The sequence below is a fragment of the Ranitomeya imitator genome, chromosome 6 (assembly GCF_032444005.1).
Source record: "Ranitomeya imitator isolate aRanImi1 chromosome 6, aRanImi1.pri, whole genome shotgun sequence".
NCBI lineage: Eukaryota > Metazoa > Chordata > Amphibia > Anura > Dendrobatidae > Ranitomeya > Ranitomeya imitator.
The window spans coordinates 329730637-329874815 of record NC_091287.1 but is presented as its reverse complement, the minus strand read 5'-3'; positions in this window follow the sequence as shown (position 1 = coordinate 329874815).

The following is a 144179-nucleotide window of genomic DNA, read 5'->3' as shown; positions in this document are numbered from 1 at the left end:
ACCACAGTTATAGACTTTCTGTTTGTTCTGTTTTTGGAATAGACAAATGGAATAAGTGTTCAGCTCCATTAGTTATGCAAATGAAAGAAGAGGAGACCCATTGGTTATCATGGAGTCTGTCTGGATTCAGTTGTTAAAAGCGCCACTACTGTGGTTTTTTTATGGAATGGTGCTACTAACGTATGGTCTATGCCCCCGATCTTTTACTCAACCACTGGCATCTTCACATTTTATCGGCGCCACTTCGGTCCTAGGGCACCATATTGTGACTGCAACTTCTGACTGTCCGGAAGTCAGAAGTTATGTCACAAGCTCTCAATGCAAGTCTACAAGAGCCAAACCAGGCTATCAAAGCCATATATTGAGCTATGACCTCTGGCACACACCATGAAATACTGTAGCAATCCGGCAGGTCCCAAACTGTCAGACACTGGCAAGTGCAGAGGAGATAGAAGGTAAAGGTAGTGTCAGATGAGTTTAAGACCTTGAGCAGAGATTTTAGATTAGAAGCACCACTCCAGTGGCAAATTAAAAAGATGCTGGAATTGTGCTTTAAAATGGAAGAAACAGTTGTGCATGCAGTTTTTTTCTTTTCTAAAAAATGGACACCAAATGATTCCCTTAATAACACGTGGGGCCCTTCTGCTTTCGTTTACACAACTGACAGAAAAGATCACATAAGCACCACTTCATCAAGACTGCCAATGTTTATGAGGAGACAGACCCTCCTGATCATAAAGTGGCACACACACAGCATCTGAAAAGTGACATGTGCCACAGATTTTACTGCAGTCAAGGAATGGAGTAAGATTTATAGCCTTAAGAATGCCACAGCTCATCATGAATTAGACGAGCTGTGGCTTCATGCTCCCACCGGTCCCAGTCTTGCCCTAGCACACCCATCTTGGCAGAGCTGGACGTTAACAGGCATGAAAATACCAAAAAAACAAAGCATTTTTGTGCAACACTGCTGTCAGGACCCAGCAACTCCTGTGTACCAAGCTCTTCCACTTGAGCTATCATATCTCAGGACAATCCTTTGCTAATCCATATACCAGTACTTGTGTTATTCCTGAGTGGTTCCACCCTGTGTTGCTTCTGATTGGCTCCATCTTGTGAATTCCTGATTTAACACCCTATATAAACCTGGCTTGGCACCTACAGTATATCCTTGTGAGATTATTGAGCTCCCAGCATCTAGTATAGTGGTCACCTGATGTCGCTCCATACCATGTTGCTGTCTCCTGTGTACCGACCTCTGCTTTCCCTACTGACTACTTGACCTGTTAATCCTCCAATATTGGACGGCCACTCCTGTGGACTGACTCCTGGCTTCCCTACTGACCTGTACATTCCTTTGACTATGCTATCAGCTTTTGCTTCCCATAGTGGTTGCAGTGGTTTCTAGTAAAACCTCCATTCCAGACCGGATCACAAAATCCCAGTTGATCAAAAATTTAGCGAAATGTCATAGCAATTTACAACAGAACTCTGGCATAATCACTTTGATGAATTGGGATTTCAGTTTCTTAAGTGAAACAAACAACAGGATTGTCTTAGCCCACACATGAACACAGCCTATAACTGCTGTCTTCTGGGGAATACTTTAACAGATTTTAGAAACTCTGGTAAGGAAACACAGTTATAGAATGCAGAATACATAGGAGGCATCTGACATGATCAGGGACGCTGCTTCCATTAGGCGATTTGAACCCTTTGGCTCAGGCGGCAGAAGAGAGGGGGCAGCAGATTCCTGCGGTGCTAGGTTTTTTTTTTTATAAAACTCTGGAGTCAAGTGCCCGCCCCCCTCCTCCCTCCCTCCTTCCTGCCCCCCTCCTCCCTCCTTCCCGCCCCCCCCCTCCTCCCTCCCTGAAGACGTAATACTCACCTTCCTCCAGCGGTGGCTGCGACTGTGTCTCAGCGCCGGCAGCGCATCCTGTCTTCAGCGGTCACATGCAGGGACGCTGCTTCCATTAGGCGATTTGAGCCCTTTGGCTCAGGCGGCAGAAGAGAGGGGGCGGCAGATTCCTGCGCTGCTAGTTTTTTATAATTTTTTTATAAAACTCCGGAGTCAAGTGCCCGCCTAACCTCCTCCCTCCCTCCTTCCCGCCCCCCCTCCTCCCTCCCTGAAGACGTAATACTCACCTTCCTCCAGCGGTGGCTGCAACTGTGTCTCAGCGCCGGCAGCGCGTCTTGTCTTCAGCGGTCACATGGTACCGCTCATTAAAGGTCATTGATATGCGCATGTTCATGACCTTAATTAGCGCTATCATGTGACCGCTGAAGACAGGAAGGAAGACGCTGCAGAAGAGATGCCAGGAAGTTCTGTTCTGTGCCGCGCGGTGAGAGGTGAGTATGACAGGGAAAAAGGATGGGGAGCCATGCATGCAGGGTGGGAGGATAGGGGAGGCATGCACGCAGGGGAGAAGGATAGGGGAGCCATGAATGCAGGGGAGAAGGATGGGGGAGCCATGAACGCAGGGGAGAAGGATGGGGGAGCCATGAACGCAGGGGAGAAGGATGGGGGAGCCATGAACGCAGGGGAGAAGGATGGGGGAGCCATGAACGCAGGGGAGAAGGATGGGGGAGCCATGAACGCAGGGGAGAAGGGTGGGGGAGCCATGAACGCAGGGGAGAAGGGTGGGGGAGCCATGAATGCAGGGTGGGAGGATAGAGGAGCCATGCACGCAGGGGAGAAGGATGGGGGAGCCATGCACACAGGGTGGGAGGATGGAGTATAAATATGGAGTATAAATACTAGGCCCTATAGGGGGGGACACAGTGTGGGAGGACAGTGTGAAGAGGGGGCCGGTATAGAAAGGAGAGGTCAGTGTGAAGAGCATGTACCATAAGAGGGACAGTGTGGGGGTCATATTTTGTGCAGACAATATAGTGAGGGGCAATTTTTTATTCCGGAGCATTATAATGACACTTGTATCTTTAAGGGCGTCTTGTGGAGATTTTCTGCAAAAGAGCAGAAAAGATGGAAGTCTGCAGAGATGGCTGTGGCTGAGAAAACTCATCATGGGGTCTGGACAAGATGAAGAAAAGAACAACGGCTACAGAGTCAATGCCATCTATAAGGTACCTGGATGTAAATGTTATTTGTGATACTAACTAATTCTCATGTTTTTATTTATGATAGGAGCTTTAAAGGGGATGTCCAGGTTTGTAATGAGTCTGCAGTTATTCTTTGTGACTGACTGAACTTTGAAAGTGTCCCCAAGTGCAGTGGCAAAAACCATCAAGCGCTACAAAGAACCTGGCTCACATGAGGACCGCCCCAGGAAAGGAAGACCAAGAGTCACCTCTGCTTCTGAGGATAAGTTTATCTGAGTCACCAGCCTCATAAATCGCAGGTGAACAGCAGCTCAGAGTAGAGACCAGGTCAATGCCACACAGAGTTCTAACAGCAGACACATCTCTACAACAACTGTTAAGAGGAGACTTTGTGCAGCAGGCCTTCATGGTAAAATAGCTGCTAGGAAGCCACTTCTAAGGACAGGCAACAAGCAGAAGAGACTTGTTTGGGCTAAAGAACACAAGGAATGGACATTAGACCAGTGGAAATCTGTGCTTTGGCCTGATGAGTCCAAATTTGAGATCTTTGATTCCAACCACCGTGTCTTTGTGCGATGCAGAAAAGGTGAATGGATGGACTCTACATGCCTGGTTCCCAAGGTCAGGCATACTGAACCAGCATGGCTACCACAGCATCTTGCAGCGGCATGCTATTCCATCCAGTTTGCGTTTAGTTGGACCATCATTTATTTTTCAACAGGACAATGACCCCAAACACACCTCCAGGCTGTGTAAGGGCTATTTGACAAAAAAGGAGAGTGATGGGGTGCTATGCTAGATGACCTGATGATTTGGGGTGAGCTGGACCGCAGAGTGAAGGCAAAAGGGCCAACAAGTGCTAAGCATCTCTGGGAACTCCTTCAAGATTATTGGAAGACCATTTCAGGTGACTACCTCTTGAAGCTCATCAAGAGAATGCCAAGAGTGTGCAAAGTAGTCATCAAAGAAAAAGGTGGCTACTTTGAAGAACCTAGAATAAAAGACATATTTTCAGTTGTTTCACACTTTTTTGTTAAGTATATAATTCCACATGTGTTATTTCATAGTTTTGATGCCTTCAGTGTGAATTTACAATTTTCATAGTCATGAAAATACAGAAAAATCTCTAAATGAGAAGGTGTGTCCAAACTTTTGGTCTGTACTGTACTTGCACACAGTTTTTAAGGATCTCGGCAGGGAAGTTGTTCCAAACATATCTTTTATGGATAATAAACACAAGCCTCAGATCATAAACCATATTAATATAATACAATTATACCCTCAGTATTCAATTTGGGGGGCTAAAGTAGCCAGGAACACGCTCAAAGACATGATTCAAACAAACAAAGAAAAAAGAAAGAGAGTACAAAACATCCCAAAGACGAATTCACAGTTTATTGAAAAAACACATATAACATAATAGACAATACTTAGTCAATACAATAAATGATTGAGCAATTTAATGAATGGCAGATGTAAAGCACAAGGATCCCAAATACAGGTGGAAGGGGGGGACCCTGTACTTGGGATCCTTGTGCTTTACATCTGCCATTCATTAAATTGATCTATCATTTATTGTATTGACTATGTATTGTCTATTATGTTATATGTGTTTTTTGAATAAACTGTGAATTCGTCTTTGGGACATTTGTACTCTCTTTCTTTTTTCTTTGTTTGTATATCTATTATGGATATAGGCTGTCTTTTCATGTAACATCTCAGAGACTCAATGATGCTGAGATCAGTACTGTGCAGTGGCTTACGAAAGTATTCACCCCTGTGGCTTTTTGCCTATTTTGTTACATTACAACCTGTGTTTAAATATTTTTGTAACCTGATTTATGCGTGATGCATCAGCACTAAATAGTGTAATGTGGTGAAGTGATGTGGGAAAAATTAAAGGCATAAATTAAATTTATGGGATTAAGTAACTAAAAATTGACATGTGCATATATATTCACCCCTTTTGCTATGAAGCCCCTAAAAATTTCTGGTGCAAGCAATTACCTTCATAAGTCACATGCTTAGTGAAAGGAAGTCCACCTGTGTGCAATCTAAGTGTCACATGGTCTGTCAATATATACACACACCTGTTCTGAAAGACTACAGAGCTGCAACACCATTAATTTACTATTGATATAGTTCTTCAACTATATCAATAGTAAAAGAATAAAAACTGAAAATGTAGGCCCTTTAAAAAATAGTGAGGAAAGAATGGTTGTAGATGACGAGGAAAAAGCTAACATGTTAAACACCTTCTTCTCCACGGTATTCACGGTGGAAAATGAAATGCTAGGTGAAATCCCAAGAAACAATGAAAACCCTATATTAAGGGTCACCAATCTAACCCAAGAAGAGGTGCGAAACCGGCTAAATAAGATCAAAATAGATAAATCTCCGGGTACGGATGGCATACACCCACGAGTACTAAGAGAACTAAGTAATGTAATAGATAAACCATTATTTCTTATTTTTAGGGACTCTATAGCGACAGGGTCTGTTCCGCAGGACTGGCGCATAGCAAATGTGGTGCCAATATTCAAAAAGGGCTCTAAAAGTGAACCTGGAAATTATAGGCCAGTAAGTCTAACCTCTATTGTTGGTAAAATATTTGAAGGGTTTCTGAGGGATGTTATTCTGGATTATCTCAATGAGAATAACTGTTTAACTCCATATCAGCATGGGTTTATGAGAAATCGCTCCTGTCAAACCAATCTAATCAGTTTTTATGAAGAGGTAAGCTATAGGCTGGACCACGGTGAGTCATTGGACGTGGTATATCTCGATTTTTCCAAAGCGTTTGATACCGTGCCGCACAAGAGGTTGGTACACAAAATGAGAATGCTTGGTCTGGGGGAAAATGTGTGTAAATGGGTTAGTAACTGGCTTAGTGATAGAAAGCAGAGGGTGGTTATAAATGGTATAGTCTCTAACTGGGTCGCTGTGACCAGTGGGGTACCGCAGGGGTCAGTATTGGGACCTGTTCTCTTCAACATATTCATTAATGATCTGGTAGAAGGTTTACACAGTAAAATATCGATATTTGCAGATGATACATAGTAACATAGTAACATAGTAACATAGTTAGTAAGGCCGAAAAAAGACATTTGTCCATCCAGTTCAGCCTATATTCCATCATAATAAATACCCAGATCTACGTCCTTCTACAGAACCTAATAATTGTATGATACAATATTGTTCTGCTCCAGGAAGACATCCAGGCCTCTCTTCAACCCCTCGACTGAGTTCGCCATCACCACCTCCTCAGGCAAGCAATTCCAGATTCTCACTGCCCTAACAGTAAAGAATCCTCTTCTATGTTGGTGGAAAAACCTTCTCTCCTCCAGACGCAAAGAATGCCCCCTTGTGCCCGTCACCTTCCTTGGTATAAACAGATCCTCAGTGAGATATTTGTATTGTCCCCTTATATACTTATACATGGTTATTAGATCGCCCCTCAGTCGTCTTTTTTCTAGACTAAATAATCCTAATTTCGCTAATCTATCTGGGTATTGTAGTTCTCCCATCCCCTTTACAAAACTATGTAAAGCAGTTAATACAAGAGAAGATAGTATTCTGCTACAGATGGATCTGGATAAGTTGGAAACTTGGGCTGAAAGGTGGCAGATGAGGTTTAACAATGATAAATGTAAGGTTATACACATGGGAAGAAGGAATCAATATCACCATTACACACTGAATGGGAAACCACTGGGTAAATCTGACAGGGAGAAGGACTTGGGGATCCTAGTTAATGATAAACTTACCTGGAGCAGCCAGTGCCAGGCAGCAGCTGCCAAGGCAAACAGGATCATGGGATGCATTAAAAGAGGTCTGGATACACATGATGAGAGCATTATACTGCCTCTGTACAAATCCCTAGTTAGACCGCACATGGAGTACTGTGTCCAGTTTTGGGCACCGGTGCTCAGGAAGGATATAATGGAACTAGAGAGAGTACAAAGGAGGGCAACAAAATTAATAAAGGGGATGGGAGAACTACAATACCCAGATAGATTAGCGAAATTAGGATTATTTAGTCTAGAAAAAAGACGACTGAGGGGCGATCTAATAACCATGTATAAGTATATAAGGGGACAATACAAATATCTCGCTGATGATCTGTTTATACCAAGGAAGGTGACGGGCACAAGGGGGCATTCTTTGCGTCTGGAGGAGAGAAGGTTTTTCCACCAACATAGAAGAGGATTCTTTACTGTTAGGGCAGTTAGAATCTGGAATTGCTTGCCTGAGGAGGTGGTGATGGCGAACTCAGTCGAGGGGTTCAAGAGAGGCCTGGATGTCTTCCTGGAGCAGAACAATATTGTATCATACAATTATTAGGTTCTGTAGAAGGATGTAGATCTGGGGATTTATTATGATGGAATATAGGCTGAACTGGATGGACAAATGTCTTTTTTCGGCCTTACTAACTATGTTACTATGTTACTATGTTACTAAGCAAGAGGCACCACTAACTAAACAGCACCATGAAGACCAAGGAGGTCTCCAAACAAGTCAGAGACAAAGTTTTTGAGAAGTACAAGTCAGGGTTGGGATATAAAAAAAAACCCCAATCTCTGATGATTCCCCAGAGCAACATCAAATCAATTGTTATCATCAAATGGAAGGAACATGGTACCACAACAAACCTGCCAAGAGAGGGCCTCTCACCAAAACACTCAGCCTGAACAAAGTAGGCATTAATCAGAGAGGCAGCACAGAGACCAAAGGTAACCCTGAAGGAGCTGCAGAGTTCCCAAGCAGAGACTGGAGTATCTGTCTATACAACCACGATAATCCATACACTCCATAGTGGGCAGAAAAAAGCCTTTACTTACACACAAAAATTGTAAGGCTTGTTTTGAGTTTGCCAAAATTCACATGGGAGACTTTCTAAATGTATGGAGAAAAGTGCAGTGGTCAAATGAAACCAAAATTGAAATTTTGGGCCACCAAGGTAAATGCTGTGTCTGGCACCACACCAACACAGCTCATCACCCCAAGAAAGCTATCCCCACAATGAAATATGATGGTGGCAACATTATGTTGTGGAAAAATTTTTCGGCAACAGGGACAGGAAAAATGGTTCAAGTCAAGGGGAACATAGATGATGTGAAATACAGGGATATAGTAGGAAAGAAAAAATAGTGACACTCACTGATTTAGGACCCGTTGAAGCACAGGTACGCATGAAATGGGCAACATCCTCTCTGTGAGCTCCTTCCCTCTCTGCAGTCAACTTTAATGTTATTTTGAATAAAGATGTTGGATTTTACAGGACCGGTGAGAGCCATTATTTTTTCTTTCCTACTACATTCATGGACATTGTTGTGTGAGTAACTGGCACCTTAAGGCTTGACTGCTCAGTCCAAGACCAGATTGGATACGGAAACACACAGGTTGTTGGTGTTGGCATTTCTCTTTTTACATAAATACAGGGATATTCTTCAGCAAAACCTGTTTAAGTCTGTCAGTCATTTGAGGCTGGGACGGAGGTTCGCCTTTCAACAAGGCAATGACCAAAAGCATACTGCTAAATCAACACCCGAGTGGTTTAAGGAGAAACGTGCACATTTTTTTGGAGAGGCCTAGTCAAATCCCAGACCTTAATCCAGTTGAGAATCTAAGGCCAGACTTGAAGATTGCTTTTCACCAGAGGAAACCATCTAACTTGAAGGAGCTGGAGCAGTTTTGCCTTGAGGAATGGGCAAGAATCCCAGTGGCAAGATGTGGAAAGCTCATAGAGACTTATCCAAAGTGACTTGCAGCTGTGATTGCAACAAAAGTAGACTCTACAAAGTACTGACTTTAGGGGGTGAATAGTTATGCACACTGAAGATTTCAGTTATTTTGTCCTATCTGTGTTTGTTTCACAATAAAAGAAAACTAAATGTTCACAGTCGTAAGCATGTTCTTTACATGAACTGATGCAAAGGCTTAAAAAAACTGTGAAACTCCCAAGTTCTAAGGTAGCAAAGCACGAAAAATGCCAAGGAGGTGAATACTTATGCAAGCCGATGTACAGTGGGGCAAAAAAGTATTTAGTCAGTCAGCAATAGTGCAAGTTCCACCACTTAAAAAGATGAGAGGCATCTGTAATTTACATCATAGGTAGACCTCAACTATGGGAGACAAACTGAGAAAAAAAAATCCAGAAAATCACATTGTCTGTTTTTTTAACATTTTATTTGCATGTTATGGTGGAAAATAAGTATTTGGTCAGAAACAAAATTTCATCTCAATACTTTGTAATATATCCTTTGTTGGCAATGACAGAGGTCAAACGTTTTCTGTAAGTCTTCACAAGGTTGCCACACACTGTTGTTGGTATGTTGGCCCATTCCTCCATGCAGATCTCCTCTAGAGCAGTGATGTTTTTGGCTTTTCGCTTGGCAACACGGACTTTCAACTCCCTCCAAAGGTTTTCTATAGGGTTGAGATCTGGAGACTGGCTAGGCCACTCCAGGACCTTGAAATGCTTCTTACGAAGCCACTCCTTCGTTGCCCTGGCGGTGTGCTTTGGATCATTGTCATGTTGAAAGACCCAGCCACGTTTCATCTTCAATGCCCTTGCTGATGGAAGGAGGTTTGCACTCAAAATCTCACGATACATGGCTCCATTCATTCTTTCATGTACCCGGATCAGTTGTCCTGGCCCCTTTGCAGAGAAACAGCCCCAAAGCATGATGTTTCCACCACCATGCTTTACAGTAGGTATGGTGTTTGATGGATGCAACTCAGTATTCTTTTTCCTCCAAACACGACAAGTTGTGTTTCTACCAAACAGTTCCAGTTTGGTTTCATCAGACCATAGGACATTCTCCCAAAACTCCTCTGGATCATCCAAATGCTCTCTAGCAAACTTCAGACGGGCCCGGACATGTACTGGCTTAAGCAGTGGGACACGTCTGGCACTGCAGGATCTGAGTCCATGGTGGCGTAGTGTGTTACTTATGGTAGGCCTTGTTACATTGGTCCCAGCTCTCTGCAGTTCATTCACTAGGTCCCCCCGCGTGGTTTTGGGATTTTTGCTCACCGTTCTTGTGATCATTCTGACCCCACGGGGTGGGATTTTGCGTGGAGCCCCAGATCGAGGGAGATTATCAGTGGTCTTGTATGTCTTCCATTTTCTAATTATTGCTCCCACTGTTGATTTCTTCACTCCAAGCTGGTTGGCTATTGCAGATTCAGTCTTCCCAGCCTGGTGCAGGGCTACAATTTTGTTTCTGGTGTCCTTTGACAGCTCTTTGGTCTTTACCATAGTGGAGTTTGGAGTCAGACTGTTTGAGGGTGTGCACAGGTGTCTTTTTATACTGATAACAAGTTTAAACAGGTGCCATTACTACAGGTAATGAGTGGAGGAAAGAGGAGACTCTTAAAGAAGTTACAGGTCTGTGAGAGCCAGAAATCTTGATTGTTTGTTTCTGACCAAATACTTATTTTCCACCATAATATGCAAATAAAATGATAAAAAAAACAGACAATGTGGTTTTCTGGATTTTTTTTTCTCAGTTTGTCTCCCATAGTTGAGGTCTACCTATGATGTAAATTACAGACACCTCTCATCTTTTTAAGTGGTGGAACTTGCACTATTGCTGACTGACTAAATACTTTTTTGCCCCACTGTATATGAAATATGTTTACAATGTTAACACCATAGTAAGTTCTATTCAGTAGATATAGTCTACTTAAAATGATCTCAAATCAAACCATCAGTGTGATATCCCAATGGAGTTACACCAGTGATTGTAATTGCATCTAATAACCAACATGTTCTACCACAAATTGGCAAGCTGGAAATCATATCCAGTGAGCAACTTCATAAAATGTCATGCGACAATCACTCCACCACCCCTTTTTGACAGTTCAAGACAGTTTTGTGGCAAATGTTATTTACCAGTTGTATGATATAAAAAGCTATCACATGGGTGCTCTCTTTGTACTGATTTTAACATCTTAGTTATCTTGTATTTAGTTTTTCCTTGTTCTTTGGTTATTTTTATTTCAAGGGTTCCTATGTTCTGCACTATGCTCATTTTATTATGTTATTTGCATATGTATTTTTTAACATCTAGTTCTATGGGTCAGATCAGCTAAATCAGGTTTTATCTTACTGTATTTTGCTTGTTTTTAATATGGATACTGTAATATATGATGCATTGGATTATTATGTGGCGTGGCTGCATCTTATTTTGATGGTACCAATGACTGTATGTTTTTGTGCCCTATAGTAAAATTACTTTTTAATAAAATGATATTTTTACCATAGTGTGTGCCTTCATTATTACCTCCATTACTTGGGACAAAAAAAATGTAGGATGCTACTACACATGCAATACCACAAGGTAAAATACAAAGGAAGTGCAGATAGTTCTGTATTAGAAGTCTAAAATAACTTCTTATAGGAATGTGTCTTTTGCCTTGGCAACATTTTCCATTTCTTCATAAACACATAACATTATCTTTTACATAAATTTATTTGAGAGGCTTTTCTACTTAAAGGGAATCTGTCAGTAGGGTCAGCCTTCTTAAGCTGTCTATATAGGCATAAAGGTCATAGGAAGCTGTTTAAAATGATACTACTGCAATCCGATATCTTATTCTAGAGATATCCATGTGTGAGACATGTGTTTGTAAGGAGACAGAACTCAGTTGTCTTTACTGTGTTATTCAAAAAGGTTGTTCGGCACTCCTCTGGGGTAGGTGATCAAGTAGGATTCCACTCTAACATAAATACAAATTGTGAACTTGGCACTCCAATGATATCCAAAAAAAGTATTTTTATTAGGCAATTCACTAATACAACTAAATGACGTTTTGACCAATCATTAGGACTTCATCAGAACTAGGATACACAAACAGAGGAAATAAATTACATTCCAAAATTAGAGTCACAAAATCATATTCAAGCAAGAACATTAGAGATAGGCGAACCCGAACAGTAAAGTTTGGCGTTACCGAACACCTACTGTTCAGTCACAGACACAGAACAAGGACTTCACCAGGATGTCCATGTTACTGTTCGGGTTCGGTTCCCCAAACACGGGGTGTTTGACATGCTGTCATGTGCATGACAGTGTGGCAAACACTGCTTCTGATTGGCAGTAAAATCATTACCGCCGGTCAGAGAGTTGTGGTTCCCACGCTGCCAAATGACAGCATGAGCCCGCAGCTGTGATCGGAGGTATAAATTTTATCTCCAGTCATTGGTGTTGGCTGATGGAACTACTGCTCCCATCAGCTAACGCCTGCTGCTGCTAATAACAGCGAGAGCAGGTGGCCGCTGATGGTAGTATTCATGAGCTGGTGCGTGCATTAAAAATAAATAATGAAAAAAGAAAAACTGTGTTGATTGCCCTGTACTTTTTATAACTAGCCAAGCAAAACTGACAGCTGGGGGCTGCAACCCTCAGCTCTCAGCGTTAGCAAAGCTGGTTATCAAGAATAGAGGGGTCCCCACTCTGAATTTTTAAATTATTTAAAAAAAAAATAAAAAAAAATGGAGTGGGTTCCCACCATTTTTTCACAACCAGCCAAGCTAAAGCAGGCAGCTGGGGGCTGGTATACTCAGGCTTCTAAGGGGCAGTTGATATTGGCCCCCCAGCCTAAACATAGTAGCCCGCAGCTGCTCAGAAAAGGTGTATCTATTAGAAGCGCCAATTCTGGTGCTTTGCCCGAGTCTTCACACTTGCCCTGTAGTGGTGGCAAGTGGGGTTCATATTTGTGGGGTTGATGTCACCTTTGTATTGTCCGGTGACATCAAGCTCATGGCATAGTAATGGAGAATCATCTATAAGACACCTATCTATTACTAATCTTATATTTGTATTGTAAATAAGCACACAGCCAGAATAAAGTATTTTATTTGAAATAATACAAAACACACTTTTCCATTTTTATTTAAAAATAACAACACAGTTATACTCTCCTAATGCCTAATTCCACTGAATCCTATGTCTCCCGTAATAAAAGAAAACAAAAAAACCCAATATCCCTCACCTGTCTGTCATTCCACTGAATCCCTTGTCTCCTGTAATAAAACAAAAGTAAAAAAAAAACAATGTCCCTCACCTGTCTGTCATTCTGTCCCATGCCATAATACATGTTTGGAGGATAAACAGTTTTGAACATGGATGGTGCCAAGATGTGACCGTCCAAGGTGAGAACCACTGGTGAATGAGCTGTTGGGAGTGCAGCATCAGTTACTAGCGGTGATGTCATCGAGGTTACTGCCGGTCACTGAGACTGCTTTTCCAGCTGGGCAAATGAACTGCGGTGACCTCGGTGATATCACTGCTATCACAGTGAGAAATAGTCTCACGCTGCAGAAGAGAGTTCACCGCATTTCAAATTCACCGCAGTGAAACTCTCCAGGTGAACTACGCTGAACTCGCCTTTACTCCATGAGATTTTTTCTCACTGTGCTAGCGGCTATCTCACTGAGGTCATCACAGTTCATTTGCCTGGCTGGGAACACAGTCTCAGTGACCTGGAGAAACCTCGATGACATCACCGTTAGTCACTGACTCTGAAATTCCAACAGCTCATTCAACAGTGGTTCTCAGCCTGGATGGTCACATTTTGGCACCATCCAGGTTGAAAACTGTTTATCCCCCAGATGTGGATTACGGCGTTGGACAGAATGACAAACAAGTGAGGGATATTGCTGTTTTTTATTTTTGTTTTATTGCAGGAGACGAGGGATTCAATTAAATGGGCATTGATGTAAGTATGGTTTAATTTAGAATCATTAATAGAGTCTGTGTCATTCTTTCAATAAAAACACTTTATTCTTGCTGTGTGTTTATTTGCAGCGCCCCAGAGACCTGGTCGTTGCAGTAGTGTCGCTCTGCCACTAAGGGGAGTGATGGTACGTCTGATGGCACTAAAGGAGTTCATCTGACCAGGTATCACAAGCACACATTACACTTCACACTCCGGCCACTAGGGGGAGCAAAAGGTTTTATTTATTAGGCCACTCCTCACACTGGTAAAACTAGGGGTTGGATAGGAAGTTAGACAGAAGCTGACTGGGTTTTGCCCAGGCAACATCCCGTGGCAGGGGGTGTTGCGGGGAGACTTCAGGGGAGTCCCTGTCAGGCGTGGGAACCTGGCAGAGACTTAGCGACAAGAACAGAACGAAACGGAACCGCGCCTGCACTACCTTGCGGCGGTATCCTTAGAAAGGACACTAAGCAAAGGATATTGTGGACAGTGAGAAACGAGATCAAGCACAAAGGAGAGCCAGTAGGAGTTGTGCCCTGAGAACGGCAACATCCTACTGAGGCGCGTAGCCGGTGACCGGAACACCAAGGAAGTAACTGACATTATGCCTTACTTCAAATACCGCAGGACAGTTAATTATAGGTTGGCTGTCTACCATACATCACCTAAGCAGACAAAGGGGGCAACCGTGGAGAGGGGCGTCTCTAGGGTCCCAGACTAGCTCCGAGCCTTCCTGTCAAACGGGTGCGTCCTAGCCATAACAAACTTGGGGGACGGAGAGAGAAAGAACTAGAAAGAATGAGAAAGAATGAGAACAGAAGTTGTGAGGACTATCCCGAATGCTCAGCAGGGAAGCACTACAACACACAGGCGCTAGTGGTAGGCAACGATTTCCACCTGCAAAGGGAACTCTGGATGTGCCTTCAGACCGGCCGGTCTCAGACAGCCCTGTTAACAGTGCTCTGGATTGAGGATCCTGAAGTCACCAGTAAAGAGGTAAAGAGACTGCAACCCTGTGTCCTCGTTATTGACTGCACCTCACACCATCGCCACCTACACCACTGGGAAGCCCTGGGGATATACTTCACCTGTGGGAAGGTATACCATCTAGCTGTCATCACATCACCCCAGTGGACCCTGAGCAGCGTCGGTCACCCTGACCGAATACCACAGGTGGTGTCACGAAACCTTGACAGACTTGTATCACCTTTTATTGGACGCCCCTTAGCAGGGTCACAGACCGGGTCCAGCCACCGTGACAACGCTAGAGCCTGACAGAGAGGACCGGTACAGAGTAACCCACGGCCCTGCGTCTGGGGGCGCTCCATATTTACAATACAACTATAGGAGTAGTGGAATAGACCTGAACTGCCATCAGAAACAACTTCAGGAACAAGGCCTCTAGGTTCTCTGCACAATTTAAAAAAAAAAAAATGTAAAATTCATTAGACTCTCATGGTTTGACGCGAAGTAAAATCTGATTGTAACATGTGGGGTTGACTCCATGTCCTTAGAGCTTTCTGTAACATAATACCTGCTATTGCAAGTTGTATTTTAGATAAACTGAATGAGGCTGATATACATTAGTGAGAAAAAAGTAATTAAAACAATACATAAAGAGAACTCATAAACCTACATGTTATGCTGTTTTTTATATTTCTTTAATATCTTGTCCTGAAATATAACATTTAGTTTGACATATGTATTCATCAACATGATAAAAATATATTTATAATTATTTTCAGTAAAGCTTTGCTTTTCTTGTTGTTTTCCAGCTACTGCCATTTAATGATGCAAAGCAATGCAACCTATCTTCTTTCTTAATAAAATAGCCTATTACCAACTTAATATGTTAATCCACTGAATGCCTTCTATTACTGCATTCATAAATTATCTTCAAAGGTACACGATTAATAAGCCTGTATCATTTAGCCCCTTCCTCTAAATTTAATGTTTAACTCATAATTGGTTTAGTAGTCAGGAGGATCAGCCACCTTAGAGGTATATAATTTATGCATTTTTAACATTTACATATTATAAAGGTGCAAGTCCACGCATAAGAATGGAAGGGCTGGCACTCTCAGTCATAAGTAATACTTCAAAAGTAGAAAGTCTACTCCGACAGTGAAAAATCATGTTGTAATTTTAATAAATGAATAAATTGCTATGAAATATTTACAAGGCTATTTAATAAGCAGAACACGAGTGTATTTGTGCCAGAGATCAAATACCATTTTTAAATGTTATTCTTGAGCGCAGTCACATGAAAGCCTTAGTTATGTATGCAATTATTTTTTGTATACATTGAATAGATAAAGCATTATCCAGGAAAACATTCTTTGATACAAAATGTTAAATAAATGTTAATAAATCTGTGACCTTTTTCCGTTCAATATGTTTTTAGCTTATAAAAGTAAGCAAGCAAGAATATTAACATGCAATGACCAAAAACTAAAATGCAGGTCTTGACAATAAAGAAGCATTTGGATATGAATAGCAATGGTCTTTTTTTTTTAAAAAAAAATGACTCATATTTGGGCCTTAAATGAAGGACTTTACAAACAACTAACTTAGATTAGGCACTCAGTTAAAAACTGACCTAAAGAATGATTGTATACAATTTGTGTATCCTCCTGTGCATACATTGGGATCCAATAAGTGCTAAAATGGGGGCTTTTATAGTTTTCAAAATTGTGAACATAGTCAGGATTAGTCATGAAATAATAAAAGAAGTTGTACTCACCAATTTAGAAGTTAGCTCATCATAGTCTCACTTGCACTATGCCAATTTTTTGGTCAAATACTGCATTCATTCCTATATAGGTTATGTTCCCCCCAAAAAACTAATGGCACTATGCCAGCTTATAGTGTGTTAGGGACACCGATACTATTAGATCAGGTGAACTGCCCAGCACTACACAAGTACACCACACAAGGACAGAAACTACAATTCACAATATCAACACTGCAGGGCTTCGCTGCATCTTGCAAAGATGGAAAATTAATTACATGAGACACTAGATGATATTTTTATGTACACTTACAATGCCCGTCAAGGGTCCTCATTGTCTTTCGTTGCGAGTCCCTAGAGTGAAATTAAAAGAAGTTAGAGAACAAATTGCATCGGTTGCCATTAAAATTCTAAGGGAGAATGGAATCTGACTACAACTCTTATTTTGAATATGCTTCACTTTTCAGTAGTACAATGCATTCCAGTTTTGGCCTTTTTCTGTCTCTATGTGGAATGAGGTGTGCACTCTGAATTCCGATCGTTATGCCGGAAATGCAAAGAGTAACATTGCTTGGGTGGCCCCATCTTTTATATTGGCTGTGATAGTTCCCCCTGATTGCATGCTCTAGACCATGTGATCTGATACAAGACATTATGGGGACTCTTCTGCAGTGTGTGAAGTAGTGCATGGCATTTTTCTTGGGCTGATCTGCATAAATCGAATTGTAAACTGTTCAAATGCATGGGGACCTACAAATATCACAAAATTTGATTCTCTGCAGATTGAGTCAAATATTGCTAATATTATATAAGAGATAAGTCATCGATCGTGTCCCTGCCTTTGATGCCAACTCTGGGGCTGAGCTCACATCTTTACCTGCGCATGACCGCTGATCTGATTAGCTGTCATGTGCATCTGACAGCTGCGGGTGGACTCATGCTAACGGCTCTTCTAGATGTCAGCGTGTCCAGTACTTGTGGTGACAGTTTTCAAACATACTGGAGACACTAAGTGAATAGGTCTGTGCACATGTCAGTGCGTTTCCACAAATCATTTTTTAACAGCACCACGGGCCGCAGAATATCCTGCCATGTGCACATGGATGACACACGGATGACATCCGTGTGTCATCTTTGTGACACATACCGGCGCCTGGGAAGCAGCGGTACAGTTAGCATTGTTTCACGGTGCCTGGTGCTGAAGACGGCTCTCATAATTTTAAATGTTGAAAGTTATATTCAACTGATAACAGTGAGAGCTGGTGGCGGCTGATAGGACTATTAGTCTAGTGCAGTAATGCAGTCTAACTTTCATATTTTATGTTTTCATGTTTTGGCGCTACAGTGTGCTGCCTTGTTTGTTTGACTGTGTACGAGTTGGTGACTCTAGGTTCAGCACCTGTTCACACTTGATCTATGTTTGGATGTGACGGTCAGTTTTTTAAAATTTGTATTCACTAGCCTTCTGACCGAGCACTCCGCCTCTTAGCCACAGACAGGTGTTTTAATCGCAGCAGGTCCATTACCCCTCCAGAGAGAGAGAGAAATTTAGTCTAAGAAGAGGTTTCACAGGTACCCATACAGATGAAGACGTTTGTTCTCAGCAGGGAAAGCGTAGGACCTGGTATACGAGAGATGCAGTAAAGTGGCTACGAGGTACACATAAATTGGCCAATTTATGCGCTAAACGCTCTCATTTTCTCATATTTTTAGTGCAGTAATGCAGTCTAACTTTCATATTTTATGTTTGCATGTTTTGGCGCTACAGTGTGCTGCCTTGTATGTTTGATTGTGTATGAGTTTGAGCCAGGGATTCAAGCTTCAGGAGGCTAATTTGCATATTCCAGGTGCCTTCTGGGAGAAGCGAAGTCTCCCTAAGCTAGAAGATCGTTGGGTACAGCCGGGACCAGCTGCTTCGAAAGCATCACCAAACCAGGGATTCAAGCTTCAGGAGGCTAATTTGCATATTCCAGGTGCCTTCTGGGAGAAGCGAAGTCTCCCTAAGCTAGAAGATCGTTGGGTACAGCCGGGACCAGCTGCTTCGAAAGCATCACCAAACCAGGGATTCAAGCTTCAGGAGGCTAATTTGCATATTCCAGGTGCCTTCTGGGAGAAGCGAAGTCTCCCTAAGCTAGAAGATCGTTGGGTACAGCCGGGACCAGCTGCTTCGAAAGCATCACCAAACCAGGGATTCAAGCTTCAGGAGGCTAATTTGCATATTCCAGGTGCCTTCTGGGAGAAGCGAAGTCTCCCTAAGCTAGAAGATCGTTGGGTACAGCCGGGACCAGCTGCTTCGAAAGCATCACCAAACCAGGGATTCAAGCTTCAGGAGGCTAATTTGCATATTCCAGGTGCCTTCTGGGAGAAGCGAAGTCTCCCTAAGCTAGAAGATCGTTGGGTACAGCCGGGACCAGCTGCTTCGAAAGCATCACCAAACCAGGGATTCAAGCTTCAGGAGGCTAATTTGCATATTCCAGGTGCCTTCTGGGAGAAGCGAAGTCTCCCTAAGCTAGAAGATCGTTGGGTACAGCCGGGACCAGCTGCTTCGAAAGCATCACCAAACCAGGGATTCAAGCTTCAGGAGGCTAATTTGCATATTCCAGGTGCCTTCTGGGAGAAGCGAAGTCTCCCTAAGCTAGAAGATCGTTGGGTACAGCCGGGACCAGCTGCTTCGAAAGCATCACCAAACCAGGGATTCAAGCTTCAGGAGGCTAATTTGCATATTCCAGGTGCCTTCTGGGAGAAGCGAAGTCTCCCTAAGCTAGAAGATCGTTGGGTACAGCCGGGACCAGCTGCTTCGAAAGCATCACCAAACCAGGGATTCAAGCTTCAGGAGGCTAATTTGCATATTCCAGGTGCCTTCTGGGAGAAGCGAAGTCTCCCTAAGCTAGAAGATCGTTGGGTACAGCCGGGACCAGCTGCTTCGAAAGCATCACCAAACCAGGGATTCAAGCTTCAGGAGGCTAATTTGCATATTCCAGGTGCCTTCTGGGAGAAGCGAAGTCTCCCTAAGCTAGAAGATCGTTGGGTACAGCCGGGACCAGCTGCTTCGAAAGCATCACCAAACCAGGGATTCAAGCTTCAGGAGGCTAATTTGCATATTCCAGGTGCCTTCTGGGAGAAGCGAAGTCTCCCTAAGCTAGAAGATCGTTGGGTACAGCCGGGACCAGCTGCTTCGAAAGCATCACCAAACCAGGGATTCAAGCTTCAGGAGGCTAATTTGCATATTCCAGGTGCCTTCTGGGAGAAGCGAAGTCTCCCTAAGCTAGAAGATCGTTGGGTACAGCCGGGACCAGCTGCTTCGAAAGCATCACCAAACCAGGGATTCAAGCTTCAGGAGGCTAATTTGCATATTCCAGGTGCCTTCTGGGAGAAGCGAAGTCTCCCTAAGCTAGAAGATCGTTGGGTACAGCCGGGACCAGCTGCTTCGAAAGCATCACCAAACCAGGGATTCAAGCTTCAGGAGGCTAATTTGCATATTCCAGGTGCCTTCTGGGAGAAGCGAAGTCTCCCTAAGCTAGAAGATCGTTGGGTACAGCCGGGACCAGCTGCTTCGAAAGCATCACCAAACCAGGGATTCAAGCTTCAGGAGGCTAATTTGCATATTCCAGGTGCCTTCTGGGAGAAGCGAAGTCTCCCTAAGCTAGAAGATCGTTGGGTACAGCCGGGACCAGCTGCTTCGAAAGCATCACCAAACCAGGGATTCAAGCTTCAGGAGGCTAATTTGCATATTCCAGGTGCCTTCTGGGAGAAGCGAAGTCTCCCTAAGCTAGAAGATCGTTGGGTACAGCCGGGACCAGCTGCTTCGAAAGCATCACCAAACCAGGGATTCAAGCTTCAGGAGGCTAATTTGCATATTCCAGGTGCCTTCTGGGAGAAGCGAAGTCTCCCTAAGCTAGAAGATCGTTGGGTACAGCCGGGACCAGCTGCTTCGAAAGCATCACCAAACCAGGGATTCAAGCTTCAGGAGGCTAATTTGCATATTCCAGGTGCCTTCTGGGAGAAGCGAAGTCTCCCTAAGCTAGAAGATCGTTGGGTACAGCCGGGACCAGCTGCTTCGAAAGCATCACCAAACCAGGGATTCAAGCTTCAGGAGGCTAATTTGCATATTCCAGGTGCCTTCTGGGAGAAGCGAAGTCTCCCTAAGCTAGAAGATCGTTGGGTACAGCCGGGACCAGCTGCTTCGAAAGCATCACCAAACCAGGGATTCAAGCTTCAGGAGGCTAATTTGCATATTCCAGGTGCCTTCTGGGAGAAGCGAAGTCTCCCTAAGCTAGAAGATCGTTGGGTACAGCCGGGACCAGCTGCTTCGAAAGCATCACCAAACCAGGGATTCAAGCTTCAGGAGGCTAATTTGCATATTCCAGGTGCCTTCTGGGAGAAGCGAAGTCTCCCTAAGCTAGAAGATCGTTGGGTACAGCCGGGACCAGCTGCTTCGAAAGCATCACCAAACCAGGGATTCAAGCTTCAGGAGGCTAATTTGCATATTCCAGGTGCCTTCTGGGAGAAGCGAAGTCTCCCTAAGCTAGAAGATCGTTGGGTACAGCCGGGACCAGCTGCTTCGAAAGCATCACCAAACCAGGGATTCAAGCTTCAGGAGGCTAATTTGCATATTCCAGGTGCCTTCTGGGAGAAGCGAAGTCTCCCTAAGCTAGAAGATCGTTGGGTACAGCCGGGACCAGCTGCTTCGAAAGCATCACCAAACCAGGGATTCAAGCTTCAGGAGGCTAATTTGCATATTCCAGGTGCCTTCTGGGAGAAGCGAAGTCTCCCTAAGCTAGAAGATCGTTGGGTACAGCCGGGACCAGCTGCTTCGAAAGCATCACCAAACCAGGGATTCAAGCTTCAGGAGGCTAATTTGCATATTCCAGGTGCCTTCTGGGAGAAGCGAAGTCTCCCTAAGCTAGAAGATCGTTGGGTACAGCCGGGACCAGCTGCTTCGAAAGCATCACCAAACCAGGGATTCAAGCTTCAGGAGGCTAATTTGCATATTCCAGGTGCCTTCTGGGAGAAGCGAAGTCTCCCTAAGCTAGAAGATCGTTGGGTACAGCCGGGACCAGCTGCTTCGAAAGCATCACCAAACCAGGGATTCAAGCTTCAGGAGGCTAATTTGCATATTCCAGGTGCCTTCTGGGAGAAGCGAAGTCTCCCTAAGCTAGAAGATCATTGGGTACAGCCGGGACCAGCTGCTTCGAAAGCATCACCAAACCAGGGATTCAAGCTTCAGGAGGCTAATTTGCATATTCCAGGTGCCTTCTGGGAGAAGCGAAGTCTCCCTAAGCTAGAAGATCGTTGGGTACAGCCGGGACCAGCTGCTTCGAAAGCATCACCAAACCAGGGATTCAAGCTTCAGGAGGCTAATTTGCATATTCCAGGTGCCTTCTGGGAGAAGCGAAGTCTCCCTAAGCTAGAAGATCGTTGGGTACAGCCGGGACCAGCTGCTTCGAAAGCATCACCAAACCAGGGATTCAAGCTTCAGGAGGCTAATTTGCATATTCCAGGTGCCTTCTGGGAGAAGCGAAGTCTCCCTAAGCTAGAAGATCGTTGGGTACAGCCGGGACCAGCTGCTTCGAAAGCATCACCAAACCAGGGATTCAAGCTTCAGGAGGCTAATTTGCATATTCCAGGTGCCTTCTGGGAGAAGCGAAGTCTCCCTAAGCTAGAAGATCGTTGGGTACAGCCGGGACCAGCTGCTTCGAAAGCATCACCAAACCAGGGATTCAAGCTTCAGGAGGCTAATTTGCATATTCCAGGTGCCTTCTGGGAGAAGCGAAGTCTCCCTAAGCTAGAAGATCGTTGGGTACAGCCGGGACCAGCTGCTTCGAAAGCATCACCAAACCAGGGATTCAAGCTTCAGGAGGCTAATTTGCATATTCCAGGTGCCTTCTGGGAGAAGCGAAGTCTCCCTAAGCTAGAAGATCGTTGGGTACAGCTGGGACCAGCTGCTTCGAAAGCATCACCAAACCAGGGATTCAAGCTTCAGGAGGCTAATTTGCATATTCCAGGTGCCTTCTGGGAGAAGCGAAGTCTCCCTAAGCTAGAAGATCGTTGGGTACAGCCGGGACCAGCTGCTTCGAAAGCATCACCAAACCAGGGATTCAAGCTTCAGGAGGCTAATTTGCATATTCCAGGTGCCTTCTGGGAGAAGCGAAGTCTCCCTAAGCTAGAAGATCGTTGGGTACAGCCGGGACCAGCTGCTTCGAAAGCATCACCAAACCAGGGATTCAAGCTTCAGGAGGCTAATTTGCATATTCCAGGTGCCTTCTGGGAGAAGCGAAGTCTCCCTAAGCTAGAAGATCGTTGGGTACAGCCGGGACCAGCTGCTTCGAAAGCATCACCAAACCAGGGATTCAAGCTTCAGGAGGCTAATTTGCATATTCCAGGTGCCTTCTGGGAGAAGCGAAGTCTCCCTAAGCTAGAAGATCGTTGGGTACAGCCGGGACCAGCTGCTTCGAAAGCATCACCAAACCAGGGATTCAAGCTTCAGGAGGCTAATTTGCATATTCCAGGTGCCTTCTGGGAGAAGCGAAGTCTCCCTAAGCTAGAAGATCGTTGGGTACAGCCGGGACCAGCTGCTTCGAAAGCATCACCAAACCAGGGATTCAAGCTTCAGGAGGCTAATTTGCATATTCCAGGTGCCTTCTGGGAGAAGCGAATTTTTGCCTGTAGGACATTATTGCAAGAGAGCTTGGCTGAGTAGATTACACAAGGAGGAAAACACACAGCAAGTCAGCAGGATCTAGGAGCAACATGGCAGATGTGACAACCTACATGGTGAGCTGCAGCATGTGCTACATGTTCACAGATCGACCAGAAGAAGAATCCAATTTCACCTGTCAGAAGTGTAGACTAGTGGCCCTTTTAGAAGAAAAGGTGCGGGGTCTGGAAGAAAGAATAGCAACTTTGAAACTCATCAAAGAGAATGAAGACTTTCTAGACAGAACAGAAGCATCTCTACTGGTCACAGAAGGTGCAAAAAGTGTCAGAGAACCTCCAAAAGCAGATGAGTGGAAGCATGTGACCAAAAGAAGCAAGAAGACCATGGAGAAATCACCAACCACACAACTGAAGAACCGATATCAAATCTTTGTAGAGGATGAAGATGGCACACCTAAGAATGAAGCAATACCAGCAAGCAAAAAAGAAAAGGGCACACAGCAACAAGTGACAGCAAAAAGTACAGCCAAGAAGCAACGAAGAGTGGTGGTGGTGGGAGACTCACTACTGAGAGGCACAGAAGCAGCCATCTGCAGACCGGACATAACTGCAAGAGAAGTATGCTGCCTTCCAGGTGCGATGATCAAGGATGTGACCGATAGGATACCAAAGCTCTTCAGCTCCAAGGACGTCCACCCATTTCTTCTGATACATGTTGGCACCAATGACACGGCAAGGAAGGACCTACCGACAATCTGCAAGGACTTTGAAGAGTTGGGGAAGAAAGTAAAGGAACTGGATGCACAGGTAGTTTTTTCTTCTATCCTTCCAGTAGACGGGCATGGCACCAGGAGATGGAACAGGATCCTTGATGCAAACAACTGGCTAAGACGATGGTGCAGACAACAAGGATTCGGATTCCTGGACCACGGTGTGAATTACTGGTATGATGGACTCCTCGCCAGAGACGGACTACACCTCAACAAACCTGGGAAACACACATTCGCCAGAAGACTCGCTACACTCATCAGGAGGGCGTTAAACTAGAAGAAGAGGGGACGGGAAGAAAAACATTAGACTCAAACAAAGACGACCCAGGAAAACATACTCAGAAGGGAGGTAAGAACATTTCTAAAACAATCCACAGTGAGGAGATTGGAACAAAACAAAATCCTCTAAACTGCATGCTCGCAAACGCCAGAAGCCTGACAAACAAGATGGAAGAACTAGAAGCAGAAATATCTACAGGTAACTTTGACATAGTGGGAATAACCGAGACATGGTTAGATGAAAGCTATGACTGGGCAGTTAACTTACAGGGTTACAGTCTGTTTAGAAAGGATCGTAAAAATCGGAGAGGAGGAGGGGTTTGTCTCTATGTAAAGTCTTGTCTAAAGTCCATTTTAAGGGAGGATATTAGCGAAGGGAATGAGGATGTCGAGTCCATATGGGTTGAAATTCATGGAGGGAAAAATGGTAACAAAATTCTCATTGGGGTCTGTTACAAACCCCCAAATATAACAGAAAGCATGGAAAGTCTACTTCTAAAGCAGATAGATGAAGCTGCAACCCATAATGAGGTCCTGGTTATGGGGGACTTTAACTACCCGGATATTAACTGGGAAACAGAAACCTGTGAAACCCATAAAGGCAACAGGTTTCTCCTAATAACCAAGAAAAATTATCTTTCACAATTGGTGCAGAATCCAACCAGAGGAGCAGCACTTTTAGACCTAATACTATCTAATAGACCTGACAGAATAACAAATCTGCAGGTGGTTGGGCATTTAGGAAATAGCGACCACAATATTGTGCAGTTTCACCTGTCTTTCACTAGGGGGACTTGTCAGGGAGTCACAAAAACATTGAACTTTAGGAAGGCAAAGTTTGAACAGCTTAGAGATGCCCTTAATCTGGTAGACTGGGACAATATCCTCAGAAATGAGAATACAGATAATAAATGGGAAATGTTTAAGAACATCCTAAATAGGCAGTGTAAGCGGTTTATACCTTGTGGGAATAAAAGGACTAGAAATAGGAAAAACCCAATGTGGCTAAACAAAGAAGTAAGACAGGCAATTAACAGTAAAAAGAAAGCATTTGCACTACTAAAGCAGGATGGCACCATTGAAGCTCTAAAAAACTATAGGGAGAAAAATACTTTATCTAAAAAACTAATTAAAGCTGCCAAAAAGGAAACAGAGAAGCACATTGCTAAGGAGAGTAAAACTAATCCCAAACTGTTCTTCAACTATATCAATAGTAAAAGAATAAAAACTGAAAATGTAGGCCCCTTAAAAAATAGTGAGGAAAGAATGGTTGTAGATGACGAGGAAAAAGCTAACATATTAAACACCTTCTTCTCCACGGTATTCACGGTGGAAAATGAAATGCTAGGTGAAATCCCAAGAAACAATGAAAACCCTATATTAAGGGTCACCAATCTAACCCAAGAAGAGGTGCAAACCCGGCTAAATAAGATTAAAATAGATAAATCTCCGGGTCCGGATGGCATACACCCACGAGTACTAAGAGAACTAAGTAATGTAATAGATAAACCATTATTTCTTATTTTTAGTGACTCTATAGCGACAGGGTCTGTTCCGCAGGACTGGCGCATAGCAAATGTGGTGCCAATATTTAAAAAGGGCTCTAAAAGTGAACCTGGAAATTATAGGCCAGTAAGTCTAACCTCATTTGTTGGTAAAATATTTGAAGGGTTTCTGAGGGATGTTATTCTGGATTATCTCAATGAGAATAACTGTTTAACTCCATATCAGCATGGGTTTATGAGAAATCGCTCCTGTCAAACCAATCTAATCAGTTTTTATGAAGAGGTAAGCTATAGGCTGGACCACGGTGAGTCATTGGACGTGGTATATCTCGATTTTTCCAAAGCGTTTGATACCGTGCCGCACAAGAGGTTGGTACACAAAATGAGAATGCTTAGTCTGGGGGAAAATGTGTGTAAATGGGTTAGTAACTGGCTTAGTGATAGAAAGCAGAGGGTGGTTATAAATGGTATAGTCTCTAACTGGGTCGCTGTGACCAGTGGGGTACCGCAGGGGTCAGTATTGGGACCTGTTCTCTTCAACATATTCATTAATGATCTGGTAGAAGGTTTACACAGTAAAATATCGATATTTGCAGATGATACAAAACTATGTAAAGCAGTTAATACAAGAGAAGATAGTATTCTGCTACAGATGGATCTGGATAAGTTGGAAACTTGGGCTGAAAGGTGGCAGATGAGGTTTAACAATGATAAATGTAAGGTTATACACATGGGAAGAGGGAATCAATATCACCATTACACACTGAACGGGAAATCACTGGGTAAATCTGACAGGGAGAAGGACTTGGGGATCCTAGTTAATGATAAACTTACCTGGAGCAGCCAGTGCCAGGCAGCAGCTGCCAAGGCAAACAGGATCATGGGGTGCATTAAAAGAGGTCTGGATACACATGATGAGAGCATTATACTGCCTCTGTACAAATCCCTAGTTAGACCGCACATGGAGTACTGTGTCCAGTTTTGGGCACCGGTGCTCAGGAAGGATATAATGGAACTAGAGAGAGTACAAAGGAGGGCAACAAAATTAATAAAGGGGATGGGAGAACTACAATACCCAGATAGATTAGCGAAATTAGGATTATTTAGTCTAGAAAAAAGACGACTGAGGGGCGATCTAATAACCATGTATAAGTATATAAGGGGACAATACAAATATCTCGCTGAGGATCTGTTTATACCAAGGAAGGTGACGGGCACAAGGGGGCATTCTTTGCGTCTGGAGGAGAGAAGGTTTTTCCACCAACATAGAAGAGGATTCTTTACTGTTAGGGCAGTGAGAATCTGGAATTGCTTGCCTGAGGAGGTGGTGATGGCGAACTCAGTCGAGGGGTTCAAGAGAGGCCTGGATGTCTTCCTGGAGCAGAACAATATTGTATCATACAATTATTAGGTTCTGTAGAAGGACGTAGATCTGGGTATTTATTTATTATGATGGAATATAGGCTGAACTGGATGGACAAATGTCTTTTTTTGGCCTTACTAACTATGTTACTATGTTACTATGTTACTATGAGTTGGTGACTCTAGGTTCAGCACCTGTTCACACTTGATCTATGTTTGGATGTGACGGTCAGTTTTTTTAAATTTGTACTCTGCCATAAAGACATGACTGGTGGAGGGCTGCAGTGATAGTTGACTTTGTGGAACTTTCTCCTAGTCCTTACTGCATCTCTGGAGCTCAGCCACAGTGATCTTGGGGTTCTTCTTTACCTCTCTCACCAAGGCTCTTCTCCCATGATTGCTCAGTTTAGCTGGATGGCCAGGTGTAGGAAGACTTCTGGTGGTCACAAACTTTTTCCATTTAAGGATTATGGAGGTCACTGTGCTCTTAGGAACCTTGAATACTGCAGAAATTCTTTTGTAACGTTGGCCAGATCTGTGCCTTGCCACAATTCTGTATCTGAGCTCCTTGGCCAGTTCCTTTGACCTTATAATTCTCATTTAGTCTGACATGCACTGTGAGCTGTGAGATCTTATATAGACAGGTGGGTGCCTTTCCAAATCAGGTCCAATCAGTTTAACCCTCCGTCACATACAATATTCGGACTAACGAGTTCACATACAATGTGCCTGTCAGGCGCCTGCTGGAAAAATACCTATAATATCTAATGTTTGCAATTTCAGTGCTCTAAAAGTGATCAGTGACCTTCATAGGGATGTAATAAAAGAGACTACACATAATCAGTTGCAAAAAAAAACATTTACTTAACATAAAACTAATAACTATGAAATACAAACTTTTCAAAACTCCCGCCAAATAGTCCCCAGTTCGACTCTCTCAAAAAAATGTACAAAGAATTTTTGAACACAAACTTAATTTTAAGGTACCTTAAGTACTATTAAAAACATATTCAATCAGAAGTAGATGCTGAGGTTTCCCCAGAAAAGTCACACTTGCAGAGCAAATAGCAAGAATTACACACGATTTTTGCATGTGTCAGGCAAATTGCTTTATGACATTTGAGACATTCATAATTTGAAAGCCTTCTGGTTCCGCTTTCCGTTTGGCAGGTGGTGCATCTCCTTCTTTTGTGAGGTGGTGCAGATGGTGACTTTTCACCATCATCTTCTGGGCGGAACCTTTTGAGCTGAACTTGAAGGCGAGAGGGGATACCGATTGTTTTCAGGCTTCTCCTGCGTAGCTCTCCAAGTACTAGTTCATGGGCCAATTTTTTCAGATACAATCGTCTACGGAGTGGTTCAAGCTTGTTTTCAAGATAAATTACTTGTGAATTTATACCACCCAAATTCAACATAGCAAAAAATATGACCATTGGCCAGCGTTTGATGTTTCTGCTGACGTTGAAAGTGGAGCACATCTGATCTGCTGTATCCACACCCCCTTTGGTGGCATTGTAAAATGTAATTATCTCCGTTTTTTTTTCTGCCCCAGTCCCAGGATCGATGGCAGCATCATCATGAAGTGTTGATAGAAGAAGTACGATTTTTTTGGCATGTGGTACATAGGAAACTAAAGCCTTTCCATTATGGAATGCAAACATACTGCTGCACTGTTGTCTCTCTTTCACACTTACAAACTGTGGCGGCAATTCCCTTTTGTTTTTTCTTACAGTTCCCACATATGACAGCTTCTGAATTTTCAGATAATCAATCAGATCACAACTTGTAAACCAATTGTCAGCTGTAATATTGCGACCCGATCCAAATAAGGGTTCAGCCAGTCTTTTTACAACATCAATGGGTTTGTTGCTCACACAGTAAGGACCTTCTGGTTGTTTTCCTGCATAAACTTCCAGGTTGTAAGTGTAGGTCTTACTGGCATCAACAAGGGCATAAATTTTTATTCCATATTTGTTTGGCTTTGATGGAATATATTGACGAAAGGCACATCTACCACGAAAACCAGGGAGCATTTCATCAATAGTGAGATTCTCTCAAGGGTAATAACTTTGTTTACAGTTTACAACAAATCTTTGAAATATATCACGAATTGGAGCAAGTCGGTCTTGTGTTTTGCGTTCGGTTCGGGTAGTTCTGTCGTCAAACCGAAGGCAACGAATTAGAATCTTGAATCTGTTTATGGACATAACAAGGCTAAATTTTTCAACTCCATCCCCATCTTTACCCCAAAGTTCCTCCAAACTTTGTCTATTTGCCCTATAAGCTCCTGCAAGGTACAGTAATCCAAAAAAAGCATGCAGTTCTATTTCATCTGTGGGCTTGATGGTTCTGTTGCAGATGTACTTGTCCTTTATAATGTCTATATATTGGTTGGTATATGTGACAATAGAGTCCAGAATGTCATCTGTAAATATACTGTTCCAGCATTCAACTGCAGTTTTTGCATTACGTGCAGTTCCTATTACTGCAGGAAGGTGAGTAATAATGTTTAAAGGTTCCCTACGTTTTTTCTGGAATGGCTTCTTGTTCCATTTAGTATTTTTATCTTTTCCAATATAATATGATCCAACTTCTTCATCCTCACCACTGTCACCATCTTGCTCTGTTTCAGAATCCAGGACACATTCTTCCACCTCATCATGAGAATCAATCTCACTTTCCTCTCCTAAATCCTCATTCAGTGTGAGGTCTGTATCATCTAACAGCATGTTTGTTACTTCCTCAACATCAAGTTGTTTGGATAAATTGTACATTTTCCTCTCCATTTCAGCAGATAATCTGAAGCAAGAGAAGGAATATGTTAGGGAACTACTGTATATGCCTGAGCAGCACACTTTCTTTTATAAAATCTCCCTTATTTCTATGAAATATCCTCACATTTTGTGCTATACATTCATAAAACAAGCTAAATAAACTATTGTGATGAATAAAAACATAAAATACCAACCTTACTGAATGTGACGTATTCACATACAATGAGTCTGAGAGATCTGTGCAGCTAATCTATATCCTCTCCCCTGAAGCTCTGAAATCCAACTGTGATATCAGGTTTCACAGACCTTCAAGAGACAGGAGACTACCTGGAGGGAGGGGGTTTATTATTTTTATTATTATTATTATTATACATTTTTATAGCGCCATTTATTCCATGGCGCTTTACATGTGAGGTTTCCTCACAATCTGGTGAGGAAGGAGAAATGAAAGTAAAAGAGAAGCGCCTGTCAGATCAGTTGTATGTGACGGAGGGTTAATTAAACACAGCTGGACTCCAGTGAAGGAGTAGAACCATCTTAAGGAGGATCACAAGGAAATGGACAGCATGTGACTTAAATATGAGTGTCTGAGCAAAGGGTCTAAATACTTATAACCATGTGATATTTCAGTTTTTCTTTTTTATTAAATTTGCAAACATTACTACATTTCTGTTTTTTTTTCAGTCAAGAGTGTACATTAATGTGAAAAAAAAAAAAACTTTTTTGAATTTGCCAAATGGCTGCAATGAAACAAAGAGTGAAACATTTAAAAGGGTCTGAATACTTTCCATACCCACTGAATATAACCCAGAGATACAATAGACTGTAAAGTGATATGGGCAATAATCATAACTGTTCATTGAGTTTGTGTGTGTTTCATGTTTTAATTGGATTTTAGAATATCTTTTGTCTAATAAAGTGTATTATATTTTTAGACGATTCATTACTCGAGGTGTGTACATCATTATTGCATCTCTTTCTCTTCTCCCCTACATACAGTATATGATTGTCTTGATGCATGATGATGCACCCTAACATTATATACTAACTGTGCATCCTTCAATTTCTTGTTGCTATACTGATAGGCCATGTGACACTTAGACTGCACACGGGTGGTCTTCATTTCACAAAGCATGTGACTTATTAAAGGTAATTGTTTGCACCAGAAATTTTTAGGGGCTTCATAGCAAAATGGGTGAATACATATGCACATGCCAATTTTTAGTTATTTGATGCCATAAATTTAATTTATGCCTATATTTTTCTCACTTGATTTCACCAACTTAGATTATTTAGTGCTGATGCATCACACACAAATGGGATTACAAAAATATTTAACTCAGGTTGTAATGTAACAAAATAGACAAAAAGCTAGGGTGGTTGAATACTTTTGCAAGCCAATGTTTATGTTACAATATCACAGCATTCATCGCTTATACTATTCATACTACAATATAGCAGTATTGGTTGCTTACATTATATACACTACAATATCACAGTATTGATCGCTTCTACTATATATAGTACAATATTGCAGTATTGAACTTTATAGTCTAGCTGAGCTTGAGAGGAACCCAACACAATCATGGGTGGCTAATAGAAACAGATGTGTGCGCGCAACAGTGACTACTCCATTGAAATACTGCTGTCAGTAATTGACTGCTGCATTTAAAACTATAGTAACTATGGCTGTTACAGGCAAGTGCCATCTATGTATTACAAAAGGCTTCTGAGCTTGCTCCATTAACGTGCACCTCTGCCAAGATGTACATGTACGGCAGGGTGTGTGCAGGGGTTAAAGTTGTACCATACTATACCCTGCTCTCACTACTGCACTAAAACCTATGGACACTGTGAGTCACTGACTCCTATAATATCATCAAAGAAATCTGTCAATCAATATTGATGTAATTACCTGGGCAGACATAATTCACAGTTCTATGTCTGAATTTATATGTCCCCATCCCCTGATATTTCCACTTCTTTTTCAGGCTAACTTGTGAATAAAACAAATAAAATATCTATATATTATCTAACAGTAGTGATCTACCTTGGTCTATTTTACTTTTTCTTTTTAAAGGGAACCTGTCACATGGAAAATGCAGTCCAATCTGCAGGCACCATGTTGTAGAGCAGGGAAGCTGAGCAGATTGATATATAGTTTTGTGAGAAAAAATTCAGTATAACCTGTGTTTTCATCATTTAAAACTCTGATGCTTCTGGGATCTTCAGTCCAGTGGGCGGTCCTATTAGTGACTGACAGCCACCACTGTATGCACTCTTATACCATGAAATCCTCCAATCACTGATAGGACCACCCACTGGACCAAAAATCCTACAAACAACAGGGATTAAATGATTAAAAGCCAGGTTATACCGAATCATTTCTCCCAAACAATATATCAGTCTGCTAAGCTCTTTCTGTTCTATAGCATCGTGCGTGCCTGTAGATTGGACTGCATTTCCATGGTGACAGGTTCCCTTTAATATTTGTTTATCACCATCTTAGAAATATATTAGAAATATGAGATTTTTTTTAACCCATTGTTTACTGATAGCTGTTTTTCTATTATTTTACACAAGCAAAATGTATGTTTTTTATGTAGGTCAACATAATCTTGTTTAGCCTTTTTCTTATCTTTTATATGCTATTGTGATGTGTATATATAGCTACATGGTAATTAAGATATGTAAACCTGCTTTGTATGTCCTTATTGTTAAATTGCCTTACTTTGCTATTATTTATTACTTTCTTTTACATATCTTTTTGGTCTGTAAGGTGACAATTTGCCCCCAAAAATGTGGCTGGTATGATCTTAGTTAGAAAGAAATAAATCAGCTTTGATTGTCATTAAATAACATTGGTAGAAGAACAAATCTGTTCTGCACCCCTCGCTGACTGGCTAATGAATAATAAGATCTCACAGCTTGAATACTGGGGTGGTAATTTGGTTGCTCTCCATGTTCCAAATCTATGGAATTGTATTTCATTTAATAAGAACATCTGTACCTTCAAATAATTAGCCATTATTATTCTATTAAACATATTTCTTTTACTGGAGACATTGATTCATTGGTGAGATGATCTTACCAAATATTGCATACTTTTAGATTTGTTTTTCGGAGCCCAAAGAGACTCATTTGTAGACTTGTGAATGAACATAATCATTTGGTTTGCATCATATACTGAAAAATTAAAAATGCTAAACTTTTGGAATCAAGGGGTTGTGGAGCACATATTTTTTTCTGTCTAATAGAAAGGAAGCTTCTGTACTTGTTGCACAACATCCCTCCCAATTCAATGTGCACAACAAATGCTGAGCAGCAGTCGGTTACTCATTTATCTGTCCTGGCTGTGGTCTCTTAATGTCTGATGAGGAAAAGAGAGGTTGAGCGCAACACCTTTAAAAAAGATCTGTTATTACCGGTACTTCTAACTTGTCAGTTTTAGTAAATCCCCCATAAAAAAAACTTGAGACATCTTTTTAGGACTCTATGTTATGTTGTTACTCAACAATTTCTATCACAAATTTATCAATAAACTTAAAACTTAAAACATCATATGGAGTTATGTCCCCAAAAATGGCAGAATCCAGTGGTCATTTATTTTTTGCATATATTTCAAGGAAAAATTTCAGAAGAAAAGCACAAAGTAGAGTTCTTAAAAATGATGAAACAGAATTGTTATTTAATGGGTTTCACACAAATTTAATTTAATAGTCATGTCAAAAGAGCTGAAAGTTCTTTTTTTAAATAATATAAAATTCTTTAGAGAATAAGTGACATATTTTGACACATATCATTAGGTAGAAAGTAGTTAATATATTTTGGCCAAAATATAAATTGTCTTTCAGACAGATATGAATTGTCTTTTTTTAATAATAGTATCTTCAAGAAATGTCAATCATACATATCTGAGAAAAGACATCGGAGGGAATAAATCGTGATAGGAAATTTTTAAGTCAGTTTTGCTTGAGGCTGTGTCGCCTTTATTTAAGCCAAATTTATCAAAATGTTCCAAGATGTTAGGAGCATTATTACATGAAATACTTTTGTCTAGAGCTTGTAGAGAAATGAGCGTCAAAGGGTGTTCTCATCCGTTGGCCTGGCTGTCTTTAGAAAGACCATATGGGCCGGGGCTCATCCTATTGAACACCTCTACTTCTTCCCCATGGGCAGAATACTACTCAGACAACACATTGTGAGGGTAAAGGTACCGTCACACTAGACGATATCGCTAGCGATCCGTGACGTTGCAGCGTCCTGGCTAGCGATATCGTCCAGTGTGACAGGCAGCAGCGATCAGGCCCCTGCTGTGCTGTCGCTGGTCGGGGAAGAAAGTCCAGAACTTTATTTCATCGCTGGACTCCCCGCAGACATCGCTGAATCGGCGTGTGTGACACCGATCCAGCGATGTCTTCACTGGTAACCAGGGTAAACATCAGGTAACTAAGCGCAGGGCCGCGCTTAGTAACCCGATGTTTACCCTGGTTACCATCCTAAAAGTAAAAAAAACAAACACTACATACTTACCTACAGCTGTCTGTCCTCCAGCGCTGTGCTCTGCTCTCCTCCTGTACTGGCTGTGAGCGTCGGTCAGCCGGAAAGCAGAGCGGTGACGTCACCGCTCTGCTTTCCGGCCGCTGTGCTCACACAGACAGTACAGGAGGAGTGCAGAGCACAGCGCTGGAGGACAGACGGCTGTAGGTAAGTATGTTCTGTTTGTTTTTTTTACTTTTAGGATGGTAACCAGGGTAAACATCGGGTTACTAAGCGCGGCCCTGCGCTTAGTTACCCGATGTTTACCCTGGTTACCGGCATCGTTGGTCGCTGGAGAGCTGTCTGTGTGACAGCTCTCCAGCGACCAAACAGCGACGCTGCAGCGATCCGGATCGTTGTCGGTATCGCTGCAGCGTCGCTAAGTGTGACGGTACCTTAAGACTTTATTGGTCAACAACAGTTAACACCATATATTACATTCCCAGCAAGGACATAAGCTGGTGAAAGTCTCAACCTCCTGCTGGTTCACCAGGGATTAGAACCTCTGTGACTTCAGGGCAGCAAGGACCAGCTATCCCAACCTGCAGCACCCCGCTTTTGGTGGCCACTCACTGAGAGGAGGTAGTGGCAAGCATAGGAAGCTGACTGAGCACAGCGAGGCATGTGGCCAGGTGACCAGATTTTTCAAACCTGGGATATTCAAGTTAATTTGTGGGCTTAGTGTTGGGCAGTGGAGTAGTTCTGTAGTCCACAAGCTGGAACCATGGTCCTTAGGTTGAAGTTGCAATCACATCGGTGACAGGAACAGTCCCCTTTTAATATAATTTAGCTCCCATTTCAGGGCATTGTGTTCCACAGGATTGGGGAGAGATAATCATTGCTGTTCCATCATTGTTCACTCATTCAATTAGACTGCATAACTGTCCTTCAAATGATGCAGACTAGTACCCTCACAGGGGGCTGATGCAATCCGCAATCAGCAGGCATTCCACAAATTAGCATACAAAAAAAAGCACCAGACAGTCTCACATTACACAATTGGTCATGTCACTTTACTTAATAAACAAAGGAATAGTATGTCTGGTATAATAATGAATAGTTCATTCCTGAAAAAGTGGCCAGATTTTCCTCATTGACACTAAGTCATCACAGAGATGTTTCTCCAATTTTTATCTATTCCCTTTTTGGAGTGAGAATTGCAAACTTTTTGCAATAAGTTGCAATATATAAAGGTAGCATAGTTTACACTTAGTATGCATAGCTAAGCCACATTCACGTTCCCAGCCATGTTTCAAAATTGTCGAGAAAAGCTAAAATTGACAAAATTTGCACATTGTTTCTGCACAAAACAAAGTGAACCAAAGTTTGCAACTTTTATGACACCAGAAAACTGTCTGGGCCTTTCTGACCTTTCCTGGCTCCTGCGTACTGCAGTACTTTGCTCTGCCCCCAACAGGGCAGATAAGTACGCCTGCGCAGGAGTGCTATTCCGGGGAGCCTGTGTTGATGACGCAGGGATGTGCCATCCACATGAAGCAAGCTGGAGGATGGCATCGGAAGAAGATGGGAAGCGATGGACCAAGACCAGCGACGCCCATTGGACTGGACCACCCCCGGGTGAGTATAATAAAATATATTTTTCTTCTCTTGCAGGTTGGATTGGGGGCTTATATGCAGCATTATAGAATAATCCTCCTGTGTCCCTGTACTCTCCTGGCCTTTCCTTCAGCTTCTGCACCACACTGCTGCATCCCACTGTAGCTATATCTTGCTGCTGTCCTGGCCTGTGGCTATGGATGGCTGGGCTCCTGATTAAAAAGTTACGGAGCTTACTGCCCTGTCAGGGTGCTCTCGCCCACCTGATTCAAATTCCAGATGGTACCCAGGTTAAAGGGAACCTGTCACCTGAATTTGGCGGGCTCTGTTAACGGTCCGATGTGCGGCGTTTTCTGTTCTTTCATGCACCCCTTCCTTTCCCGCTGGCCGCAATATTGTCCTGAATTTGATTAGGTTTCCTCTGTAGTACACGTGTGTGCAATGCAATCTCGCCTTGCGCATGCGCAGTATGCTTTGCCCAACTGCGGGCAAAGCCGAAAAGCATTAGTGCGCATGCGCCGGCGCACTATGTCCTGGAAGTATTTTGCTGTGTTCCGGGACATAACTAGCAGGTCTGAATTCTTGCTGATTTGTGGGTGATCAAATATTTATTTCATGCAATAAAATGCTATTTAATTATTTTGGATTTTATTTTTACATTCTGACTCTCACAGTTGAAGTGTACCTACGATAAAAATCACAGACCTCTCCATTCTGTAGGTGGAAAAATTTGCAAAATTGGCAGTGTATCAAATACTTATTTTCACGACTGTATACCAGGAAGGGCCAGGAAAGGAAAACAAAGGGTGGATATTAATAGAGCACACTCGGACTGGGTCGCGGTTAGCAGTGGGGTACCACAGGGGTCAGTATTGGGCCCTCTTCTTTTTAACATATTTATGAATGACCTTGTAGGGGGAATACAGAGAAGAATTTTAATATTTGCAGATGACACTAAACTCTGCAGGTAATCAATACAGAGGAGGACAATTTTATATTACAGGATGATTTATGTAAACTAGAATCTTGGGCTGAAAAATGGCAAATGAGCTTTAATGGGGATACATGTAAGGTCATGCACTTGGGTAGAAGGGTAGAAGTAATAAGATGTATAACTATGTGCTTAATTCTAAAACTCTGGGCAAAACCATCAATGAAAAAGACCTGGGTGTATGGGTGGATGACAAACTCCCATTTAGTGGCCAGTGTCAGGCAGCTGCTACAAAGGCAAATAAAATAAATAAAATAATGGGATGCATTAAAAGAGGCATCAATGCTCATGAGAAGAACATAATTTTACCTCTATACAAATCACTAGTTCGACCACACTTAGAATACTGTGTACAGTTCTGGTCTCCGGTGTATAAGAAAGACATAAATGAACTAGAACGGGTGCAGAGAAGAGCGACCAAGGTTATTAGAGGACTGGGGGGGTCTGCAAAACCAAGACAGGTTATTACACTTAGGGCTATTTAGTTTTGAAAAACGATGGCTAAGGGGTGATCTTATTTTAATGTATAAATATATGAGGGGACAGTACAAAGACCTTTCTGATGATCTTTTTAATCATAGACCTGAGACAGTGACAAGGCGGCATCCTCTACGTCTGGAGGAAATAAGGTTTAAGCATAATAACAGATGCAGATTCTTTACTGTAAGAGCAGTGAGACTATGGAACTCTCTGCCGTATGATGTTGTAATGAGTGATTCATTACTTAAAGGGAACCTGTCACCCCGAAAATCACGGGTGAGGTAAGCCCACCGGCATCAGGGGCTTATCTACAGCATTCTGTAATGCTGTAGATAAGCCCCCGATGTTACCTGAAAGAGGAGAAAAAGATGTTAGGTTACACTCACCCAGAGGCGGTCCCGCTGCTGGTCTGGTCAGATGGGCGTCTCTGGTCCGCTGCGGCGCCTCCCATCTTCATTCCAAGACGTCCTCTTCTGATCTTCAGCCACGGCTCCGGCGCAGGCGTACTTTTTCTGCCCTGTTGAGGGCAGAACAAAGTACTGCAGTGCGCAGGCGCCGGAAAGGTCAGAGAGGCCCGGCACCTGAGCACTGCAGTACTTTGCTCTGCCCTCAACAGGGCAGACAAAGTACACCTGCGCTAGAGCCATTGCTGAAGATCAGAAGAGGACGTCTTGGAATGAAGATGGGAGGCGCCGCAGCGGACCAGAGACACCCATCCGACCGGACCAGCAGCGGGACCGCCCCTGGGTGAGTATAATCTAATGTCTTTTTCTCCTCTTTCAGGTAACATCGGGGGCTTATCTACAGCATTACAGAATGCTGTAGATAAGCCCCTGATGCCTGTGGGCTTACCTCACCTGCGATTTTCGGGGTGACAGGTGTTAGGGGTCGAGTTCCCGCTTCTGCACAGGGGGAATCTCGAGCCGCCTCCGCTGCGGTCTCCCATTCTTGTCCAGCCGCAGTGGAGTCTGCTCAGCAAAGACGTCGGTCCCAGCGTCTTGCTCATCCTCACTCTGTTCTGAGAGTTACTGCTGCTTCTCCAGTCTCTGCCATTAAAGTCAATGCTGGTCAGCAGCGAGCGGACTTCCCTGGGACTAAGTCCTTGTCTGCACGTACTGAGCATGCCCAGCATAAGGTCTCCCGTTGGAGATCGAGGGTCATGTGCTCAGGCTCTGCAGCACATTCCATTGGTCCTCTTTGCAGGCCCTGGAAGGGCAAAGGTGCTGTGGCCTCTTCCTGTGCTGCTGCTATATAAACTGCGCATGACCGCACGGCCATGCGCTAGTATTATCTGACAATTGCTTATGTGTGTATGTTGTGAGTGCAAGTCGTCCTTGGAAACCCCTACCCTATTGAATGTCTGTTCGCGGAAGGTGTATGGCTGCTATCTAGCGCCCGACTTAGCCTACAGCACTAAACACACATCTCAGCGTCCTGTAGCTGTGCCTGCCAGTACGGCGCCGTGCGCCTGCCTTGCGCTTTCCATACCCGAGTCTGGGTGGTTAGTGGCGTCCGTTAGTGCGGCATCGCTTGCACTCTTGTGCACTTATATTTCTTAAGGTTCTCTACACACCCAGTTGCGGTGTTACGCCAGCAAGGGTCTAATCGGGCTTCAATCCCTTCTGGGGTTAAGTCCGCTGACCACTTGCTCGCGCACTAGTGCGGTACTGCGGTCCTGTGAATTAACAGGATCGCTTTCTTCACGCTGGGTGAGGTTTAACCCACGCGTGTATACTTTAGTGTACCGCCATATTGTCTGCAAATTGCTAGCAGCAGGTTCTCACCTGCACGGTGGACCCCGGACTGCGAACGCACCTTTATCATCTGTCTAGGTGCGTTCCGCCAGTCCTAACAGAATACTAGCGCCAGGGTCTGGCTAGTAAAAATGGCGGACGACCAGCGTTTACAGCGGTACATCCAGCAGCTGGAGGGAAGGTTGGCGGCTCTTGAGCGTACAACCTCAGCTGTGGATGTCACTGCTGTAGCTGTGCAGGCTGCAAGTGTAGCCGCAGCCAGTTTGTCCACTGCCACCCCTGCTCCGACTTTATCCCGTCTCCCACTACCTGACAAGTTTGCTGGCGACAGCAAACATTGTCGTGGATTCGTGAGTCAGTGCTCTATACATCTTGAGCTCCTGGCGTCACGTTTTCCTACGGAGCGGGCGAGAGTGGGATTTATCCTATCTCTCTTGTCGGGCAGGGCGTTGGAGTGGGCAACGCCACTCTGGGAGCGAGATGATCGTGTGGTACAGAGTGCTCCTCTCTTCTTGGACACTCTGAAGCAGGTCTTTTTAGGGCCTCGGGTTACCCACGACACCGCACTCCAATTGTTGTCCATTACACAGGGTACCTCGGTGGTCAGCCAGTTTGCCATTCAGTTCCGGACTCTAGCTTCAGAGTTAGAGTGGCCAGACAAAGTTCTTATTCCGGTGTTCTGGAGGGGACTGGCAGACCACGTGAAAGACGCCTTGGCCACTAGGGAGATACCGGCCACACTGGAGGAACTTATTTCCGTGTCTACCCGCATCGACCTCCGTTTTCACGAGCGGAGGTTGGAGCGGACCCAGTGTAGGCAGAGGTTTCGGCTGGCTCCAACTTTCGCCAGACCTCTGGAATCTCCTGTCTTGGCGTCAGATTCTCATGAGGCCATGGAGGTTTCTCGAGCGGGACCTAAATCTCTAGCCACTCGAGTACCCGTAGTTTGTAATAACTGTCGACAACATGGACATTACGCCAATAAATGTCCGCGGCGGTCGGGAAACGATCGCGTCTAGTGGCCATTGGGGGAGGTTCACTAGACACAGCAGCATTCTCCTCCAAACTGTCCTTTAAAGGGACAATCCTGTTAGGCTCCTCCACTCTTACAGTCGACCTTTGTGTGGATTCAGGAGCAGAGGGAAGTTTCATGTCCTCTGCTTTTGCTACACGTCATGCTATACCACTGGTCATGCTCGCCAAACCAATAACGGTTAGAGTTGTGAATGGGGCAACACTCCCACTGCAAATCACGCACCAGACAGTCCCGTTATCGCTGTCCATGTCTCCTTCCCACCAGGAGATTATTTCCCTTCTTGTCCTTCCTGAGGGAATGGATGAGATTTTGCTGGGAATACCCTGGCTCCGTTTCCACTCGCCACATATTGAGTGGTCCTCAGGGAAAATATTGGGCTGGAGTAAGTCATGTTTGGGCAGATGTGTGAGTGAGTGTGTACAGGTCTCTACTACCCAGGTACCCGCAGATCTCTCGTCGCTTCCCAGGTATTATTGGTGTTATGCAGACGTGTTCTCTAAAAAGGCTGCTGAGACTCTACCGCCCCATCGCCCTTACGACTGTCCTATCGACCTCTTGCCGGGAGCTGAACCTCCTAGGGGAAGGGTATATCCCCTCTCTCTCCCTGAGACGGAGGCTATGTCTCAATACATTCAGGAGAATTTAGCAAGAGGATTTATAAGGAAGTCAGTGTCTCCGGCAGGGGCGGGATTCTTCTTCGTGCAGAAGAAGAACGGAGAGTTACGTCCTTGCATCGATTACAGGGGTCTCAATGCTATCACCATTAAGAATAAATACCCGTTGCCCCTGATATCGGAGCTCTTTGACAGGTTAAGGGGAGCTAAAATATTCACCAAGTTAGATCTGCGGGGTGCCTACAATCTGATTCGTATCCGTGAGGGGGACGAGTGGAAGACGGCTTTCAATACCAGGGATGGGCACTATGAGTACCTGGTGATGCCTTTCGGGCTCTGTAATGCCCCAGCCGTTTTTCAGGACTTCGTCAACGATATCTTCCGGGATATGCTTTCTACCTCGGTCGTAGTCTATCTGGATGATATTCTCATCTTTTCTCCAGATATTGACTCCCACCGGAGAGATGTTGGCAGAGTCTTCGAACTCTTACGGGCAAATTCCTTGTATGCAAAGTTGGAGAAGTGTGTGTTTGAACAGGAGTCCTTGCCTTTCCTGGGCTATATTGTCTCGGCCCAGGGATTGGCTATGGATCCTGCCAAACTACAAGCAGTGATGGACTGGCAGGAACCCCATTCTCTTAAAGCGGTGCAGCGCTTTATGGGGTTCATAAATTACTATCGCCAGTTCATTCCCCACTTTTCAACTTTGGTAGCTCCCTTGGTATCCCTCACCAAGAAGGGAGCGAATCCCAAATTGTGGTCCGAAGGGGTCTCCAAGGCCTTCTCTTCTATAAAGACCCATTTTGCCAGCGCTCCTATCTTACATCGTCCCGATGTGGGTAAGCCATTCCTTTTGGAAGTGGATGCCTCATCCGTTGGTGCTGGAGCAGTCCTCTATCAAAAGGATGCTCAGGGTCGGAAGCATCCATGCTTCTTTTTCTCTAAGACCTTCACACCAGCGGAGAGAAATTACTCCATCGGGGATAGAGAGTTGTTGGCAATGAAGTTGGCCTTTTCTGAGTGGAGACATCTCTTGGAGGGTGCCCGATTCCCATTCCAGGTTTTCACGGATCACAAGAATTTGGTCTATTTACAAACAGCCCAGCGGCTGAATTCTCGTCAGGCCAGATGGTCCTTGTTTTTCTCCCGGTTCCACTTTACCCTACATTATCTCGCCGGGGAGAAGAACATTCGTGCCGACGCTCTCTCTCGCTCCTTCGTGTCAGCTGAGGAGGAGGAGGACGAGCCTCGGCTCATTGTCCCTTCGGAGAGTCTGAGAACTGTAGCTCCGGTTTCGCTGGAGTCTGTGCCCCCGGGCAAGACTTTTGTTCCCATCAATTTGCGTCCGGAGGTTCTCTCTTGGGCTCATTCGTCCAGAGTGGGTGGACACTTTGGGGCTAAAAGGACCTCTGAGCTACTGGCGAGGACGTACTGGTGGCCACATATGGTTCGTGACGTCGGAGACTACGTTCGGGCATGTGTCTCTTGTGCCAAGAATAAGTCTTCCCGACAACGGCCAGCTGGTTTGTTATACCCTCTGCCGGTGGCAGACAGGCCCTGGGAAATGGTCGGGATGGATTTTGTTGTGGGTTTGCCCAAGTCTCGTGGCTGTACCATTATTTGGGTAATCACCGACCATTTTTCTAAAATGGTGCATTTGGTGCCACTTCCCCGGTTACCTTCTGCACGGGCCTTGGCAGCGTTGTTTGTCAAACACATCTTTCGTCTTCACGGTATGCCAGACAAAATTGTCAGTGACCGAGGTCCCCAGTTTGCGTCTCGGTTCTGGAGAGAGCTTTGTCGTCTTCTCAGTATCGAGTTGAATCTCTCTTCGGCTTATCATCCCGAGACGAATGGGTTGGTAGAGAGAGCCAACCAGACCTTGGTCACATATCTGCGACATTTTGTTTCTGCTAAGCAGGATGACTGGGCATCTTTGCTACCGTGGGCGGAGTTTGCTCTTAACAATGCTGTCGCTGATTCCACTGGACAGACTCCATTCCTCCTTAACTATGGTCAGCATCCGAGGGTACCTGTGCCCATGCCCGTGTCTTCCGCCGATTCCAGGGTGGCAGACTGGGCTGTGGAGGCACGGGACATTTGGGATCGCACTCAGGATGCTATTCAGGCTTCCAAGGAGAGAATGAGGTCCTCCGCCGATGCACATCGGCGCCCCGCTCCAACCTTTGCTCCTGGCGACTTAGTGTGGCTCTCCGCCCGTAACATCAGGCTGCGAGTTGAGTCCACCAAGTTTGCACCTCGCTACTTAGGTCCTTTTAAGGTCCTCGAACAGGTTAATCCTGTGGTTTACCGTCTGGCCCTTCCTCCACGCCTGGGTATCACCGACACCTTTCACGTGTCCCTCCTTAAGCCCGTCTACATGTCCCGGTTTTCTGAGTCATCTACTGAGACGTCGGGTTCGTCTACGGACGATTACGAGGTGAACGCGATCTTGGGGTACAAGGTGGTTCGTGGCAAAAAATTTTATTTAGTGGACTGGAGGGGTTACGGCCCTGAGGATAGATCCTGGGAGCCTGCTGAGCACATTCGGGCTCCGCAGCTCATTGCTGCCTTCGAACGTAGCGAGGCCCAAGGAGGGGGGGGCCCTAGGAGGGGGGGTAATGTTAGGGGTCGAGTTCCCGCTTCTGCACAGGGGGAATCTCGAGCCGCCTCCGCTGCGGTCTCCCATTCTTGTCCAGCCGCAGTGGAGTCTGCTCAGCAAAGACGTCGGTCCCAGCGTCTTGCTCATCCTCACTCTGTTCTGAGAGTTACTGCTGCTTCTCCAGTCTCTGCCATTAAAGTCAATGCTGGTCAGCAGCGAGCGGACTTCCCTGGGACTAAGTCCTTGTCTGCACGTACTGAGCATGCCCAGCATAAGGTCTCCCGTTGGAGATCGAGGGTCATGTGCTCAGGCTCTGCAGCACATTCCATTGGTCCTCTTTGCAGGCCCTGGAAGGGCAAAGGTGCTGTGGCCTCTTCCTGTGCTGCTGCTATATAAACTGCGCATGACCGCACGGCCATGCGCTAGTATTATCTGACAATTGCTTATGTGTGTATGTTGTGAGTGCAAGTCGTCCTTGGAAACCCCTACCCTATTGAATGTCTGTTCGCGGAAGGTGTATGGCTGCTATCTAGCGCCCGACTTAGCCTACAGCACTAAACACACATCTCAGCGTCCTGTAGCTGTGCCTGCCAGTACGGCGCCGTGCGCCTGCCTTGCGCTTTCCATACCCGAGTCTGGGTGGTTAGTGGCGTCCGTTAGTGCGGCATCGCTTGCACTCTTGTGCACTTATATTTCTTAAGGTTCTCTACACACCCAGTTGCGGTGTTACGCCAGCAAGGGTCTAATCGGGCTTCAATCCCTTCTGGGGTTAAGTCCGCTGACCACTTGCTCGCGCACTAGTGCGGTACTGCGGTCCTGTGAATTAACAGGATCGCTTTCTTCACGCTGGGTGAGGTTTAACCCACGCGTGTATACTTTAGTGTACCGCCATATTGTCTGCAAATTGCTAGCAGCAGGTTCTCACCTGCACGGTGGACCCCGGACTGCGAACGCACCTTTATCATCTGTCTAGGTGCGTTCCGCCAGTCCTAACAACAGGTTCCCTTTAAATTTAAGAGGGGACTGGATACCTTTCTTGAAAAGTATAATGTTACAGGTTATATATACTAGATCCCTTGATAGGGCGTTGATCCAAGGAACTAGTCTGATTGCCGTATGTGGAGTCGGGAAGGAATTTTTTCCCCAATGTGGAGCTTACTCTTTGCTAGTGTTGAGCACTCCAATACGGCAAATATGGGGTATCAGCCGATATTTGCTGTATCGGATTTCCAATACCGAGTTCCGATATTTTTGCGATATCGGAAATTGGAATCGGAAGTGTTCCCAGTCATCTTCGGCGTGCGCGGTGCGTATGGTTCCCAGGGTCTGAAGGAGAGGAAACTCTCCTTCAGGCCCTGGGATCCATATTCATGTAAAAAAAAAATAATAAAAATAAAAAATATGGATATACTCACCCCTCCGACGAACCCTGGCTCTCAGCGGTGCAACCGGCAGCCTCCGTTCCTAAGAATGCAGTGAGTGAAGGACCTTCGATGACGTCGCGGTTACGTGAGTGGTCAGGTGACCGGTCACCTGACCGCGACGTCATCGAAGGTCCTTCACTTACTGCATTCTTAGGAACGGAGGCAGACGTTTGCAGCGCTGAGAGCCAGGGTCCGCCAGATGGGTGAGCATATCCATATTTTTTATTTTTATTCTTTATTTTTTACATGAATTTGGATCCCAGGGCCTGAAGGAGAGTTTCCTCTCCTTGAGACCCTGGGAACCATCCAGGATAGCTTCCGATACTTGTGTCCCATTGACTTGCATTGGTATTGGGTATCGGTATCGGCGATATCCGATATTTTTGGGATATCGGCCGATCCCATCTGATACCGATACTTTTGAGTATCGGAAGGTATCGCTCAACACTACTCTTTGCCACATGGTTTTTTTTTCCTTTCTCTGCATCAACTTGTTAGGGCATGTTAGGTTAGGCTATGGGTTGAACTAGATGGACTTAAAGTCTTCCTTCAACCTTAATAAATATGTTACTATGTTATATATACCAGGATGGAGCCCAGGTTTAGGAACATATACACCAGGATGGGGAATGTATACTAAGAGTGGTCCCAGGATAAGGGACATATATACCAGGATGGGGGATATTCATACTAGGATGTGCCAAGGATGGGGAATATATACACAAGTATGGGGCCCAGGATGTGGAAAATATATACCAGGATGGGGAATGATATATACCAGAATAGAAAACAAATACAGTCATGGCCAAATGTGTTTGTAGCCTTGAAGTTATTCCAGTAAATGAAGTATTTTATCCAGAAAATTACTGCAATTACACAAGTTTTGTTATAAACATGTTTATTTACTTTGTATATATCGGAACTGCACAAAAAAAACTGAGAAAAAAGGCAAATTGGACATAATTTCACACAAAAGCCCCAAAATGGACCAGACAAATTGCTGAACCCTCAACTTAATATTTGGTTGCACACCCTTTGGAATAAATAACTGAAATCAATCACTTACTATAACCATGAACAAGCTTCTGTCACCACTCAACTGGAATTTTTTGACACTTTTCTTTTACAAACTGCTTCAGGTTTCTAATATTTGAGGGGCGCTCAATGGGATTTAGATCTAAACTAATTGCTAGCCACTTCAGAACTTTCCAATGCTTTATTTCCATCTACATCTGGGAACTTTTTGAAGTATATTTGGGGTCATTGTCCTGCTGAAAGACCCATGACCTAGGACTCAAACCCATCTTTCTGACACTGGACACTACTGTGATGCGGCTGCAGTGCAGTTTAGCGCAACCTCCACCAGGGTATGTTGGTGAGGGAAGAGAGGTTACACACTCAGAGCCTAGCAACATTGAGCAGCCGCACAGGTGTCACAGGTAATGAAAGAGTGGTCAGAAGAGCAGAGTCAGGAACTGTTAGGAGCAGAAGTACCAGAGGTCACAGCAATGCACGAAGTCAGAGACAAGCCAGAAATCAGAGCAAAACGGGAGTGCGGTATCCAAAGTGTGAGATGTAAGACGAAGTCGGAGTAAAAGCCAGAAGTCAAAGCTGGTCGGGAAACAAGGTATCAAAGACGGAAGGCCAGAGGCGGGGTTCAGAGATCAGGCCGAGTCATACACTATAAGGAAAACCACCAGACAAACACTAAGTCAGGGATAGGGAACGGGTCTCACACAAATACAGGAAGTCAGAGGCAGAAGGATCACCAGGGTATATGGGTCAGCTGCTCTAACCTGGAAGCATGAACTATCACTCACGCTGGCCAGCAGACTGCAGAGGACTGAAAAAGCCCAGACAGCTCCAAAACGAGGCAGAGGGGTTAACCCCCGAATGACCAGTCCAGAGAGAGGATAGCAGAAAAGAAACTCCAGACTGGATCATGACAACTACATTGCGACTCAAAATCCTTTGGTAATCTTCAGATTTCAAGATGCCGTGCATACAGCCAAGGCTCCCAATGCCAGATTCAACAAAACAACCCCAAACATCTTTAAACCTTCACCGTGTTTGACTGTAGGTACTTTGTCTTTCCCTTGTAGGCTTCATGCCATTTTTGGTAAATTTTAGAATGATGTGCTCTAAAAAGCTCTATCTTGGTCTCATCTGTTCACAAGATGCTTTCCCAGAAGGATTTTGGCTTACATACATTTTGGCAAACTGCAGCTTTTTTATGTCTCTCTATCAGTATTGGGGTTGTCCTGAGTCTCCTGCCATAGCATTTCATTTTATTCAAATGTTAATGATATTTCACACTTGCACTGATGCACCATAAGCCTGCAGGACAGCTTGAATTTCTTTGGAACTTGTTTAAAGCTGCTTATCCACCATCCAGACTATCCTGTGTTGCAATCTTTCATCAATTTTTCTCTGCTGTCCACGTCCAGGGAGATTAGCTACAGTGCCATGTGTTGTACACTTCCTGATTTTTTTGCACATCATGGGCAAAGGAACATATATATCTCTTTAGATGGAATTGTAAACTTGAGATAGTTTATATTTTTCAACAATTTTGCTTCTCAATTCTTCAGGCATAATGCAAAGATTGAGTCAATGTCTTCTCATTTTATCTGGTTTCAGGCATTATTTTAATATTGCCCACACCTGTTAATGGCTGCAAGTGAGTTTGAACGAGCATCACATGTTTGAAACAAGTTGTTTACCCACAATTTTGGAAAGGTTCCAACAATTTTGTCTGGCCCATTTTGTGGGTTTTGTGTGAAATTATGTCTAATTTGCCTTTTTTTCCCTCTGTATTTTTCTGTTGTTCCAATACATGCAAAGTAAATAAACATGTATGTAACAAAACGTGTGTAATTGCAATAATTTTCTTGAAAAAATACTTTTTTCTGAAATAATTTCAAGAGTGATAACACTTTGGGCCATGACTGTATGTATACATACCAGAATGGGGCCGGGATTAGAGACATATATACCAGGACAGGAGACATATATAATAGGTTTGTCCCAAGATGTGAGATACATATACCAGGAAGGAGTCCATGATGGGGAACGTTACCACATAATGGATGAGGAAAGCAAATTGCATGTTCTTATAGGATTTACAGTGCTAAAAGAGTCTACACGCGGAAAGGGGGGGGGGCTCAAGGAGTAATGGGGGGTCCTAGATCCAAATTTTGCACCAGTGCACATCAGACTCTAGTTACACCACTGATCTCTATGATTATGTTAATGGAGTGGTAGTTCAGTGCTTACTACAGCTTTCATAGGTTTATAAAAGTAAATAGAGAAGTGATCACACATGCTCACTGCCCCTCTATTCACACAGGAATTTGGGACCCCGATCTTAGGGTTTGTGGAGGTTCCTGCAAATTGCCTCTTCTGAGAAAAAGAGGACTTAAACTCTATAGCGCCACCTGTTGGAAGTAGCGATCCTACAAATTCCTGAAAATTAAACCCCCATGATCATACGTCTATCACCTGTCCTGTGGCGTAAATGTGATAAATGCTCATGGGAAAGCCTTTTTATTACAATATTTGAATCAGATAGCACAACCCAGTGTTTTATGACTCCAGTAATAGGGAACTAATATTGCAAAGTCTTGACACATTATTACTAAAATTTGACAATCACTATGGTAGTCCAACATGGGTGATGGCAAGATGGTCATTGGGGCAGAACGTTCCTGGGCTAGGCAGTCAGGAATTAAAAGGATTTTTTTAATACTTTCCTGATATACAGTCTGCATTGTATGGATTCCTATTGCTGTACTTTTGATGCTATGTAAGATAATGTCCTCTAGAAATGGAAGGATGTAAGGGTACCGTCACACTATACGATTTACCTACGATCACGACCAGCGATATGACCTGGCCGTGATCGTAGGTAAATCGTAGTGTGGTCGCTGGGGAGCTGTCACACAGACAGCTCTCCAGCGACCAACGATGCCGAGGTCCCTGGGTAACCAGGGTAAACATCGGGTAACTAAGCGCAGGACCGCGCTTAGTAACCCGATGTTTACCCTGGTTACAAGCGTAAAACTAAAAAAAAACAAAAAGCACATACTTACATCTGGTGTCCGTCACGTCCCTTGCCGTCTGCTTCCCGCACTGTGACTGCCGGCCGTAAAGTGAAAGTGAAAGCACATCACCGCTGTGCTCTGCTTTCACTTTACGGCCGGCAGTCACAGTGCGGGAAGCAGACGGCAAGGGACGTGACGGACACCAGATGTAAGTATGTGCTGTTTTTTTTTTTTTAGTTTTACGCTTGTAACCAGGGTAAACATCGGGTTACTAAGCGCGGCCCTGCGCTTAGTTACCCGATGTTTACCCTGGTTACAAGCGAACGCATCGCTGGATCGCATCGCTAGATCGCTAGATCGGTGTCACACACACCGATCTAGCGATGACAGCGGGAGATCCAGCGATGAAAGAAAGTTCCATACGATCTGCTACGACGTACGATTCTCAGCAGGATCCCTGATTGCTGCTGCGTGTCAGACACAGCGATATCGTAACGATATCGCTGGAACGTCACGAATCGTACCGTCGTAGCGATCGAAATGGTATAGTGTGACGGTACCCTAAGTTTACAGAACGCAGATGGGAATGGGTTAATAGTGTGTAGTGCTGAAAACACTTTAGTCTGAAAATTCATGGTTTTACAAATCGCTTCCATTACATAACCTACATCTACTTTTGAAAAAAAAAAACCATTTACTATTATCCTTCATCATCCATATATATTTGAAGTAAATTACATCAAATTGTATTTGAAATACCAAACTGGCAGTAATGGAAGCTATTTTGCTCCAGGCACCATTTTAAAATAGTATGAGCATAAAAATGTATTCTGCATCATTAAGTTTATTTGAAACTAGTGAGAATAAAAATCACCATGTAAGTTCTAATGAGATGTGTTTTTTTCATTCCAGTTTAATAACCCACGACTATATTCATCTTCTAGTAAAATAAATCTACAAAAAGCATTCTTTCCTATCAGACAAAGAAAAAAAAATCAAGATTTCGGAAAGATAATTTTCTGGGAAGCTAAGTGCAAAAAAAAATATATATTTTAATAATGCGAAACCGAGAATTTTCATAAATAATTAATCTGTTCTGTAGGAGAGAGCCAACCCTCATTAATAATTCTTCTTTTCAGTTGGCATCAGTGAACTGCTCAGGATCTTCGTTTATCAGATGCATGTCAATATCTCCACATTATCATCCAGGAATGCTAACAAGTTATAGAAGCTTAGGAAAAATACATTTTTTAATTTTCATTTTTTTTTTTACCAAGCTGTAGAAATAATTCATGGACTCTGTCGTCCTAACAAATGTCTTTCAATAACAGGCAGAGGAAACATACCATCAAGGAAAGAGAAGTGTGTCAAAGTTTTTCTTCCTTTGATCACACTTCCCCCCCCCTGGATTCTAGAAAAATCTGTTTCTGATTAAAACCATTAAATTATCCTTTCATGTATTTACTTCTTTTTTCAAAATTACTTTGCAGCAAAATTGTACTTAAGGCTCTATTGATTGCTCATGGCTGGCGATACATTGTGCCACCCCAGAATAATAAAAAAGGAGAAAAAAATAATTAATTCTCTTTGAAATTTCATTTAACCTTTTATCTGCAAAGCAGCAACTGTTTATTCATTTCAACTAGACAGACTCACTATAATGCTTATAAAGAATGATTATAATCAGCCTGAGCATTTGGTATAATCAGCCTCGGTACGCGATTGAGGAAGGAAAGGCATAGCTAGAGTCAGCAAGAGAATTCACGCTTCATATAAAACAATACCCTATCACAAAACCCACAGTACATTTTATGAAAAGTTACACTAACATCAGTCCTGAGCACAGTGCAAGTATTATTGCTCCGTGTTGTATGAAACCATAAAGTAGCACCTGTAGAGAACCATTGGCTCATACTGTTCTTTTGTGTGCCTCTGATTTCATATGAATAAAGGCATTATCTCACAGATTTCATGTGAAAACAAAATAGTCATATTCTATTCTCTCACATACTTTACTATGAAGGTATTCTCCCATCATAAAAGTACTATGTTGTGGAACATGGCACATCTCTATACGGATTGAAATGGAGCGTATTTGTTATCAAAGGGATATTCTGAACTTTGAAAGTTATCCCCAATCCTATTCATATTTTTATTATTCATATGTTTTATTTCTGATCCCTGTTGCTGAGATAGGTGGTAAAATGTGTAAGCTAATATGCATTATAATCAAGAGATTCTTCTCTGCTTTACTTTATCCCTTCTATGACATTGCCCAATTGTAAGTAGGCGGCGCCATGCAGGGAAACCTAAAGAAAATGCCCCCAGAGAAGTTTAAACTTGTGTTTGTCAGTCTAAGTCCGGGGTCAGATGAGCGTATGGCATGCGATGCGAGAGCATGCGTCTGTGCTTCGAGCCTCTCACACAGAGAGAATCGGAGCACAGCTGCAGAGGAGGCGGAGAAATTAATTTCTCCATCTCCTCCACTGCTGGGGTCAGCGCATAACGCACATCACTCAGATGATATCCAAGTGATGTGCGCTGTCTCACTCGCACCCATAAGCTTATATAGGTGCGAGTGAGCCGAGACTCAGCCGAGTGTCGGTGACAATCACAGCATGCTACGATTTCAGTCGCATGTTGTAAATGGCCGAGATTAAAAACGCTGATGTGAGCGGCCCCATAGATGAATACTGGTCCGAGAGCTATGCCATGTTTTCTCACATAGCACTCATCCGTATTCATCGCTTGTGTGACCCAGGCCTAAGGCTGATGTGTCTGATCAGGTTACACTGATCTTACTGCCGGAACCTACTGTGATTACAAGTGCAGGTGTGAGGAGAGCAGAACTGTGTGTTATGGCATATATTACGCTGGATATATTCCATACACCAGCTCTGTTCTCCTCCCAGCACTTGTAATCACCTAGACAATGCAGACTGGTGAATATAATGACACACAGCTCTGCTTTCTTTCCCAGGTCACACGAATCTCACTGCTAGCAACTATTATCATTTACAAGTGCTGGGAGGGGAGGAGAGCTGTGTGTCTGAGATACATCCAAAGAGGTATATGTGACACACTGCAGCTCTCATTCCACAGCACTGTCAATGTAGGGGGAGGAGCGGAGAGGAGTGTACCTACTGACACACAGCTCTGTTGTCATCCCTCTATTCACACTGTCAGTGCTCTGCAATGAATGAGAACTGCTGTGTGTCATATACAGTGCTTTGGATCTATGTAATTATTACCCCATACCTGGGATAAATGCAGAGTGGTGTATGTAATGATAACCAGCTCTGCTCTCCTCCCAGCTCTTGTATCTATAATAGGTGCTGGCACAGAGATCTGGATGCCTTTGTTATACACATCAGTCTTACCAGAGAATGCACAGAATGCCACAGTTCTAAGCTTCTGTGGGGACATTCTATTTGTTCTCCTCATGAGGCTTCCTGCTTATGTTTGGGCAGCATCATATATGAGAAACAGTATATACCCCTAGAGAAGAATACCTTCCAATGACCCATAGATAATAGGGGAAATTTGTAAGAATAATAATAATGCAAAAATGTTTTTTTTTTATTCTATAGACACTATATTGTGATGTGGCAAGTTTAGCATGTAGAAAATGATGAAACATCTTCTTTAAAAGAGTTTTCCAAACCTCATAATTCTTTACTGAAACTGTCCAGCATAGTATAAAATTGAAAGAATAGCGCATATTAGCCACTCCTCTTCTAATGCTGCCCGTTTTACTGTACTTGCCTCTTCTGGTTAAGATGACTATGTGATTGCTGACCACAGGAGTGACCAACACGCAACTATTGCAGTCAGTAACTGGTGCAAGCAGTCAAATGACCATGCAACTAGTATGTGTAGATGTACAGGCGGAATACATCTCAGTAATGAGAACCACTCTTTTACTTACTGTAGATAGCTTGTAAAGTATTATTGTCTCAATAAAACATAACAGAAAGGTGTGAAGCTGCAGGTAGTGCAGTTATCAATAATGCTAGGGCCATGGAGCCTGAGGACAACATACAAGAAGGCTCCAGTATTATCGTATGTCAAAACTCTATCTCAAAATATCACTATAAATCCAAATATCTAAAGGTAAAGAAAGGAGTTTTGCAAGGTCAACTATACTGAAGCAGAAAGTTAAAAATGATTGAGATTACCACATGCTATAAATCAGACATAGAGAAAAAATGCATTCTTATAGATTATGAGATGTTTTTTCATGGCAAAGTACTGTATTTTCTGGCGTATAAGACTACTTTTTAACCCCTGAAAATCTTCTCAAAAGTCAGGTGTCGTCTTACATAGTACATAGTAACATAGTAACATAGTTAGTAAAGCCGAAAAAAGACATTTGTCCATCCAGTTCAGCCTATATTCCATCATAATAAATCCCCAGATCTACGTCCTTCTACAGAACCTAATAATTGTATGATACAATATTGTTCTGCTCCAGGAAGACATCCAGGCCTCTCTTGAACCCCTCGACTGAGTTCGCCATCACCACCTCCTCAGGCAAGCAATTCCAGATTCTCACTGCCCTAACAGTAAAGAATCCTCTTCTATGTTGGTGGAAAAACCTTCTCTCCTCCAGACGCAAAGAATGCCCCCTTGTGCCCGTCACCTTCCTTGGTATAAACAGATCCTCAGCGAGATATTTGTATTGTCCCCTTATATACTTATACAGGGTTATTAGATCGCCCCTCAGTCGTCTTTTTTCTAGACTAAATAATCCTAATTTCGCTAATCTATCTGGGTATTGTAGTTCTCCCATCCCCTTTATTAATTTTGTTGCCCTCCTTTGTACTCTCTCTAGTTCCATTATATCCTTCCTGAGCACCGGTGCCCAAAACTGGACACAGTACTCCATGTGCGGTCTAACTAGGGATTTGTACAGAGGCAGTATAATGCTCTCATCATGTGTATCCAGACCTCTTTTAAAGCACCCCATGATCCTGTTTGCCTTGGCAGCTGCTGCCTGGCACTGGCTGCTCCAGGTAAGTTTATCATTAACTAGGATCCCCAAGTCCTTCTCCCTGTCAGATTTACCCAGTGGTTTCCCATTCAGTGTGTAATGGTGACATTGATTCCTTCTTCCCATGTGTATAACCTTACATTTATCATTGTTAAACCTCATCTGCCACCTTTCAGCCCAAGTTTCCAACTTATCCAGATCCATCTGTAGCAGAATACTATCTTCTCTTGTATTAACTGCTTTACATAGTTTTGTATCATCTGCAAATATCGATATTTTACTGTGTAAACCTTCTACCAGATCATTAATGAATATGTTGAAGAGAACAGGTCCCAATGCTGACCCCTGCGGTACCCCACTGGTCACAGCGACCCAGTTAGAGACTATACCATTTATAATCACCCTCTGCTTTCTATCACTAAGCCAGTTACTAACCCATTTACACACATTTTCCCCCAGATCAAGCATTCTCATTTTGTGTACCAACCTCTTGTGCGGCACGGTATCAAACGCTTTGGAAAAATCGAGATATACCACGTCCAATGACTCACCGTGGTCCAGCCTATAGCTTACCTCTTCATAAAAACTGATTAGATTGGTTTGACAGGAGCGATTTCTCATAAACCCATGCTGATATGGAGTTAAACAGTTATTCTCATTGAGATAATCCAGAATAACATCCCTCAGAAACCCTTCAAATATTTTACCAACAATAGAGGTTAGACTTACTGGCCTATAATTTCCAGGTTCACTTTTAGAGCCCTTAGAGCCTCTTATACGCCAGGTGTCGTCTTATAGGGCAGATGAGGAGTAATCTGCGGTCGCCGCATATTGTGGGGGGAGTGGTCCCAATGACGAGGTGAGGGGGCACCTCACCAGGAAGGTGTAAGTGAAGCAGAGGCAGAGAAGGAGATAATAGGATACAAGGGCGAGCCAGATGAGTGAAAGAGGAGTGTTTTTCTAGGCACAGCATCACTCTTTCTCTTTTTGCATACCCCTGGCATCCCAGACGCTGACAGTTTGCTTCACTTACACCTTCCTGGTGAGGCGCTCCCTCACCTCGTCATCGGGACCACTGCCTCCCACTATATACGTCGACCGCAGATTGCTTCGCACCCACCCTATAAGACGACACCTGGCATATAAGACAACCCACAACTTTTGAGAAGATTTTATATTTTAACTGGAAAAGTTGGGAGTCGTCTTATATGCCCAGTCGTCTTATACGCCGGAAAATACGGGTACGTATTTTATATATTTTTAAAATATTTGACCTCTCACCCACTATATTTACATGGGCAGAGATATGTGGCCTGTTTCATCATTTGTGCCATATCCATTTTACATTTCTGCGGTCAATTTTTTTTCACTGTTTTTGTCTTATTTCATTTGCAATTTTTTTGGTTTGTTACTGTAATCAGAGTTTATGGTTTTCCAGATGTTTTTGCTTAATTCTTCATTTGTCGCAAATGTACTACAGTCACCCCCTGGTGTGATTTCATGTACACCAGATATTTTGGAGCAAATTCTGCAACATTTTATCAGAACATTCAATTTGTTGGAACAAAACAGGTTAATTACAAATATAAAGAGTATTTTTTATTTTGTGCAAAATGTATGTGACATTTTTGAATGTAGCACAAAATCATTAGTGAATACCACAACGCAAAAAAAAAATATTGCAAATGATGATTGGGGCCCATGGTATTTTGTCTTTCTTTGAGACAAATTTGATACAGATGTAGACACTATTCATAATAATTTACATGGAACCTAAGAATATCTGATGAATTTTCTAAGTAAGTGTAATTTTGATTTTATTGAACTTCTTTATTTATTTCTACATATACTGCTCTTTTTCTCCAGTGGCAAAATAGTCTATTTTCAATTCTATTTCTATCTGGATAAAAGAACAAAAAACTTCCAATGATAGTTCTATATTCTCACATTTGGAATCCATTGCTATTCATGGATATATATATATATATATATATATATATATATATATATACAGTCATGGCCAAAAGTATTGACACCCCTGCAATTCTGTCAGATAATACTCAGTTTCTTCCTGAAAATGATTGCAAACACAAATTCTTTGGTATTATTATCTTCATTTAATTTGTCTTAAATGAAAAAAACACAAAAGAGAATGAAGCAAAAAGCAAAACATTGATCATTTCACACAAAACTCCAAATATGGGCCAGACAAAAGTATTGGCACCCTCAGCCTAATACTTGGTTGCACAACCTTTAGCCAAAATAACTGCGACCAACCGCTTCCGGTAACCATCAATAAGTTTCTTACAATGCTCTGCTGGAATTTTAGACCATTCTTCTTTGGCAAACTGCTCCAGGTCCCTGATATTTGAAGGGTGCCTTCTCCAAACTTTTTAGATCTCTCCACAGGTGTTCTATGGGATTCAGGTCTGAACTAATTGCTGGCCACCTTAGAAGTTTCCAGTGCTTTCTCTCAAACCATTTTCTAGGGCTTTTTGAAGTGTGTTTAGGGTCATTGTCCTGCTGGAAGACCCAAGACCTCTGAGGGAGACCCAACTTTCTCACAGTGGGCCCTACATTATGCTGCAAAATTTGTTGGTAGTCTTCAGACTTCATATTGCCAGGCACACGGTCAAGCAGTCCAGTGCCAGAGGCAGCAAAGCAACCCCAAAACATCAGAGAACCTCCGCCATGTTTGACTGTAGGGACCGTGTTCTTTTCTTTGAATGCCTCTTTTTTTCTCCTGTAAACATTATGTTGATGCCTTTGCCCAAAAAGCTCTACTTTTGTCTCATCTGACCAGAGAACATTCTTCCAAAACATTTTAGGCTTTTTCAGGTAAGTTTTGGCAAACTCCAGCCTGGCTTTTTTATGTCTCGGGGTAAGAAGTGGGGTCTTCCTGGGTCTCCTACCATACAGTCCCTTCTCAATCAGACGCCGACGGATAGTACGGATTGACACTGTTGTACCCTGGGACTGCAGGGCAGCTTGAACTTCTTTGGATGTTAGTCGAGGTTCTTTATCCAACATCTGCACAATCTTGCATTGAAATCTCTTGTCAATTTTTCTTTTCCATCCACATCTAGAGAGGTTAGCCACAGTGCCATGGGCTTTAAACTTCTTGATGACACTGCGCACGGTAGACACAGGAACATTCAGGTCTTTGGAGATGGCCTTGTAGCCTTGAGATTGCTCATGCTTCCTCACAATTTGGTTTCTCAAGTCCTCAGACAGTTCTTTGGTCTTCTTTCTTTTCTCCATGCTGAATGTGGTACACACAAGGACACAGGACAGAGGTTGAGTCAACTTTAATCTATGTCAACTGGCTGCAAGTGTGATTTAGTCATTGCCAACACCTGTTAGGTGCCACAGGTAAGTTACAGGTGCTGTTAATTACACAAATTAGGGAAGCATCACATGATTTTTTGAACGGTGCCAACAATTTTGTCCACCCCCTTTTTTATGTTTGGTGTGGAATTATATCCAATTTGGCTTTAGGACAATTATTTTTATATTTCTTTCATTTAATACAAATTAAATGAAGATAAAAATACCAAAGAATTTGTGATTGCAATTATTTTCAGGAAGAAACTGAGTATTATCTGACAGAATTGCAGGGGTGTTAATACTTTTGGCCATGACTGTATATATATATATATATATATATATATATATATATATATACAGTACAGACCAAAAGTTTGGACACACCTTCTTATTTAAAGATTTTTCTGTATTTGCATGACTATGAAAATTGTACATTCACACTGAAGGCATTAAAACTATGAATTAGCACATGTGGAATTATATACTTAACATAAAAGTGTGAAACAACTGAAATTGTGTCTTATATTCTAGGCTCTTCAAAGTAGCCACCTTTTGCTTTGATGACTGCTTTGCATGCTCTTGGCATTCTCTTGATGAGCTTCAAGAGGTAGTCCCCGGGAATGGTCTTCCAAAAATCTTGAAGGAGTCCCCAGAGATGCTTAACACTTGTTGGCCCTTTTGCCTTCACTCTGAAGTCCAGCTCACCCCAAACCATCTCGATTGGGTTCAGGTCTGGTGACTGTGAAGGCCAGGTGATCTGGTGTAGCACCCCATTACTCTCCTTCTGGGTCAAATAGCCCTTAAACAGCCTGGAGATGTGTTTGGGGTCATTGTCATGTTGAAAAATAAATGATGGTCCAACTAAACACAAACTGGATGGAATAGCATGCCTCTACAAGATGTTGTGGTAGCCATGCTGGTTCAGTATGCCTTCAATTTTGAATAAATCCCCAGCAGTGTCACCAGCAAAGCACCCCCACACAATCACACCTCCTCCTCCATGCTTCACAGTGGGAACCAGGCATATAGAGTCCATCTGTTCACCTTTTCTGCGCCGCACAAAGACACGGTGGTTGAAACCAAAGATCTCAAATTTTGACTCATCAGACCAAAGCACAGATTTCCACTGGTCTAATGTCCATTCTTTGTGTTCTTTAGCCCAAACAAGTCTCTTCTGCTTGTTGCCTGTCCTTAGCAGTGGTTTCCCAGCAGCTATTTTACCATGAAGGCCTGCTGCACAAAGTCTCCTCTTAACAGTTGTTGTAGAGATGTGTCTGCTGCTAGAACTCTGTGTGGCATTGACCTGGTCTCTAATCTGAGCTGCTGTTAACCTGTGATTTCTGAGGCTGGTGACTTGGATAAACTTATCCTCAGAAGCAGAGGTGACTCTTGGTCTTCCTTTCCTGGGGCGGTCCTCATGTGAGCCAGTTTCTTTGTAGCGCTTGATGGTTTTTGCCACTGCACTTGGGAACACTTTCAAAGTTTGCCCAATTTTTCGGACTAACTGACCTTCATTTCTTAAAGTAATGATGGCCACTCGTTTTTCTTTACTTAGCTGCTTTTTTCCTGCCATAATACAAATTTTAACAGTCTATTCAGTAGGACTATCAGCTGTGTATCCACCAGACTCCTTCACAACACAACTGATGGTCCCAACACCATTTATAAGGCAAGAAATACCACTTATTAAACCTGACAGGGCACACCTGTGAAGTGAAAACCATTCCCGGTGACTACCTCTTGAAGCTCATCAAGAGAATGCCAAGAGTGTGCAAAGCAGTCATCAAAGCAAAAGGTGGCTACTAGGGTTGAGCGAAACGGGTCGTTCATTTTCAAAAGTCGCCGACTTTTGGCAAAGTCGGGTTTCATGAAACCCGATCCGACCCCTGTGCGGGGTCGGCCATGCGGTACGCGACTTTCGCGCCAGAGTCGCGTTTCAATGACGCGAAAAGCGCCATTTCTCAGCCAATGAAGGTAAATGCAGAGTGTGGGCAGCGTGATGACATAGGTCCTGGTCCCCACCATCTTAGAGAAGGGCATTGCAGTGATTGGCTTGCTGTCCGCGGCGTCACAGGGGCTATAAAGGGGCGTTCCCGCCGACCGCCATGTTGCTGCTGCTGATCTGAGCTTAGGGAGAGGTTGCTGCCGCTTCGTCAGAAGCAGGGATAGCGTTAGGCAGGGTCCATTAACCACCAAACCGCTTGTGCTGTAGCGATTTCCACTGCCCAACACCACCTTCGGTGTGCAGGGATAGTGGAAGCTACATTTTTTTTTTCCTCAGCGCTGTAGCTCATTGGGCTGCCCTAGAAGGCTCCCTGATAGCTGCATTGCTGTGTGTACGCCGCTGTGCAAACCAACTGCTTTTTTCAAAGCACAAATCCTCTTGTTCCTTCCTTTCTGCACAGCTATCTTGTTTGTTTGTCCACACTTTTTATTTAATTTGTGCATCAGTCCACTCCTTATTGCTGCCTGCCATACCTGGCTGAGATTACTGCAGGGAGATAGTAATTGAAGGACAGTTCCTTTTTTTTTTTTTTTTTTTTTTGTGGGAGATTAAGATTGGCATTTCTGCTAGAGTGCCATCCCTGTCTGTGTCATCTCTCACTCAGTGGGCCATAGAAAGCCTATTTATTTTTTTGCTTGATTTGGGTTCTAAAATCTACCTGAAAAAATCACTACATCAATCAGTGGGAGAAAAATATTGGCCTCAGGGCTTGTGTGCCACTCCTTACTCCTGTGTGTGCCATCTCTCACTCAGTGGGCCATAGAAAGCCTACTTATTTTTTTTGCTTGATTTGGGTTCCAAAATCTACCTGAAAAAATCACAACATCAATCAGTGGGAGAAAAATATTGGCCTCAGGGCTTGTGTGCCACTCCTGACTCCTGTGTGTGCCATCTCTCAGTCAGTGGGCCATAGAAAGCCTATTAATTTTTTTGCTTGATTTGGGTTCTATATTCTACCTGAAAAAATCAATAAATCAATCAGTGGGAGATTAATATTGGCCCTTGGGCTTGTGTGCCAGTCCTAAGCGTGCCATCTCTCTCTCTCAGATAGTGGGCCATAGAAAGCCTATTTATTATTTTTTTTATTGGGTTTATAAATTTTCCCTGGAAAAAAAAAAAAAAAGTGGGAGATTAATATTGGCCTCTGGGCTTGTGTGCCAGTCCTGAGCGTGCCATCTCTCTCACAAATAATGGGCCATAGAAAGCCTATTTATTTTTTGGGTTGATTTGGGTTCCAAAATCTACCTGAAAAAATCACTAAATCAATCAGTGGGAGATAAATATTGGCCTCTGGGCTTGTGTGCCACTCCTGACTCCTGTGTGCGTCCTCTCTCACTCAGTGGGCCCTACAAAGCCTATTTTTTTTTTATTTGTTTTCTAAATTCTCCCTGAAACAATCATTTTATTTTATTTTGTTTCTAAATTCTTCCTGAAAAATTCATTTTTTTGTATTTTTTTTTCTAAAGTCTCCCTGAAAAAAAAAAAAAAATCAAATCAGTGGGAGATTAATATTGCCCTTTCTGCTTGTGTGCCAGTCTTGACTCCTGGGTGTGCCATCTCTCTCTCTCCAATTGTGGGCCATAGAAAGCCTATTAATTTTTTTGCTTGATTTGGGTTCTATATTCTACCTGAAAAAATCAATAAATCAATCAGTGGGAGATTAATATTGGCCCTTGGGCTTGTGTGCCAGTCCTAAGCGTGCCATCTCTCTCTCTCAGATAGTGGGCCATAGAAAGCCTATTTATTATTTTTTTTATTGGGTTTATAAATTTTCCCTGGAAAAAAAAAAAAAAAGTGGGAGATTAATATTGGCCTCTGGGCTTGTGTGCCAGTCCTGAGCGTGCCATCTCTCTCACAAATAATGGGCCATAGAAAGCCTATTTATTTTTTTGCTTGATTTGGGTTCCAAAATCTACCTGAAAAAATCACTAAATCAATCAGTGGGAGATAAATATTGGCCTCTGGGCTTGTGTGCCACTCCTGACTCCTGTGTGCGTCCTCTCTCACTCAGTGGGCCCTACAAAGCCTATTTTTTTTTATTTGTTTTCTAAATTCTCCCTGAAACAATCATTTTATTTTATTTTGTTTCTAAATTCTTCCTGAAAAATTCATTTTTTTGTATTTTTTTTTTCTAAAGTCTCCCTGAAAAAAAAAAAAAAATCAAATCAGTGGGAGATTAATATTGCCCTTTCTGCTTGTGTGCCAGTCTTGACTCCTGGGTGTGCCATCTCTCTCTCTCCAATTGTGGGCCATAGAAAGCCTATTAATTTTTTTGCTTGATTTGGGTTCCAAAATCTACCTGAAAAAATCACTAAATCAATCAGTGGGAGATAAATATTGGCCTCTGGGCTTGTGTGCCACTCCTGACTCCTGTGTGCGTCCTCTCTCACTCAGTGGGCCCTACAAAGCCTATTTTTTTTTAATTTGTTTTCTAAATTCTCCCTGAAACAATCATTTTATTTTATTTTGTTTCTAAATTCTTCCTGAAAAATTCATTTTTTTGTATTTTTTTTTTCTAAAGTCTCCCTGAAAAAAAAAAAAAATCAAATCAGTGGGAGATTAATATTGCCCTTTCTGCTTGTGTGCCAGTCTTGACTCCTGGGTGTGCCATCTCTCTCTCTCTCCAATTGTGGGCCATAGAAAGCCTATTTATTTTTTTGCTTGATTTGGGTTCCAAAATCTACCTGAAAAAATCGCTAAATCAATCAGTGGGAGATAAATATTGGCCTCTGGGCTTGTGTGCCACTCCTGACTCCTGTGTGCGTCATCTCTCACTCAGTGGGCCATAGAAAGCCTATTTTTTGTTTTATTTGTTTTCTAAATTCTCCCTGAAAAAATCATTTTATTTTATTTGGTTTCTAAATTATTCCTGAAAAAATCATTTTTTTTGTATTTTTTTTTTCTAAAGTCTCCCTGAAAAAAAAAAAAAAAAATCAAATCAGTGGGAGATTAATATTGCCCTTTCTGCTTGTGTGCCAGTCTTGACTCCTGGGAGTGCCATCTCTCTCTCTCTCTCCAATTGTGGGCCATAGAAAGCCTATTTATTTTTTTGCTTGATTTGGGTTCCAAAATCTACCTGAAAAAATCACTAAATCAATCAGTGGGAGATAAATATTGGCCTCTGGGCATGTGTGCCACTCCTGACTCCTGTGTGCGTCCTCTCTCACTCAGTGGGCCATAGAAAGCCTTTTTTTTTTTTTAATTTGTTTTCTAAATTCTCCCTGAAAAAATCATTTTATTTTATTTGGTTTCTAAATTATTCCTGAAAAAATCATTTTTTTTGTATTTTTTTTTTCTAAAGTCTCCCTGAAAAAAAAAAAAAAAAAAATCAAATCAGTGGGAGATTAATATTGCCCTTTCTGCTTGTGTGCCAGTCTTGACTCCTGGGTGTGCCATCTCTCTCTCTCTCTCCAATTGTGGGCCATAGAAAGCCTATTTATTTTTTTGCTTGATTTGGGTTCCAAAATCTACCTGAAAAAATCACTAAATCAATCAGTGGGAGATAAATATTGGCCTCTGGGCTTGTGTGCCACTCCTGACTCCTGTGTGCGTCCTCTCTCACTCAGTGGGCCATAGAAAGCCTATTTTTTTTTTAATTTGTTTTCTAAATTCTCCCTGAAACAATCATTTCATTTTATTTGGTTTATAAATTCTTCCTTAAAAAATCATTTTTTTTTATTATTTTTTTTTTTCTAAAGTCTCCCTTTTAAAAAAAAAAAAACAAATCAGTGGGAGATTAATATTTACATTTGCGCTTCAGTGACAGTCCTGCGTGTGTGGCATCTCTCTCATTTGTTGCCACCAACAACAGAGTGTGTAACATTGTGCCTGATTTTCGTTGTGGTCTCACCCACCTGTAAAGGGGTAGCTAAATCATACTGAAGTTATAGCTCACCGTGTAAGTTGTGTGACAGCAACAAATACCGTTAGTTTGGTAACGTTTTTAAAACAATGAGGAAGTCTGGTGGAAGAGGTCGTGGCCGGGGGCGTTCATTGTCAGCTGGTAATGAGGGTAGTGGTAGTGGTGGAGCATCAGGTGGTCGTGGGAAAAAAAATATTGCACCTAAGTCTGGAGCTGTGGAGCCAGGTTCGTCGTCTGGCTACACAAGGCCTCGAACGCTCCCTTTTCTGGGAGTAGGAAAACCGCTTTTAAAGCCGGAGCAGCAAGAGCAAGTTTTGGCTTATCTTGCTGACTCAGCCTCTAGCTCTTTTGCCTCCTCTCGTGAAACTGGTAAAAGTAAAAGCAGCGCGTCGTTAGTGGATGTTCACGGTCAGGGACAAGTCACTTCCTTGTCCTCTTCAGCAAAAACAACAACAGAGAAGAATGCAGCAGGCGACACAACGGGTTACTCCATGGAGCTCTTTACACACACCGTCCCTGGCTTAGAAAGTGAAGCAGTTAACAGTCCATGCCCATTACAAGTTGAATCTGACATGGAGTGCACTGATGCACAGCCACAGCCAGACTACTATGCTGGTCCTTTGACTCAGACCACAACATTGCCCTCGCAGGGTGCTGATCAAGAATCAGACCCTGATGAGACTATGTTGCCCCATCATGAACGCTATACCACCGACCGACACGGTGACACAGACGAAGTTGCACACGAGCTACAAGAAGAGGTAATAGATGACCCAGTTCTTGACCCCGATTGGCAGCCATTGGGGGAACAGGGTGCAGGCGGCAGCAGTTCTGAAGCGGAGGAGGAGGGGCCGCAGCAGGCATCAACATCGCAACAGGTTCCATCTGCCGGGCCCGTATCTTGCCCAAAACGCGTGGCAAAGTCAAAACCTGTTGGAGGACAGCGTGGCCATCCGGTTAAAGCTCAGTCTGCAATGCCTGAAAAGGTATCCGATGCTAGAAAGAGTGCAGTCTGGCATTTTTTTAAACAACATCCAATTGATCAGCGCAAAGTCATCTGTCAAAAATGTTCAACTACCTTAAGCAGAGGGCAGAATCTGAAAAGTCTCAATACAAGTTGCATGCATAGACATTTAACCACCATGCATTTGCAAGCTTGGACTAACTACCAAACGTCCCTTAAGGTTGTAGCACCCTCGGCCAATGAAGCTAGTCATCAACGCAACATCCCTTCCGGCAGTGTAGGGCCACCATTTTCTGCACCACCTGCAGTATCTGTGCAGGTTTCTTTGCCAGGCCAAAGCAGTCAGGGTCAGGGAATCACCAGTTTCGTCCATCTCCCACCGTCTCTCAGTCTGCCATGTCCACCGGCACCCCCGCTAGTTCCACGATCTCCAGCTCTCCAGTCCAGCTCACCCTACATGAGACTATGGTTAGAAAAAGGAAGTACTTAGCCTCGCATCCGCGTACACAGGGTTTGAACGCCCACATAGCTAGACTAATCTCGTTAGAGATGATTCCCTACCGGTTAGTTGAAAGCGAAGCTTTCAAAGCCCTGATGGACTACGCTGTACCACGCTACGAGCTACCCAGTCGACACTTTTTTTCCAGAAAAGCCATCCCAGCCCTCCACCAGCATGTTAAAGAGCGCATCGTCCATGCACTCAGGCAATCTGTGAGCACAAAGATGCACCTGACAACAGATGCATGGACCAGTAGGCATGGCCAGGGACGTTACGTGTCCATCACGGCACACTGGGTAAATGTGGTGGATGCAGGGTCCACAGGGGACAGCAAGTTTGGGACAGTTCTGCCTAGCCCACGGTCTAGGAAACAGTTGGCTGTAGCCGTTCGCACCCCCTCCTCCTCCTCCTCGTCCTCCTGCAGAAGCGAGACCTCGTCCACAGACCGCAGTCGCACAACCACTCCATCCGCAGCTGCCACTGTTGCACACCAGGTCTCCCATTATGGGGCAGCTACTGGCAAACGTCAGCAGGCTGTATTGGCTATGAAGTGTTTGGGCGACAACAGACACACCGCTGAAGTTCTGTCCGAGTTCTTGCAGAAAGAAACGCAGTCGTGGCTGGGCACTGTAGATCTTGAGGCAGGCAAGGTAGTGAGTGATAACGGGAGGAATTTCATGGCTGCCATCTCCCTTTCCCAACTGAAACACATTCTTTGCCTGGCTCACACCTTAAACCTGGTGGTGCAGTGCTTCCTGAAAAGTTATCCGGGGTTATCCGACCTGCTCCTCAAAGTGCGTGGACTTTACTCACATATCCGCCGTTCGCCCGTACACTCCAGCCGTATGCAGACCTATCAGCGTTCTTTGAACCTTCCCCAGCATCGCCTAATCATAGACGTTGCAACAAGGTGGAACTCAACACTGCACATGCTTCAGAGACTGTGTGAACAGAGGCGGGCTGTTATGTTTTTGTGGGAGGATACACATACACGGGCAGGCAGTAGGATGGCAGACATGGAGTTGTCAGGTGTGCAGTGGTCGAAGATTCAAGACATGTGTCAAGTCCTTCAGTGTTTTGAGGAATGCACACGGCTGGTTAGTGCAGACAACGCCATAATAAGCATGAGCATCCCCCTAATGCGTCTGCTGATGCAAAGTTTGACGCACATAAAGGATCAGGCGTCTGCAGCTGAGGAAGAGGAATGCCTTGATGACAGTCAGCCATTGTCTGGCCAGGGCAGTGGTAGCGGGCGAACAGGACGAGGTAGCGGGCGAACAGGAGGAGGAGGACGAGGAGGATGATGGGGATGATTATATTTTTAATGAGGAAGCTTTTCCGGGGCCAGTGGAAATTGTTGGCACGGCAAGGCCGGGTTCTGGTTTTTGGAGGGACACAAGTGACGTGGATTTGCCTGAAACTGCCCCTCAACCAAGCACAACCACAGATTTGAGAACTGGAACTTTGGGCCACATGGCGGATTATGCCTTACGTATCCTCAAAAGGGACACACGCATAACAAAAATGATGAACGATGACGATTACTGGTTGGCCTGCCTCCTTGATCCTCGCTATAAAGGCAAATTGCAAAATATAATGCCACATGAGAACTTGGAACTAATATTAGCAACCAAACAATCAACTCTTATTGACCATTTGCTTCTGGGATTCCCTGCACACAGCGCCCGTGATCGTTCTAACACGAGCTGCAGGGGCCAGCAGACCAGAGGTGTTAGAGGGGCAGAAATCAGAAGTGGCGTTGGCCAGAGGGGTTTTCTGACCAGGTTGTGGAGTGATTTTGCTATGACCGCAGACAGGACAGGTACTGCAGCATCAATTCAAAGTGACAGGAGACAACATTTGTCCAGTATGGTTACTAACTATTTTTCATCCCTTATCGACGTTCTCCCTCAACCGTCATTCCCATTTGATTACTGGGCATCAAAATTAGACACCTGGCCAGAATTGGCAGAATATGCATTGCAGGAGCTTGCTTGCCCGGCAGCTAGTGTCCTATCAGAAAGAGTATTCAGTGCTGCAGGTTCAATACTAACAGAAAAAAGGACTCGTCTGGCTACCCAAAATGTAGATGATCTAACCTTCATTAAAATGAACCACAACTGGATTTTGAAATCTTTTGCCCCACCTTGCCCGGCTGACACCTAGCTTTCCTATGTAAAGGTCTTGCCTGTGGACTATTCTGAACGACTTTTCCAATCTCGTAATTTGCAGCACCTGATTGTCCAGCATCCGACATGTTAACACCTCCCTAAATGGCCAAAGTCCCCACACGGGGCCGTGGTATCGCCACTTGGCGCCAGCACCCGTGAGAGTACTGTTTGTCTGAAGAGGTGGGTGTGCCCGCTTTTGGTCGACGGCACTGCCACTAGGTCCCTCATAGTACAATAAAGTGTCTGGCGGTGGTGGTGCGCACCCAACTTCAGACACACCGTTGTAATATGAGGGGCCCTGGGCCTGTACCGCCGGCCACAAGACAGTCCCCCCCCAGGTCAAACAGTGCTCTACGACTTGCAATATTTTCTCTCACAGCTCCACCAATGTTTAGTCTATGCGCTGACATCCTTCAATGCCTGGTACTGTCAATACCATTGTATTGACATTTTTCTTATGTTAGGCCTTCGAAGCCTGTCTGCGGTCACTCCTTCCACTAGGCCTCCACTGACCTGTCTACTGCTGCCCGTGTTCCCCTGGAACCAATTTTAAATTGCCTACAGCCAGCCCAATTTATTATGTTAGGGCTTCGAAGCCTGTCTGCGGTCCCTCCTTCCACTAGGCCTCCACTGACCTGTCTACTGCCGCCCGTGTTCCCCTGGAACCAATTTTAAATTGCCTACAGCCAGCCCAATTTATTATGTTAGGGCTTCGAAGCCTGTCTGCGGTCCCTCCTTGCACTAGGCCTCCACTGACCTGTCTACTGCTGCCCGTGTTCCCCTGGAACCAATTTTAAATTGCCTACAGCCAGCCCAATTTATTATGTTAGGGCTTCGAAGCCTGTCTGCGGTCCCTCCTTCCACTAGGCCTCCACTGACCTGTCTACTGCCGCCTGTGTTCCCCTGGAACCAATTTTAAATTGCCTACAGCCAGCCCAATTTATTATGTTAGGGCTTCGAAGCCTGTCTGCGGACCCTCCTTCCACTAGGCCTCCACTGACCTGTCTACTGCTGCCCGTGTTCCCCTGGAACCAATTTTAAATTGCCTACAGCCAGCCCAATTTATTATGTTAGGCCTTCAAAGCCTGTCTGCGGTCCCTCCTTCCACTAGGCCTCCACTGAGCTGTCTACTGCTGCCCGTGTACCCCTTGAACCAACATCAGAAAATATAAAAATAAGTATTTTGCTTATAAAAAAGAAAATACTGGAGAGATATCAAATGCAGACATTTTAACATTAAAAACAAACACATACAACAAAAATCTGGTACAGTACTAAAAATGGCCACCAGCTACAATAACTTTCTCCTGCAAGTAGTTAACTGAAAGTTTTTTTCAATTTAAAACACAGATATGGCATCCACCGAGTGTTGTCCTGTCGCGTCTTCTTTATATTATTGCCAAGAAGATGCAAAACAATGAAAATAATAAAATCATTATTTACCAAAAAAATAGAGTAAGTCAAAACCACATTGCAAATAAACATTCATTACAAATAAAGAAGCAGGGCGCGTCCGAGGGTGAGTATATACCTAATAAGAATATAATCACCCTCGGACGCGCCCTGCTTCTTTCCGACAGCCTTCCTTCCTAAGAATCAGCCCTTCCGTGGTGTAGAGAGAGGGTGTGTTACACTCCAAGGTGTTCCCCAGGTTGCCTTTCCTGAGCTTCGATCTTCATGCTCTCGTTTAGTAGTTGTCGGAAAGTAGGCTGCATTAGGCCTACAAATTGGGTATGGGGTGGAGAGAGATGGTGTGTTACACTCCAAGGTGTTCCCCAGGTTTCCTTGCCATTGCTTCGGTCTTCCGACTCTTGTTTAGTAGTTGTAGAAAACTACACTGCATTAGGCCTACAAAATGGGTATCGGGTGGAGAGAGATGGTGTGTTACACTCCAAGGTGTTCCCCAGGTTTCCTTGCCATTGCTTCGGTCTTCAGACTCTCGTTTAGTAGTTGTAGAAAACTACACTGCATTAGGCCTACAAAATGGGTATCGGGTGGAGAGAGATGGTGTGTTACACTCCAAGGTGTTCCCCAGGTTTCCTTGCCATTGCTTCGGTCTTCCGACTCTCGTTTAGTAGTTGTAGAAAACTACACTGCATTAGGCCTACAAAATGGGTATCGGGTGGAGAGAGATGGTGTGTTACACTCCAAGGTGTTCCCCAGGTTTCCTTGCAATTGCTTCGGTCTTCCGACTCTCGTTTAGTAGTTGTAGAAAACTACACTGCATTAGGCCTACAAAATGGGTATCGGGTGGAGAGAGATGGTGTGTTCCACTCCAAGGTGTTCCCCAGGTTTCCTTGCCATTGCTTCGGTCTTCCGACTCTCGTTTAGTACTTGTAGAAAACTACACTGCATTAGGCCTACAAATTGGGTATCGGGTGGAGAGAGATGGTGTGTTACACTCCAAGGTGTTCCCCAGGTTTCCTTGCCATTGCTTCGGTCTTCCGACTCTCGTTTAGTAGTTGTAGAAAACTACACTGCATTAGGCCTACAAAATGGGTATCGGGTGGAGAGAGATGGTGCGTTACACTCCAAGGTGTTCCCCAGGTTTCCTTGCCATTGCTTCGGTCTTCCGACTCTCGTTCAGTAGTTGTAGAAAACTACACTGCATTAGGCCTACAAAATGGGTATCGGGTGGAGAGAGATGGTGTGTTCCACTCCAAGGTGTTCTCCAGGTTGCCTTTCCAGAGCTTCGATCTTAATGCTCTCGTTTAGTAGTTGTTGGAAACTACGCTGCATTAGGCCTCCAAATTGGCTATGGGGTGGAGAGAGATGGTGTGTTACACTCCAAGGTGTTCTCCAGGTTTCCTCGCCATTGCTTCGATCTTCCGACTCTCGTTTAGTAGTTGTAGAAAACTACACTGCATTAGGCCTACAAAATGGGTATCGGGTGGAGAGAGATGGTGTGTTACACTCCAAGGTGTTCCCCAGGTTTCCTTGCCATTGCTTCGGTCTTCCGACTCTCGTTTAGTAGTTGTAGAAAACTACACTGCATTAGGCCTACAAAATGGGTATGGGGTGGAGAGAGATGGTGTGTTCCACTCCAAGGTGTTCTCCAGGTTGCCTTTCCTGAGCTTCTATCTTCAGGCTCTCGTTAAATTGTGGTTAAATGGAACAACTGCATTTGGCGTACTAGTTGGTTTGGGGCCTACTAACAGTGTCTGCCGCTCCTTGCTGTTCTCCTGGTTTCCTGTCCTGAAATTCCATTTTCAGGCGCTCGTTAAGTAGTTGTTAATGTTAGACTGCATTTGGCCTACTAGTTGGGTTGGGGCCTACTATCGGTGTCTGCCACTCCTTGCTGTTCTCCTCCACTGAACAAAGCTGTGCCGCCTGTTTACTACGGTTGCCAATTTTGAACTGCATTTCGACTACTTACTGATTTGGGCCTACTCTCTGTGTCAGCCTCTCATTCCAGTTGTCCTCCACTGCAATGCCCCCTGGTTATTCCTGTGTTACCAATTTTGAACTGCATTTAGCCAACTTTATTCTTTGGGCCTATATCTGTGTTTCCTCCTCATCCTGCCCATTGCCCAGCCAGTGATAGATGAGTCTGCTGGTACATTGACCCATAACGCAACATTCCCCGTGCACGCTACACAACAACATTGTGACCCTGCTGAAAGTCAGGTTGCTCTTCCCGCATACCATACCACCTTACACGGGGACAAAGAGGAAGGTGCAGATGAAAGTGCAGGTTCCTTCATCAGGTGGGGGGAGGAATACTAGTTGGCGACGTCACTGGCACAGGGCCTCTCATAGTACGCAAAAGTGTTGCTGCCGGTGGGAGGCGCCCCCGCCGTGCAAACACACTGCTGTACTTTGAGGGGCCCTGTGCCAGTGCCAATGCCAACGAGTGGGCCCCCCCTGCTTGCTCAGGTTCACAGCACTTGCAAAGTTGAAATACTTACCTCTCCCTGCTCCACTGCCGTGACGTGGTCCAGATTTCCTGGGCCCACTAATTACTTGAACCAGCCCTACCCACCACAACTTTAGCCAAATGACCCCCAATTTCAAATGCCTTCCAATTATTATAAGGTAAATTACGCTTGACAAGCTTCATTAAGAAGAATGGATGGTTTTGACATTAAAATGGGCACTCTAGGTGTTTTCCTGGCCCCCACTCACTGCCGACTATGCTGCCCCATTGACTTGCATTGGGTTTCGTGTTTCGGTCGATCCCGACTTTACGTCATAATCAGCCGATTTCACTCGACCCGACTTTTGAGATAGTCGGGTTTCGCGAAACCCGGCTCGACTCTAAAAAGGTCAAGGTCGCTCAACTCTAGTGGCTACTTTGAAGAATCTAGAATAATAGACATAATTTCAGTTGTTTCATACTTTTTGTTAAGTATATAATTCCACATGTGTTAATTCATAGTATTGATGCCTTCAATGTGAATGTACAATTTTCATAGTCATGAAAATACAGAAAAATCTTTAATAATAGTAGTTATATGTACTAACAAATGAGAAGTCATTCAAGACTATTTTGATTCAGAGGTAGTGTCCTATTAATTGCATCACTGGAGGCCTGTGCCCTAGATCTCAGGAGAACCAAGAAAAGATTCTGAATCAAACGATTTCCTTGTGATGTGTTTATTCTTTTCTGATTTATTCTAGAACTCCTGCTGTGGAGTGTAAGATATTGTCATGTTTTATTAACTTGAACCATGTGGGCTGCTGTCCATATACATTTTGTAACATATCTTAGGGAATCTTAAACAATACAGGCGTATGGAATAGGGTGCAGTCAGCTTACCATCATCTGTGTAATGACTCCCTGCTGCCAGCCAATGCCTAACATGGATCTGGTTGAGAAAACAGAAAATGCAAAAGGAAAAGGGAAAAAAGGATCCAGTGATGGCTATGGGTGGTTAAAAATAACTTTTATTCCAGAATTCTAAGAACAGTGAAAGGCACATATTGTGAGGCATTGTACACATATAGGCAGATCAGATCAAATGCCTGATCTGATCAAAACATTATCTGGACGCATGTGCTGAAGGGGCCAATAGACTGTAATGGTGATGGCAGAGCGGACGTGAGCTCTGCTATGCCTTTTTGTCGTGAGTGTACGTCGACAGGAGGCGGACAACAAGATGCAGTCTACTACGTCTGAGTGTCTGCCTCCTGTAGGAGTACACTCCAGAGAACAGTTCACGGCAGAGATCATGTTCGCTCTATTATCACTATTAATGTGTATTGGCCCTGTCGGCGCATGTCTCAATGGGGACACAGAATGCATTTTAATAGAAACACGTGCACCACTTCTGCATTTTTTACCCACTCCTAGTTTTGGCTTACAAATGAGGTAAAGAAAACTCACCAAATACTCAACATATGCACATGGCCTAAAGGTAAGTGAATCTGCAAGTTTGTCAGGTCACTCAAATTTGGCAGAGAAAATTGATTTGCATAGAAGTTATTTAATGCAAATCAAATGTTCCTTACAATGTTCTAGGGTGTCTCCAGACCCCAAGCATGATAATTGCACAATATATATAAAAGTTAATACTCACCTTGGCACTCATCTGTAACCTCCCATTAAGTGTGATGTCAAAGGCCTATTCAGAGTTAGAAGCCCTGGTGCAGAGTGAAGATTCTTGAATGGGCATCAAGCTCAGGAATAAGGAGGTAAGAAGAGGCCAATCAAAGCAGATCACTGGACAGTGAGTTGCAGCAAGACAGATTGAAAGACAAGTTCAATGTTTTTTTAACCCTTTCCCCGCCTTCTACAATGTAGCAAAAACAACCAGTTGCATGCCAAATTGGTGAATTTTCACAAAGCAAATTGAATAAAAAAATTCAACTTCGTGGGCATCTGAATTCTTTGTGAATTCCGAAGCAAATTCAATTAGCCTCTAACAAATTTTCACATCTTTAAATTTGACTCTTTTTCTTTTAACACTCCTATTAAATTACTTTTCATAACAAGACACCCTAATAATATGTGTGCCTGTAAATAAATTTAAGGGTAACTGGCTCATGAAAGCCCTATATGTCTTAATAAAACAAAAGATGGATGGACCATAGTACAAATCAAGCTCTCGTGTACCCTAAATTTTCTTTTCAAATTGTAATCTTTTGCAAAGAAGAATTCATCCTCTTTGCTTGAATTGTCAATTACCTATTACTCTGCAATGTCTTCTTATACATGTACATTGTGAATTGTGAAGTGGTATGGAATGTAGAATTTATGATTATTAATATGGTTCCCTAGTACAAAGATGATAGTCTCTGATGTGTTATTGTACAGGCTCTTTTCGGTGTGTACTGTTCCAATGTTACAAGGGAAGAATATCTCCGTACATATGGAGTACGCTTCCACATGTGCCCATTTTAGATTGGAAACACCGTGTACCTCTATGAGAACCCTATAAAGCCTTTGTATTATGTAGTCTTAATTCTGCTTTATTTTGTTGCTATTATAACTTAGCCCTATCCTCATTCAGTTAATAGTCATTAGTCACTCACTTATTTATGTAGAATTTTGTTTAACTGCTCTTTTCTAAATGAGAGATTACATTGACAAAGTATTGAAATTTTTATGGAAGAATCGAGACATTTGCCATCATTTAAAACATTTATTCATCTAACATGACAAGAATATATTAAGCAGGCACACCTGTCAAAACCTTACTTGTCACTTACACATTAAATATTAAAGGGGTTGCGTGGTCCAAAATGATAAATCTCCAGTGATTCTGTTTCACTGCAGACTTATGAATCCCCCCTACTGCATGCACTGTGCACTACAGGAATTTGCCAGTTTCTGAAGATCCCCATATGGATACATATGTGTTATGCAGACTACAGGCCACAGCCAACTAGTGGGCTCGGTCTAGCTCCATACACTTATATTGAGCGAGGTCCCACCCGTTGACCATGCCCACTGGATGGCTGCGGCACTAGATGGGGTGCGGTCTCGCTCAATACAAGGTTATGGAACAAGGCTGCGCCTACTAGCTGGGCTATGGCCGGGAATATGCATAATGCATACGTACCCGTCAGTCCTGGATCAGAAACTGGTGAATTCCCGCAATGCACAGTGCATGTGTAAAGCAGGTGACCAGATGCAAATAGACAGAAGGCAGGAACAGCATATGAACTATTTATTTCTCTTGATATGGCGGCAAGTTGAAGTAGTAATAGAAACAGTTTAACAATGTAAAACAGAACTATCAAAAGTGGATTATACAATACAGAATATATAAGGAGTCCTATAATTCACTTTTAAACATTACGGAAATCTGTTATTGATTATTCTCTTCACCCTCTAACAAGGGTTTTACATTCATTCACATTGGAGCTAATATGCTCTCTCTTTCTGTGGTAAGAGCAGAGGTAGCCGGTTCCTCCCAATAAGTTAAGTCCCGTTAAGTCCTCCTGACAAAGTCTACCAAAGCACGTTGGGCCTCCTTTACTTCAATCAACCCCCACCCTGTCTGTTGCCCTAGCCTATGCCAACCCCTGTGCCGTACATCAGTGCTGGAAGCGACGACCCGGTTCACACGCATTTTCCATTCACCAGTGCAGGCGTCTTCTTCCGGAAAGAGTCTCCTCTCAGATTATCGGTGCTTGAGAGACGGCAGATGTCTCCAATGTCTGGGGGAAAGAGGGCTGGGTTTTGGCTTTTGACTGGCATCATCTGGCCTCAGGGTCTTGACTGGCACAGGTCTGGGATTCAGGCTTTGACTGGCATAGTCTAAACTCCGGGTATTGAGTGGTGCAAATTGTGTTCTCAGGTCTTGACCGGGTTATTCTGTATTCCGGGTCTGATCTGTTCCTTCTTGAGTCCTGTTTTCAAGTGACCAACAACCCGCTGGCACACACTTCTTACTGAGGCCTGTCACTCTGGCTGCAGCATTTTCTCCTGTGCATGCCTGGTCCACTCTCTCTTTTGGCGACAAAAACCTGCTCCAATTTGGTGCACGGACCTTTTGTACTGAGTAACAATGACACATGACTCGGTGCTGCATCGAAACTCGTTCCTCCTGAAACTCTTCCTCTTCTAGTTGGTATCACAGTCTTCTAGCACTAATGATGCACAGCACTGAGGATTTTCAGGATTATTGTCACATCCTCATATTCCTCCTCCCTTTTAACTCACGAGTCTTTGGGCAAGAAGGACCTCTGAAGGTTTGGAGATTCCCTGAAGATAGTCCAATTTCAGCCATAACTTGAGTGCATTCCCGGGTTTTCTGATTTATCTGTTCCCAAACAAATTCATCTTGTGTGCATCGGTTAAGGAGAATACCTGTGTTGGCACATTCGGTCCTCTGGAGTTCTTCCTGCAAAGGTGTTTCTTGAGCCTTTGGAATTTCAATCACGTGAGTCTGTTGATCATCTCCTGTTCCATTCTCCCCCCCCCCTCCGAGAGCAGTATAGGCAAGTCCTGTGGTCTCATAGGCAAGGTAACCCACTCTTTCTCATCCCCAAAGTTTTTTCTTCAGTGGCATCAGACAGTTGCCCAGGGGAACCAGTTTCAGCGAGTCTCTCCACTGCAGAAGTGCAGGGATGGAGCATATTTCAGTATAACACCTGAGGTAGCGCCTCTTCGTCTCTCTCAGGCCAGACCTCTTAAACTGTACTATCCGGATGAATCAACCTCACTACTCGGTAAGGTACCGTCTCCTAGCGGTAGTCTATTTTATTATTGGGCCATTTGGCTTGCACTAGCACATGGTCTCCTCGTGGTGCTGTGGTCTCCCCAGGCCCTTCACCAATGCAATTCCTTTTCGGCCCAGCTCTTTTCCGCACACCCGTACAGATATTAACACTACTCTGGCCACCTGAATGGGCAATTTGTTGGCAGCCACTAATCAAATGGTTTGTTGTTTCTTGAAGTGGGCAGCTTCTGGAAAGTGAACCTGAAAATACTCTTTGGACATAGTGGTCACTGGGTACCCCGTGTCCAACAAACAGCGAATACAATGTCCACACTTCTCATTCATTCTACTGACTACTTACTTTACTTTTTAGGGCTCACATTTATCTGCATTTAAAACAGATGAGTGCAATACGACAAAAAAATCAGATTGCACTCTGATTACTGTTAGCCAATGATTCTGTGTTCATCTGCAATTTTTTTCTCAGCTTGGATCAAACTGATAAAAAAATGGCAGCATTCTGAAAATAGCCATGTGCATCGGACAAGACTCAGCAATGCAAGTCAATGGGAGCGAGAAAAAAAATCACACACCACACAAACCATGCTTGTGCTGTGTGATTTTTATGTACCCATAACATAGGAAGCCCAACATTTCATCAGCAGACTACAGTAAATTCACACACAGAACCATCAGAATAGAATAGATATATAGAGAGAATAAAATAAAAAAATGGTGTGAGGTCTCCTTAATTTTTATTAACCAGCTGAGAGAAAGCAGACAGCTGAGAGCTGGTCTTAATAGTCTAGGAGGGGGGTAATAAACATGGAGCTTCCCTTGCTATAAATATAAGCTCACTGCTATCTATTTAGCCTCTACTGGTTATTAACAAGTGATGACAACCCCAAAAATGATGTGGGGTTCCCCCTATTATTAATAGCCAGCAAAGGCTAGGAGGAAAACTGCAGGGTAATATTAATAGCCTAGTAAGGGACCACAGATACTGTCCCTCTCGCAGACTGAGAAAACCAGCCCTTAGCCACCAGATAAATGGCGCATCTATTATATGCGCAAATTCTGACACTGTTCTTCTCACTTGCCCTGGTGTGGTGTTAAGTGGAGTAATAATACTGGGGCTTATGTCAGCTTTGTAATGTCAGCTGACATCAAGCCAAGAGGTTAGTAATGGAGAGGCATTTATAAGATACCTCCATTATTACCCCCATTGTCAAATGTAATAAAGGCAAACACAGAGTAAGGTAATTTATTTGAAATAAAAACTCCCCGACCTTCTGTTACCCATTTATTAATATCAAAGTTAAAAATACCCACAAATTAATCCTCACTTGTCTGAAGATAATCTCTATGTGGTTCTATCCCACAAAGAACTCCAGCTCTGCTACACCCAGATGGATTGTTGAATGGTGGCATGATGTGACCAATAAGCAAGCCATCCAGAACACACTGATACTGCAGCGTGAGAATATCTAGTGCTGACATGATTAAGGTCACTGGAGTTCATAGGACTGAACATCTTATATCACCAAGTACAACACAAAACGTTGGCTGGAGTGATTTAAAGCAAGCTATGGGACTCTGGAGCAGTAAAAATGTGTTCCGTTTAGTGATAAATCATGATTCTTCATCTGATAGTCTGATGGAAGAATCTTAAGGTACCTTCACACTGAACGATATCGCTAGCGATCCATGACGTTGCAGCGTCCTGGCTAGCGATATCGTTGAGTTTGACAGGCAGCAACGATCATGATCCTGCTGTGCCATCGTTGGTCGGAGCAGAAAGTCCAGAACTTTATTTTGTCGTGGACTCCCGCAGACATCGCTAAATCGGCTTGTGTGACGCCGATTCAGCGATGTCTTCACTGGTAACCAGGGTAAACATCGGGTTACTAAGCGCAGGGCCGTGCTTAGTAACCTGATGTTTACCCTGGTTACCAGCGTAAACGTAAAAAAAACAAACACTACATACTTACATTCCGGTGTCTGTCCCCCGGCGCTGTGCTTCTCTGCACTGTATAAGCGCCGGCCAGAAAGCAGAGCACAGCGGTGACGTCACCGCTTTGCTTTCCGGCTGGCGCTCACAGTCAGTGCAGAGAAGCACAGCGCCGGGGGACAGACACCGGAATGTAAGTATGTAGTGTTTGTTTTTTTTTATGTTTACGCTGGTAATCAGGGTAAACATCAGGTTACTAAGCACGGCCCTGCGCTTAGTAACCCGATGTTTTTGCGACCACACAGCAATGCTGCAGCGATCGGGATCATTGTCTAGATCGCTGCAGCGTCGCTAAATGTGATGTTACCTTAAGTTTGGTGAATACCAGGAGAACATTACCTGTCTGATGGCTTTGTGCCAACTGTAAAGCTTGGTGGCAGTGCGGATCCACGGTTGATAGCGGTATCATCTCCCCACATGGGTAAGCTATAATTAGAACCGATTGCTGCTATTTCTCTGCACTTTTTGCACTTTTTGCACCGGCACCTTTCTATACTCAATAGACGGTATGCAACAAGCAGTTTGGGTCTGCGGTCAGCAGGTATCCGGAGTTATTCTCTTCGGCCTGTTATACTAGTGTGACCCCTGCCTTTTTTGGTTCAACGTGACAGGTTCTTTGAGCCTATGCACTCCAGTGGCTAGGTACTTTCTCAGGCCTGTTTCTACAGGGATGATTCGTTCTGTGTCACCGTGGATCCGGTCTTTTTTTGCTCTTTTCTATTGGTATACTCGTCCAACTGTTTTTATGTGCATATTGAGTGTTTCTGAGTTTTGTATATTAACATAGTAACATAGTAACATAGTTAGTAAGGCCGAAAAAAGACATTTGTCCATCCAGTTCAGCCTATATTCCATCATAATAAATACCCACATCTACGTCCTTCTACAGAACCTAATAATTGTATGATACAATATTGTTCTGCTCCAGGAAGACATCCAGGCCTCTCTTGAACCCCTCGACTGAGTTCGCCATCACCACCTCCTCAGGCAAGGAATTCCAGATTCTCACTGCCCTAACAGTAAAGAATCCTCTTCTATGTTGGTGGAAAAACCTTCTCTCCTCCAGACGCAAAGAATGCCCCCTTGTGCCCGTCACCTTCCTTGGTATAAACAGATCCTCAGCGAGATATTTGTATTGTCCCCTTATATACTTATACATGGTTATTAGATCGCCCCTCAGTCGTCTTTTTTCTAGACTAAATAATCCTAATTTCGCTAATCTATCTGGGTATTGTAGTTCTCCCATCCCCTTTATTAATTTTGTTGCCCTCCTTTGTACTCTCTCTAGTTCCATTATATCCTTCCTGAGCACCGGTGCCCAAAACTGGACACAGTACTCCATGTGCGGTCTAACTAGGGATTTGTACAGAGGCAGTATAATGCTCTCATCATGTGTATCCAGACCTCTTTTAATGCACCCCATGATCCTGTTTGCCTTGGCAGCTGCTGCCTGGCACTGGCTGCTCCAGGTAAGTTTATCATTAACTAGGATCCCCAAGTCCTTCTCCCTGTCAGATTTACCCAGTGGTTTCCCGTTCAGTGTGTAATGGTGATATTGATTCCCTCTTCCCATGTGTATAACCTTACATTTATCATTGTTAAACCTCATCTGCCACCTTTCAGCCCAAGTTTCCAACTTATCCAGATCCATCTGTAGCAGAATACTATCTTCTCTTGTATTAACTGCTTTACATAGTTTTGTATCATCTGCAAATATCGATATTTTACTGTGTAAACCTTCTACCAGATCATTAATGAATATGTTGAAGAGAACAGGTCCCAATACTGACCCCTGCGGTACCCCACTGGTCACAGCGACCCAGTTAGAGACTATACCATTTATAACCACCCTCTGCTTTCTATCACTAAGCCAGTTACTAACCCATTTACACACATTTTCCCCCAGACCAAGGATTCTCATTTTGTGTACCAACCTCTTGTGCGGCACGGTATCAAACGCTTTGGAAAAATCGAGATATACCACGTCCAATGACTCACCGTGGTCCAGTCTATAGCTTACCTCTTCATAAAAACTGATTAGATTGGTTTGACAGGAGCGATTTCTCATAAACCCATGCTGATATGGAGTTAAACAGTTATTCTCATTGAGATAATCCAGAATAACATCCCTCAGAAACCCTTCAAATATTTTACCAACAATAGAGGTTAGACTTACTGGCCTATAATTTCCAGGTTCACTTTTAGAGCCCTTTTTGAATATTGGCACCACATTTGCTATGCGCCAATCCTGCGGAACAGACCCTGTCTCTATAGAGTCCCTAAAAATAAGAAATAATGGTTTATCTATTACATTACTTAGTTCTCTTAGTACTTGTGGGTGTATGCCATCCGGACCCGGAGATTTATCTATTTTAATCTTATTTAGCCGGTTTCGCACCTCTTCTTGGGTTAGGTTGGTGACCCTTAATATAGGGTTTTCATTGTTTCTTGGGATTTCACCTAGCATTTCATTTTCCACCGTGAATACCGTGGAGAAGAAGGTGTTTAATATGTTAGCTTTTTCCTCGTCATCTACAACCATTCTTTCCTCACTATTTTATAAGGGGCCTACATTTTCAGTTTTTATTCTTTTACTATTGATATAGTTGAAGAACAGTTTGGGATTAGTTTTACTCTCCTTAGCAATGTGCTTCTCTGTTTCCTTTTTGGCAGCTTTAATTAGTTTTTTAGATAAAGTATTTTTCTCCCTATAGTTTTTTAGAGCTTCAATGGTGCCATCCTGCTTTAATAGTGCAAATGCTTTCTTTTTACTGTTAATTGCCTGTCTTACTTCTTTGTTTAGCCACATTGGGTTTTTCCTATTTCTAGTCCTTTTATTCCCACAAGGTATAAACCGCTTACACTGCCTATTTAGGATAATATTACCTAATAAAATGATTTTTTGATTGGACTTTTCTCGTTATATGTGGTTACTAGATCTCAGATTGTTTATGGGTCTGGTGTCCCCTTCTTTCATGTAGGATTTATGTCGTCTTTGGGACTGACTCTTCTTGCTTTACGCAAGTTTAAAAGTTGTATGGATATCTAACATGTCGGGCTTTGTTAATTGAAGCTTGGTGGATATAGTTGTTGTTTTTTGGGGGGAAGGGAGTTGGCATAGGCCCTTTAGTTCCAGCTACGAGATGGCTTAATGCTTCAGCATATTGAGACATTTGGACAATTGTAGCTTACAACTTTGTTGGAGAAATTTGAGGAAGGCCCTTTCGTTTCCAGTATTACTGTGCCTCAGTATACAAAGTTAGGCCCATTTATGCATGGTTGCAAGAGCTCGGTGTGGAAAACTTTGACAGGCCTGCACAGAGACCTGAACTTTACCCCATCAAACTCCTTTGTCAGGAACTAGAGGAGAGGATTGTGAGGCACGCCCTTTCATCCAGAATAAGTGTTTTACCTCACAAATGCTCATCTGGACGAATGGACAAAAATTCCAACAGATTTAAAAATCTTGTAGAAAGCAAGTGAGCGCTATTTTGACTGTAAAGGGCAAACCAACTCCATAACACCTATGGATTTAAAACAGGAAGTCATAAAACTCCTGTAGGTGTAATGCATAGGTGTCCCAATACCTTTGTCTAAATAATGTATCTAAATTAGTGATTATATCACATTTAACTATTTTTAGCATTGGTCATTGACATATATGAATTAGCTTATTTTAAAATTAATTTTGATTTATTAAATTTAGATTGATTTAAAGATATATATGAAGTATATCATAAAACCCTTTAATTTAGTAATAAAGGCTTTGGCCTTTTAATATAGAGAGTCTGGAGTTGGCTGAAATGAGGCTATTTATCCTCTTAGTGTTTCGACACCTGAATGAGACATACATATTCTAACCTGAGAGATATCAATGTGTGGGGGAAATTTTAAGTGTTTGCGATAGGTGAAATTTTATCAGAAGTAATGTAAGGCCTCATTCAGACGTCCATGTTGCACGTTTGTAATCTAGCCATTGTTTTCCGGATAGAATATTTACCCATTATGATCTATGTGGTTAATCCCATGATTTCTCCTAAGATGGTTTCATGTATAATTTGAGACAAAAGGAGAAAGAAGATAGAAGTAGTAGCAGAGGTAAACCCTTCATACTTTCCCTCTGTGTCATTTACAAAGATGAGCGAACTTGTTCGGAAAACATTCTTCAATCTCAAATACAGCACAAATGTAGTTCATTTGGATTTGTGTTTGGATTCCCAACCATTTTTCCTAAAAATCGGCAAAAGTTGGCTGAAGTTCGGTAAATGATCAAGTTCACTAAGGGCTCTTTAAGACGTCAGTGTTTCCATTAGCAGCACTGGCAGCCAAACATCCTGCACGCTAGCACACTGATGACACATGGATGACATTCCTGTGTCATCAATGTAATATGAACCGGTGTCTGGGAGTCAGCAGTACTGTTCATGCTGTTCTCAGGTGCTGGGTGCTGAAGTCAAGACAGCTCACATCATGGTTCCCTGCTCGTGGTGCAATCAGTGTTAGCAGGGGACAATGCTGAGAGTTGTATTAAACTGTTAAATACATAAATAATAATAAAAAAATGATGTGGGGTTCCCCTATATTTTTGATAAGCAGCCAGGCAAAACAGACAGCTGCGGGCTGCAACCCTCAGCTGTCAGCTTCATCAAAGCTAGTTATCAAGAATAGAGGGGTCCCCACACCATATTTTTAAATTATTTAAGCAAATAATTTTAAAAAACGATATGGGGTCCTCCCATTTTGACAACCACCCAAGTTAATGCAGACAGCTGGGGGCTGGTATTTCCAAGCTGGTAAGGGGCCAAGGATATTGGCCCCATCAGCCTAAAAATAGCAGCTCACAGGCACTTCAGAAAAAGCGCATCTATTAGATGTACCAGTTGTGTGTTTGATGTCACCTTTATATTGTATGGTGACATCAAATCCATGGGTTAGAAATAGAGAGGAGTCTATAAGACACCTGTCCATTATTAAACCTATAGTTATATTGTAAATAAACACACAGCATAAATCTCTTTAATTGAAAGAATTACAGACTACTTTAGTGAATCTAAATAATCCACACTCATGTCATCGCCCAGTCCACAGAAGCCATAGTCAAGAATTACAGAATTAAAATAATAAAACACAATATTCCTTACCAGTCAGCCAAGAAGATAAGTAGCAGGTCTAGCTCTGGTACATCTAGATTGCAGGCTAAGTTGTCGCATGATGCGACTATACAGCTTGCCATCCAGCAGACACTGAGCAGCGTGTGCTACTGCTGCTCAGTATCTTGTGGTGAACTCCTATGATCTGACTGATGTCACCGCAAGCGTGAGAGAGTTCTCAAGCTAGCAGTGCCATCAGAAAATTCCTGGGAGTTCACATCCAATGAAAAAGTATATTTACTACATTAACTGGATTAGTGTAAATAAGGCTTACTAAAAAACTAATACCATAAAACATTAAAGTTTATTTCCAATTAAAATTTAAAACCAAACCAAACTCAAAATCAATAATGTAGCACCAGGTCACTAAATACTTTTGACCCACTATTAAGAAACCAGATCATAAGGCAGGCTCGCCCTTCTATTCCTAGAAATCCTTTATTATAAAGTGGAGTTACCAGATAATACCCCTACCAAAATACAACCTTACGTAAAGACATACAATACTTATACAGTGTAGCAAAAAACAAGGAGGAACACAGCTCAACTCACTGATGTCAGCGTGAGCGGCGTTAGAAAAGTTGTGTTTCAGTGGCAAATCAGAAGGCCAGATTTCCACTTAAACATTGTTATGCCTAATAATAGGGTGCAGCCATAAGGCCCTGTTAGCTACTCCAAATCGGTGGTGATAAAACTGTGTTTCAGAGACAAATCCGAAGGCCAGATTTCTACTTAAAAATATATGGACCTAATATTGGGGTGCAGTCACAAGGCCCAATTGATTACTCCAAATCGTTTGTGATAAAACTGTCTTTCAGTGGCAAATCAGAAGGCCAGATTTCCACTTAAAAATCTTTAGGCCTAATATTGGGGTGCAGCCATGAGGTCCAATTAACTACTCGAAAACATTTCTGATAAAACTGTGTTTCATAGGCAAAACACAAGGCCAGATTTCCATTTAAAAAATTTGAGGCGTAATATTGAGGTGCAGCCACAAGCCCAATTAGCCACTCCAAATTGTTTGTGATAAAACTGTTTCAGAGACAATTCATAGGGCCAGATTTGCACTTCAAAATTATTAGGCCTAATATTTTGGTGGAAGCGGTGACATGTAAGAGCTGAAGAGAGAAGTCTGCACTGGTCCCTACATTATTGGATCCTCTCAGTGGAGTTCTTCTATATAAGAGAATTCTCCTGAGTGACCCTACAAGGATGGAGAGATAGGGACAAGATGGCGGAGAGGATAATTACACCTCACCCTAGAGATCCCCTTTCGGCTTACTGGAGAGGATTACACAGTAGTGAAGAAGACCTCTAGTGAGCGCTGTCAGGCCCCTGTGTCTGAGGGATGGGGAACTCCCCTTATCCCAATCACATGGCCTCCACCTCACCCTCTGATACATGAGGACATCAATGACCAGAATATTCTAGAACTCGCCTACAAGATGATTGAGCTGCTGACTGGAGAGGTTCCTATAAGGTGTCAGGATGTCACCATATATTATTCCATGGAGGAGTGGGAATATTTAGAATGACATAAAGATCTGTACAAGGATGTCATGATGGAGCTTTGGAGCGCCCCCAGACGCAGGACCGCGGGTTACTCGGTACCGGTCCTCTCTGGCTCAGTTCTGGGATTGTCACGGTGGCTGGACCCGGTCCGTGACCCTGCTAAGAGGCGTCCCAGTAGTGTAGGTGGCGATGGTGTGAGGTGCAGTCAATAACGAGGACACAGGGTTGCAGTCTCATTATCTCTTTACTGGTGATTTCAGGATCCTTAATCCAGAGCACTGTTAACAGGGCTGTCTGAGACCGGCCGGTCCGAAGGCACATCCAGAGTTCCCTTTGCAGGTGGAATTCGTTGCCTACCACTAGCGCCTATGTGTTGTAGTGCTTCCTTGCTGAGCATTCGGGATAGTCCTCACAACTTCTGTTCTCGTTCTTTCTAGTTCTTTCTCGTTCTTTCTATTCTCCATCCCCCATGTTTGTTATGGCTAGGATGCACCCGTTTGACGGTTAGGCTCAGAGCTCTTCCGGGACCCTAGAGATGCCCCTCTCCATGGTTGCCCCTATGTCTGCTTATGTGATAACGTAGACAGCCAACCTATAATTAACTGTCCTGCGGTAATTGAAGTAAGGCATAAAGTCAGTTACTTCCTCGGTGTTCCGGGCACCGGCTACGTGCCTCAGTAGGATGTTGCCGTTCTCCGGGCACGACTCCTACTGGCTCTCCTTTGTGCTTGATCTCGTTTCTCACTGTCCACAATATCCTTCGCTTCGTGTCCTTTCTTTAGATGCTGCCGCAAGGTAGTGCAGGCACGGCTCCATAACTGTTATGATCTGGTGGCCTAGGAGCAGCATGAGACGGACTCTGGAGAAGGTGGTCCCAGTACTGACCGCAAACCCTGAACCTAGCAGCGCAACTAGAAGTAGCTGTGGGGGGTACCTAACACTCCCTAGACCCCTCGGAACAGCCTAAGATCTAACTACCCCTAAAGACAGAAACAGGAAACCTATCTTGCCTCAGAGAAAATCCCCAAAGGATAGATAGCCCCCCCACAAATATTGACTGTGAGAGGAGAGGGAAATAACATACGCAGATATGAAATCAGATTTTAGCATAGGAGGCCATACTAGCTAAAAAGAAAGAATAGAACAGAGTACTATGCGGTCAGTATAAAAACACTAGAAAATATCCACCGCAGAAAATACGGATCACCACATCTGACTAAATACATGGGGGGTATATCTGCATCTCCAGAGAAATAGCTAGGCTGCAAAAAATCCTTCACAGACTAAGCTGGACAAGACAAAAACATGAAAAAGCACAGAACTATAAGGTCCACTGCAGGTGGACAGCAAAAACAAAGCCAGGACTTATCTTTGTAGAAAAGCACAGCAAACTGGAGAGACCAGCAGGGAAGTGAATCCTTCTAGAACAATGGACAACTGGCACTGACTAAAGGATCCTGCAAAGCTATATACCCCAGTCAGTTTTGCAATTAGTAGATACACCTGTCCACTCCTGCAGTACAGGCACAACTGCATTACCCTCTACAACCACCAGAGGGAGCCCAAAAGCTGAATTCACAACAGCACCCCCCCCTTGAGGAGGGGTCACCGAACCCTCACCAGAGCCCCCAGGCCGATCAGGATGAGCCCGATGAAAGGCACGAACCAAATCAACGGCATGGACATCAGAGGCAGAAACCCAAGAATTATCCTCCTGGCCATAACCCTTCCACTTGACAAGGTACTGAAGCTTCCACCTCAAAAAACGGGAATCCAAAATCTTCTCAACAACATATTCCAACTCCCCATCGACCAATACAGGGGCCGGAGGATCAACAGAGGGAACAACGGGCTCCACATATTTCCGCAACAAAGATCTATGGAAGACATTAAGAATAGCAATAGAGGCCGGAAGCGCCAGGCGAAAGGACACCGGATTAATAATGTCAGAAATCCTATAAGGACCAATAAATCGAGACTTAAACTTAGGGGAAGAAACCTTCATAGGAACATGACGGGAAGATAACCAAACCAGATCACCAACCCGAAGCCGGGAACCAACACACCGACGACGGTTAGCAAAACGCTGAGCCTCCTTCTGAGACAGCACCAAATTGTCCACCACATAAGCCCAAATCTGCTGCAACCTGTCGACCACAGAATCCACACCAGGAAGGTCAGAAGGCTCAACCTGCCCAGAAGAAAAACGAGAATGAAAACCAAAATTACAAAAAAAAGGCGAAACCAAAGTAGCCGAACTAGCCCGATTATTAAGGGCAAACTCGGCCAATGGCAAAAAAGCCACCCAATCATCCTGATCAGCAGACACAAAGCATCTCAAATAGGTCTCCAAGGTCTGATTAGTTTGCTCAGTCTGGCCATTTGTCTGAGGATGAAATGCAGAGGAAAAAGACAAATCAATGCCCAGCTTGGCACAAAAGGCCCGCCAAAACCTGGAAACAAACTGGGAACCTCTGTCGGACACAATATTCTACGGAATGCCATGCAAACGCACCACATGCTGAAAACACAACGGAACCAAATCAGAAGAAGAAGGCAATTTAGGCAAAGGCACCAAATGAACCATCTTAGAAAATCGGTCACAGACAACCCAGATAACCGACATTCTTTGGGAAACAGGAAGATCGGAAATAAAATCCATAGAAATATGCGTCCAAGGTCTCTCAGGGACCAGCAATGGCAAAAGCAACCCACTAGCGCGGGAACAGCAAGGCTTAGCTCACGCACAAATCCCACAGGACTGCACAAAAGAATGCACATCTCGTGACAAAGAAGGCCACCAAAAGGACCTACTAACCAAATCTCTGGTACCAAAAATCCCAGGATGGCCAGCCAACACAGAACAATGAACCTCAGAAATCACTTTACTAGTCCATCTATCAGGCACAAACAGTTTCCCCACAGGACAGCAGTCAGGCTTATCAGCCTGAAATTCCTGAAGAACCCGTCGCAAATCAGGGGAGATGGCAGAAAGAATCACCCCTTCCTTCAAAATGCCGACCGGCTCAAGAACCCCAGGGGAATCAGGAAAAAAACTCCTAGAGAGGGCATCCGCCTTAACATTCTTAGTACCAGGAATGTACGAGACCACAAAATCAAATCGGGAGAAAAACAGGGACCATCGAGCCTGTCTAGGATTCAGCCGTTTGGCAGACTCGAGGTAAATCAGATTCTTATGATCGGTCAGGACCACAATACGGTGCTTGGCCCCCTCAAGCCAATGTCGCCACTCCTCAAATGCCCAATTCATAGCCAAGAACTCCCGATTGCCGACATCATAATTGCGTTCCGTAGGCGAAAACTTCAGAGAAAAGAAGGCACACGGTTTCATCAAGGAACCATCAGAATTCCTCTGAGACAAAACGGCCCCTGCCCCAATCTCAGACGCATCAACCTCAACCTGAAATGGAAGAGAAACATCTGGCTGACGCAACACAGGGGCAGAAGTAAATCGACGTTTAAGCTCCTGAAAGGCAGAAACAGCCGCGGAGGACCAATTTGTAACATCAGCACCTTTCTTGGTCAAATCGGTTAGAGGTTTAACCACACTGGAGAAGTTGGCAATGAAACGACGATAAAAATTAGCAAAGCCCAAGAATTTCTGAAGGCTCTTCACAGATGTGGGCTGAATCCAATCATGAATGGCCTGAACCTTAACCGGATCCATTTCTATAGATGAGGGAGAAAAAATGAAACCCAAAAAAGAAACCTTCTGCACTCCAAAGAGGCACTTTGACCCCTTCACAAATAAAGCATTATTATGGAGGATCTGAAATACTATCCTGACCTGTTTCACATGAGACTCCCAATCATTGGAAAAAATCAAAATATCATCCAAATATACAACCATGAACTTATCAAGATAACTCCAAAAGATATCATGCATGAAGGATTGGAACACAGATGGGGCATCAGAGAGTCCGAATGGCATCACAAGGTACTCAAAATGGCCTTCGGGCGTATTAAATGCAGTTTTCCATTCGTCACCCTGCTGATACGAATAAAATTATATGCCTCTCGAAGGTCAATCTTAGTAAACCAGCTAGACCCCTTAATCCTAGCAAACAAATCAGTAAGCAAAGGCAAGGGGTATTGAAATTTAACCCTGATCTTCTTCAAGAGGCGATAATCAATACAGGGTCTCAAGGAGCCTTCCTTCTTGGCAACAAAAAAGAACCCCGCTCCCAACGGTGAAGAAGATGGCCGAATATGCCCTTTCTCCAAAGACTCCTTAATATAGCTCCGCATGGCGGTATGTTCAGGCACAGACAGGTTGAAAAGTCGGCCCTTAGGGAACTTGTGCTTAATTCTGAAACTCTGGGCAAAACCGTCAATGAAAAAGACCTGGGTGTATGGGTGGATGACAAACTTAAATTCAGTGGCCAGTGTCAGGCAGCTGCTACAAAGGCAAATAAAATAATGGGATGCATTAAAAGAGGCATAGATGCTCATGAGGAGAACATAATTTTACCTCTATACAAGTCACTAGTTAGACCACACTTAGAATACTGTGCACAATTCTGGTCTCCGGTGTTTAAGAAAGACATAGCTGAACTGGAGCGGGTGCAGAGAAGAGCGACCAAGGTTATTAGAGGACTGGGGGGTCTGCAATACCAAGATAGGTTATTACACTTGGGGCTATTTAGTTTGGAAAAACGAAGACTAAGGGGTGATCTTATTTTAATGTATAAATATATGAGGGGACAGTACAAAGACCTTTCTGATGATCTTTTTAATCATAGACCTGAAACAGGGACAAGGGGGCATCCTCTGCGGTTGGAGGAAAAAAGGTTTAAGCATAATAACAGACGCGGATTCTTTACTGTAAGAGCAGTGAGACTATGGAACTCTCTGCCGTATGATGTTGTAATGAGGGATTCATTACTTATATTTAAGAGGGGACTGGATACCTTTCTGGAAAAGTATAATGTTACAGGGTATATACACTAGATTCCTTGATAGGGCGTTGATCCAGGGAACTAGTCTGATTGCCGTATGTGGAGTCGGGAAGGAATTTTTTTCCCCATTGTGGAGCTTACTCTTTGCACATGGGGTTTTTTTGCCTTCCTCTGGATCAACATGTTAGGTTAGGCTATGGGTTGAACTAGATGGACATATAGTCTTCCTTCAACCTTAATAACTATGTAACTATGTAACTATGTAACTTACAACCTGGAATCAAGTCAATAGCACAATCACAGTCCCTATGCGGTGGAAGGGAACTGGATTTGGGCTCATCGAATACATCCTGGAAGTCAGACAAAAACTCAGGAACTTCAGAAGAGGAGGAAGAGGAAATTGACATCAAAGGAACCTGATCATGAACCCCCTGACAACCCCAACTAGTCACAGACATGGATTTCCAATCTAACACCGGATTATGTAGCTGCAACCATGGAAAACCCAGCACAATATCATCATGCATATTATGCAACACCAGAAAATGACAATCTTCCTGATGGGCTGGCACCATGCGCATGGCCAGCTGTGTCCAAAACTGAGGCTTATTTTTAGCCAACGGTGTAGCATCAATGCCCCTCAAAGGAATAGGGCTCTGCAAAGGCTGCAAGGGAAAACCACAACGTCTGGCAAATTCTAAGTCCATTAAGTTCAGAGCGGCGCCTGAATCCACAAATGCCATGACAGAAAATAATGATAATGAGCAGATCAAGGTCACGGGTAACAGAAATTTAGGTTGTATAGTACTGATGGCAACAGAACTAGCGATTCTCTTAGTACGCTTAGGGCAATCAGAAATAACATGAGCAGAATCGCCGCAGTAAAAACACAACCTATTCTGACGCCTGAACGTTTGACGTTCAGCTCTAGACAAAATCCTATCACACTGCATAGGCTCAGGGCTCCGCTCGGAGGGCAACGCCACAGTGTGCACAACTCTGCGCTCGCGCAAGCGCCGATCAATCTGAATGGCCAGAGACATAGAATCACTCAGACCAGCAGGCTTTGGGAACCCCACCATAACATCTTTAATGGATTCAGAAAGACCCTTTCTGAAAATTGCCGCCAAGGCATCCTCATTCCATTTAGTCAGTACAGACCATTTTCTAAATTTCTGGCAATACAATTCTGCCGCTTCTTGACCTTGACACAGGGCTAACAAGATTTTCTCAGCCTGATCCACAGAATTAGGCTCATCATACAGCAACCCCAATGCCTGAAAGAACGAATCAACATTAAGCAAAGCAGGATTGCCAGATTCCAGGGAAAATGCCCAATCCTGTGGGTCACCACGCAGCAGAGATATGATGATTTTAACCTGCTGAATAGGATCACCAGAAGACCGGGGTCTTAATGCAAAAAACAGTTTACAGTTATTTTTGAAACTCAAAAATTTGGATCTGTCACCAAAGAATAAATCAGGAGTGGGAATCTTAGGTTCTAAGGCAGGAGTTTGAACAATGAAATCTGAAATACCCTGTACCCTAGCAGCAAGCTGATCCACCCGAGAAACTAACTCCTGAACATTCATGTTAATACTAGACTCCGTAGCCACCCAGAGGTAAAGAGGGAGGAAAATACCAAACAGGCTAAGGAAAAATGGCTCAAAAGCTTCCCGCCCTTCTTCTGAGATGCAATTAAGTCATTGTTGGCCTGTTGTACTGTTATGATCTGGTGGCCTAGGAGCAGCATGAGACGGACTCTGGAGAAGGTGGTCCCTGTACTGACCGCAAACCCTGAACCTAGCAGCGCAACTAGAAGTAGCCGTGGGGGGTACCTAACACTCCCTAGACCCCTCGGCACAGCCTAAGATCTAACTACCCCTAAAGACAGAAACAGGAAACCTATCTTGCCTCAGAGAAAATCCCCAAAGGATAGATAGCCCCCCCCCACAAATATTGACTGTGAGAGGAGAGGGAAATAACATACGCAGATATGAAATCAGATTTTAGCATAGGAGGCGATACTAGCTAAAAAGAAAGAATAGAACAGAGTACTATGCGGTCAGTATAAAAACACTAGAAAATATCCACCGTAGAAAATACGGATCACCACATCTGACTAAAGACATGGGGGGTATATCTGCATCTCCAGAGAAATAGCTAGGCTGCAAAAAATCCTTCACAGACTAAGCTGGACAAGACAAAAACATGAAAAAGCACAGAACTATAAGGTCCACTGCAGGTGGACAGCAAAAACAAAGCCAGGACTTTTCTTTGTAGAAAAGCACAGCAAACTGGAGAGACCAGCAGGGAAGTGAATCCTTCCAGAACAATGGACAACTGGCACTGACTAAAGGATCCTGCAAAGCTATATACCCCAGTCAGTTTTGCAATTAGTAGATACACCTGTCCACTCCTGCAGTCCAGGCACAACTGCATTACCCTCTACAACCACCGGAGGGAGCCCAAAAGCTGAATTCACAACACATAACGTGCTGCCTTGTCGCTAGGTACCTGCCAGGTTCCCACGCCTGACAGGGACCCCCCTGGATCTTCCCCCGCAACACCCCCTGCCACGGGATGTTGCCTGGACAAAACCCAGTCAGCTTCTCCCTAACTTCCTATCCAGCCCCTAGTTTTACCAGTGTTAGGAGTGGCCTAATAAATAGAACCTTTTGCTCCCCCTAGTGGCCGGAGTGTGAAGTGTACTGTGTGCTGGTGATACCTGGTCAGGTGAACTCCTTTAGTGCCATCAGACGTACCATCACTCCACTTAGTGGCAGAGCGACATTACTGCAACGATCAGGTCTCTGGGGTGCTGCACTCCCCCCCCCCCCGGTTATATCTAGTACTCCTGGACTGGGAAGAAGAACAACAATACATGTTAGTGAAAGACATGCAAATTTTTGAAATGCTTGAATTAAGTAAATATAACAATGCTTCCCTTTATGGGAGGTGAGGACACTTGAACGTTACAAACGAAAACAAGGGTAAATATTTTAAATAACACTCTGACTATAAATAACTTCTGGTACCCTGCTGGGTATTCTACTAAGTGCAAATTCTGAACAATAATTTAACTTCTCCTTTAAGGGCATATAGGCTGAACCCACTAAAGGCTTACTATAAAGTACTTTAATGCAAACTCAACTTTTTCTTTATTTTCTAACTTCACAAATGCAGGACTGCCTAGCTCCTTGGCTGGGCCTACTGTCATTGCCGCAATCAACCATCTTTCTATGGTTCTCAGGAGGACTCTCTAACCCCTACGGGTTCACTATGTTGGAATTCGGCTTTCAACTTTTCCTGTCCTCAATCTCTAGTAACTTTATTAACAGTTCCTAAATCTCAACATTATTACAATTTTAACTTTCCTAAGGCAACATTATACTTAAGTGCAACATGTGAACATTCCCTTTAAGAGGGAACCAAGTCTCTTTGAGGTAGTGCAGATTCTTTCTATCTGCAAGTCCGTTAGAAAGCAAGAACTTCTGCGCTGTATTCAAAACAGTCTCTTCACAAAGCCTTCTTTCCTTGTAAAACCAGTAGAGGGCACCTTTAAGAAGGTGCGAACTATTTACACCACAGTTTGTGAATCATTCACCGTCCATGATTCAGCAGTCTTTTAAAACACTGATGGCAAACAAACAAGCCAAAAACAATAGGGATCCCGGGTAATTGAAGGGACGCCTTTAAGGATTAACCCTAGACGGGTTTTAGCAGCAAAACAGCAGGAAGACGAACAGTTAGTCAACTATATACATTTTCAGGTTTCCGAGGTTTATTCTCGCGACGGTAAGTTGCAAGGCACCAGTTGGTAGCGAACACTCCCTGGCCGGTGAAGGTCTGTATCCGGACTCTCATCTGATGCTGTATTACCGTCGTGGATTTGTCTCTCCGGTGTGGTCAAGTCATTAGGGGGTTTAATATGAATGTCAACTTTTGTAGCAGATTCAGCAGGAGAAACAATACACACAGTGATAGTGATGTTAGAACCCGCTAGTTCAAAGACCAGGGGGTTACTGTCGTTAATCTCCTTTGCAGCAGTAGAGGACGCCACAGTAGGCTCGTATCGTTGGACATTCCTGGCATACCACCCTTGCTCACCCTGGTGGCGGGTGTAGGTCACATGGTCCCCCCTGCACAAGCTTCGATTAGGGGCCCCACCACGGGACTGAGTGTCCATGTTATAGTTGGCAACAAAGATTTCGGTCGGCAGTCCTGGCTCCAGTATGAAGCCCCAACCCCTCCTCGGGTGAAAGGCTAACACTGTCCCTCATCTCACCGGATCCTTTTTGCCACATTTAGTCTTAGATTTCGGTACTTTTTGGACAATCTGTTTTGTCTGTTCTCGGCCTTCCCATTGTGAAACTAAGCATTGTCTGTACTGCTCCCAAGTGAGCCCAACGACGTAGGAGCCCTCCTGTCTGGACCCGTCTGGTTGGATCCTTGGTGCATCGCATTCAAAGATCACCCCCTTGTGACTCACGTCTAATGGTTCGCCCATAGATATCGGTAGCGGGGGCAGTATCCCCATCATGGCATAAAGGGCTGCTACTCCAATCTCGGCAGCGGAAGACCGGTCATGGATGGGATGGGGAGCGGTCACTGGAGCTGGATCGGTCGGTGGGGCAGGGTCGCTTTTGGTACCTGCGTCTGATGTGGTTCTACCGATGTCGATCGGCTCTGCTGACGAGGACACTGGAGTCTGCTGTGGCTCTGACCACGGCTCTCCCTGTGCGATCTTCCGGCACAGCTCCGACTTATTTTATTTCTTCGCCGTCGCCGACCCCATGTCTGGAATCGGTTGGTTCGATGGCTCCTCCGGCAGCTCCAGGAAGTCCGGATCCCCCTTTGGCGGCGAGCCCTGGTTCAGCTCCACTGGGTTGCAGTAATCCTGGGTCACTTCGTCGTCATTCAGGTACCCGCTGGTCGTCAGTTCTGCTCCTTGATCTGCGGTGGCACACACACGAGGCTCCGCCATTTTCTGGGGTTTGAGCTCCTCGATTCCTGAACTCGTCATCCTGCAGCCGTAGTCGGAGGGGGCGATCACTACTTTTGGTGCCGCTTTCGCGATCTCCTCCCATGGCACGCCCTCCTTCTTCTCCTGCGCTCCTCGTGGCACGGCAATGGCGGCGGATTTGACGGGAATCTTGGCGGTAGTTAGCAATACACAGTCTTTGCAATAAATCACGGTTCAAGAACTATTCAATCACAGTTCCAAGGCACACATAACCTGCTTCTCAGGCTTAAGTAGATCCTGTTTGTGACGCCAAGTTGGAGCGCCCCCAGACGCAGGGCCGCGGGTTACTCGGTACCGGTCCTCTCTGGCTCAGTTCTGGGATTGTTACGGTGGCTGGACCCGATCCATGACCCTGCTAAGGGGCGTCCAATAAAAGGTGAAACAAGTCTGTCAAGGTTTCCTGACGCCACCTGTGGTATTCGGTCAGGGTGACTGACGCTGCTTGGGGTCCACTGGGGTGATGTGATGGCAGCTAGATGGTATACCTTCCCACAGGTGAAGTATGTCCCCAGGGCTTCCGAGTAGTGTAGGTGGCGATGGTGTGAGGTGCAGTCAATAACAAGGACACAGGGTTGCAGTCTCTTTACCTCTTTACTGGTGACTTCAGGATCCTCAATCCAGAGCACTGTTAACAGGGCTGTCTGAGACCGGCCAGTCCGAAGGCACATCCAGAGTTCCCTTTGCAGGTGGAAATCGTTGCCTACCACCTCCTGTGTGTTGTAGTGCTTCCCTGCTGAGCATTTGGGATAGTCCTCACAACTTCTGTTCTCCTTCTTTCTAGTTCTTTCTCGTTCTTTCTATTCTCCGTGCCCCAGGTTTGTTATGGCTAGGACGCACCTGTTTGACAGGTAGCTCGGAGCTCTTCCGGGACCCTAGAGACGCCCCTCTCCACGGTTGCCCCCTATGTCTGCTTAGGTGATGTAAGGTAGACAGCCAACCTATAATTAACTGTCCTGTGGTATTTGAAGTAAGGCATAAAGTCAGTTACTTCCTCGGTGTTCCGGGCACCGGCTACGCGCCTCAGTAAGATGTTGCCGTTCTCCGGGCATGACTCCTACTGGCTCTCCTTTGTGCTTGATCTCATTTGTCACTGTCCACAATATCCTTCGCTTCGTGTCCTTTCTTTAGATGCCGCCGCAAGGTAGTGCAGGCGCGGCTCCGTAAAGTTCTGCCTTGTCGCAGGTACCTGCCAGGTTCCCACGCCTGACAGGGACCCCCCTGAATCATCCCCCACAACACCCCTGCCACGGGATGTTGCCTGGACAAACCCCAGTCAGCTTCTCCCTAACTTCCTATCCAACCCCTAGTTTTACCAGTGTGAGGAGTGGCCTAATAAATAGTACCTTTTGCTCCCCCTAGTGGCTGGAGTGTGAAGTGTACTGTGTGCTGGTGATACCTGGTCAGGTGAACTCCTTTAGTGTTGTGAATTCTGTGGCAGAGCTCCCTCCTGTGGTCACAAGTGGTACTTCGGCTGATTCTCTCTGTGAGCTTCCGTTGGTGGAGGAGAGTGGTACTGCGGCTTCTGAGTTTCCTTCCTCAGGTGATGTGGTGAAGTCGTTAGGTGCTGCTCTATTTAACTCCACCTAGTGCTTTGATCCTGGCCTCCAGTCAATGTTCTAGTATTGGACCTGTTTCCTCCTGGATCGTTCCTGTGGCCTGCTGCTCTGCATAGCTAAGTTCTGCTTTTGCTAGTTTTGCTGTTTTTTCTGTCCAGCTTGCTTATTTGTTTTTTTCTTGCTTGCTGGAAGCTCTGGGACGCAGAGGGTGTACCTCCGTGCCGTTAGTTCGGTACGGAGGGTCTTTTTGCTCCCTTTGCGTGGTTTTTTGTAGGGTTTTGTGTTGACCGCAAAGTTACCTTTCCTATCCTCGCTCTGTTCAGAAAGTCGGGCCTCACTTTGCTAAATCTATTTCATCTCTACGTTTGTCTTTTCATCTTAACTCACAGTCATTATATGTGGGGGCTGCCTTTTCCTTTGGGGTATTTCTCTGAGGCAAGGTAGGCTTATTTTCTATCTTCAGGCTAGCTAGTTTCTCAGGCTGTGCCGAGTTGCATAGGGAGCGTTAGGCGCAATCCACGGCTGCCTCTAGTGTGGTTGGAGAGGATTAGGGATTGCGGTCAGCAGAGTTCCCACGTCTCAGAGCTTGTTCTATGTTTTTGGGTTATTGTCAGGTCACTGTATGTGCTCTGACTTCTATGTCCTTTGTGGTACTGAATTACCTTATCATAACAGTACTGGAGGCCCAAAGTACTAATGATTCTCAATAAAGGGAAAAAAGAAGTTCTGAGACTATTTTTTTTTCTCTGCACTGTGTTTTGCCTTTTTTTTCCCCTAGACATTTGGGTGGTTCAGGACACAGGTGTAGCAATGGACATTAAAGGTCTGTCTTCATGTGTGGATCAGCTCACGGCAAGAGTACAAAATATTCAAGACTTTGTGGTTCAGAATTCTATGTTAGAACCGAGAATTCCTATTCCTGATTTGTTTTTTGGAGATAGAACTAAATTTCTGAGTTTCAAAAATAATTGTAAACTATTTCTGGCTTTGAAACCTCGCTCCTCTGGTGACCCAGTTCAACAAGTTAGGATCATTATTTCTTTTTTACGTGGCGACCCTCAGGACTGGGCATTTTCTCTTGCGTCAGGAGATCCTGCATTAAGTAATATCGATGCATTTTTCCTGGCACTCGGATTGCTGTACGATGAACCTAATTCAGTGGATCAGGCAGAGAAAAAATTGCTGGCTCTGTGTCAGGGTCAGGATGAGATAGAGGTATATTGTCAGAAATTTAGAAAGTGGTCCGTACTCACTCAATGGAATGAAGGTGCGCTTGCAACTATTTTCAGAAAGGGTCTCTCTGAAGCCCTTAAGGATGTCATGGTGGGATTTCCTATGCCTGCTGGTCTGAATGAGTCTATGTCTTTGGCCATTCAGATCGGTCGACCCTTGCGTGAGCGTAAATCTGTGCACCATTTGGCGGTATTATCTGAGCATAAACCTGAGCCTATGCAGTGCGATAGGACTTTGACCAGAGTTGAACGGCAAGAACACAGACGTCTGAATGGGCTGTGTTTCTACTGTGGTGATTCCACTCATGCTATCTCTGATTGTCCTAAGTGCACTAGGCGGTTCGCTAGGTCTGCCACCATTGGTACGGTACAGTCAAAATTTCTTTTGTCCGTTACCTTGATCTGCTCTTTGTCATCTTATTCTGTCATGGCATTTGTGGATTCAGGTGCTGCCCTGAATTTGATGGACTTTGATGGAGTATGCTAGGCGTTGTGGGTTTTTCTTGGAGCCCTTGCAGTGTCCTATTCCATTGAGAGGAATTGATGCTACGCCTTTGGCCAAGAATAAGCCTCAGTACTGGACCCAGCTGACCATGTGCATGGCTCCTGCACATCAGGAGGTTATTCGCTTTCTGGTGTTGCATAATTTGCATGATGTGGTCGTGTTGGGGTTGCCATGGCTACAAGTCCATAATCCAGTATTGGATTGGAAATCCATGTCTGTGTCCAGCTGGGGTTGTCAGGGGGTACATGGTGATGTCCCATTTCTGTCTATTTCGTCATCCACCCCTTCTGAAGTTCCAGAGTTCTTGTCTGATTACCGGGATGTATTTGATGAGCCCAAGTCCGATACCCTACCTCCGCATAGGGATTGTGATTGTGCTATCGATTTGATTCCTGGTAGTAAATTCCCAAAAGGTCGACTGTTTAATTTATTTGTGCCTGAGCACGCCGCTATGCGGAGTTATGTGAAGGAGTCCTTGGAGAAGGGGCATATTCGCCCGTCATCGTCGCCATTAGGAGCAGGGTTCTTTTTTGTGGCCAAGAAGGATGGTTCGCTGAGACCTTGTATAGATTACCGCCTTCTAAATAAGATCACGGTTAAATTTCAGTACCCCTTGCCGTTGTTATCTGATTTGTTTGCGCGGATTAAGGGGGCTAGTTGGTTCACCAAGATAGATCTTCGTGGTGCGTATAATCTTGTGCGTATTAAGCGAGGCGATGAATGGAAAACTGCATTTAATACGCCCGAGGGCCATTTTGAGTATCTAGTAATGCCATTCGGACTTGCCAATGCTCCATCAGTGTTTCAGTCCTTTATGCATGACATCTTCCGAGAGTACCTGGATAAATTCCTGATTGTGTACTTGGATGACATTTTGATCTTCTCGGATGATTGGGAGTCTCATGTGAAGCAGGTCAGAACGGTGTTTCAGGTCCTGCGTGCTAATTCTTTGTTTGTGAAGGGATCAAAGTGTCTCTTTGGTGTTCAGAAGGTTTCATTTTTGGGGTTCATCTTTTCCCCTTCTACTATCGAGATGGACCCTGTTAAGGTCCAAGCCATCCATGATTGGACTCAGCCGACATCTCTGAAAAGTCTGCAAAAGTTCCTGGGCTTTGCTAATTTTTAACGTCGCTTCATCTGCAATTTTTCTAGTATTGCTAAACCATTGACCGATTTGACCAAGAAGGGTGCTGATGTGGTCAATTGGTCTCCTTCTGCTGTGGAAGCTTTTCAAGAGTTGAAGCGTCGTTTTTCTTCTGCCCCTGTGTTGTGTCAACCAGATGTTTCGCTTCCATTCCAGGTCGAGGTTGATGCTTCTGAGATTGGAGCAGGGGCTGTTTTGTCACAGAGAAGTTCTGATTGCTCGGTGATGAAACCATGCGCCTTCTTTTCCAGGAAGTTTTCGCCTGCTGAGCGAAATTATGATGTTGGCAATCGAGAGTTGCTGGCCATGAAGTGGGCATTCGAGGAGTGGCGTCATTGGCTTGAAGGAGCTAAGCATCGCGTGGTGGTCTTGACTGATCATAAGAACTTGACTTATCTCGAGTCTGCCAAGCGGTTGAATCCTAGACAGGCTCGTTGGTCGCTGTTTTTTGCCCGTTTTGACTTTGTGATTTCGTACCTTCCGGGCTCTAAAAATGTGAAGGCGGACGTTCTGTCTAGGAGTTTTGTGCCCGACTCTCCGGGTTTATCTGAGCCGGCGGGTATTCTCAAAGAGGGAGTAATTGTGTCTGCCATCTCCCCTGATTTGCGGCGGGTGCTGCAAAAATTTCAGGCTAATAAACCTGATCGTTGCCCAGCGGAGAAACTGTTTGTCCTTGATAGGTGGACGAATAAAGTTATCTCTGAGGTTCATTGTTCGGTGTTGGCTGGTCATCCTGGAATCTTTGGTACCAGAAAGTTAGTGGCTAGATCCTTTTGGTGGCCATCTCTGTCGCGGGATGTGCATTCTTTTGTGCAGTCCTGTGGGATTTGTGCTCAGGCTAAGCCCTGCTGTTCTCGTGCCAGTGGGTTGCTTTTGCCCTTGCCGGTCCCGAAGAGGCCTTGGACACATATCTCTATGGATTTTATTTCAGATCTTCCCGTCTCTCAAAAGATGTCAGTCATTTGGGTGGTCTGTGATCGCTTCTCTAAGATGGTCCATTTGGTACCCTTGTCTAAATTACCTTCCTCCTCTGATTTGGTGCCATTGTTTTTCCAGCATGTGGTTCGTTTACATGGCATTCCAGAGAATATCGTTTCTGACAGAGGTTCCCAGTTTGTTTCGAGGTTTTGGCGAGCCTTTTGTGCTAGGATGGGCATTGACTTGTCTTTTTCCTCGGCTTTCCATCCTCAGACTAATGGCCAGACCGAACGAACCAATCAGACCTTGGAAACATATCTGAGATGCTTTGTTTCTGCTGATCAGGATGACTGGGTGTCCTTTTTGCCTTTGGCTGAGTTCGCCCTTAATAATCGGGCCAGCTCGGCTACCTTGGTTTCGCCGTTTTTCTGCAACTCTGGGTTCCATCCTCGTTTCTCTTCAGGGCAGGTTGAGTCTTCGGACTGTCCTGGTGTGGATACTGTGGTGGACAGGTTGCAGCAGATTTGGACTCATGTAGTGGACAATTTGACCTTGTCCCAGGAGAAGGCTCAACGTTTCGCTAATCGCAGACGCTGTGTGGGTCCTCGACTTCGTGTTGGGGATTTGGTTTGGTTATCTTCTCGTCATATTCCTATGAAGGTTTCCTCTCCTAAGTTTAAACCTCGTTTCATTGGTCCGTATAGGATTTCTGAGGTTTTTAATCCTGTGTCTTTTCGTCTGACCCTTCCAGATTCTTTTTCCAAACATAACGTATTCCATAGGTCATTGTTGCGGAGATACGTGGCACCTATGGTTCCATCTGTTGATCCTCCTGCCCCGGTTTTGGTGGAGGGGGAGTTGGAGTATATTGTGGAGAAGCTTTTGGATTCTCGTGTTTCAAGACGGAAACTCCAGTATCTGGTTAAGTGGAAGGGTTATGCTCAGGAAGATAATTCCTGGGTCTTTGCCTCTGATGTCCATGCTTCCGATCTTGTTCGTGCCTTTCATATGGCTCATCCTGGTCGTCCTGGGGGCTCTGGTGAGGGTTCGGTGACCCCTCCTCAAGGGGGGGGTTACTGTTGTGAATTCTGTGGCAGAGCTCCCTCCTGTGGTCACAAGTGGTACTTCGGCTGATTCTCTCTGTGAGCTTCTGTTGGTGGAGGAGAGTGGTACTGCGGCTTCTGAGTTTCCTTCCTCAGGTGATGTGGTGAAGTCGTTAGGTGCTGCTCTATTTAACTCCACCTAGTGCTTTGATCCTGGCCTCCAGTCAATGTACTAGTATTGGACCTGTTTCCTCCTGGATCGTTCCTGTGGCCTGCTGCTCTGCATAGCTAAGTTCTGCTTTTGCTATTTTTGCTGTTTTTTCTGTCCAGCTTGCTTATTTGTTTTTTTCTTGCTTGCTGGAAGCTCTGGGACGCAGAGGGTGTACCTCCGTGCCGTTAGTTCGGTACGGAGGGTCTTTTTGCTCCCTTTGCGTGGTTTTTTGTAGGGTTTTGTGTTGACCGCAAAGTTACCTTTCCTATCCTCGCTCTGTTCAGAAAGTTGGGCCTCACTTTCCTAAATCTATTTCATCTCTACGTTTGTCTTTTCATCTTAACTCACAGTCATTATATGTGGGGGCTGCCTTTTCCTTTGGGGTATTTCTCTGAGGCAATGTAGGCTTATTTTCTATCTTCAGGCTAGCTAGTTTCTCAGGCTGTGCCGAGTTGCATAGGGAGCGTTAGGCGCAATCCACGGCTGCCTCTAGTGTGGTTGGAGAGGATTAGGGATTGCGGTCAGCAGAGTTCCCACGTCTCAGAGCTCGTTCTATGTTTTTGGGTTATTGTCAGGTCACTGTATGTGCTCTGACTTCTATGTCCATTGTGGTACTGAATTACCTTATCATAACACTTTAGTGCCATCAGACGTACCATCACTCCCCTTAGTGGCAGAGCGACATTACTGCAACGACCAGGTCTCTGGGGCGCTGCAGCTTCCTCTGCCCCTCACATCTCCAGTTCTATCCAGTGAGAGTACAACACCAGAGAGATGTCCCTGTCCTCTTCTTCCATAGGATTGTAAACAAGAAGATCACAATGTTCCTCAGGATTATCAGGGTAAAGATCTGCCCCATATTAATACTACAGAGACATAAGTGAGGGGTGATGAGCGGTGTAAAGAGGAGATTCTTACAGATAACTGCACAGTTTGTCCCTGTTCAAGATTCATAAGATGCAGCCTGTTTTAATATAGCTTACATCAGGTGACTGTACGAGGAGCACAGAGAGACATCTGATACTGTCAGATTTTTCAGCAGATAATCTTGGTATGACACCCAATACTTATGAAGAACATGTCATTATATAAGATACACCTCAAGACTTTATCAGAAAAAAACTGTCATCAGGTCCTTTTCTCTGCTCCGTCAAAGACAAATATGCAAAACAAAGGTCACAGAAAGGCTGCTGAACATGAAATTGATGTCTTAAGAGAGAAACCATATTCATGTTTGGAATGTGGAAAATGGTTTACACACTAATATTTGAGTCAGCCTAGAGGACCAATTAGCTAATCCAAATAGTTTGTGATAAAACTGTGTTTCAGTGGAAAATACGAAGGCCAGGTTTCCACTTGAATATTGTTAGGCTTAATATTGTGATGCAACCACGAGGCCAAATTAGCTGCTCTAAATCATTTGTGATAACACTGTGTTTCAGAGACAAATCAGAAGGCCAGATTTCAACTTAAAAATCATTGAACCTAATATTGGGGTGCAGCCACGAAGCCCAATTATCTGCTCCAAATCGTTTGTGATAAAACTGTGTTTCAGAGACAAATTATAAGACCAGATCTCCAATTAAAAATAGTTAGGTCTAATAATGGGGTGCAGCCATGAGGCCCAATTAGCTACTCCAAATCGTTTGCGATAAAACTGTGTTTCAGAGACAAATCATGAGGCAAGATTTTATCTTAAAAATTGTTAGCACCAATATTGGGTTGCAGCCTGGAGGGCCAATTAGCTAATCCAAATTGTTTGTGAGAAAACTATGTTTCAGCATCAGGCCAGATTTTCACTTAAAATTTGTTAGCCCTAATATTGTGGTGCAGCTACACGGCCCAATTAGCTACTTCAAGTCATTTGTGATAAAACTGTGTTTCAGTGGCAAATAAGAAGGCCAGATTTCCACTTAAAAATCATTACGCCTAATATTGGGATGCAGCGATGGGGATCAATTAGCTACTCCAAATCGTTTGTGATAAAACTGTTTCAGTGGCAAATCAGAAGGCCAGATTTCCACTTAAAAATTGTTAGGTCTAATATTGTGGTGCAGCTATGAGGTCCAATTAGCTACACCAAATGCTTTGTGATAAAACTGTGTTTCAGAGACAAATAAGAAGGCCAGAATTCAACTTAACCCTTTAACCCCCAAGGGTGGTTTGCACGTTAATGACCAGGCCAATTTTTACCATTCTGACCACTGTCCCTTTAGGAGGGTATAACTCTGGAAAACTTCAACGGATCCTGATGATTCTGACATGGTTTTCTCATGACATATTGTACTTCATGATAGTGGTAAAATTTATTTGATATTGCTTGCGGTTTTTGTGAAAAAAATAAAAATTAGGCGAAAATTTTGAAAATTTTGCAATTTTCCAACTTTGAATTTTTATGCCCTTAAATCACAGAGATATGCCACACATAATACTTAATAAGTAACGTTTCCCACATGTCTATTTTACATCAGCACAATTTTGGAACCAAATTTTTTTTTGTTAGGGAGTTATAAGGGTTAAATTTGACCAGCAATTTCTTATTTTTACAGCACCATTTATATTTAGGGACCACATCAAATTTAAGTCACTTTGAGGGGTCTACATGATAGAAAATAACTAAGTATGACACCATTCTAAAAACTGCACCCCTCAAGGTGCGCAAAACCACATTCAAGAAGTTTATTAACCCTTCAGGTGTTTCACAGGAATTTTTGGAATGTTTAAAAAAAAATGAACATTTAATTTTTTTTCACAAAAAAATTTGTCATGAGTACACCGATACCCCATATGTGGGGATAAACCACTGTTTGGGCACATGGCAGAGCTTGGAAGGGAAGGAGCGCCGTTTGACTTTTCAATCCAAAATTGCCTGGAATTGAAATCGGATGACATGTCGCGTTTTGGAGAGCCCCTGATGTGCCTAAACATTGAAACCCCGACAAGTGACACCATTTTGGAAAGTAGACCCCCTAAGGAACTTATCTAGATGTGTTGTGAGAGCTTTGAACCCCCAAATGTTTCACTACAGTTTATAATGCATAGCCGTGAAAATAAAAAAATCATATTTTTTCACAAAAATGATCTTTTCGCCCCATTTGTTTATTTTCCCAAGGGTAACAGAAGAAATTGGACCCCAAAAGTTGTTGAGCAATTTGTCCTGATTAAGCTGATACCCCATATGTGGGGGTAAACCACTGTTTGGGCGCATGGCAGAGCTCGGAAGGGAAGGAGCACCGTTTGACTTTTCAATGCAAAATTGACTGGAATTTGGATGGGACACCATGTTGCGTTTGGAGAGCCCCTGATGTGCCTAAACATTGAAACCCCCCACAAGTAACACCATTATGGAAAGTAGACCCCCTACGGAACTTATTTAGATGTGTGGTGAGTACTTTGACCCACCAACTGCTTCACAGAAGTTTATAATTTGAAGACACAAAAGAGCATAGTAGAACCAAAAACAGTCAGTTTAAAAAAAAAACAGTGATCCACAAGTGCTAGTAAAAAGATGTATAAAACAGGGTATATGGTTGATACATTTTTTGCAAAAAATGTATACTAAGCTGCTCCACCAAACGTCAAGGTATACCCATATCAGAGCAGTCCCTGTGAGGGCGGCCGATCGACTATGACATACTATCCCATCACTGGGAATTAAGTCTCAGGTCACCTCGACGGGATAATACGTCATATGGGATTAAGGGGTTAAATTGTAAAACATACAAGAGGGGAAGGCTACTTACCACATGATCAGGAAAAAATGAGGTCATGGAGCAAGGGGGAAAAGACTTGGCTTTCGACCTGTACATAGGTTAGGTGTTAAAGGGACAATGTCACCTGAATTTGGAGGGAACAATCTTCAGCCATGGAGGCGGGGTTTTTGGGTTTTTGATTCACCCTTTCCTTACCCGCTGGCTGCATGCTGGCTGCAATATTGGATTGAAGTTCATTCTCTGTCCTTCATAGTACACGCCTGGGCAAGGCAAGATCGCCTTGTGCAGGCATGTACTACGGAGGACAGAGAATGAACTTCAATCCAATATTGCAGCCAGCATGCAGCCAGCGGGTAAGGAAAGGGTGACTCAAACACCCGAAAACCCCGCCTCCATCGCTAAAGATTGTTCCCTCCAAATTCAGGTGACAGTGTCCCTTTAATGTGAATGAAAGCTGAAATGAACAAACACTGTCTTGTCCTATCCAAAGACCACTGACAACATCTACTACTCGACTCCCTTTCTTTGGCAGTCTACAGTGGAATGCCTTTAAGATGAGGCTCAGAAAGATAATGTGCTACATTGGATGGCAAATGCTGCATCAAGTGGCCTCTTCTCCTCCTACTCCACCTTAACATCTCAGACAGTACAATCCTCAAATTTGGCACATCAATCACTCTTGTTCCCCCTGCGTCAAAAATTTCCAAATGCCCAACTGACTGTGGGGAACCTCAACTGAGCCATTCTGCAGAGATGGTCATACATTTTATTCCATGGGCATCAGAGGACTGTTCTGAAGAATCCCAGCATCCAGAGGAGGAAAGCATCTTCACCAAAGACCAAAATGTTGCATGTTGGATCTGTGGCTGGACAAAGTATGGTCCAAGCAGTATCCATACCCTCATCACCAGATGTTAGCCACCAAGTGTGGAGGTGATTCTGATGAGACTCAGATATCAGAGGCGCATGCGGACTGTACTGTCATGTCAAAGAGTAGGAGGGTGACTTTCAGGGTGAGGAGTGTGAGAACAGAGAGGATGATGATGAAGCTGTAGATCCCACTTGGTGTGAACCCAGAGGTACTTAACTGAGCAGCTCAGCAGAGCGGAGTGGAAGAGGAGGAAGATGAGGAGGTTACGTTGCGGCTTCCCACACAGACAGGAAGTTATGCAACCACGACAAGCACTGCATCCTCAGCTCCAACTCTGGCTGTGGCCAGCACCGGTAACAAGTGTGCAATTTGCAAAGGTGGCAAAGGTTGCCTAGCCTGGGCATTTTTTTGAGATCACAAAGGATGACCTGGTACACGTGATCTTTCAAATTTGCAAAATAAAAAATCAGTAGAGGCAAAAATTGCAATAATTTGAAAATGACATGCAAGAACCGGCACATGTGCAATCAACATGCCTTATTGTGGGAATCTCACAGCACTAAAATATGGACTAGCAGGCATTGACAACCACTGGCCATTCCATCAATCCCATCTGCTGCTTCTTCTTGCTCCGTCACCATTCCAAGTCTTCTTACACAGGTCTCCGGCCACAGAAACTACACTTGTCTACGCTCTACATTCGCGGTGAGTGAGAGCCTGTCAGCTAAGCAAAAATATAGAAATAGTCAGCTCACCTGATTACAGGCTTCTCCACATCCATACCCGCACGGAAAAAAGCCTGAGCAGTCAGTCTAAGACAATCAAGAAAAGGGTGTGGTCCAGCATGAGACAAAATCTTCCATTAAAAAGCAATCTTTATTGATCAATAGATAAAAAGTATTGGGTTGGTGTACCACAAAAGTGTGATAATATCATGGTCATGATTAAGAAGTTTGTTGAAACGCGTTGGTTAACGCTGCACACAGTATGTGCATTATGCTGTAACGTGCAAGATATTATCACACTTTTGTGGTACACCAACCAAATACTTTTTACCTATGGATAAATAAAGATTGCTTTTTAATGGAAGATTTTGTCTCCGGCTGGACTACACCCTTTTCTTGAGAGCCTGTCAGCTGTTATGGAAGTAGACATGACTGCTGCTTTTGTGTAACTTAGCACAACACATCTTTCTCAATCCACCATAACATCTCTGCCTGCACCTCATTCGCAGTTCAGCAGTTTGTCTTGTTCTCCATACTCCACCTTCTATCAACATAGCAGCCAGCCCTCGGTCCCACAGAATTTTTCCTCCTACACAAACCAAAGCGAAGAGCTTGAACTCCACCATCTCTAATCTATTAGCCATAGAAATGCTGCCTTTCCCCCTGGTGGATACAGACGGTTTCTGAAAGTTGATGGCCAAGACCACCCCTCACCAATACTACTATGTGAGGGAAATATGTACGTCTACTAGAGAAATCCGCCTCCTGATCTGGGATGGCAGGAGGAAGAGAAAGAGGAACCACCCACGAAAATGGGCGTGGTACAGCAAAACTGTGAGAAACAAGACTGACACAGGAGACTCAGGAAGCCACATGGTGGGGAACGGAGGACAGGCACTGATGCATGGGGTGGAGCAGGAGGACTCCCACAGCTGACCCTCGGATGATTCTTCCCAGCCACCGGCATTGAATTTGGACCTCCTAGGCATGGAAGTGGAGGCGCTCACCCGTCTGCTCATGAGGATGCAGCTGGCAGCAGTGAAAGGATGGAAGGAGGCCTTTCTGGGAAAGCTTACCAGGCGGTCGCCAGCAATATCATCCATCCTGAAGCAGGGAAAAAGATTTGGCACCCTGGAAGAGAAGGTAAGGGGTGCTGACCTGACGCTGGTGGCGGAAGAACCAGCAGCTAGGTGTTAGTCACCTCCACCGCTGTACACCGCTGACCAGGGTTTTGGGTTCCTCAGTGAATTGTCACCGGACACCGAGTGTACTCTGGCATGAAGTCCCGAGCCAGCTTCTGTACCAGATGACACCCTGGTAGGTCCCTTACCTCCCCTGCTGACTCTAACACTCGGAGGAGCGACTTATCGAATTCGCTGGGATCAAGAGGACAGCAGCCTTGACCGAATGACAGCCCCATTAATCCCAAACGGTGGGCTTTGGGTTGAATACATCAAACATGTGGTGTTTGTAGAGGGACAAACCAGGGCGAATATGATAGAGCTCCAGGGGGAAATCCCCACCATGACCTGGCGGGAGCACTGCAGACGGTGGGAGGAGGAGGAAAGACAGCAGTAACTGGCCCAACAGGCAGAGTATGAGGAAAGGAATCTGCAGCTAAAGGTCCAAAGGTAAAGGGGTATTATCAAAGAGCCAGGAATGATAAACAAAATTTTTTGTCAACTAAAGAGACATAGAGTCCCACCTGATGGAAGGTCACCCTTACCGAGACCTTTACCCCGGTGACAAGGTAACTTACACCCGCCACATCGGTGAAAAGGATGGTACGCTCTTGACCGTAAAAGGTGTAATCCAAAACATAGGCAGCCAAAGTTTGCAGACCCCGCTGCAGCATCAGTCCCCACAGGTGCAGCAACAGGCCCAGCCAGACCAGTTACCCAGCGACATCAGTCCACTCAGACACCCGTGGTGGAATCAACTGTTTTGGCTTATTACAATGTGCCCATGGTCAGATATGTCCTGATGCTTGCACATTCAGGGGGTGGCAGTACTCAGGTCTTGCCCTGGAAAAAGAAGTAAATTGACATTGACACCAGAGGAAAATGTGAATAATTGAAAGTTACTGTTACCTGGTTAGGTGTAGCAAGTTGGAAAGACTGAGGAATCATGACAATGCATGAACAAAACTTTTTGTGTACATAGTTAGCACTTCTTAAAGTGCCCCTTTATTGGTTTTATGATGCACTGGAAGCATGAGTAGAACCCATTTTGTTTGAAAGTGACCCAGAAAAAAAACCGTTTGGCGTAGCTGAAGAATGGTCTAAAGAGTTATGCCTTGCAGAATGCCCAAGCCTACGTTGGGGGTTTGGAACAGGTCCCCATATTACTGTTGCTAGTGAGAAGGACACCCGGTACGAGATCTCACAACTTGCTGAGTAAAAGTGTTATTAATGTGATGTTTTCCACTTGAATGCTATTTTTGCCCTTGGAAAACGTTTGCACCGTCTAGATGTTTGTACTTTTTGTATTTTTATTATTTATGCAAAGTTCAAGAAAGGCATAAAGGGAAGATGAGCTTATGTGAGCTTACAGTTAGGTCCATATATGTTTGGACAGAGACAACATTTTTCTAATTTTGGTTATAGACATTACCACAATGAATTTTAAACAAAACAATTCAGATGCAGTTGAAGTTCAGACTTTCAGTTTTCATTTGAGGGTATCCACATTAAAATTGGATGAAGGGTTTAGGAGTTTCAGATCCTTAACATGTGCCACCCTGTTTTTAAAGGGACCAAAAGTAATTGGACAGATTCAGTAATTTTAAATAAAATGTTCATTTTTAATAATTGGTTGAAAACCCTTTGTTGTCAATGACTGCCTGAAGTCTTGAACTCATGGATATCACCAGACGCTGTGTTTCCTCCTTTTTGATGCTCTGCCAGGCCTTCACTGCGGTGGTTTTCAGTTGCTGTTTGTTTGTGGGCCTTTCTGTCTGAAGTTTAGTCTTTAACAAGTGAAATGCATGCTCAATTGGGTTGAGATCAGGTGACTGACTTGGCCATTCAAAAATATTCCACTTCTTTGCTTTAATAAACTCCTGGGTTCCTTTGGCTTTATGCTTTGGGTCATTGTCCATCTGTAGTATGAAACGACAACCAATCAGTTTGGCTGCATTTGACTGGATCTGAGCACACAGTATGTCTCTGAATACCTCAGAATTAATTCGGCTGCTTCTGTCCTGTGTCACATCATCAATAAACACTAGTGACCCAGTGCCACTGGCAGCCATGCATGCCCAAGCCATCACACTGCCTCCGCCGTGTTTTACAGATGATGTGGTATGCTTTGGATCATGAGCTGTACCACGCCTTCACCATACTTTTCTCTTTCCATCATTCTGGTAGAGGTTCATCTTGGTTTCATCTGTCCAAAGAATGTTCTTCCAGAACTGTGCTGGCTTTTTTAGATGTTTTTTAGCAAAGTCCAGTTTAGCCATTTTATTCTTGATGCTTATGAGTGGCTTGCACCGTGCAGTGAACCCTCTGTATTTACTTTCATGCAGTCTTCTCTTTATGGTAGATTTGGATATTGATACGCCTACCTCCTGGAGAGTGTTGTTCACTTGGTTGGCTGTTGTGAAGGGGTTTCTCTTCACCATGGAGATTATTCTGCGATAATGCACCACTGTTGTCTTCCTTGAGTGCCCAGGTCTTTTTGCATTGATGAGTTCACCAGTGCTTTCTTTCTTTCTCAGGATGTACCAAACTGTAGATTTTGCCACTCCTAATATTGTAGCAATTTCTCGGATGGGTTTTTTCTGTTTTCACAGCCTAAGGGTGGCTTGTTTCACCTGCATGGAGAACTCCTTTGACCGCATGTTTACTTCACAGCAAAACCTTCCAAATGCAAGCACCACACCTCAAATAAACTCCAGGCCTTTTATCTGCTTAATTGAGAATGACATAACGAAGGGATTGCCCACACCTGTCAATGAAATAGCCTGGGAGTCAATTGTCCAATTACTTTTGGTCCCTTATAAAACAGGGTGGCACATGATAAGGAGCTGAAACTCCTAAACCCTTCATCCAATTTTAATGTGGATACCCTCAAATGAAAGCTGAAAGTCTGAACTTCAACTGCATCTGAATTGTTTTGTTTAAAATTCATTGTGGTAATGTCTATAACCAAAATTAGAAAAATGTTGTCTCTGTCCAAATATATATGGACCTAACTGTATGTTATTTGCTACCAGTTGAAATGCAATTCAAAATTTTGTGTGTCTTCACCTGTTTCTTGTATCAAAAAGTTTGGCACTCAATAATGCTTGTAGAAAATAAAGTCATTTATTTTGCATCAGGACAAACAGATCAGCGGTAGCTCGTATCTTGCTAAACGTTTTCGGTCCTTTGTGGACCCTCCTCAGAGCAAGTTTATCTGGAGCGTAGGATCTGGACATATAACCAGATGCATGAGTATGCTGACAATATATGTAGAGGCAAATTTCAGAGGCACTAATGAGTCACGCTCCCTCAGCGTCTCAGCACGCCACCAGCGCTCCAGGCAACAGAACGTGCACAGTGTGGGCACATCGTATGCCCAAGCAGCTTAATCTGCTCAGTCACAGTCTCCATTAGTGCCTCTGAAATTTGCCTCTACATATATTGTCAGCATACTCATGCATCTGGTTATATGTCCAGATCCTACGCTCCAGATAAACTTGCTCTGAGGAAGGTCCACAAAGGACCGAAAACGTTTAGCAAGATACGAGCTACCGCTGATCTGTTTGTCCTGATGCAAAATAAATGACTTTATTTTCTACAAGCATTATTGAATGCCAAGCTTTTTGATACAGTTGATTTAAGGTGCTGGAAACCCTACTTGAGCACCTCTACTCACAAAACTATAGAGTGCCGTGTATCTTGTTCTTGTTACGTTCACCTGTTTCTTGTTTATGTTTTCCCAGTCCAGGAGCACTGGATTTAATGGGGGGGATGTGACACCCCAGGAATCCGGTTGTCACAGAGGCATTGCCTGCCTCCCAGGGAGGGTGATGCCATGTCTGGAAGCGAGAAGGAATCCCCTTGACAGGTAACACTACTTATAACACTTTCCTGACTCCAGGCCAGAAGGGGAGCTCTAGACCCGGTTTCAGGGTAGCTTCCCTATACGTCCTGGTCTGGAAGAGGACTTAAGGTACCGTCACACTAAGCGACGCTGCAGCGATACCGACAACGATCCGGATCGCTGCAGCGTCGCTGTTTGGTCGCTGGAGAGCTGTCACACAGACAGCTCTCCAGCGACCAACGATCCCGATGTCCCCGGTAACCAGGGTAAACATCGGGTTACTAAGCGCAGGGCCGCGCTTAGTAACCCGATGTTTACCCTGGTTACCATCCTAAAAAATGGTAAATCAGGATATAGAAGAAATGTCTGTGGCTGAGAACTATGTGTTCACAACTTCTGTCACTGGCTCAGTGCAGTCTCCATGTATTACACTCACCATCTGCAACACGGATATCACCTTTACAATTGATACAGGAGCTTCGGTGGATATCATAGACAGCAATACTTATGAACAGTTGAAAACAAAGCCAGTCTTACAGCAAGTGCATACCAAAATCTTTCCATATGGATCTAAAACACCTCTAGTTACAATGGGACAATTTGATGCTGAACTTAGCTATAAAGAAAATAGGCAGAAAACCACTTTTCACACATTACAAGGATCCGGAGGCTGTCTTCTCAGCTATCACACTGCCTTGAAGCTAGGACTCATCCAGATTGCTCATACCATAACCGACCCTGCGGACCTGGATGTACAAGCCATGGTGAATAGTTTTCCCTCCCTATTTAGTGGATTAGGAAAATTAAAGGACTCTCAAGTGCATCTTCATGTGGATGACAGTGTTCGTCCAGTAGCCCAGGCTCACAGGCGTATTCCATTTCACCTGAGAAAGAAGGTAGAAAAGGAACTCCAATTACTCATGGATGATGATGTCATTGAAACTGTTTCTGGTCCCACTCCGTGGGTCTCTCCACTTGTGGTAGTTCCAAAACCAAAGACTCCAGAGCAGGTAAGACTGTGCGTTGACATGCGCCTGCACAACACTGCTATTCAAAGGGAAAGACACATCTCACCCACAATTGATGACATTATTAATTTATTAAATGGAGCAACTGTTTTTTCAAAGCTCGACCTCAATAAGGGCTATCATCAATTAGAATTGAGTCCAGAATCCAGATACTTAACAACATTTTCCACCCATGTGGGTCTCAGAAGATACAAAAGATTGACGTTTGGGGTCTGCTCAGCAGCAGAAATTTTTCAAGATACGATAAGGAGCGTCATTCAACATATTCCAAATGCCTTTAATTACAGTGATGACATACTGGTTTTTGGGAAAACTCAAGCTGAACATAATTGTGCTCTATATGCTATCTTTGAATGCCTGCTCTCTGCTGGACTCACTTTAAACAAAGAAAAATGCGAATTTGATAAAAATTCATTGGAGTTCTACGGTCACATTTTCTCGGCGGAAGGAGTACGACCTGATCCCAAGAAAGTGGAATCCATCAGAGCAGCTTCAATTCCACAGGATGCCAGTGAAGTGCGCTCTTTTCTTGGAATGGCAAGTTAAGGTGCTAGATATATTGCAAATTTTTCGACAATCAGCACTCCATTAAGGGAACTTACGAAACAAAATTGCGTTTTTCAATGGTCCCAAGACTGTCAGGCCTCTTTTGAAACAATCAAAAAGGAACTCTGCTCAACAACCACCATGGCCTATTTTGATCCAGCTCTTCGAACCGAACTGATTGTGGATGCTAGTTCCGTGGGACTGGGTGCAATTTTAGCACAATACAAGGATGACAATCAAAGTCCCCACATCATTTCTTATGCAAGTAAAAGCTTAACAAGCACTGAAAGAAAGTATTCACAACCTGAAAAAGAAAGCTTGGCAGTCGTCTGGGGATGTGAACACTTTCACTTATTTCTCTATGGCGCTCCCTTCACCATTGTCACAGATCATCAAGCTCTCCTTACAATTTTTGGAAATCCCCGAGCTAAAATGCCAGCACGGATTGAACGATGGGGTCTACGTCTACAAGACTATAATTACAAAATTGTTCACAAACCTGGAAAATACAGCAATCTGGCTGATTATCTCTCAAGACATCCCACGAATGATGATTTACCTGTGCATTCCTCCATTGAAGAATACATCCACTTTGTTGCAGCTCACGCTGTGCCAAAAGCACTTTCTGTTGATCAGTTTGTGAATACGACAACAAGTGACAAGACACTCTGTGCCTTAATACAAATTATTCAAAATAGAAGGTGGCATGAAATTCAAAAGAAAAAATTTCCTGAAGATGGGATTGATCTGAAAGAGTTAAAACTATTTTCAAATGTACGTGAGGAATTATCAGTCACTGAAGATCAACTCATCCTTCGTGGTACCAAACTGGTTGTACCTAAGGCCTTGCGCAACCTAGTCATACAGATAGCACACGAAGGTCATCTAGGAATTGTTGGCACAAAAAAGTTACTCAGAGAAAAAGTGTGGTTCCCAAATATGGATAAATTGGTGGAAGAGAAGATTGGACATTGCTCCACTTGTCAATTAATTACTCCATCATCAACTCTAGAGCCATTACAAATGTCTCCGTTACCCACTGCTGTATGTGAGGAAGTGGCAGTCGACATATATGGACCATTACCAAATGGCCAATACATTCTAGTAACAATTGATGAGTATTCTAGATACCCTGTCATTTCATTCATCTCTTCAACGTCTGCTAATAGTGTCATACCAGAACTGGACGACATATTCTCTGCATATGGCATTCCAAGAGTGGTCAAAACAGATAATGGACCTCCATTCAATGGACATGTGTTTGCACAGTTTTCTGAATACTTGGGGTTCGGCCACAGAAAAATCACACCTTGCTGGCCGCAAGCTAATGGAATCGTAGAACGTTTCATGCGCACCATGGGGAAACGAATCAAGGCAGCTAGCCTGGAGCACACCCCACTGAAACAGTCACTATACAAATTCCTGCGCAATTACCGCAACACGCCACATTCCACCACTAATGCTGCGCCATCTCATCTAATGTTCAGCAGAACCCTTTGTACACGGATCCCTGATGTGACCAGTCATCCCTTACCAAATGACTCTTCAGTGCGATCAACGGATTTCTTTAACAAGCAAGCCATGAAACATTATGCAGACAGAAGGCGACGGGCACAGCCATGTGCCATCAAAAGAGGTGATATGGTTGTTGTGCGTCAAAAATCAACCAACAAAACCTCAGCTGTATATAGTCCTGCAAAATATAATGTTACTGAGAGAAAAGGCAGTATGGTCACGGCTGAGCGAGACGGACACTCCATCACTCGAAATTCCTCACATTTTAAAACCATACCGCAGAACAATGGTAATGAACTCCCACCAGTGGAAGATTTGATACCCGACGGTGGAGAGGACCAACAAGAGGTGACTGATCCGTCAGCACTGGACACCCCCAATGAACGCAGACATTACCCTACACGGGAAAGAAGGGCTCCATCGAGACTTATTGAAGAGATATAGTTAAAAAAAAGGGGAATAAGACAATACAGACATATGGTTTTTCTTGGACATTTTCGTGTTGTCACATTGTCAATATTTGTTTTAGGTTGTTAATATATGTATATTAAAAAAAAAAAAAAAAAAAGGGCATGATGTAATGTATAAGAATTAGATCTGTCTCTTTAAGAAAGCGAGGGCAGGAGTTGAGAGGAGTTTCAGTTTCAGTTCTGGCCTGAGGAGGAAATGTTATAATGCTGTTATGCTGTGTGCTGGAGGAAATGAGAAGAATAAACTACAGTTAAAGCTTACTCTCTCTTAAATTCCTTACACCGTGTGGACATTACACCTGGTAGCGCCCCTTTGCTGAGACAACCTCACACACGTGCCTTGCATTGCTCACGTCCTCAACCTGGTGGTACACAAATCTCTCTGCCACAATTCCGGCCTGGATGCACTGCTGCAGAAAGCACGGTCGCTGTGTGTTCACTTCCGATGATCGCACCCCACACGTTATCGACTTCCATTACTACAGAGGTATTTCATCCTACCAGTTAACCGTTTGATTAGCAATGTTCCGACAAGGTGGAATTCCACTTTGCACATGGTGCAGCATCTGTGGCAGCAGAGACGAGCCATGGTTCAGTATGTCCTTTTGCATTGCTTGGACCAATATAGCACAGACGTGGTGCAATTCACGCCTGCGGAGTGGGTACAGATGAAGGACTTCTGCACCCTTCTACACAGTTTTGAAATTGTCACTAAGATGGTTAGTGCTGACGATGCTCTCATTAGCATCACTATTCCGGGTCATCTACATGCTGCACACTTTGAATAGTCTGCATGAGGAGGTGGTGGTCTCAGAGTAAGGCCGGGATCACACATACGCGAGATACAGCCGAGTCTCGCAGGTGAAATCCCTCCTCTGGTGCCGGCACTTGGGAGAGGAGCGTGCAGCTCTATGTGTTGCTGTGCGGCTGCACACTCCACTCTGGAGTGCTGGCGCCAGAGGAGGGATTTCACCTGCGAGATTCGGCCGTATCTCACGTTTGTGTGATCCCCACCTAAGAGGTGGAAGGATAGGAGGATGTGGGGATATAACAGCATCTCAAATTTTCAGACTGTTGTTGCACAGGCAGGTGCCATGGGAGGGTGGCTTACAGTGATCAAGGGAGGCTCATGGTACCAGACAAACTGTTAGTGAAGAAGTAGGAGCCAAGGAACAAATGGAGGAGGATGAGGCGATGGATACGCACCAGTCAGCAGATGAAGAGGAAAATGCTCCGCTCACTGTTGTGCATGGTTGGCGAGAGGGGACGGAGGAAGCAATCTGGACCACCAACACACCATGGACTTGGAGCTCATGGAAGTGCCCGACAAATGAGCTTCTTCTTGCTGCACATCTTCAACACGATGCCCATATTCTTAGGGTTTGAAATAGTGCTGACTACTGGGTTTCTACTCTGTTAGAGCCGCAGTACAAGAGTGAATTTAGCCAGATACTTCCCCCCCCTGTAAAATGATGCACGCAGGCTGGAGTATTGAAACATGCTTGTAGACAATCTTAAGAGTGGTTTTCCCCAAGACAGCAGTGAGGCACACGGTGTGCATCCAAGTCCTAGACGTCCAACTCTGGGAATGTCAAGGAGTGATTGCAAAACATTAGCAGCAGCAGCGTAAGTGGCATAAGCAATTTCTGTGAGTCGCTTCAAACATTTTTTAGACCAGCCTGTGCACCCGCAGAGCAGTGTACGAGTCTGACACGATGTGAACGACTAGTGAGGATGGTGCAGCAGTATCTGAAGCTCAATATCAATGGCATAAAGAAGGGTTTAGACCCTTTTGCATTTTGTTCTTCAAAAATGGAATCTAGTTCAACCCATATCCTAACCTAACATGCTCTAACATGTGCCATCTCAGTGTTGCTGAAATAATGAAAAAAAAATTGGAGATATTGCATGAGGTATCAGGTCTCCCAGCTAAGAAGGCCTTATACCACTACCTTAACCACCAGATCCTCATTTAAACTTCAATTTCAAGCTGTAAATGCTGGGCCAAGCCTTGATACCACATGCGTAGCCCATAGATGACTGCGGCTGTGATATTTGCAAATTTCCACTGTGGGTCATTTGATGCCACTTTTCATGATGTCTTCCCATAATTTTAGCTGTTTGGGAAGCTTTTTGTCACCCCTTAAGGTGATATGTATAAGTTAAGTTTGGCCTCCTATTGAATGTAATGGGGCTTGAGTATGTTCTTCTAACTGTTGGGCGAACATGTTTGGAGAGCATCCAATCATTCAGTGAATCGAACCAAACCGAACCTTGATAGGTTTGCTCATCTCTAGTAATGGAGTGGCATCTAATACTAAACCGTGGGCTTGATGTTACAACACAATACAAAGGAGACATCCACTCCACAAATATGAATCCCACTTGCCATCACTACGGGGCAAGTGGGAAGAGGCGGGCAAAGTGCCAGAATCGGTGCATCTAATAGATGAGCCTTTTCTGGGGCAGCTACAGGCTGCTGTTTTTAGACTAGGGGCACATTATGCATGGCCCCTTACCAGCCTGGGAATACCAGCCCCCAGCTGTCAGCTTTAGCTTGGCTGGTTGTTAAAAATAAGGGGGACCCCACACCATTTTTTAAAATTATTTATCTAAATTAAAAAACAGCGTGGGGACTCCTCTGTTCTTGATAAAAAAGCCCTGCTAGCGCCGACAGCTGAGGGATGCAGCCCCCAGCAGTCAGTTTTGCCTGACTAGTTATCAAAAATACAGGAGAACTCTAGGCAATTTTTATTTAAACTATTTATTTTTAGCTGTTTTGTCAAATTTTTTGCCCCCCTCCCTCGAAGATATTGTCTATGCATTTGGTTTTGCCTCCCATTGAATTTAGTGGGGTTGCGGTATGTTTGCTGATCTGATCCGAACTGAACCTTGAAAGGATCGCTCATCTCTCATTGTTTGCAAGCAGCTGTGTCCTTCTTTCTGCAGATTAACTTAATCGAAAACTCTATGTTCTCCTCTTGTGGATTAACGCTTTAAAATTTTCACTTGATTTACATTTCACTCATTTGCTGACTGTTGGAATGAATAGTTGAAATGATTCACCTTGTTAACCTATTGTAGTGAATTTAGGGTAAATAAGAGTTAATCAAATCAATTCTTCAATTTCTTTGTATTTCAACAACTTTACAAGTAGATCCTAATTTCTGCAGATTTAAGAACATTGCTCCATTTTACCATTTGGATTTTTATACAGAATTGTTCCTTGTCCCTCTCAGTTGGTATCTCCCAAAGAAGAGAATATCACCAGATTTTGTGCTTATCCTGATAAAATGAAGGGGAAATTATTTTATTTGCTATTGACATGTATTTGAGAAAAGTCTCATAATTTAATCTACTGTCAATTCATTTCATTTTTCTCAGAACTGATAGGTCCTTTTAAATACCCTTAGACAGCAGCTATGAATCTCAGACTAGTCTCTGGCATGTTAAGATATTTTATCTATCTATATTTTATTTATTTTAGAATTATTAATATTACCAATCATTTAATAGAATATAGAATGGTTTTATATTGTATTTGAAAACTAGATTATGGGACCAGGTGGACAGCTGATTCATTGAGAGAAATCATCTAACATCGCTCGCAAATATTACTGTGTGTAGATTGTTTGCTTTACTTTAGATCAATATGTGTATGTGTGTCTTGCTTGCTAATGTCAATGGACACATATGTCTCTATTATATGTTAACTCAGGTGTTCCTATACTACCAGAGCAATTTGAGCTGAAAAATATACTGTACTGTATGTGTAATGTTCTTAAAAGAAATGATAATGGAAATAATGTTCTATATATTTCCAATCTAACACTTGTTTATGCCCTCATCATCTCCCGCCTCGATTACTGCAACACCCTCCTCTGTGGCCTCCCCGCTAACTCCCTTGCACCACTCCAGTCTGTCCTCAACTCTGCTGCTCGGCTAATCCACCTCTCTCCTCGCTACTCCCCTGCTTCACCCCTCTGCAAATCCCTCCACTGGCTCCCAATTCCGCAATGAATCCAGTTCAAAATACTAACACTGATCTACAAAGCCATCCACAACCTGTCCCCTCCCTATATCTCTGAACTAATCTTCCACTATCTTCCCTCACGTAATATTCGATCCTCCCAAGACCTTCTACTCTCCTCCACACTTATTTGTTCCTCACACAACCGCCTCCAAGATTTCTCCCGAATATCCCCCATCCTCGGGAATTCCATGCCTCAACACATCCGATTATCCACCACCCTCGGATCCTTCAGCCGGAACCTGAAAACCCATCTCTTCAGGAAAGCCTACAGCCTGCAATAACCATTCTGCTGCCTCACCAACCGCCCGAGCTGCCGCCATGTCATTGACCACCCGAGCTGCCACCATGTCACCGACCACCCGAGCTGCCGCCACGTCACCGACCACCTGAGCTGCCGCCATGTCACCGACCACCCGAGCTACTGCCACGTCACCGACCACCCGAGCTGCCGCCACGACCACCCGAGCTGCTGCCACGACCACCCGAGCTGCCATCTCACCACCATCAGTGCTGCAGCACACCAACCTCCTGTCTCTTCCCCAATATCCTGAAGAATGTAAGGGTCCTCTCCCCTCTGTACCAGTCTGTCACTATAAATTTGTTTACTGTTAACGATATCTATAACCCTGTATGTAACCCCTTTTCACATGTACAGCACCATGGAATTAATGGTGCTATATAAATAATAATAATAATAATTAAGCAACCTGCCTCACAATAAATATTTAGGATGCAATTGAGAGTATTAACTAGTGTCCATTAATGCTCTATAGGGTTGTCAATATGGTGTTTTTATCTACAAGAGCAGTGTAGGGCCATTTCTAGCTCAAGTTTGATGCATCTTGTTAGCTGTTCTGCATACTCTTAGGAACCCAAAAAATTACACACCCTTTGGATGAACATTGTGAAGAAGTGCAGCACCCTAGGGTCCTGGTCGTTGCAGTAATATCATTTTCCACCAGGGGGAGTGATGTTACGTCTGAAGGCAATAAAGGAGATCACTTTACCAGGTATCACAAACCACACAACACACTTCACACTCCAGTCCACCAGGGGGAGCTATGCTCCTATTTAGTATGGCACTCTTCACAATTAGGTAAAACTGGTGGTCTGGATAGGAAGTTAGGCAGAGGCTGACTGGGTTTCACCCAGGCAGCACCAGTCTGGCGGACGCTGGCTGGGCTTCACCCAGTTAGCTGTTATCTGAGCTCCACTCAGGTAATGTGTCCCTGACAGGGGTGGGATCCTGTCAGAGGCCTAGACAGAAGGCCACGGAGCTGCGTCAGCCCGACGTGCGGCAGCATTCTAGGAAAGAGACATTGAAGGGAATTGCGTTTCAGAGTGTGAGAAACGAAGTCATAGCAAAAGGAGAGGAAAACAGAAGGAGTTCTGCTCTGAAAAAGGCTGCCTCCTTCTGAGGCGCAGAAGCCGGTAGCCAAAACACCGAGGGAGTCATTGTCTCCAAGCCTGGCTCCAGAGAATGGCAGGACAGCTAATTCCATATTAGTTGCCCGACCTTTACCCAGGAGGCCTGGTGGCAACTGTGGGGGCCAGGGTATCTAAAAGCTCCTGTAAAAAGCCCCAGGCCATCAGTCATACGGGTTGTTGCTATCCATCTAGGGGACTGTTGTGAATTCTGTGGCAGAGCTCCCTCCTGTGGTCACAAGTGGTACTTCGGCTGGTTCTCTCTGTGAGCTTCCGTTGGTGGAGGAAAGTGGTACTGCGGCTTCTGAGTTTCCGTCCTCAGGTGATGTGGTGAAGTCGTTAGGTGCTGCTCTATTTAACTCCACCTAGTGCTTTGATTCTGGCCTCCAGTCAATGTTCTAGTATTGGACCTGTTTCCTCCTGGATCGTTCCTGTGGCCTGCTGCTCTGCATAGCTAAGTTCCTCTTTGCTATTTGTTTGCTGTTTTTTTCTGTCCAGCTTGTCTATTTGTTTTTTTTCTGCTTGCTGGAAGCTCTGGGACGCAGAGGGTGTACCTCCGTGCCGTTAGTTCGGTACGGAGGGTCTTTTTGCCCCCTTTGCGTGGTTTTTGTAGGGTTTTGTGTTGACCGCAAAGTTACCTTTCCTATCCTCGCTCTGTTCAGAAAGTTGGGCCTCACTTTGCTAAATCTATTTAATCTCTACGTTTGTCTTTTCATCTTAACTCACAGTCATTATATGTGGGGGTTGCCTTTTCCTTTGGGGTATTTCTCTGAGGCAAGGTAGGCTTATTTTCTATCTTCAGGCTAACTAGTTTCTCAGGCCGTGCCGAGTTGCATAGGGAGCGTTAGGCGCAATCCACGGCTGCCTTTAGTGTGGTTGGAGAGGATTAGGGATTGCGGTCAACAGAGTTTCCACGTCTCAGAGCTCGTTCTTGTTTTTTGGGTTATTGCTAGGTCACTGTATGTGCGCTGACCTCTATGTCCATTGTGGTACTGAATTACCTTTCATAACAGTACTGGAGGCCCAAAGTACTAATGATTCCCAATAGAGGGAAAAAAGAAGTTCTGAGACCATTTTTTTTTCTTTGCACTGTGTTTTGCCTTTTTTTTCCCCTAAACATTTGGGTGGTTCAGGACACAGTTGTAGCAATGGACATTAAAGGTCTGTCTTCATGTGTGGATCAGCTCACGGCAAGAGTACAAACTATTCAAGACTTTGTGGTTCAGAATTCTATGTTAGAACCGAGAATTCCTATTCCTGATTTGTTTTTTGGAGATAGAACTAAATTTCTGAGTTTCAAAAATAATTGTAAACTATTTCTGGCTTTGAAACCTCGCTCCTCTGGTGACCCAGTTCAACAAGTTAGGATCGTTATTTCTTTTTTGCGTGCCGACCCTCAGGACTGGGCATTTTCTCTTGCGTCAGGAGATCCTGCATTAAGTAATATCGATGCATTTTTCCTGGCGCTCGGATTGCTGTACGATGAGCCTAATTCTGTGGATCAGGCAGAGAAGAATTTGCTGGCTCTGTGTCAGGGTCAGGATGAAATAGAGGTATATTGTCAGAAATTTAGAAAGTGGTCCGTACTCACTCAGTGGAATGAAGGTGCGCTCGCAGCTATTTTCAGAAAAGGTCTCTCTGAAGCCCTTAAGGATGTCATGGTGGGATTTCCTATGCCTGCTGGTCTGAATGAGTCTATGTCTTTGGCCATTCAGATCGGTCGACGCTTGCGCGAGCGTAAATCTGTGCACCATTTGGCGGTATTACCTGAGCTTAAACCTGAGCCTATGCAGTGCGATAGGACTTTGACCAGAGTTGAACAGCAAGAACACAGACGTCTGAATGGGCTGTGTTTCTACTGTGGTGATTCCACTCATGCTATCTCTGATTGTCCTAAGCGCACTAAGCGGTTCGCTAGGTCTGCCACCATTAGTACGGTACAGTCAAAATTTCTTCTGTCTGTTACCTTGATCTACTCTTTGTCATCGTATTCTGTCATGGCATTTGTGGACTCAGGCGCTGCTCTGAATTTGATGGACTTGGAGTATGCTAGGCGTTGTGGGTTTTTCTTGGAGCCCTTGCAGTGTCCTATTCCATTGAGAGGAATTGATGCTACGCATTTGGCCAAGAATAAGCCTCAGTACTGGACCCAACTGACCATGTGCATGGCTCCTGCACATCAGGAGGTTATTCGCTTTCTGGTGTTGCATAATCTGCATGATGTGGTCATGTTGGGGTTGCCATGGCTACAAGTCCATAATCCAGTATTAGATTGGAAATCCATGTCTGTGTCCAGCTGGGGTTGTCAGGGGGTACATGGTGATGTCCCATTTCTGACTATTTCGTCATCCACCTCTTCTGAGGTTCCTGAGTTCTTGTCTGATTACCGGGATTTATTTGATGAGCCCAAGTCCGATACCCTACCTCCGCATAGGGATTGTGATTGTGCTATCGATTTGATTCCTGGTAGTAAATTCCCAAAAGGTCGACTGTTTAATTTATCTGTGCCTGAGCACGCCGCTATGCGGAGTTATGTGAAGGAGTCTTTGGAGAAGGGGCATGTTCGCCCGTCATCGTCACCATTGGGAGCAGGGTTCTTTTTTGTGGCCAAAAAGGATGGTTCGCTGAGACCTTGTATAGATTACCGCCTTCTAAATAAGATCACGGTTAAATTTCAGTACCCCTTGCCATTGTTATCTGATTTGTTTGCTCGGATTAAGGGGGCTAGTTGGTTCACCAAGATAGATCTTCGTGGTGCGTATAATCTTGTGCGTATTAAGCGAGGCGATGAGTGGAAAACTGCATTTAATACGCCCGAGGGCCATTTTGAGTATCTAGTAATGCCATTCGGACTTGCCAATGCTCCATCAGTGTTTCAGTCCTTTATGCATGACATCTTCCGAGAGTACCTGGATAAATTCCTGATTGTGTACTTAGATGACATTTTGATCTTCTCGGATGATTGGGAGTCTCATGTGAAGCAGGTCAGAACGGTGTTTCAGGTCCTGCGTGCTAATTCTTTGTTTGTGAAGGGATCAAAGTGTCTCTTTGGTGTTCAGAAGGTTTCATTTTTGGGGTTCATCTTTTCCCCTTCTACTATCAAGATGGACCCTGTTAAGGTCCAAGCCATCCATAATTGGACTCAGCCGACATCTCTGAAAAGTCTGCAAAAGTTCCTGGGCTTTGCTAATTTTTATCGTCGCTTCATCTGCAATTTTTCTAGTATTGCTAAACCATTGACCGATTTGACCAAGAAAGGTGCTGATTTGGTCAATTGGTCTTCTGCTGCGGTGGAAGCTTTCCAAGAGTTGAAGCGTCGTTTTTCTTCTGCCCCTGTGTTTTGTCAACCAGATGTTTCGCTTCCGTTCCAGGTCGAGGTTGATGCTTCTGAGATTGGAGCAGGGGCTGTTTTGTCGCAGAGAAGTTCTGATTGCTCGGTGATGAAACCATGCGCCTTCTTTTCCAGGAAGTTTTCGCCTGCTGAGCGAAATTATGATGTGGGCAATCGAGAGTTGCTGGCCATGAAGTGGGCATTCGAGGAGTGGCGTCATTGGCTTGAAGGAGCTAAGCATCGCGTGGTGGTCTTGACGGATCATAAGAACTTGACTTATCTCGAGTCCGCCAAGCGGTTGAATCCTAGACAAGCTCGTTGGTCGTTGTTTTTTGCCCGTTTTGACTTTGTGATTTCATACCTTCCGGGCTCTAAAAATGTGAAGGCGGATGCTCTGTCTAGGAGTTTTGTGCCCGACTCTCCGGGTGTATCTGAGCCGGCGGGTATCCTCAAAGAGGGAGTAATTGTGTCTGCCATCTCCCCTGATTTGCGGCGGGTGCTGCAAAAATTTCAGGCTAATAAACCTGATCGTTGCCCAGCGGAGAAACTGTTTGTCCCTGATAGGTGGACGAATAAAGTTATCTCTGAGGTTCATTGTTTGGTGTTGGCTGGTCATCCTGGAATCTTTGGTACCAGAGAGTTAGTGGCTAGATCCTTTTGGTGGCCATCTCTGTCGCGGGATGTGCGTACTTTTGTGCAGTCCTGTGGGATTTGTGCTCGGGCTAAGCCCTGCTGTTCTCGTGCCAGTGGGTTGCTTTTGCCCTTGCCGGTCCCGAAGAGGCCTTGGACACATATCTCTATGGATTTTATTTCAGATCTTCCCGTCTCTCAAAAGATGTCAGTCATTTGGGTGGTCTGTGATCGCTTCTCTAAGATGGTCCACTTGGTACCCTTGTCTAAATTGCCTTCCTCCTCTGATTTGGTGCCATTGTTTTTCCAGCATGTGGTTCGTTTACATGGCATTCCAGAGAATATCGTTTCTGACAGAGGTTTCCAGTTTGTTTCGAGGTTTTGGAGAGCCTTTTGTGGTAGGATGGGCATTGACTTGTCTTTTTTCTCGGCTTTCCATCCTCAGACTAATGGCCAGACCGAACGAACCAATCAGACATTGGAAACATATCTGAGATGCTTTGTTTCTGCTGATCAGGATGACTGGGCGTCCTTTTTGCCTTTGGCTGAGTTCGCCCTTAATAATCGGGCCAGCTCGGCTACCTTGGTTTGCCCGTTTTTCTGCAACTCTGGGTTCCATCCTCGTTTCTCTTCAGGGCAGGTTGAGTCTTCGGACTGTCCTGGTGTGGATACTGTGGTGGACAGGTTGCAGCAGATTTGGACTCATGTAGTGGACAATTTGACTTTGTCCCAGGAGAAGGCTCAGCGTTTCGCTAATCGCAGACGCTGTGTGGGTCCCCGACTTCGGGTTGGGGACTTGGTTTGGTTATCTTCTCGTCATATTCCTATGAAGGTTTCCTCTCCTAAGTTTAAACCTCATTTTATTGGTCCGTATAGGATTTCTGAGGTTCTTAATCCTGTGTCTTTTCGTCTGACCCTTCCAGATTCTTTTTCCATACATACCGTATTCCATAGGTCATTGTTGCGGAGATACGTAGCACCTATGGTTCCATCTGTTGATCCTCCTGCCCCGGTTTTGGTGGAGGGGGAGTTGGAGTATATTGTGGAGAAGATTTTGGATTCTCGTGTTTCAAGGCGGAAACTCCAGTATCTGGTTAAGTGGAAGGGTTATGCTCAGGAAGATAATTCCTGGGTCTTTGCCTCTGATGTCCATGCTCCCGATCTTGTTCGTGCCTTTCATATGGCTCATCCTGGTCGTCCTGGGAGCTCTGGTGAGGGTTCGGTGACCCCTCCTCAAGGGGGGGGTACTGTTGTGAATTCTGTGGCAGAGCTCCCTCCTGTGGTCACAAGTGGTACTTCGGCTGGTTCTCTCTGTGAGCTTCCGTTGGTGGAGGAAAGTGGTACTGCGGCTTCTGAGTTTCCTTCCTCAGGTGATGTGGTGGAGTCGTTAGGTGCTGCTCTATTTAACTCCACCTAGTGCTTTGATCCTGGCCTCCAGTCAATGTTCTAGTATTGGACCTGTTTCCTCCTGGATCGTTCCTGTGGCCTGCTGCTCTGCATAGCTAAGTTCCTCTTTGCTATTTGTTTGCTGTTTTTTTCTGTCCAGCTTGTCTATTTGTTTTTTTTCTGCTTGCTGGAAGCTCTGGGACGCAGAGGGTGTACCTCTGTGCCGTTAGTTCGGTACGGAGGGTCTTTTTGCCCCCTTTGCGTGGTTTTTGTAGGGTTTTGTGTTGACCGCAAAGTTACCTTTCCTATCCTCGCTCTGTTCAGAAAGTTGGGCCTCACTTTGCTAAATCTATTTCATCTCTACGTTTGTCTTTTCATCTTAACTCACAGTCATTATATGTGGGGGCTGCCTTTTCCTTTGGGGTATTTCTCTGAGGCAAGGTAGGCTTATTTTCTATCTTCAGGCTAGCTAGTTTCTCAGGCCGTGCCGAGTTGCATAGGGAGCATTAGGCGCAATCCACGGCTGCCTTTAGTGTGGTTGGAGAGGATTAGGGATTGCGGTCAACAGAGTTTCCACGTCTCAGAGCTCGTTCTTGTTTTTTGGGTTATTGCTAGGTCACTGTATGTGCGCTGACCTCTATGTCCATTGTGGTACTGAATTACCTTTCATAACAGGGGACAGAGAGAAGGACATAAGATCTAGAACACCACCAACAGTTGTGGGGACCTTATGAGAAGCACAGCAGTAAGGGACTACAACATCTAGGCGCTAGAGGAAGGCTACTGATTTCCACCTGGATAAGGGGACTCTGGATTTGCCTTCAGACCGGCCGGACTCTGCCTGCCCTGTGATCTGGTGCTCTGGACTGTGGATGCTGAAGCCTTCAGTAAAAAGGTAAAGAGACTGCACCCTTGTGTCCTCGTTCTTCACTGCGCCTCACACCATCCACCATCTACACTCTGGGAAGCCCTGGGGACACACTTCACCTGTGTGAAGGTATACCATTTAGCTGCCATCACATCACCCCAGCGGACTCCTAAGCAGCGTCGGTCGCCCTGACCAAATACCACAGGTGGCTTCACGAGCATATCCCTTTAAAGACCTTTCCCCCCCTTTATCAACAGACATCCCTAGGGCCACGGCCCGGGTCAGCCACCGTGACATCCCCCTTGAGAACCGAAGGGCCTGGCTCCGAGTACCCCACTGTCCTACTGGGGGCACTCCAGAAGCAAAGGACCTATCTATTAGAACTTGTAAATTAAGTAACCCCTTCCCATCACAGCCAGTTTTCATTTTCCTGACAGGTCCCTTTTTTCAAATCTGTAATGTTTTATTTTATGTGGTAATTAATTACCCTGGAATGCTTATATATATCGCAGTAATTTTAAGATTGTTTTTCATGCCATATTCTTATTGTGCGAGGCACTATAATGCATGACTTTTCCTACTGGAATAGTGCAATCAGTGGTATAACTAGAGTTCAAACCACCAGTGTGCGAATTTTGGACCTGGGCCCTTATCTACATGTTGATCAGATGGATTGGCATTCATCACCCTTGTACTTGTATTCTATCCCTATATAATGATGTCCCCAATCCTGGCAACGTCTTGTAATAATGTCCCCCATCCTGGAGCCTTCATTCAATGTCTCCCATCCAGGGCCACTTCCTGGTATAATGTCTCTCATCCTGAGCCCATTCCTATTTTAATGTGCTCCATCCTGGGCCACTTCCTGGTATAATGTTCCCCTTCCTGGTATAATGTCTCACATCCTGTGCCCCTTCCTGGTATAATGTCCCCCATCCTGGTACCTTCCTATAATAATGTCCCCTATCCTGGGTCTTTTCTTTTTGTCATTTTCCCCATGATGATCCCATTTATGGTGTAATCTTCACCATCCTGGTATAAAGTTCCCCTCTATTCTGAACTCTTTCCAGAAATAATGTTCCCCGTTCATCTAGAGCAAGTTAAATAAAAAAAAAAGATTCTTCTTACCTTCTTCCACTCTCACTAAGTGTAGTGTACTATTCTAAAAAAAACAACCTAACTCAAAATATATACGGAATCCTAGAAAAACTCAAAAACCTAAAACAAACAAGGATACCTAAAATATAACTTTTATTAATTTACACAAAAAAATGCTCTTTCCATAGACTATAAAAAATAATAAAGACAACATATAATTATGTACCTGTAGGGTCCTAGAGAGTACCTGCAATGAGTCCTACCTGGCAGTGGAGGTTGGCACCCTAAGTTACTGCTTTAGGCGCCCCCACTCAACGTCGACTTACCCTAGGGAATCCCTAGAAAACCCTAAATAAGGAACCCTAGGAAAAACCCTAGAAGATCCCTATCGGAAAAAATCCTGCCTGGCAGTGGGGGTAGGCACCCTAATGTGAAGCGGTAGGTGCCCCCACTCCGCGTCGACTGACCCTAGAAACCCTAAAGAGTCCCTAAATAGGGATAGAATAAAGAAAATGTCCCAAAAACAAACCCAAACACCCAAAAAAAAGGAAGAATACCTAAAGCAAATAACAAAAATATAACAAAAAAATAATAAAAAAAAAATATTTTTATATAAGAAAAAAGAATCTACAATGAATCTTTGCTATTGCATAAATATGCATATGTTTTGTATGATAGGCAAGTACACATGTAGCAGTGTCTGCCTGCAAGAGATTCCAAAAAATAGGGTGAATGAGGCAATACTAATATTGTCCAGAATAAATAAATAAATGCGATTTTCTGGGTTTAAGGAGTATAATGATTTAGGTAACTCAAATACTAGAATATATAGACATGGTCACCCGATAAGCAAAAGGTCAACCATATAGTATTGTACCATCAAAAAACTTCAGTAAGACAATGAAGTACAGCAATCAGAAAACCAAATGTATAAAGGTACTGTCACACTAGACGATATCGCTAGCGATCCGTGACGTTGCAGCGTCCTAGCTAGCGATATCGTCCAGTGTGACAGGCAGCAGCGATCAGGCCCCTGCTGTGCTGTCGCTGGTCGGGGAAGAAAGTCCAGAACTTTATTTCGTCGCTGGACTCCCCGTAGACATCGCTGAATCGGCGTGTGTGACACCGATTCAGCGATGTCTTCGCTGGTAACCAGGGTAAACATCGGGTAACTAAGCGCAGGGCCGCGCTTAGTAACCCGATGTTTACCCTGGTTACCATCTTAAAAGTAAAAAAACAAACACTACATACTTACCTACAGCCGTCTGTCCTCCAGCGCTGTGCTCTGCACTCCTCCTGCTCTGGCTGTGAGCGTCGGTCAGCCGGAATGCAGAGCGGTGACGTCACCGCTCTGCTTTCTGGCTGCCCGGCGCTCACAGCCAGACCAGAGAAGCAGAGCGCCGAGGACAGACGGCTGTTTACCCTGGGGATGTTTACCCTGGTTACCGGGGACCTCGGGATCGTTGGTCGCTGGAGAGCAGTCTGTGTGACAGCTCTCCAGCGACCAAACAGCGACGCTGCAGCGATCCGGATCGTTGTCGGTATTGCTGCAGCGTCGCTATGTGTGACGGTACCTTAACTCCTACCGTCCAAAGAAAAAATAATAATACAAATGCTTGATAGATATTACAGGTTCATCATATTGAAACAGTGTTTAGGACAAGTACAAAAAGATCGCTCATAGTACTGTTGCTGTTTCAGTACATATTTCAAAATGACAAGTCCACTATAACCCACCAATCTGAGGCCCCCACAGGAGCGATAAGCAGTATAACAGGACACAATGATCCCCCTCATATGACAGCAAAAAAAAGGGTGAGAGCATTAATACTCAACTACGGGTCCGTGGTGGGTATACAGCATTGTGAGATGAATCCAAATATCACGGGTCCGTGGTGGGTATACGGTATTGTCAGATGAATCCAGATATCACATCAAGCAAAAGACAGCAGTCTCCCCGACCAATGCCCGACGCGTTTCCCCCCCATATAGATGTAACGGGGGTTCATCAGGGGTATTGTAGCCGCATAAAAGAAAAAGATAAGAGCTGTGAGCTGGAGCTGGCAACTGATTTATGCTTGCCCGACATAGCGCATGCTCCCCCTGTGACGTGCATGCCGACACTAGCTACTGGCCTCTGATTGGTGGTGTGTATTACAGTGCAGGTAGCCAGCGGGTATGTGTGAGTCGCCCGTCAGGGCAGTGGGGTACGCGGTACCGGGTCTGGTCGCAATCAAAGGGGTGGTCACAGTGACCGCGACCCGGTCCGTGGCCCTGGGCACCCAAGCAAAAGGGACAGTCTCCAAAGGGGTTGTAAAAACAATGAAAGTTCGTGACGCAACCTGTGGTACTTGGTAAGTAGGGACTGACGCTGCTCAAAGGGGTCCCCTGGGGTGATCCTATGGCAGCCAGATGGTATAACCTCCAACAGGCGAAGTAGGTCCCCAGGACTCCCGTGTGTAGATGAAGATGGTGTAATAAGAAACAGAGGACACAAGGTTGCAGTCTCTTTACCTCTTTACTGAAGCTATTCAGGCAGCCACAGTCCAGGGTACCAGATCACAGGTGCTGCTGGTGGTCCGGCTGGCTTGGAAGCAAGTTGGGATTTCCCCTTACCAGGTCCGAATAAAAGCCTTCTCTCTAGCGCTGTGGTGTAGTTCCTTGCTGCCTATAGCTGTCCAACAAGGTCCTCATGAGGTTTCTGTCCTTTGTGTAAGTAGGACACTAACCTGTATGACAGGTGGCTTGAACTTTTTTAGAGGGTCTTTATCATGACCCGGGCTCTATACGCCACTGTGTCTTCAGGTGTTAGGGCGGGCAAGTAACCTGTAGTTCAGTTGTCCTGCTGGCTTCTGCTGTGAGTCTTAGAGTCCCTCACAACCTCGGTTTTCCAACCACCGGTGTCCGTGCTCTGTCAAGAGGTAGCTAAATTGCAGCTATTCTCTTCTGGTCTTAACTTCGCCTTTGCCTCTTTTCCCTTTCTGTTAAATGTATCTTTCCCTGCTTCCAAGCGTGTCATCACTCTCCCTGTGAGGAAAGCAATGCCACTGCAACAACTGATTACCTGGGGTGTTACACTCCCCCCGTTAAATCCAGTACTCCCGGACTGGGAAAACAAAAGATGATAAATGGTTAGAGACATACAAATTTTTGAAATGCATATAAACAGGTTAAATTATGGCTTCCTTTTATTTGAGTTACTTTGCTCCCGTACTCCTTGGTTTTACACATTGGTGGCAAGGCCAGCCCTGCTGCAAAGTCAGTCATATGCACCCCATTAGGCCTTGGAACCCACATACTGGATGGGCCCAGGAAAATCCACTTCACAATATGCATTTTGTGCTCCATACTCCTTTGTTTTATACATTGGCGGCAAGGCCAGCCCTGCTGCATAGTCAGTCATATGCACCCCATGAGGCCTTGGAACCCACATACTGGATGTGCCCAGGAAAATCCACTTCACAATATGCATGTTGTACTCCCGTACTCCTTGGTTTTACACATTGCCCGCAAGGTCTGCCCTGCTGCATAGTCAGTCATATGCACCCCATTAGGCCTTGAAACCCATATACTGGATGGGCCCCGGAAAATTCACTCATATTTTTTAATGGTATGATGGTTCCCTCTTTGCTCAATTATTTACAGGAGAATTTTGCATTTTATTTGACATATTTTTAAGACAAAGTTCAGATACGGCTTTAAAAAAGGCAAATACTTGCAATACAAGGCAATTGTATTGCAAATGACAAAATTCAAGGAATAGTATGATTGAATAGTGTGAGTGCGTATACTTTTGTATGTGTTAACATACACAGGTTAATAAGTACATATAAGGATTAAATAAATATAGTGATTACGTATATATGAAGATTAACTACATACAGTATAGTTAGATCATCACCAAGAGGTTTTTAAACATCATCCGTCTGGAGTATCAGAGAAGCAACACCAAGACAGAGAACCCCTGGGAGATTACCTACACTGCATGGGTGTCCCCAATTATGCAGGTATCAGCATACTGTACATGTACAGGTACCCCAGTTTTGGCATCTGTCTTAGTCATGTTTCTCTGGTCTTATATAGTGAATAACCCTATGTAGTAACTCAAGTTTTACCCACACCTTTAAGTGACCACTTTTCAAGGTTGGATGAAACTGAGATATCATGGAGTCATCAGACGAGGGGCCATAAACCCCTAGAAAATAAAAGCCACAAGGATTTAGATCAAACCACCACCGGCATAGTTTCAGTAAACCTTCATGTTTTACAATGACAAACAGCAAACATTTAGAGGCTTAGAACTGTTTGTGAAGTGAATAAACAATCATTATATCAAGATTGTGTCACTATGAGCATTGTCTGTCACATCTCTAAATGTTTTACTAGAAATGCAGCTATGTGATTGTCTGAATGCATTCGGTATACAGTATTTCCATCTTGTTTACAAATCGCCATTTGTATATTCTCCATTTGTACATTTGAGGCAGACAAAGTTAAGGCTTGCAAGGAGAGAAACAGATATAGTGGACAAAGCTATGTTTTTACTACTGAGGCAAAGTAACAGCATTGCTTTATCAAATTTATATGAAGTGTATTGTGTCCAATGTTAGCAACCAGGCAACACAAAAATGAGTTTTTCAAGTGAGCTCTTTAAGGTACACAAATGTTATGAAGTGTTTTCCAACAAGGATGTGGTTTCACTAATGGGGGGTACCTTTTGTAAAAAGAGCTGCGTCCACTGTGGGGCCTGGGGGCATCATGGGGCCTTTGGCTGCGACCGCTGCCAAATCTCCTCCTGGGTCAGACATGTCCTCTTGCTAACCTTGTAGAGGCCCAGCATCTCTCCTCCAGAGTCTGTAGTAGTCCCTCCGGTGCGTGGTCTGCAGCGGTTCCTCTGTGTGCTGTCGGGTGCTTCTCCCAGTCCTCCGTCCAGGGCTTTGCAGCGTCTTCACTTGCAGCTCTCCTGCATGGCGTCCTCACTTGCAGCTCTCACTTCAGGCTCTGCCCACAATGGCACACCCCTCTTTTTCCTGTGCTCCTCACGGCAGTCCTTCTGGCTGCTGTTGGCGGTTATTTTTAAAACAAAGTGTGACGCAGTTATGGCAGCAGTTATGGTGTGATGCAGTTATAGCGATGTTTTGATGGCGATGTTTTAGAAACCCATTAAAGTCTCTGACATACAACTCAATAAATGCTCTTTTAAGCACAGTCTCTTAGGCGCACAAGACCCGTTTGCTGGGTTGGTTCATCCTGTCGTGACGCCAAGTTGAGTCGCCCGTCAGGCCAGTGGGGTACTCAGTACCGGGTCCGGTCACAATCAAAGGGGTGGTTACGGTGGCAGCGACCCAGTCCGTGGCCCTGGGCACCCAAGCAAATGGGACAGTCTCCAAAGGGGTTGTGGAAACAATGAAAGTTTGTGACGCCACCTGTGGTACTTGGTAAGTAGGGACTGACGGTGCTGAAAGGGGTCCCCTGGGGTGATCCTATGGCAGCCAGATGGTATAACCTCCAACAGGCGAAGTAGGTCCCCAGGACTCCCGTGTGTAGATGAAGATGGTGTAATAAGAAACAGAGGACACAAGGTTGCAGTCTCTTTACCTCTTTACTGAAGCTATTCAGGCAGCCACAGTCCAGGGTACCAGATCACAGGTGCTGCTGGTGGTCCGGCTGGCTTGGAAGCAAGTTGGGATTTCCCCTTACCAGGTCCGATTAAAAGCCTTCTCTCTAGTGCTGTGGTGTAGTTCCTTGCTGCCTATAGCTGTCCAACAAGGTCCTCATGAGGTTTCTTTCCTTTGTGTAAGTAGGACACTAACCTGTATGACAGGTGGCTTGAGCCTTTTTAGAGGGTCTTTATCATGACCCGGGCTCTATATGCCACTGTGTCTTCAGGTGTTAGGGCGGGCAAGTGACCTGTAGTTCAGTTGTCCTGCTGGCTTCTGCTGTGAGTCTTAGAGTCCCTCACAACCTCGGTTTTCCAACCACCGGTGTCCGTGCTCTATCAAGAGGTAGCTAAATTGCAGCTATTCTCTTCCGGTCTTAACTTCGCCTTTGCCTCTTTTCCCTTTCTGTTAAATGTATCTTTCCCTGCTTCCAAGCGTGTCATCACTCTCCCTGTGAGGAAAGCAATGCCACTGCAACAACTGATTACCTGGGGTGTTACACTCCCCCCGTTAAATCCAGTACTCCCGGACTGGGAAAACAAAAGATGATAAATGGTTAGAGACATACAAATTTTTGAAATGCATGTAAACAGGTTAAACTATGGCTTCCTTTTATTTGAGTTACTTTGCTCCCGTACTCCTTGGTTTTACACATTGGTGGCAAGGCCAGCCCTGCTGCATAGTCAATCATATGTACCCCATTAGGCCTTGGAACCCACATACTGGATGTGCCCAGGAAAATCCACTTCACAATATGCATTTTGTACTCCCGTACTCCTTGGTTTTACACATTGGTGGCAAGGCCAGCCCTGCTGCATAGTCAGTCATATGTACCCCATTAGACCTTGGGACCCACATACTGGGTGTGCCGAGGAAAATCCACTTCACATTATGCATTTTGTACTCCTGTACTCCTTGGTTTTACACATTGGCGGCAAGGCCAGCTCTGCTGCATAGTCAGTCATATGCACCCCATTAGGCCTTGGAACCCACATACTGGATGGGCCCAGGAAAATCCACTTCACAATATGCATTTTGTGCTCCATACTCCTTTGTTTTATACATTGGCGGCAAGGCCAGCCCTGCTGCATAGTCAGTCATATGCACCCCATGAGGCCTTGGAACCCACATACTGGATGTGCCCAGGAAAATCCACTTCACAATATGCATGTTGTACTCCCGTACTCCTTGGTTTTACACATTGCCCGCAAGGTCTGCCCTGCTGCATAGTCAGTCATATGCACCCCATTAGGCCTTGGAACCCATATACTGGATGGGCCCCGGAAAATTCACTCATATTTTTTAATGGTATGATGGTTCCCTCTTTGCTCAATTATTTACAGGAGAATTTTGCAATTTTATTTGACATATTTGACAAAGGTTCAGATACGGCTTTAAAAAAGGCAAATAATTGCAATACAAGGCAATTGTATTGCAAATGACAAAATTCAAGGAATAGTATGATTGAATAGTGTGAGTGCGTATACTTTTGTATGTGTTAACATACACAGGTTAATAAGTACATATAAGGATTAAATAAATATAGTGATTACGTATATATGAAGATTAACTACATACAGTATAGTTAGATCATCACCAAGAGGTTTTTAAACATCATCCGTCTGGAGTATCAGAGAAGCAACACCAAGACAGAGAACCCCTGGGAGATTACCTACACTGCATGGGTGTCCCCAATTATGCAGGTATCAGCATACTGTACATGTACAGGTACCCCAGTTTTGGCATCTGTCTTAGTCATGTTTCTCTGGTCTTATATAGTGAATAACCCTATGTAGTAACTCAAGTTTTACCCACACCTTTAAGTGACCACTTTTCAAGGTTGGATGAAACTGAGATATCATGGAGTCATCAGACGAGGGGCCATAAACCCCTAGAAAATAAAAGCCACAAGGATTTAGATCAAACCACCACCGGCATAGTTTCAGTAAACCTTCATGTTTTACAATAATAATAATCTTTATTTTTTATATAGCGCTAACATATTCCGCAGCGCTTTACAGTTTTTGCACACATTATCATCACTGTCCCCGATTGGGCTCACAATCTAGAATTCCTATCATTATGTCTTTTGAATGTGGGAGGAAACCGGAGTGCCCGGAGGAAACCCACGCAAACACGGAGAGAACATACAAACTCTTTGCAGATGTTACAATGACAAACAGCAAACATTTAGAGGCTTAGAACTGTTTGTGAAGTGAATAAACAATCATTATATCAAGATTGTGTCACTATGAGCATTGTCTGTCACATCTCTAAATGTTTTACTAGAAATGCAGCTATGTGATTGTCTGAATGCATTCGGTATACAGTATTTCCATCTTGTTTACAAATCGCCATTTGTATATTCTCCATTTGTACATTTGAGGCAGACAAAGTTAAGGCTTGCAAGGAGAGAAACAAATATAGTGGACAAAGCTATGTTTTTACTACTGAGGCAAAGTAACAGCATTGCTTTATCAAATTTATATGAAGTGTATTGTGTCCAATGTTAGCAACCAGGCAACACAAAAATGAGTTTTTCAAGTGAGCTCTTTAAGGTACACAAATGTTATGAAGTGTTTTCCAACAAGGATGTGGTTTCACTAATGGGGGGTACCTTTTGTAAAAAGAGCTGCGTCCACTGTGGGGCCTGGGGGCATCATGGGGCCTTTGGCTGCGACCGCTGCCAAATCTCCTCCTGGGTCAGACATGTCCTCTTGCTAACCTTGTAGAGGCCCAGCATCTCTCCTCCAGAGTCTGTAGTAGTCCCTCCGGTGCGTGGTCTGCAGCGGTTCCTCTGTGTGCTGTCGGGTGCTTCTCCCAGTCCTCCGTCCAGGGCTTTGCAGCGTCTTCACTTGCAGCTCTCCTGCATGGCGTCCTCACTTGCAGCTCTCACTTCAGGCTCTGCCCACAATGGCACACCCCTCTTTTTCCTGTGCTCCTCACGGCAGTCCTTTTGGCTGCTGTTGGCGGTTATTTTTAAAACAAAGTGTGACGCAGTTATGGCAGCAGTTATGGTGTGATGCAGTTATAGCGATGTTTTGATGGCGATGTTTTAGAAACCCATTAAAGTCTCTGACATACAACTCAATAAATGCTCTTTTAAGCACAGTCTCTTAGGCGCTCAAGACCCGTTTGCTGGATTGGTTCATCCTGTCGTGACGCCAAGTTGAGTCGCCCGTCAGGCCAGTGGGGTACTCAGTACCGGGTCCGGTCACAATCAAAGGGGTGGTTATGGTGGCAGCGACCCAGTCTGTAGCCCTGGGCACCCAAGCAAATGGGACAGTCTCCAAAGGGGTTGTGGAAACAATGAAAGTTTGTGACGCCACCTGTGGTACTTGGTCAGTATGGTCCGATGCTGCTCAAAGGAGTCCCCTGGGGCGATGCTATGGCAGCCAGATGGTATAACCTCCAACAGGCGAAGTAGGTCCCCAGGGCTCCCATGTGTAGATGAAGATGGTGTAATAAGAAACAGAGGACACAAGGTTGCAGTCTCTTTACCTCTTTACTGAAGCTATTCAGGCAGTCACAGTCCAGGGTACCAGATCACAGGTGCTGCTGATGGTCCGGCCGGCTTGGAAGCAAGTTGGGATTTCCCCTTACCAGGTCGGATTAGAAGCCTTCCCTCTAGCGCTGTGGTGTAGTTCCTTGCTAGCCATACCTGTCCAAAAAGGTCCTCACGAGGCTTCTGTCCTTTGTGTAAGTGGGACACTAACCTGTATGACAGGTGCCTCGAGCCTTTTTACAGGGTCTTTATCATGACCCGGGCTCTATACGCCACTGTGTCTTCAGGTGTTAGGGCGCGCAAGTGACCTGTAGTTCAGCTGTCCTGCCAGTTTCTGCTGTGAGTTTTAGAGAGCCTCACAACCTCGGTTTTCCGGCCACCGTTGTCCATGCTCTGTCAAGAGGCAGCTAAATTGCAGCTATTCTCCTCTGGTCTTAATTTCGCCTTTGCCTCTTTTCCCTTTCAGTCTCTTTATCAGTTGCTCTGTTCTGTCTTTCCTTCCCAGGAGCTGCAGAATCACTCATCTGCACAGCTCCAGCTTTCCTTCCTCACACGTCGCTCTCTTCTCACCAACTATTAACTCTTCCTAACTGCCTAGCAACTGCCTAGCAACTGACTCCTCCTCCTGACCAGAGAGAGCAGCTCACCTGAAATCGGGTGTAGAGCTCCCCCTTCTGGCCTGAAGTCAGAATGGTGTTGTATGTGCTGAATACCTGTTAAATGGATCCTTCCCTGTTTCCAAGCATGACATCACTCTCGTGAGAAAGCAATGCCACTGTAACAATTGGTTACCTGGGGTGTTACATGTGCGCCGCACTACATTTCAGGTGAATGTGCATAATCGAACACACATCCACCTAAAACAAAAGTTGTACTCAGCAGCCACACTCCTGCATGGGTACGGCCGCTATCACAGCCACTGCGACTACGATCGTCATGCCCCTGGTAGCAATTTGACTAAACTGATCAATTACAGAGATTGTTTATGGGGAGGTATCAAGTCACCCTGGGCTATGTGTAATGAAGTCAAATGATTACATTCCCACTTATGCTTTTGTTGGTACTTTGGCTAAGATAGTGGTGCTGCATGATGAGTGGTGAGGACTTGTTTTATGAGGGGAAGGGGTGTGCATAGGTCACAGTAGTGGTAGAGTGTAATTTTATTTAATTCACTTGTTAAAGTGGAAAAAAAGAAATGTATATGAAATGGAAAGAGGAGGGAATATCTAAAGAAGGATATAATGTTGTTTGCAGGGAATGCAGGGTAAGCGTTAGAAAAGCTAAAACCAGTAAAGAAGTGAGGCTTGCAAGGAGACTAATAGCAGTAAAAAAAGGATATTGGGGGTATGTCAAAAGCAAAAGAAAAGTCAAAGATGCTATAGGATTTTTACAGGATGAAAAGTGGGAAGTGTTCAATAATGAGGTTGAGAAGGCCAAGCTTTTAAATTTCTATTTTGCATTTGTGTTTTCTAAGAAAGCAATTGTAACATGAACTGATATTCACGGTACCATTGAAGGAATAAAATAATCCAACCTATCTATAAGCAGAGAGATAGTAATTCAAAACTTAGCTAAGTTAAATTACTTTAAATCTCCTGGTCCAGATGAATTACATCCTAGGGTACTGAAAGAGTTAGCAGAGCAAATTGCAGAATCACTAACCAGAATCTTTGAAAAATCCTGGAGAACAGGAAAAGTCCCAGAAGATTGGAGAAGGGTAAATGTTGTCCCTATCTTCAAAAAAGGAAAGAAGATGGAGCCAGGAAATTACAGGCCAGCGAGCTTTGCTTCTATACCAGGAAAGATCTTTGAAAAAATTGTTAAACAGCATGTATATAAGTACTTGGATAGAAATACAGTAATTAACCAGAGCCAACATGGATTTGTTGCAAAGAAGTCATGCCAAACTAATCTAATTTCCTTCTATGATGGAGTCACTGACTGGGTGGATCCGTGAAATGCGGTATAGTATATATTAACATCAGGAAAGCATTTGATAAAGTCCTTATTGAAAAAAATCATACAAAATAAAAGTATAGGATTGACAAGGCTACGATTAGGTAGATTCATAACTGACTCAGTGATCGCACTGAAAGAGTGAAAATACCTGGTTGCACGTCCAATTGGAAGAGTGTTTCAAGTGGGGTACCTTGTCCCAGTGTTGTTCAACATTTTTATAAATGATCTAGATAAGGAAAGTGAAGGCAAACTAATCAAATTTTTCAGACAATGCAAAGGTAGGAGCAATAGCTAACACTTGAGAAGGCAGAGTAAGGATTCTGAAGGATCTAGACAACCACTAGTAGAATGGTATTTAACTTAGAGAAATGCAAGATTCTACATCTCAGCAAGAAAAACAAAAATTATATCTGCAGAATAGGAGGAATAGAGCTAAGCAATAGCATTTATGAAAAAGACTTGGGTATACTAATAAATCATAGATTGCACATGAGTCAACATGTTGCATGATGCAGCAGCAAAAAGGCATACACAGTTCTAGAATGTATTATGAGAAACATAGAGTCTATATCACATAACATAATTATTCCCCTCTACTCCTCCTTCATCAGGTCTCCTCTGGAAACTCTGTCAAGCTCTGGGCACAACATTTTAAAAAAGATATTGAAAAACTGGAGCAAGTTCAGAGAAGCAACTACTAGGATGTTGAAGACACAAAAAGAGCACAGCGAGGTCAAAAATACTCTGTTGTAAAGAAGTCACAGTAAATGAGCAAGTGCTAGTCAAAAAATGAAAAAAATACAGGGTATTTAGTGAATACGTTTTTTTTGCAAAAAAAGTATATTAAACTGCTCCACCAATCGCCAAGGTATACCCATAATAGAGCAGTCCTATCTAATGTATATAATCCCTATCTGATGTATTAAAAACCTGATCATCTGTATAGTACCTGTACAAGCAGGGTTCAGAGAGAAAACATCCATGTGGACATGCAGGGTGGAACAGCTTCTATGCAAATGGCCCACAGAGGAGTGGTGGACTCCCCAGTCTTGTAGAAACAAGAGAACAATTATAGAACCAAAAAACACATGGGCTACTTGCACAGTGAACAAGTCTGTAGAAACCTGTTTACACCACCAAGAAACTTGAAGACACAAAAAGAGCACAGCGAGGTCAAAAATACTCTGTTGTAAAGAAGTGGTGTGAACAGGTTTCTACAGACTTGTTCACTGTGCAAGTAGCCCATGTGTTTTTTGGTACTAGGATGGTGAGCGGACTGCAGAGTATGTCATACGAAGAACAGTTAAAAGATCTGAGAATGTTTAGCTTGCAAAAATGAATGCTAAGAGGAGACTTATTAGGTTTCAACAAATTTTTTAGGGGATGTCACAGTGTGAGGGATCATCCTTATTCTCATTTGCACATGGAAACATGAGAGGCAATGAAATGAAACTGAAAGGGAGAAGATACATACTACATATTAGTAACATAGTAACATAGTTAGTAAGGCCGAAAAAAGACATTTGTCCATCCAGTTCAGCCTATATTCCATCATAATAAATCCCCAGATCTACGTCCTTCTACAGAACCTTATAATTGTATGATACAATATTGTTCTGCTCCAGGAAGACATCCAGGCCTCTCTTGAACCCCTCGACTGAGTTCGCCATCACCACCTCCTCAGGCAAGCAATTCCAGATTCTCACTGCCCTAACAGTAAAGAATCCTCTTCTATGTTGGTGGAAAAACCTTCTCTCCTCCAAAAGCAAAGAATGCCCCCTTGTGCCCATCACCTTCCTTGGTATAAACAGATCATCAGCGAGATATTTGTATTGTCCTCTTACATACTTATACATGGTTATTAGATCGCCCCTCAGTCATCTTTTTTCTAGACTAAATAATCCTAATTTCGCTAATCTATCTGGGTATTGTAGTTCTCCCATCCCCTTTATTAATATTGTTGCCCTCCTTTGTACTCTCTCTAGTTCCATTATATCCTTCCTGAGCACCGGTGACCAAAACTGGACACAGTACTCCATGTGCGGTCTAACTAGGGATTTGTACAGAGGCAGTATAATGCTCTCATCATGTGTATCCAGACCTCTTTTAATGCACCCCATGATCCTGTTTGCCTTGGCAGCTGCTGCCTGGCACTGGCTGCTCCAGGTAAGTTTATCATTTATCATTAGAAAAAACGTTTTGACAATGAGAGTGATCAATGAGTGGAACAGGCTTCCAAGAGGGGTGGTGAGTTCTCCTTCAATGGAATTCTTCAAACAGAGGCTGGACAGATGGTTAAGTGAATCCTGTGCTGAATTGAGCAGAGAGTTGGACACAATGAGGTCCCTTTCAAATTTAACATTCTATGATTCTATGATCCTTAGATCATGATTTATTCTCATATGCAAGGATTCGACAGAGTGTGACCATGATGGTATTTGTGTCACAAATCATTAAGGGATTTGTGGTAGCTTTGGGTCTGCTGAAATGTAAGTGTTGTTTTTTCCTTTTGGTCCAGCAAGAGTTAATGTCAGTCTCTTGCTGGCAGTTCTTTTATGCTAGTCAGTTGATGTTGGTTGATGACCACTCTCACCTCCATTTAAATAGTCAGATGACCCATCAGCTGATCGTCGGTTATAGAGTTCTTCTTCTATGCAGACCAGCTAGGGGTGTGCAGCTCTCCTGTGACGTGGTATTGCTGCTGTTTGAGTTCTGATTCCTGGAGCCATTTGTTCTACTGCTGTGGAGCTTAGCAGCAGAGCCGGGCTAAGTATGTTATTTTTTGTCTATCCACTGTTTGTCTCTACCCTATGTGTTACCATCTGCAGTGGTGAGGCTCGCATCCTTGCCGGCCAGTGAAGTGGCAAGGGTTAATAGAGGCGAGAGAGGTGTCAATAATGGATGGCTGACAGTACAGCAACTTGAATGTGAGCTGCCTACAAAAAAGTAAAGGTCCTTTACCAGTGCTAACTTATTTGAAGTATCCTTGGGAGAGAATAATAGCCTAAAGGATAATAAAGTTCTTTCCATATATGCAAGTGGGTAAGAAGACATATGCCTTTGACAGCAGCATTTAATGCTGTGCACAAGGAGGGAGGAAAGCGCATCATTTTATGTGCCTATTGGTACACCTGTGTCATGGTTGCTATCAAAGCAACCTGGGCTTCCATAACACCTCAACAGTGCCACAGGCTGATCGCCTCCATGCCACACCTCATTGATGCAGCAATTGATGCCAAAGGAGCCCCAAAAAAGGATTGAGTGCATTTACTAAACATACATTTCATTAAATCCGATCAAGATAACGAAAGGCAGCACTCACCGATCCTTCAAAGACAGGTATCTTTATTTTTACAGATTAAAAGTCTTCACGGCCGGGGGTACAGGTATAAAGAGTGCGGCAAGCCTGACGATGGCCGTTTCGCACCCTCCTAGTGCTTCTATGGGTCAGTGAATGAGCGTTCGTCATGCCAGGTGAAAAAGGCAATCAGAGGCAAAACCCCTCCTCTCGCCACTTCCTCCCACCACGCCGACACGCCCCCTTCACGTGCAAGACACTTAAAAACAAATTAAAAACAACTTTATGCACCAAACGCTAATACAAACAACATTATGAAACTTAATGTATCAGTCTACATGAGGGGTAATTACGATTAATATTACAATAACCTAATAATGGTTTGTATTTTTTCACCAGACCTAACTCCTTCTTAGCTGATGACCAGATCTCCTCCATTATAACTCCACTAACAGTACTAACGGTATAAACTGTCGATACACGACCTCTGTCACTCTCACCTCTTTTTAATTTATTACAAAATTTACCTAGTGATGTTACCAATACAGGCAATATAGATTATATACCCACATAATTTTCCACATTAACCTCTTCTACGCCTTTTAAAGAAAGATGGATATGTCTACTCGGTCATTTAGATGACCGAAAGATCCCACGCATAAATTTAAGGGTGAATTGCGGTCCTTTCTAAACAAAGCAGTAGAGGATCAGATTATCACCCAGAATAAGGCCACTAAATTGCTGCCAGAGTTCCCCATAAAGCCACACTGGTATCATGTCCCAAAGATCCAGAAATCAATAACTGATCCACCTGGACGGCCCATTGTGTCGGGGGTTGGATCGGTAACGGAACCACTGTCTCGTTATATCGACTGGTTGCTACGTCCAATGTTAACAAGTATCCCGTCATACACCAAGGACACTGATGCATTTTTGAAGAATATCAGACAATTTCATTGGCAACCAGGGTTTGTACTGGCATCAGTTGACGTAGCTAGTTTGTACACGCGCATACCACAAGAGTTCGCCGTAGAGGCAATCAGATGTATATTAAACACCACAAAACGTAGTAAGAGATTTATTAATTTCATATGTGAAGGATTAAAATGTATTTTAACGCACAACGTGTTCAGTGGTATATTCAGCTAACTGGGACCGCTATGGGGACTCCGGCAGCTTGTACTTTTGCCAACCTATTTCTAGGCCTATTTGAAGAAAAATACGTATATGCTACCAACAATGCGTTTTTGAAACACATAAAATTTTACTGTCGTTATGTGGATGACATGTTCTTTGTGTGGGATGGGTCGCAGGATAGCTTCACTGAGTTTGTCACGTATCTTAATGACAATACATTCAACATGGCATTCACATCAGAGTTTGGAGGTTCATGCCTCAATTTCCTAGACGTAACTGTGGAAGTGAAGGAGGGATCATTATGTACGACCTTATATCGTAAACCTATAGCATCCAATTCAATGCTGCACTACAACAGCTACCATCCACCCCACACAAAACAATCATTGCCGTTTAGTCAACTCCTTAGAGTACATAGGGACAACAGTACCAAGGAGGGGGCAGAATCTCAGTCATTGGAATTGAACCAGAGATTAAAAAGAAGAGGCTACCCACAAAGAGTCTTACAGGAAGCCAATGAAAGGGTTTGCAGGAATAACATGGAACGAAAAGCTAGTAATCCCATAGGCAGAAGATTTACGTTTTGCTTTAAATATAGTCCTATGGACCATCAAATAAGAGCAGCCATACGGAAAAACTGGCATCTCTTAGAGAAGGATAGAGATCTAGCGGAGATAGTGGAAAGAGGTCCATTAATATCTAACAGACGATGCACTAGATTGAGGGACATATTGGTTCGCAATCAGGTGTCTACAGAAAAAAATAATTGGTTGGAACAAAGTACCCCGAAGGGTAATCATAGGTGCGGACATTGCGCTTATTGTAAATACCACAACACAGGTCAGGTCCTCACCATAGGTCCCATTAAACACATAGTTAGCGAATTCATATCTTGTAAGACCAAGCACATAGTTTACATGGTATACTGCCCTTGCGGGCAGTTCTACATAGGCAAAACCATACGGTGCCTTTATGTGCGATTTCGAGAACATTTTAAATCAATAGCTTCAGGTAAGGGGGTACCCAGACTTATTACCCATATTCAGGATACTCATGGAGGAGACCCTAATGTTATGAGTTTTGCAGGGATAGAGAAAGTCAGTTTGCCACCTAGGGGAGGTGACCTGCACAATCTATTGTTAAGAAAAGAAGCCAGATGGATAATGGAGACGAGAGCTATGGGCCCTTTGGGTCTAAATGACCGAGTAGACATGTCCATCATTCTTTAAAAGGCGTAGAAGAGGTTAATGTGGAAAATTATGTGGGTATATAATCTATATTGCCTGTATTGGTAACATCACTAGGTAAATTTTGTAATAAATTAAAAAGAGGTGAGAGTGACAGAGGTCGTGTATCGACAGTTTATACCGTTAGTACTGTTAGTGGAGTT